We start from the raw sequence: 103548 nt of genomic DNA on the forward strand, positions 1-103548 counted from the left end.
TGAATTTATTTGTCTTATTATCTGTTGTATACAAATGTATGTATCTAGGTTGAAAATAATTTACTTCATAAAAGTAGAACAAATTGCTCATGAAAAACAGAGTTCATATGGCGAATGCTTTCTGCCCAAGACCATATTATCATAAAACTGTTCTTTGTTTTATGAAAGAAACATGCAACTGAGTATTAAATGAGGGGATTGTTACTAGTGAAGGATCAAGGAAATATTAGTTAGAATAGCGCACACGTCATTTAAACTTTTTTAGACGAAATAGTATGCAAATTGGTATTTCATTGAGCTTTGGTAGGCCTGAGGTCATATTGCACAACTGTCGATAGATGCCAACAGCTTCCAAACGAGCAAGTCGACTGATATCAATAACTTTTGAGCAAACATGTCAAATGAGCCTATCAACAAATGCTCATAGCAATGCATACAAAGACATGAGGCTAGTGACCACCCTGCCTAATGCTCATTGAAGCAATTCATTGAGCAGATGGAGTCAAGCCTTAAGGGCATCTTAGATTTTCAAATGGCAACACTCAACTCTTCTGTGGAGGATTTTTGAGTTTTAGGAGTCAGCTGACCCACCATAACCCAAGGGAGATCCGTCACTATTTCTTACAATGTACCGATATATAAGATACATTGTTGTTTGAACAAGTAGATTGAGACAATTAACATTCGGACTCCAGATATGAAAAAAGTAAAACTACTGAAAAATGCTTGAAAACTTTAAGTTTTAACGATAAAGATAAAATAAAGAGTAAAATGAATAGTACCAAGATTAACTTTTTAATATAAAAATATGATTTTTCGTTAAAGTAAATAATACCATATGTAAGTGAATAGTACAAAGATTAACTTTTTAATATAAAAATATGATTTTTCGTTAAAGTAAATAATACCATATATTTTTCGTTAAAATTCCTTATAAAAAATGGGTATCGATGCATTATAAAATCATGGCCAAAGGCGAGTATAGAATTTGATTTATTACTGAAAGGCATCTGCGGAATATCTTTCAAGCGGAATATCTTCAGCTTAAACGAGACAGGTCTCATCATCCCATCACAACAAGAAGAAAGATAGATTTAAAGCCAGCGAGACCCACCCCCCACCATATTCCTAAAAACGACATGAACGTTCACATTTTCTCTGCCGTCGGCTTCATTCACTGCCAATTTCCATGCTCTGCTGGTCATCTCTTCGATTATGTATTAGTCGTTAGTTAGTCATTTTCCACATATAATTCTAGTGTTTGTCTTCTTACCCTGAGTTTGTTCATTATTTTTAACGAAGCGATATTCTAAATTACATATTATTAGAGTTCCAAATTATAAAGCAAAGGGGACACATGTAGAAGGTGAACAAAGCTAGTTAGAAGAATGTTAGCAATCTTTTTATTTGTATGATATTCTCTTAATCGTCTATTTTCTACGTCGTTAAATTCTATGCAATAAATTAAATAAATTCAAAAGTATTTAATCATCTAACATTTATCAAATAAAGAAACGAATTATATTTCTCATTTAAACATTAAGAAATTTAACATCAAGCAATAATGCAGGATAAAAATGAGTGTCACAAAGATAGGAATATGATCCTCTCTGAATCTCTTCCATCCAGATCATCCAAATCCTTCAATCAATATTGACAATTCAACCAAAAATCGAATGGCGAAAAAAACTTGACGCCTTCGAAATGAGAAAAACAGCCTTGAATCCTCCGTCTCAAGATTCGTGGCGATGGTGTTGATGACATGACAGTTGAGAGGGGCACATATGTCGGAAGAGACGACAGCATCGTCGAGATCGTAGTCGTGATTGATGAAGTAGAACCACGAAGAAGAAGAAGCATAACCGTAGAGAAGAAAGAAGAAGTGGCAAAACCGCCACAAAGAAAGAAGAAGAAGAAGAAACGTGTTGTGGGAGGATTCGGATGGAAGGGATCTAGAAAGAATCCTATTCCATCCAAAAGGATAAAACAAGAAGTTTCGACTGAAATGTTGCTAATATCCATACTGGGGGAATCGGATCCCCTCCTGAGCAAATCACACTGCCTGATAAAATTTGATTCAACGATTGCAATTATTATAACTTTTAAAGAGACATTCTATTTGTAGCCGTTGAATTAAATTTCAACAGGTCATATCCTTTGCTCATGAAGCTCAACTTCCTAAGCTCAGGAGGGAATCCGGTCCCATACTAAGTATTGAGCTAACCCCCACATTTGAGAAGAAAAAAAAAATTGTTATCAGGTTTGACCATGACCATTTAGCATGTGATGTTGTTTTCATCAGGTGGGCTGAAGATCCCTAGCTAACATGGAGTGCTGGCACTTCATCATATACGAGACCTTAAAAGGAACAACCTTTTTGTTTTCTGGAACTTAAATAAAGAAATCAACGAGCAACGAAATAATCCAACAGGAACCACTTCGGATCTTTTAGGTGAGAATTATAGAAATTCGTAAATCGTTTCTGTTTATTATATATCTTACGGTCAGTTTTTGTTAAGTATTATTTGTGTTTAATTTTAAATAAAAATATTTAAAATAATTTTTGATTGCACGATATACGATGAATGGACATGATTCACGGATCTCCGGAATCCTCACAAAAAGGATCCAGATTCCCAAATAATATATATAAATTTTGTTTGGTTGCATGTGTTTAGTGTTTGAGTTATTATTGAACGGACATGTTATTGTGGTGCTAATCATATACTGTTATTCGAGAAAGTTATGCACGTGATTGATTTGAGGTGCTATTACATTAATATCATTGATGTAAGTAAGTTTCTCTCTCTTGAGTCTCAACTTTGAGCCGTAAGTGTAAGAAAACTTCAATCTTCACTGCCCTTATTCGCTTTTTATCTGTTCACCAACAATAAAGGGGATCCCAAGCCAACAAGGTTCACTATTTCGCGAAGGTCGGTAGAAGGGAGAAATATGCTGTTTTCACGACTCGAACGCGTGACATTTCGGTCACAAATAAGCAACTTTTTCGTTGGGCTAGAACTCACCGTCATCTGTTCACCAAGGGTGTGAAAATTTTATACTAGCATTTAGTGCAAAAGGACCTGGTTAATGGAATAGTGAATGAAAAAGTAGAATCTCTGCTTGGTTCTTATGGGTGGGATAAAAGGGTGTTTGATATGAAGTTACACTATCTTGGTAACAATTTTACAATTCTGTTTATGGAGATGGGCAAATGCCACTGCTGGGATCTGGATCATGAAAATTCAATCTTACATATGACTTTTATTGGTCATTGGGCCACTCATACTTTTTCTTTACTCCAAGATATATGATTTATATATCTTGCGATTGTGATTATCGAGAAACTTACATCCAACTGAGATGCTAACATGACATCGAATGATTAATTTATGATACTGTCACTTTAATATCTCAATTACGGGTAAATTATTCTCGTGGTGTCGAGATTTTCTCCGAATATATGTGTCTACAGTCAAAGAATTCGGAAATCTGAGCCATTGAAGAGAGAGAGAGAGAGAGAGAGAGAGAGATCCACATCCTTTATTTGTGTGAGATGAACTAGTTAAATTGACTGATGAGGAACTACATGATTTAAAATGAGAGGTCCGAATCTTCAAATCCGTCAGCTCCAGACACATACCAAGAGAAGATGTCAATTCCTTTCGATTGCATTAGGAGAAGCTTTCACAATTTTTGAAGTATTAGTGGATTTGGCAATAAATGGAAAAAGTAAATGCTATTATTCTACTCAAACTGTTTTTTCAATTTCTTTCCTTAATTTCTCTTCAAGTTTCTGAAGGTCCTCGTAAATTCATGACCAAGAACAGAAGGGGACAATTAGATACATCCTTACAAAGTTATAATTTGTCTTCAAAGCAGAACTGGTGGACAATGAAACTATACTGAAATTTTGCAGAAAAGCTGGGACGCAATGGATAATTACCTGTTCTCTACCTAACTCATCACATGTCACACAATAAATAAATAAAATAATCTGATAGAGGGACGGTGACAAATCACCAGTTGCATGTAAAAATCACCCGAGCTATTCGTTTCGATTCCTAAACAAAGCCCTTTTTTTTACATATATTCCCTATTAGGTAGAAAGCTAACTAGAATCCTAAGCATTCTTTGTCAACCTGTGTGTGCTTTGATTTTAATTAGTTCTTATTTTTGGGCATGTTTTGGTTTTTAATACCAACTTTAATCATTCATTCATTCTTTTTTTGGGTTGGAATGGCTTCATGGTGAAAATTGAAACGACAAGCAACTTTATCCACATGGGTGCATGGGGTGGTGAGGTGGCTTTGTGCTCAGTGGTACCAAAATTCACCACAGTTTGCATCCTATACTTCTCCTTCTGTCAATTTCCCATGGCCCTACAAAATGATGCATTCCCATGTCCCATGGTCCCTCCCTATGACTCTGACCCGAAATACATTTATCTATAACGGAAATGTCACAATGATGTCATACCAACTTAATAATTCAGGGTTATATGTTTTAATTATTTTAATAGCGTGGAATGTCGCTTTCTGAACTTGTGATTTAATTACATGTGTTTTAACTTTCTTACGTCGTATTATATTGTATCATTAGCAAGATGCACTACTGTGCATCCCAAGTGTCTAGAGAAGTATTTTCGTGTGATTGGTTTGAAAACCTGTCAAACCATCCTACATTAGGGAGGAAAGAAGTCACATCATTTATTCAAAATCATACAACGGAATCCTTGTTGCGTAAAAACTCACATCGAGTGACTCATTTTCATTCTACGAAGAAACTTTGAATAGATTATTTATATGTTACTTTTAGAACTCCTGGTAGAAAGATATTTCGCTAACGAAAAAGCTTTCAATGCTGCCCTATTTCCCTTCCTTTTCCAAATATTTTTACGAATACGTTTTTTTGAAATAGAGGTGTGATTTTTTAGGAATGCCTAACTATACTAACTAAAAGTGAGACCTATATTACATGTTGCGAACCATATTATACAAATGATGTGATCGAGATGTTCACGTACAAGTCTCTCCACCCCCAAACCTAAGTAAATTGTTTATGCATGTGATCTAATATTTTAGTAGATAGAATATTAATTTTCATCTATGCATCTCGAATTCAAAACTTTTTCAACCTTAAATTATTGTAATAACTTCGAATTTGTCCAATACCTTATTAATACTGTTCGTCCAAAAAAACCCCATGTAAACTGTAAAACACGGTAAAACCTCTCTCCCTCCCTTTCCTTCTCTTCTCTTTTCTTTCCTTTTTTCTGGTCTCACGCTGACGCTATCTCTAATTCTTGATGCTCCAGCTCTCTCAACTGCGCACACGCAGAGACATACATACATACATACATACATACATACATTTTAGAGTAGCTCATACAGTATATTAGCCATAACGACAGGAACAAGTTCCCTTCTCTCTCTCTCTCTTTCTCTCTCTCTCCCCCTCCCTTTTTCTTTCGCCATAAAGAATAAAGTCTAATCTTCCGGAGAAAAGGAAAAAAGAAGGAATGTCGATCTGAACTCACTTCCCTCACTAACAATTCAGAAAAACCCAAATCAAAATTTACATTCTTTTTCCCATTGCACAGAGAGAGAGAGAGAGAGAGAGAGGAGAGAGAGTGTGTAAGTGGCCTGGCCTGTTTAGAGAGAGAGAGAGAGAGAGAGAGAGAGAGAGAGAGAGAGAGTGATATGGGTGGGGTGACGTCGTCCATGGCGGCCAAGTTCGCCTTTTTCCCACCGAACCCACCTTCGTACAAGCTCATCACAGATGAGCACACCGGGCTCTTGCTTCTCAGTCCCTTCCCTCACCGTGAAAACGTGGAGGTTCTGAAACTCCCGACTCGCCGCGGCACTGAGGTAGTGGCCATCTACATTCGCCACCCTTTGGCCACTTCCACTCTGCTCTACTCCCACGGCAACGCCGCCGATCTGGGCCAGATGTACGAGCTCTTCATCGAATTGAGCATCCACCTGCGCGTTAATCTCATGGGGTACTCTGTTTCTTTCTCCTCCTCTCTCTCTCTTCAAAGTTTCCCACTTTTTTGCTACTGTCACTTTTGGAATCTTGGGTTTTTCCAGATTTTGAGCTTTGTGTTCTTTGTTCTCAATTACTTGCTAGTGTTGGCATCTGGGTTTTTCTAAATTTAGAGCCTTTGTTAGTTTTTGTTGCTGGATTACTATCCCTGGCATCTGGGTTTTATTAGTCCACTGATCAGCTGCAACTTTTTTGGTATTTTTGAACGTTTTCTTGTATTAATTTATTGGATTTTACTAGAAAGTGGATATTTAGTAGATATTGGAGTAGTCCTATTGGATATCTTGTATAATCCTTCAAGTTTTGACTCAAGATATAGAAGAAATGCGATGTGGGACTTGTGCTGTGATATACCTTCTTTTAATTTGAGGAAAGCCAAATCAGTTATGATGTTGATGTTCGGTCCTTTGATCTACCTTTTCTGCCATCTATTGAGTGGATTATCCAGCCCCTTTGCCTGCTTAGACAGTCTAGTTTGAGATGATATAGTAACTGTGAGTGCCTTTCGCACCGCGATCAGTCATTCAATGTCCACCAGGATTGCAGTTGTGGTGTAGCTTTGTATACTCGTCATACCATATGATGCATTACCATTGTCATTGCGTAAGTTTCATCTGGTGCCATAGGGTCACAGGGTTAACTTAGTTGTTTGGTTCATGTCTGCGAGAAATTGTGTTATCCTTGTTGTTTAGAAATAATTTATCAGTTATCTGTTATCCTTCATTGTAATCAATAATATTCTCAATGTTACATATCTGTAATGTTTTGCAGGTACGACTATTCGGGGTATGGGCAATCAACTGGAAAGGTCTGTTGGATATTTGAACAGTTTTTGTATTAACTAGTTGTTTGAGCACAGTGCATCACGTAAGTCCCATATTTTCATTGTTCCAGGCAAGTGAGCAGAATACATATGCAGATATTGAAGCTGCATATAAGTGTCTTGAAGAAAGCTATGGTACTAAGCAGGAAGATATCATTCTCTATGGCCAATCTGTTGGAAGTGGCCCCACGTTGGATCTTGCTGCTCGGCTGCCTCAGTTAAGAGCTGTTGTCCTGCATAGTCCCATACTGTCTGGTTTAAGGGTCATGTATCCTGTAAAGCGTACATACTGGTTCGACATTTATAAGGTAAGACAACTCTCTTCAGTTTGCGTATCAAATCTTATGATTGCTGGCCGAGTTTATGACCTTGGTCTAATTGTATGCTTTATTGTGTTATTTGCGCACAGAATATCGACAAAATTCCACTGGTCCATTGTCCTGTTCTCATCATTCACGTAAGTATGCTACTCTAGATTTTTCTACCTTATAATTGCATATATGATTACAAGAACCAAACCAGACTCCTTTTGATGAACGATCTAGATTTTTCTACTTTATAATTGCATATATCATTACAAGAACCAAACCAGACTCCTTTTGATGAACGATCTGCATACGCATTTGACCAGTTCTTGTCTTGTGTGATCTCTTGTATGAGGCAAAATGTGCATATCAAATAAACTTGTCAGCGGTTTTATTAATGCATTAGAGAACAGAAACCATGCAGTTCTTAACATTTTATTTCTGAGGCTTCAATTCTCTTAGCTAAAGAATGGAATTTTAAGAAATAGAGTATTGCAGCTGATGAATAAGGGTTTTGTTTGATCATCGTCTGGCACGCCATGTCGAAAGATTATATATATGATGACTATATGAGATGCCAAATCGGCCTACTCTTCACATTTTTTAGCCATTGCATCATCTTGTAGGGGACTGCGGATGAAGTAGTCGATTGCTCTCATGGGAAGCAACTCTGGGAACTGTGTAAAGAGAAGTATGAACCACTATGGCTTAAAGGAGGGAACCACTGTGATTTAGAGCTCTATCCTGAGTATATCAGGCATCTCAAGAAGTTCATATCAACCGTTGAGAAGTCTCCTTCCCAGAGATACAGTTCTAGGAGAAGCACGGACCAGTTCGAGCAGCCTCGGAAGAGTACTGATGTTTACGAAGTTTCAAGGAAGAGCACAGATCGAAGGGAGAAACCGAGGAAGAGCACTGATAGGCCTGAAAAACTGAAAAATCAGTTCATCAGTGCCGATAAACTAGAAAAATTAAGAGTATCTTTCGACCATATGGAAAGGTCTCGGAGAAGCGTGGACTGCCATGAGAAGTCTAGGAAAAGTATCGACCACCAAATGGACAGAGCACGGAAGAGTGTGGATCGGTTGGATAGACTACGAACTGGGTAACTGTTGGAATAAAACCATACGCAAAATTCAAAGCCCGGGTTTGATGTTGTGGGAAGATTATTTGGGTCGTTTGTTTTTTTTTCCTTCTAATTTATGGTATTCTTGCTGTGTAATTTGGGTTTGTGGCAGTTGTATAACTTCTATTTCGAGAAATGAGAAAGGGTTTGGTGTTAAATAGCGAAACCGCGATAGTCTACTCTCTGAACCAGTTCAAGAAACAAAAACAATTGCAATCGAGATTTTGATCTCTCGTTCTCAAATTGTGACACCAGAAATGTTGAGAATGAGTTCCACATTTATGAGAGGAGGGATCTTGCATGGGCTTATAAGAGGTTGGGCTACTTATCATATTGCCAATTGGTTTTATGGTGGAATCTTAACTTTCTTCAAGAAATGGTTCGTTCTAACTCTTTATTCTATTACTTGTGTATTCTCTAAAGAAGTTTACAACTTGGTGTTGATTACACATTGTGCATCAAACATGGGTACAATTTGAAAGAACAAAAAAGATGCAACAGAAACCGAAGAGAAACCTTAGATTTCATTTGCTGTCAAGGAAAATAGCTTATGAGCAGGTTACGTACTTTGTCCCTGCAACCGTATATCGTTGCAAAGTGCTGACTTCTGTGTGAACCAACCAAAGTTTTGCTTCGTCTTCGCTATTATCTGAAAGACATCACTCAAGTAAACTACCGCCTATCAATAATAAGCGGGCCGTGGGGAAGAGCCGGCTAGATTTTAGGCGTGCGCTCACTGTGTTCAACTATGGCTGATGGAGGAAGAGTGCCAATGCAGATCTCATGAACTGTTGCAAAAAGTGGGAAGAAATCTAGCCACCCGCGGTGGCTTAAAACCTCGTAAACCTCTTTTGCGGTTGAGACACCCTTCAGAAAAGGAAAGAGAACGTTTATGAATAGATGATTTCGAGCTGCATCTTTACGGAACTCATTTTCCATTTTAATTGATCAGGCTGCATATTAACGCAATATAAAAATCCGAGTAATAGCAAAGTTCAGTTACTATAATTTTAAATGCGTACCTGTAATTTTTGACCCTGCAGCATTTCTGCTTCAAGCTCATCAAACGATCTGCAGACAACAAACGTAAGGGCAATAGTAAGAAACTACCCTTGTTTTTTACAAGGTTGTATGCACCAAATTGAGGAGTTTTACCTTTTCCCTCCACTCCTTGCAAAAGCTTCCGCAACTTTCCTGTTTCTTCCTCCCACTGCCAAACACACTGAGGTTAGAAAGAAAGAAAAAACAAAAAAAAAAAATGAAAATAAGAGATCGTCATGCTTCCATACGGCATGTTGTGATGAGATCAGCGACACCACAGCTTTCGAAGAAGGTAGTGTCCTTGACAGATGAAAATAACATCTTGGAAAATGCCTTCATCTCTCTTAGACCGATTCTCATAATTGCAGCCTGGTCATTCAAAATAAGCGGTCAAAATGAAATAGAAAAAGCAGATGATATGTGGGTTCAACTTTTACCGAAATTTTTGAGCTTACCTTTGTGTTATTTCCCATCTCCAACCCATCCACAAAACCTGCTGCTATGGCCACAACATTTTTCAGGGTTCCACATAGTTCTACCCCTTCCACATCTTGGATCTATAAATTTCAAACACGGAAAGGTGTCAATGGAGCATTCCTTCAATATATATTTGATGTCAATCGCTAAATCAAATTATTTGCAGGGATAAGTATTTAGTGTAGCTAACGTACTACCAAATTTTTACTAAATTGTGTGGGAAACTAAAGTAGTTCCCGTCCGTGCCAAACATTCATGATAGTAAAAGTACACTATTATGACATTCATTGTAACAATGTATTTGATGTACTCACAGGTGTGACTATGAAGTAGGAAGTACTAAAGAGCTGAACCCATTTCTGTGCAATCTCCTTGTTCTCTCTGTATCCAACCGTGGCTTCACTAAATTTCTCCACAGCAATCTACACAAACATTCTCTAGTTTCAGCCACACCAGATGTGATATGATCTGGGAAACAAAAGTTGTGGAGTGACGAGTCAAGCTAAATTACCTCATTAGCTATGTTTGCTCCCATCAGAACACAACAATTAATACCCAACTGCTGTGAGATGAGTGTCGAGATCATGCACGGGCCTTCCATCTTGACCTCCATTCCTTTGATGAGGGAAATTGCCTCCACATCCGCTTTTACCTTCCCAACAAGCCTCCTGCATATACCCTCCATAAATTGATGTGGAGTAACAAACACCAGCATGTTCGCACCGTTCACTGCAAAGCTCCCCCAATTATAAAAAATTTGCTCCAAGCACCAAACAAATTGCACAAATTCGAAACATAGTAACTTTAAAAGGTTGAGCAAAGATTTTGCTGAGAAATTAAGTACCTGCATTCTCAAGGTCTGGGTCTGCAACAACATTTTTCCCCAGCTTAATGCCGGGCAGGTATTTCACATTTTCCTATCGAAAAACAGGATACAAACGTTTACAACAGGATAAATTCATGCACATATAAGAAGAATGCATTAAAGATCGTTGCTTTTTTACATTGTTGCGGTTGATGGCATCTGTGAGCTTCTCACCACTTGGTAATGTTTCCTCAAACACCCACATTCTCACTTCATCTGAATTCCAGTGCAGAAAAAAGCTCAAATTGCAAATGGATTTTCATTAAAAACTCAAATTACAATTGGGTTTTCAGAATTTTCATTCATTAAACACCCAACACAACAAAATCCCAGAATCAAACAAGAAAATTCAATTAATTTGCATTATTTAGGAACAAAACATACAATTTTCTCAGCAACCAAGCATAAAATTAGAGAATAATATGATGGACATAAACAAAAATTCTGACCGTTGGCTGGCACACATAAAGATTCTGTCTTTGCATGCAGAAAGAAAATGGAAAGGCAGAAAACAAACAGGAAACAAATAATACCGTGGAAGGAAGAGAGCCTGAGGGTGTTGGAGGCAATGAGTTTGGCGGCAACACTACCCCAGTTGCCACTGCCGACGACGGTGACTCTGGTTTTGTGAGGAGCTTCAGGGCCAGTAGTGTAATCTTCCTCCTGTTGGAGTTCTGGAGCCATGGATGAAGAGGAGAGAGAGAGGAAAGGAGAGAGAAAGAGAGGAGGGCAAAAGGGCAACGCGTGGATGATAGAGGAATAGGTATACGAGAAGCGAGAGAGAAGGAGAGGAGACAGAGAATATAAGAGGGAAGACACCCGTCGGGGCGGAGATGCCATACACGTTTCGTCACAAACGATGCCTAAATTGTATTGAACTCCAACTTCCAAGGCAAATATGGCGATATCCTCTATGATCTAATAAATTAAAATCACTACCATATACTGTATCTTTTATGTTTTTCATCTCTCTCCTGTCCAATCAAAACATCTTATAAAATTGTAAAAATATATATTGGTTGTGCTGGGATGAATCCAAGATGTTGGTGCATGGTTCTTGATGTTTTAGTCATGTGATTTTTACCGATAAATTCTGTAATTTTCTCAATTTAATTTAAGAGAGTTGATTTTCACACATTTTATAGAGTTTTAGCATAAAAATTCTCTGAGTTTAACTCACCGTATCAAGATGGTTTTAAATTCAAAATCCAACAATATAGTTCTTCAAAATGGTGTCGCAAATCATGTAGTCATTATGTCATAATTTTTTGTCAAAAAAATATGTTATGTGCTGATGTAAATTAAAAATATTTAAACAATAAAAAATTTTATTTTCGTTTGATTAAAAACTAAAAATTAAAAAAAAAAACTTTGTTAATTGTAATTTTTTCACTCTTAGCATCAAAGTTGAATGTCTCCAGTTTAGATCCAAAAAATCCAAAGATGGAAATTTAATGTAACTTTCTGAGCTGAATCTAGTGAGATTTGAAAGATGTTTTAGCTTACAAAACATGTCATCTATATTTTTCTCATTTTTTTTCCCACTCTTCCATGATTTAGCATTTGGATATTGTGAGATGTTGAGTTGTTTGAGACATTTAGCCATGAAACTCGAAAACAATAATCTTAAACTATCACATTGATGCACAACCAAGGTTGTTAAGTTGGGCTTCAAAACCTGCATAGTAAGGAACAAAATTCATGTTTATTTTAGGAGTTTACAGTTTACATTGTTGTTAGCCGAATATGTTCTAAATGTGTAGATATACAGTAAAGGTCATGCATCAAAAGAGGGTGCATTTTAAGTATTTTCCTGACCACTGACCTAATTCATATATGTTATGAGGGTGCATTTTAGGTAATGAATTCTTGATATTGACTAGGACATTGAGATCTTAATATATATATATATATATATATATATATATATATATATATAACATGTGGGAATAGGGTACTATTAGTTACTATAGTGGACCCATTTGATTTTGGTATACAAGATGAGAATCGTCAAACCAAGGTCTTATATATGATTATGCATAGGAGGATGGGATGATGGTTATCTCATAAATAATCCGGTTCAATTGGAAGTAGAAAGTTTTTTTACGGAGTACTATCCACACATCATTTTTTACTTCTCACAAACTCTTTTCATTTTCGGTCGTCTGATCAAACAAATTGAAGAAGATCAAAGAACATAAATCAATAAGGGATGTGTGAGAAGTAAAATGAAGTGTGTGGTTATCACACCTCCTTTTTTTATTTGTCACGTTTGTGTGCGTTAAATTTTGAATTGCATGTATAAAGGAATGAGCCAACAAAGTGTTATTTTCAATTTATGATAGGAGGGAAGCTATATAAGAATGTAGTAGGGTAATGCTATTCACACATCTCTTTTTACCTTTCACATATTTTTCTTAAATTTTGTCCGTTGATCTTATTCAATTCATTCAATCCGTCTGCCGAAAATTGAGAGAGTGATTTGCATGTCAACTAAGTGTTATTTTCAGTTTATGATAGGAGGGAAGCTATACAAGAGTGTAGTAGGATAATGCTATTCACCCATCTCTTTTTACCTTCCAAACACTCATTTTAAATTTTGTTAATTGATCTTCTTCAATTCATTCGACCTATTGGCCAATAATTGAGAGAGTAATTTGCATGTATGAACAATAAAGGAACGAGCCAACTAAGTGTTATTTTCAGTTTATGATAGGAGGGAAGCTATACAAAATGTAGTAAGGTAATGCTATTCACATGCCCTTTTTACCTTCTATACACACTTCTTAAATTTTATCAATTAATTTTTTTCAATTCATTCGATCTGCTAGCCAAAATGTGAAGGATTGTTGATCATGAGGCGTGACACTAAACCCTATCTACTTTCTGCTTGGTAGGGCGTGACACTAAACCCAACTTGCTACGCCCAAACAAAGGATTTGGGCTAATTAACTTGGTGGTTTGAATCAATACATGTATGTTACATGAATTATGCCGTGCGGTATTGACTTTTAACGTTTACAGTAAATTGTACACCTTATGCCAAAATTTTAATATACGTGTATAGAAACACCGATTCATATTATAAAATTCAACTTTTTATTGCATATGAAACAAAAATGTTACTTTAATCATAATTTTTATACTGTATTTGTATCATTTATCTAATAGAAATGAAACCTTCATTTATTGATAGACTCTATCTTTATTAAAAATGTAATACAAATACAGTATAAAAAATGTAATATGTGTAGTATCGATCACACCGTACAAAAAAAAAATCCATGCAAAGGATAATTTCATCTTCTTCTTTATTTCCCCATGATATCTTCTTTCGACGTGGCTTTTTTTCGTAGCGATGGACCACAACCTGTACCCCAAAGAAAAACACAGACACCATAACTCATGATTCTTACCGGTTAGTAATATCTCTATTAATTAATGAAATCATCTTTATCAATTAAAAGATGTGAAAAGACTACTTAGTTTTCTATCATACAAAAAAAATGATGGGCAATAATGTAATTTCACAGTTCCAAATTTTAATGTTTTTTATTGAAGCATCACCTACAGGTGATGTTAAAATACCTCTAATATTATATATAAAAAAAAAACCTCCCACTCCGCCCACTTTCTCTCTCTCTCCCCCTCTCTCCTCATTTTCTAAAAAAAACTTCTCACTCCCACATTCTCTATCACTCTCTTCCTATCTCCTTCTATTTCAAAAACAAAAATAAAAAATTTTCTCACACACTTTGTGTGTGTTCATATGCTAGTATATAATAACATTTTATGGTCGCACTATCACATTGTTATGTGTAAATTAATAATTTAATAATAATTAATATACAAACAAGTACTTCACATGTCATAAAATAAGTTGAAAAACACAAAAAAGCATATCATTTCCTCCATTTGTATTCTAACATAAAGCACTGCTTGAATACCCGTTATTTAGAAAAATCTCTTCATGATAACAATTTTTTTCTTCTAACGTCTCAGTTGAGCATCAATTTCTGAACTTAATATACACACTACAACTACTAGTAACGAACTAGATGCTATTATATGAAAAGAAGTGAAGCCGCGACGTTCAAACAAAAATCCTTACATGGAAAATTAATTCTAGCTCGGTCCATTGCTGATCGAAGTAACTAAAACCATGATAAAACCAAAGGATTAATATCCTAATTAATTCCCGAAAAGCATGATAGATCATGGTGATTGACGATGATGAGTACGGAGTTATATATTAGCTAGGGTTCAAGTCTACTGTGCACAGGTCGCCGCCCGCCGGGGATCGAATAGTCCTCGTAGTGAGACCACAAAGAAGATGGAGATTGAGACGGAGATGAAGACGGAATCGGAAACGGAGGCTCATAATTTACTTAGCTCTTGTTCCCACTACACGCTGTACTTGATGTTGCTGATAATCGTGTAATCTCATCCCACCTACGTACGTACAAACTTGATTACGAGACACTAATTCATGCATGTTTGGGTTAAGAAAAAAAAAATTAATTCGTATATACCTGCAGAGAAATGAAGTCTGGCTGCTGCTGCGAATGTTTGAAGCTGACAAAGAAAGAAGTAGATCATAATCATCTTAAGCACTACAACGTGTTAAAATAGCTACAATACCAGCTTTTAAGATAGAGAGAGATAAAGGAGATGAGAGAAAGTTGTATTTGTAGAAATGTTTTTCTTACTTTTTTAAGCAAACTATACGATTTACATTGTTCACTTATATAGAGGTTTTCAATGCTAAACTTGCAGAGCAAGTACTTCTCTTTAACTACCTCCTTATATCAACTAACTCTCTCTACCCAAAGCACCAGATTCTAACTAACCAACTATATGCATAACAACCTATTTAATCTTTTGACAAGTGGCTTTGTTTTGACCATTGATACCTTCCTCACTTGGATCACACTCTTGAACTTCATCCTTCTTACACAACGAATATCTTATTTTGTCATTCCTTGTAGCTACCAACTATTAGAACCCTATAATTTCCCCCTGCTGGCTAGCTCCCAAGTTTGGAAGTTCCCAGCTAGCTCATGATCTAGATAGAACAACATATATATATATATATATATATAAATAGCTGCATATTACATATAGGGGCGGTTCCGTGGCACTAATTTTTTTTTTACATAACTTTTGACACAGGTTTTTCTAGAGTTCACTCCGTAATGTCTTTTAATGATCTAAATCATCTATATTTTAGAACATTATTTATAGATTATCGTTGCAAAAAATGAGACAAATCCAAGACCATTAAGGCTTCATTTGATAGCTTGGACTGTACTGACTCTTTCAGTCGGATAGGATAAATAGTTGTCGGATAATACTGACTAAATTAGTCAGGCGTTTGGTATTGTATCGGATTAATTTATCTATCGGATAACACATCGGACTATAATATTTTTTTTTTAATTCACACAATAATTATTAAAATGAAAAAAAAAACAAAGAAAAACAAAAAGGAAAAATGGTAATTAAACATCATTACAGACAAAATTTTAAAAAATAAATAAATAAAAAGAGAAGGTGAAAAACCCAGGTCTCTTCCCAGTCGCTTCATCCTTTCTTCACCATCTTCTCCACGCTTCAAATCCCACCCTCTCATACGATCCCACTTCCTCATATCTTCAAACTCCCAGAACGTACATCGATTCACCAACCAAAACAACTACTAATTAATTGAAAATCCAAATTGATGAAGAAAAGAAATCAATTCGCGGCAAAGGTCCGAGTTAACCGGAGCCGTCGGAGCTGGATCCAACGTTGTCGGGGGCGGAAGATGATTGAGCTGCTGAGTCTATTGTTGATGACATCAATCGGGCTTCCTGATCTCAACTACCTCTTCATCCACATCGTCGTGCTTTGACGTTGACAACTGAAACGTGACAGAGCAGGAAGCAGCGGACGAGATGGGAAATTGCTCAGCGACCAATTGTAGAGGAGTGACAGTTGGGGTTGAGGTTAAGAACTCGTTGAGGAACTGCTCATAAAGATGGAGAGGATTTTCCAAAGAGCAGATGTGTGAAACCAAAGAAGAGAATTGAGCGTGTTTTTGGTTAGCACCCCCGACTAATAATATCGAGTTTTTGGGTTGTATTAATTGTCCAGTGTCAATCGTATTAAATTTGATGGATCATATAATTAAGCGGGTGCTTATTTAGTACGATAGTACACCAAATAACTGCTACCATATTATTAATTAATCATATCCAGCGCTTAATACAACATGCCAAACGAGGCCTAAGACATTCAGAAGAAAATAGACGAACACGGTTCTACAAAGAAACCTTGAACGGTCGTATCGTTTTAGATTTGGTATTTTTGGTAGACATGATCTTTGAGAAAAAATCTAAAAGATAAACTGTATAGATCGTTAAAACACATCAAGAAGTTGGCCCTGCAAAAATTTGTGTAAAAATATGATGTCATATATCCATATATATATATATATATATATATATATCAAATGATAAAAATTAACAAAGGGTGTGTGTGAAGTGAAAGAGTAATGCTAGGGAGACTCAATTTGTAGACTAAATTTTGTAAATTAAATGACATGGAAGTTTGTGATTTTTTTTTTTTGGGTGAACGGAATTGGTGATTGAATTATTACTTAATCGTTGATAAACATGCTTATTTTTTATTGGTGACACCTCATTGAGTTTGCTAATTTAGTCTCTCTAACATTACTTGAAGTAAAAATAAGTTTGTGGATAACACACCTATATATATATATATACACACACACACACACATATATGTATATATACATATAGGCGCGGAAATCTGAAAAGTTTGTTAGATTGATTTTTTAACACAAGTATCTCACCACTTGTATAATAACACGTAGTGTACCATTCTGTGTTCCGAGCATACTAAAAAATCACTCCTATATATGCACAAAACCATGCATGTAACTTCGGTTCTTTCATCAATTAAAGGAATAAACACCAAGATCATGTATTTCTTCTCAGTTGTTAAAATTATGAGATTTAATTTATGTCATAGGTCTAAATTTTATTTCGCATTTTCTCGCAGAATTAGCATACTTTGAAACTTGTAATTAATGTCCATGTTGTTGGTTCTAACTTCTTGGTTGGCACATAATCTATCTAAACAACCAAACCCTAATCCAAATGCCAAAGGTTAGAAAAAAGAAGAACAAAGATCCTTGTTTTTCCTTCCATTAATAGTTATTTCTATTAATGTAACAACAATTTTAGAACCATGCATGATCCACTAAACCCGGCCAGCCAAGAGAACCCATAATATCTCTTCTATCTCCTTCCCTCTAAAACCAAATTAAACTATCAATATCCTCTCTCTCTCTCTCTCTCTCTCTCTTCGATTAACTTACTCCACAGATAATCCCTACTCTCTCTCCCACTAATCTCATATATATTAATCTTAATCACCACCCACTTCCACCTCCATAATTTGGTACGTTGGTTACGCAGTGGTATATATCTATCTCTCGAGAAGTGTTGCAAATTAAAGAACAAAAAAAAAAAAAAGGTGACACAAAAGTATTACCAGACAAGAAGAAGCAAAGATGGGACGTCAAGTCATTGTTCTTGCCCTAGTATTTGTAGCCATTACTGGTGTTTTAGCACAAGAACTAATCGCATCACCACCCGCCCCCTCCCCGGCCTCCTCCCCTGACGCCACCACGTCACCATCACCTTCCAGCTCGTCAGCTCCTTCTCCCAGTGGTGGTGACGCCAGCACTCCGGCCTCAGCCCCAAGCCCCGCTAACGATGTATCATCCGCTCCTTCTCCCCACAGCGGCGATGCAGCTGCTCCTGGAAGCATGGCCACCGATGAGACGCTTGAGATCGCGGCTGCCCCAGAAGGCGAGGCCGCAGCTGAGAGACCCTCGGACGCTGAGGAGGATTATCCCACTGATGATCTCTCAAGGCTCATAAAAAACTGAGGAGCCTCTAATTATCAAATTAATTGAATTGATTGAGCTTTTATCTTTCGTTATAGAGTCTCTCCATACGTAGACTTAATTATGAATAAGGACGAGAAAGATCAACCTGTATTTTGCATATTTTTTTTCCGTCCTCTCTTGACATGGATTTTTTTATTTTTTATTTTTGTATCCTTTGTACTAGCTATTTTATTTGAACAGTATATACTAATTTCAAGTTAATCTTTATATTTAGAATACTAGAACTATTGTGTAACTTTAATTTTCACTTGGAAAGACGAATTGCATGGTAAGCTATTTGTTAGCAATAAGAATTAAAGAAGCATACAGCAAATTTATGTGAACATAATTGTTTTGGAATCTGCATTGTACGCCTACGCCTGAGTCCTGACCCAATTTTCCTATCAAGTTTATATGAATTGTTGGAAGTTAATTGGAATATATGTATGATTGTATCAATGTTTATGTTATCAGAAATTGTTTTAGGACGATACTTGCACACTGCGTGTATGCATGAAGCAACTAATCAATTTATTAATTTCTACGTCGTTAAGTTATTTTCAACGATTAAGATATTGTCATGCCATCTACCATGTTTATTATCATTCTTTTATAGTAAGGTTTTTATCACAAATGGTCCTTGAAACTGACTTAACTCATCATTTGATCCCTTAATTTCAAAATCAATCAATATCGCACTTGAAATTGAGTACCCACACATCAATTTGGTCATTCTCTGTCAGTTCTTCTTTTAATGTGCTGACTTGACACACATATGAGGTCTACAACTCTAATAAAATGGTGCCATGTGAATTATACAGAATAATTCCTTCTTTTAAATGATTTAAAGTTGTAAGTTTATAAAATATAAATATAAATATAAAAGAAAATAAAAATAAAATATAAGGGAAACTTTCAGAGTGCTCGTACGTGACCGCTATGACTTTGCTCCTGGCGTTGCTACGTTCTGGTGAAGGATCGACGCCACTATCCTGGACAGTTTCGAGGTGATTAGCTGACGGCTTGCGATCACCTGTAGTCATCAAGCTTGAACTTCTCTAACGCTGTCGAAAGAAAAAAGCGACAAATAAGTTACCACTTTGTTACATGTGCATAAACAGATAAAAGTGGATTGTTGCTGCTGAAGGTTGCGGCCGGAGACGAAGACCTTCAAGGGAATTCAGCCTCTAAAAAGCATCAACTCAAAGAAATCAGAAGATGGCCGGCCGGCTTCTAGATTATTTGACAATAAAGGGTAAGTTGATGTTCAATTCCATTGCAGTGCAGCCTTGCAGAGCTCGAATGATTTCTTTGGTTCTGGGGTAAGGTTGGCGTGAGGAGGTGAAACCTCCGTTCAACATTTTGATTTTAGCTTTCTCTCTGTTTTAAATTAATTATTTTTCCACATGGTGCTATTTAAGTGGACTTTGGGCTCCAATTGTGTGCCATGTTAGCGTACTAACACAATAACTAATGGAGTTTTTACGGAAAGACTATCATAATACTGCAAGCAAATGGAAAACAACAAAGAATATGAGAAAGATTTTCTCCAGTTTGAAGAAAATTAAGGTTGCACCATAAAACCAATTGGCAATATGAGGAGTAGCCCAACCTCTTATAAGCCTATGTAAATCAAATGAATTTGTTTTGGTTCAAATCAAACTTCGTCATATATGAAGGAGTGGAATTCTCTTCTCTTCAAAGATTCAAACTTCGTGTCACATTTTACAAATCCAATCTTATGTTATTTGCCTCACTGGAACTTGCTTTGAGATCCCTCACGACATTGTATCACATCTTACATTCTCTTAGTGATGAAAGTAAGCATTAGAAATTTACCATCATTGTCATAGAAGCTAATGCCCTACATTTTTTTATTCCCTTGTTCGCCCCATTGAACCTTTACATAAGCCTATTTTTTTCTCTCCAACCTACATTCTTTGTACCTAGCCTTAATTACAAATTTATCCTACCCTGCTAAGAAGCTAATAGAGACATTTTTTAAAGGAGAGAGATCTAGGTTGTTCAAATTTTGAAGAAAGCCAAATTACAAACAAAAAGCCAAAGAATAAAAGAGGAAACGAGATCATTGAGAGTGACTCGCAAAGTGAGCTGTCAGAATCATAAGAAATGAAGTGTGTAGTTTGTACATGAAGAGCAAGAATCATATATAAAAAAATAAAAAAAATAAAAAAAATTCAATGTGCAGTTGTATGTCTGTTCTTGTTTAGTCATCATTGTTCTTTTGTCATACATTGTGTGTGTTCTTGTCACGTACATTCTCATACTCTTTATTTTATGGTAGCTACTCACAAAGATGGTACATGTTTTAAATTTTTGTTACACATGCCAATGCGTGATTGGTTTGAAATATTGTCACAACAATTTCCTTATTGTAAGTTAATTGGTTTATCTCTCCCCAACGCCTATATCGACTATATGACCAACTTATAGTCCTTAGTTTATTAGCAGTTGTATTGTTGAAACGAAATTTAACTTACATGAATGCAATGATATATAAATTGTTGATATTTAGAACCCTTATACTTAGTTGTCTTCGACCCAATAACTAGATAAATTGTTATTTCATGATTCCTTAGCCTTATACTTGAAAACTTTATGACACTTCTGACATCTCACATAACCTCTTGATTAATTATTATCAATATCTATTTACTGATATGGATAGTAATTGAAAGCACAAAAGGAGAAACGAAGAACATATCATAAAGGCCAAAACCAAATCTTACCACAAAGGGAATTAAGTTCCTTGTCATCTTTATTTCTAAATTTCTAATAATATATAGTTTGTTCTTACAAAATCATGAGTAGAAATACACACAAGTCTGAATGTTTCGTGGAAATTCAAGATCCTTGTCATTATCGAACCACAAAAACGTTATTGTTAAAACAATTTTCATAGCACAATTTTACTACTTCTCTATTAGAAATGAGATTCACATGTATTGATGGGTCCTAACTCTATTAGAGATGTGGTACAAATGTGACATTAACCATGATTCGTTAAGCCCGCTCAGCCAAGAAACCACATTACTTCTAAAACACAAGCTAATTAATTAATTAATAGAAGCCATTAGATCATAACAGAATAAACTAACTCTGGTGTCTTATCCTCCACAGATTTCCTACGCTGTCTCTCTTCCACGCTAAGTCCTATAAATCTCATTCCCTTCCAACCATGTTATGATCCACATACGTCCTTTGGTTGCGCAGTGTTTCTCTATATTTTACAACTATAAATATATATTTAGTGACAAACAACTGCAATAACCATTCATTAATCATCTCAACACAAGAGAAAAACCTACCTTACGCGGCAAGTAAACGAATTAACGCAACAGGTTATAAGCCACATCAAAGCCTAAGTTTGCTACAAAAACATAAGGAAGAAGAAGAGCGAGAAGAAAAATGGCACGTCGCGAATTGATTCTCATTGCTCTGATCTTGGTTGCCATTGTCGGAGTTGCGATGGCAGCAGATTCGAGTAGTAGTCCTTCGCCATCGGAATCGCCCAAGAAAGACGACAAAAAAGACTCTGACAGTTCATCTTCATCATCAGATAAGGACAAATCGTCATCAGACAAGGACAATTCATCATCAGATAAGGACAATTCATCTGATGCCCCGTCATCATCATCGGACAAGGACAAGTCATCATCGGACAAGGATAAATCATCATCGGACAAGGACAAGGATAAGTCGTCATCCGCCCCAAGCCCATCAGCACCATCCCCCAAGTCATCCGACGATGGTAAGTCATCAGACAAGGACAAGTCATCATCTGCTCCGGCTCCAAGCAAGGGCAGTGACAAAGACAGCTCATCTAAGTCACCTAAATCCTCCGCAAGCTCGCCCGACTCCAGCAAGGACAGCGGCAAAGACAAAGGTAAAGACAGTTCATCTCCGTCGCCTAAGTCTTCTTCCTCTTCCTCCAGCTCTCCCAAGTCCTCACCGTCTTCGAGCGCCAAGGATTACAGTAGCAGCAGTCCGGCTTCTTCCCCCAAGTCATCAAAAAACAAGGACAAGGACAAGGACGACAGTAGCTCTGCTCCATCTTCCGATTCCTCCTCCAGTGCCTCCGCCCCTTCCCCCGATGACTCAGCCTCAGCATCCCCCCCTGCCCCTACTCGTGACAGTACTACGGAGGCTCCCTCTGACATTGTGACTGCGGACACACCCTCTCCCGCTGATGCTCCCTCTAAAACCGCCGCCCTCCCCACCTTCTTCTCCACTGCCTCCACCGCTGGTGCTCTCGTGCTCGCAGCCGCCTCCTTCTTTGCCCTTTAATCAAGCAAGCTTTAATTAGCTAGTAGTCACCCCATGAGTACTTGCATGCGCATTCATATTATGCCCTAATTAATTCAATGTTGGATCCTACGTAGTCGTATAACTGTTCGTAACGTCGAATGATCCATATTCGTCCTGTTTCATTCGTTCACTTTCCCTTTTTTCAGATAATTAATGAAAGGGCATTTGCATTAAGTATTAGGGCCTCCATCTATTAATCTTGTTTGCATGGGTTAATTATTGCACGATGAAAAAAGATTTCGAAACCTAGCTGATTTAATAATTTACATTTGGAGAATTCATGCATGCATGCATGCATGGTATAAAGTAACAAAAATATATGCTTTTTATGTGGATATGTGTATTAAAAAATTAATAACTTAAAAAATAAAATTTCTCACTATTTACATAAAAACACGTGATATATTATCCGTTTTTTCGTCACAATGAAAATTTTCTCCATATCATGATCACCAGCTGCACCGTTTGTAGCTCAAGTAATAATTAAAAATATTTATTCATCCACTTAAGGTTATAGGTTATAGGATGCTGTTAGTTCTTATGGCTGCCCAACATAAGAAATCCATTAATGGTCAAGAAGTAACTAATAGAAAGGAAATTAATAGAAATTTAACCTAATCCAGGTGCTACTTGGCCAGTGGATTCTTATGTACTTAAATTCGAACTTAAATACAGAAATGATAACACATTCGCTCTAACTTGTTTCCCTCTAAGAAATATGATTGTTTTGGTTTACATATTTGGGTTGGACCCGTAAGAAATAAGAAGTCTAGTTTCGCCAAAAGAAGAATCCACTTGGTGCCTTATCTACATTAAGTTACAAGCCCAAACAAAAATAGCAAAATAAAAAGCAAAAACAAAAGTAAAATACCACAATGGGAATCCCATTCCCACCGACACTCGGATGATGTGACATACCCGAACCCAAAATAGTAATTTCAATAAAATGAATCATATGAGCGTTTTGGGTCGTGATGGTGATGCCATATTTGAGAAATTATTTTGTAGGCCGGATATACTAAATGTAATAATACAAGTGGTTGAATTTTTTTTACTTTCGAACCAATTGTGTTGTTTTATTTGATATATTGGATCTTATTACCGGCATAGGCACACTAAAAACTCTATCATAAGATTAAAAAATTTCTTATTGCAATATTACACTTAGTGTACTAGATGTTCTCGGCATAAAAAAAATCCTTCGTAATATTTCTTGTTGTGAAAATTGGGAGCAATCTATTCACGTGTGTTTGTGCAAAGACTTTTTTCAGTGAGAGACCCCACCCACAAAAACAATGCATAAGCTTTTTCAGAGACCAGAGGCCAGAGGGGCCTGCCAAAAGCCCAGATTCTAGCACTTTCTTGTCGAGATGGATCGTGTGCCCTCCCATTTTCATAATCTTTTCATGCTTTTCTGTTTGTGTGGTCATGATTAAGCCACGTTAACATTTTATATTCTTATTACTTTTTATTTTATTATTTCTATAAAAAAAGTAATATAAAATGTTAACGTGGCTTAATCGTAACTACACATCATAAAAGGGCATGAGAAAAGTATGAAAATGGGAGGGCAGACAATTCACCTCCCTTTCTTGTGTTAACTTATGGCTTGTGGGTCGTTTCTCTTGGCATTCCCTCCACTGTGCCAAACAAGTAAGAGGAAAACATGTGGAAATTCCTACCTCTGCTTGCAACTTTTTTCTATTTTGACTAAAGATTTGAAAATGGTTGGAGCCATTGCGTCTATGACCGGACTTCTAAGGTACTAGTATTCCAATATGCCTTACTTTGATCCAGGAAAATTCATTGTCCCACAAAAATATGCGAAATAAGGTCATTTAATTATGCAAAATTGGCCATATTATTGATTGTATCTCTAATACAAGCGAGTCCTATTATTATATGCGTGACTCATCTGTATTAGGCAATCAACAATTTGATCAGTTTTGTATGTCCAAACATAATATTAATCATATCATATCAACACTCCTTCATATTTTAATTTGATTGAACAATTTAATCAATAAGCTATTATTGGCACTAAAAAATCATTATGCACTCCACATTTATAAAAACACAACGAAAATTTTATCTAGGAAAAGTGCATGATGATAGTTTTAAAGCGCCAATAGCAACAACCTGTAATCATACTTAATTCAGTTTCATGTTATCTAGTCTAAACCAAAGTCGAATACTAGTTCAAATTAATCAATGATTGAGACTGAATACAACAACATTGTATGCGGAACTCATCTTTATTAGAAATTATCATTATTGCAATTTGTCCCCTAAATAACACTATTATATCAACACTTTTTAATTAGTTATCGACACTTTCCCAATGATCAGTTGAATGATACTTGAATTGTGGCTCCATGTTGATTAGACTTGTGGGCTCTTTAAACTACAAGGATGATGGATCTGATCGAGGACTTAAATGAAAATGTCCTTTGGAGTTGGAGATGGCACAAGGCACAACTATCCCATGAGTACTAGACTATAGCATTGATCAAAGGCACATGAAAGAGCCCAGCAAGACCACTTCACAGTGCCCCATTATTCAATCCAATATGGCCTCTCATGGATGACATTTGGTCCCCAACAACAAATCTTGCATTGGAAATAAATTTTAATGCGAGCGCAAAATTAAACGTCATTTAATTTTACTAACTTATGTGTTATATAGGTGTATGGCATGAGAAAATTTCAGCAAATCAGCTTGACCATATCATTCGTAAAGCATAAGTTAAACTCAATTAATCAGCTTGACCAAATCAATCGTAAAGCTTAGGTAAAACTCAATTGCAAGATATACGCTTGTGAGAGGTTGTCTACGAATAGAGAGATTCTCAAAAAAAGTTGGTTTGTTAATGACTGATGTGATGAAGTTGACCTACTTTTGTACGAAGGTGTTACTATATTACACATTTAAAAACTTTTAACATTACGTGGCAGTGCAATTATTTTGTACAAAAATGTTAACATAAATATATTACACATTTAAAAACTTTTAACATTACATGACAGTGCAACGATGAAACTAAACAATTACTAGTTAAACACATTAGGGGAAAATTTTACACAACTCGATCCATCGTTGAATTATCAAAGCTCAGTCATCATCACATCATCTACAGCAAAACGTAATCTGGATAACAAAGCACAATCCACCCCTCCACCCAATCACCACCTCCCACGTGTCATAAAGCAAATGCATCAGCATCATCATCTCTACGGGACTGATGATCAATATTACCTTTTCCCAATGAGTCAAAATCTGAGCTCTTCCTCCGCTTCCTCTGCCTCTCCCCAAAATATACATTCCAATTTCTTTTTCTAACCTTTTCGCGATTAATTTAATCGATTTATCAGTGAACAGAGAAAGCAAGAAAGTTGAGAGAGAGAAAGCAAGAGACTTGAGAGAGAGAGAGAGAGATATGTGCAACAAGAAGAGTCCTTCTGGTCACGAAGATCATGTGCAGAGGAGCTCCATGATTGATGATATGATCAAGAAAGAAGAAGATGATGAAGAAGAAGACGAACTGATTAAACATTTAGCAGCTCGGAAATTCAGAACAAAAACCAGAAAACCCAAGTTTTTAAGTCTCCGATCCCACCTCATCTCCGAAGATAACGGACAAAGTTACAGAGCACCCAACAAAGTTACATCAACGACGGCCAAGACCCACCACCGCCAACGCCGCCAACGCCGCCGCCGCCGCCCCCAGCTCAACCTTTTTCCGCTGCACCCGGAAAATCGGGTCGAGAATGATTTTGAAGATAAAGGGTACATGCAACAGGACGAGAACGTGGCCTTGCTGTTCGAGTCTGACGGCAGCGCCACTCTCAAGGGCCTCCTAACCTCCACCGCCACCACCGCCACCGCCGCCACCGCCACCACGTCGACAATGTCATCCGATCTGGAGGAAGCAGAGTCCTTTTCCTACTACAGGGGACGGGATGAGTATAGAGAAGAAACAGAGCGTGACATTGTACGGACGGCGATGAGGAGCAGAGAGAGGGAGACAAGCGTGGAGAAGTGGGTGTGTTTCTCGGAGTTGGTGGAGGGGCAGAGAGAGGAGGACTGCTTGGCTAGCTCGACGACGAGTACTACTGGTACACGCAGCGGGGAAGATGTTCGGGATGTTGGTCATCGACGGTGGAGCTGCGACGGCAAGGGGTTGTCGTTGGCGTTGAAGCTGGATTATGAGGAGATATTGAATGCTTGGTCCGACAAGGGACCACTGTACATTGATGGAGGAGATTCCCCACAAACTGTACCTGACTCGATGCATCAGCAGGATCATCAGCTTTTTCAGCTCGATCATAACAGCAGTACTCCCGATGTAAGAAATTTTTTGACTTCTTGCCCTTTTTCGTTGATCGGTGCATTCATTTTGTTTAACCTTATGTGTAATTTCACCTTCAAATTAACTTCATTGACTATGTTTGTGAAATATAAATTGTGATTGACTTTAGTTTAATAATGCAAATGTCATAATCCTAACAGTTTATTTTTTTTAATCATCAATTAAAAATTGTATGTGGGAAATCAATATTGTCGGTCTCGGAAAAAGGATCCTCGGATCCCTTTCTTAGGATGCTAAGAATTCAGTGATTTCACCTGTTCATCATATATATCGTGCAGTCAATTTTCATTAGATACTATTTATATTTAATTTTAAATTTTAAATTTTAAAATTATTTCTAACTGCACGATATACGATAAACTGATGAGATTACTGAATTCCTAGAATCCTGCGAGGATCCTTTTTGGTCGGTCTCATCTAGGACTTTATATTTGAATGGTACCATTTGTATTTTGTGTGAAATATCTTCAGATCAAATAATTGGTCTCGTGTATTTGACACTTTTTGCATTTGGATGTTCTTGGTAATGAAACATTCAATCACTTCGGTTAAAAATAAACATTATATTGTCTTGGTAGTGAATTAAATATTTGTTTTGATCAAATTAAAAATTAATTAAAGGCCTAACTGTATTAATAGTTCCCATTGTGGTAGTATAGTTGAAAGATACCCATGAGGTAAAAAACAATTAGGATTTAAATCCCTGTGGTGATATCTGTTAGGATTTTAATCCAAAATTAAAAGTTCTGTTAACTTACTGTTAATTATTAGTAAGTGGAGTAAAACGTAAATCTCGGTTAATTGTTAACATGTGAGACTCACAAATGATACTAACTTTATCTTTTTAGTCATACATGTGAGGCTAATTTACTAATAATTAACAGAAAGTTAACGAAATTTTCAATTTTGGACCCAAAACCTAACATACTTCGCCACAGTGTCCTAATTGTTTTTACCACAAGGACTGCCTTTCGACTACTCTTAACACCACGGGACTGATAATTCAATTAAGCATTAATTAAATATTGAAGTTCCATCTGTTGGGTTGTAACCTGAAATGCATGGGACTTGTTCAGGGGTCAGGTGGGAAGTTATGGAGAGTCCCGGAAGAGGACGGCAGCTTGAAAATGAAGATGGAGCAAAGACTGGCCAGTGTGTTGAGATACAAGGAAAAGAGGCATAACCGGCTCTACTCCAAGCGGATCCGATACCAAGTCCGAAAGCTCAATGCCGAAAAACGACCCCGTATGAAGGTACTCTTAATCTCTCATCACAACCAAGTGTGCTATATATGTTCTGTAATTAATTCAGATGACTAATTTCGTATTAATCGTTCCATATATCTATGTTGCAGGGTCGATTCGTGAAGAGAGATTGAATTAACGCGCGTTTTGAACGTCTGGTTTCGATCTGACCTGCACAACTTACCAAGAGGATGGAGATAGGCATGGTTTTTGGTGTTTTGAGTTAGATATCCAGTGCATGCGGATGTTTTCCTTTCCCTAATTTCTTTCCTGCTTTGCTTGTCACTCACGTTACTGGGAAGAGGGAATGATAAGTAGTATGCTTCTTGCGTAAAAATATATGCACAAATCACATACACAAAAAGATGATATATCTGAGAATCAATCAGACGTTAATTAACGTGTAAATATTGCAGTTTTATGTAGCTATGTTTGTGAGATGGATAATTTCTCAAATATTCCGTGAACCATGACCACGAGCTCCTTCTTAGCAGGAATTTCGTTGCACTGAAGAAACAATGAGATGATATGGCTCCCGCAAGGACCATGTATTTACCGCATAGGACCTTCGTGTTCTGAAGCAAAAAAGGGGCGAAATCGTGAACTTCATAAGATGGGTTCCTTACCTTAATTGGTGTGGATATTTATAAGAATAAGATGACCAATAGTGCTGTAGAATTTTATCAGCTGGAACTGGAAGTGGAAGATCATAAGTTGACAGAAGAAAAGAGAGCACAAAACTGCGCAACACGAGCGTTTTCTTGAGTATGTTCATTTGTACTCTCTATCTTCTGTCAACAACAAGAAGACCATCGATCGTTTAATTTGGAGCTAGCTAGCTCAAATAATTTATACATTCAAGAGGTTGCTGGGCACGTTCCATATACCCTTCCCCCTCCTCTCCTGTTTTTCGGGTTCAATTTGTAACGTTTGATGTAGAGATGAATGGTTTTGATTTAGGATATATATATCTTTGGAGGAAACATGGTGAGGCTGCTATATTGGCACCAGAAAATAGTACTCCTGCAACCCTCTATGTATGCCTCTATGTTTTGAAACATGTTCATCATTCACTCACCTAGCAAAATGCATCTCCAATAGTACAACAATGCCTTTTCCCCACTTCTTTAGATCAATCATGTGCAACTACCAACTACAGCCTTTTAAAGTCGCTCCAAACGTGAATTCCGTCAATTGGCTCATATAGTATGTTCGTTCCTTTCCTTTAAGTTCGAAATCTTCTATGAACTAAAATAAGAATACCGTCTAATAGTCATATAATATTATGATCAGTAATATTCATCTTCACTTGTAAGGAGAAATTTTAAATTCGAATCTCATCAATTATAAATTGAAAACCAATTTATTTCTTAGGTCTTACTGTAATTATATCTTTGTATCAAAGAAAAGAGAAAAACAAAAAATAAAAAAGGATATCGTCTTGTAAAACAAATGTCATCCCCAAAATGTGGGCTTTATCTCTTTTTTCAGCCCAATGATTTCGTTAGAGCCCAACATTTAGAAAGTGACGTTCATGCATGTTCTAGTAGCCGATAGAATGTTCAAGCAATTCACCTACTCATTGATCGAACATCGTAGAACATGTTATCTTTAATAAAAATCCGAAGATAACTATATACTAGTAATTAGAAAGTTCAAGACGCATCCATCCAACTCCATAACTCCATATATATATAAATCTCTCCTGCAACCAAATTAATCAGCAACACCAGCAAACTAATCTCTTCCTAATCATCGATCTTAGCCTTTGCTAATCATACAAAATGTCACTCATTTCCCAAGTGTTTGGCGATGAAATATTCGACCCATTTCTCTCCATGGTCAACAAGTGTCCTGTCCTCAACACCCCAACTGACTGGAAGGAAACCCTAGACGCCCATGTGTTTGTTTTCGACCTTCCGGGGCTGAAGAAGGAGGAGGTCAAGGTGGAGGTTACTGATGGAAGAGTGCTCCAGATAAGTGGCGAGAGGAATGAAGAAGAAAAAGATGAGAAGAGTAAGGATCGTAAAGATAGGTTTCACCGTGTCGAACGTTTCCGGGGCAAGTTCCTAAGGAGGTTCCGGCTGCCGGAAAATGCCAAGACAGATGAAGTTAAGGCATCTATGGAGAATGGGGTTCTAAAGGTCACTATTCCCAAGCATGAAGTTCAAAAACCTCCAAAGAAGGTTATTCAGATTGAAGGAAATTAACTAAACGATAGTTTCACAAATAATCATGTGACAAAGTGTGATAATAAAATGTTTCGTGTGTGGTAAGCAAGCGTGATTTTCTTGTTTTCGGTTGAACTTTAATTTAGAGAGAGAAGTTTTACTGTTTTAATGAACTTAGCTACGTCTAAGTCTGCATATCATATGTGGTTTTTAATAAAATGTGATAGTTTGTGCATGTTTAATTGCCGTGTTTATATCGAATATAAATCAAACCGTGGAATCAATTATTTAGGGTCTATGTTTCTGGTTGAATTAAAGCGTTGGGACATGGATGGAGCAAACCGTAGGGATTTGTCTAAACAATAATCCCGTCTAAAAGAAAGTAAACAAAAGGTTTAAAATTCAAATACAACATTTGAACAAGTTTGGTTTGGAAAATCATTGTGCTTTTGCTGCCGGCCACTTGCCAAAAGCCAAAAGCTTATGAAGTTGTTTCCCTATTCAGTTGTGGCACAAACAGAATGTCTTCCTAGAATTCGGCCTAACGACTGTCACAGTGGCATGGGACCAGTTAGTTGCCCTGCATTTTGTTAATTGAACTTTGAGCGTACGTTGTACTCGTGCACTCACTTATTTGATCTGTAATTAAACCCCACTTAAGTAATTAAGCATCTGCATGCGCCGTAATATTTTAATGAATAAAGTGTTAAATTTTATCCGAGTTCAAAATTCTTTTATTCTTGAGTAATGGTAGACAGATTAAGTTTGCAGATTAAATTGGCAAATTAAATTATGTATTTCCAATAAAAAATCAGCATGCTAATAAACACTTAAATAATAATTCAATCGTCAACTTTCATATCATTTAGTTTTCAAAATTTAATCTTTCTAGCATTACCCTTCACTTTTTAGTTGTTACAATTAAATATCTCAATTTGTGGGGGGAGACTTGTGATAAAAAAACGATACCGACACTTTGGCATTCCAAACTCATATGGGTTTTAATTTTATTGCATAGCAACACATGATTGGCTTGAAACAATATAAGGATATTCTAGTTTTATGCAAATCCTTTCTTAATTGCTTTACAATTATTAAGTTTAACAAATGATCCACGTCATCCATCCACCTACTCACAAAGCATAACTCTTCCAATATTGAGGTCATACAGGTAACATGATCAATTTATTGGACTCAAGAATTTCTCTACTTTTAGAAAGATGTTGATGAGGCTTTTAAAAGTGGAATTCTCTGCATCTCGTTTTTTTGGCACGGTGTTTTATAATCATGACATGAGAATTAACTTTAAATTGTAAGATGACAGAGAATTCATACATAGTCATATTTTAGAGGATCTCCTTAGCATACTTTTAAAAGCACATTTTAGCTTAGCTTTAGCTTTTGTGCCGGCGTGCACGCGCGGGTGAATATACAATGCAATTGAAAGTTGAAACATAGAAAGCATCACAATTTTGAAACCTTTGATCGTCCTTTGGCAAAACCAAATGGACCAATATCCTACATTTTTACAATGAGGAAAAGAAAGAAAGTGGAATCAACATATCATTTTTTTATAAACATTAGCAGAGTTTATGCCTTCAGTCATTACAAAGCTTTCAAGGACATGCATCAGCATTCAGCAACTTACAATTTTTAGTTGCAGAAAGCTCCAACCCACACAAAATGGTACATGAAATTAAAGTCCCTAGATAATCTAGCTAGCCAAGTCATGAGAGGGAGAAAAACTTCAGAAGGATCATCGATCACATCAATCATAAGACATGTTACAAAAACATGAGACATCTTTACATTTTGGTTCTATTAATTAAGTGTGCAGCTGCCCTCTTTGTCATTTTTCTCCATGAGAGGAAGGCATATTAAACTTTCTCGGTTAGTAATGAACAGAGATTAATTAAAGATAATCTCATGATTTTCAATTTCTCAAACACGAATTGAACGACAAGTCGTAGAAGTTCCAGTTCCATGAAGAAGCTTCAATTCCTTGATAGCTGGATCTTGGAGCAGAAGCACTTTCTCCTTGTCTCTAACTCCAACCATGTGTAAATATTCCCCATCCTCTCTTTGTTTTCCTTTGTAAAGAAGTCTTTGCTCTCTTGCCTCCATACCGGTCACCAGTGACAATATCATCTTTAATTCGCCTGCAGGGAACAAATGAATCAAAGCCAATAAGGACTTGATTATTTGCATTTATGGCTCATATATAGAGAAAAGAACAGTCCTAGCGATGTCATTGTAACAGTATCTAAAGTTAATCACGCACTGCTATATGAGAATTTAAAACATATGATAGTGCGTGATTCATTATAACTACCACTACAGACAACAGTGATACCCCGTTTAGGTAAGTTTCGCTAAATAATGTGAAAGAAGGCTTAATTACCAAATGTGGAAGTGGCTTCAATGGAGATATCATGGAAATGAGACACAGATGACACTCGAACCGTGATCATGCCTTCTCCGGCATGGCTTTCAGCCGCCGTCTCCCTGGTCTGAACAAGCATGCCTCCCGGTCGACGCTCCCATTTGATTTCACCATTGCTAATAATATTGCCTCCTCCAAGCTCCTTTTGATCAGCAGCTTTACTCTTGCTTTTACTATTGCTGCTGCTGATGAGCTTGCAACTGCTAAAGCTTCTGCAAAACCTGTTTGACCTCAGCTTAATCATTTTTCAAATTTTCTCTGCTTTTTTTACAAGCACTTCTGTTGTGCTTTTTCTCTCAACTACTCAAACTGCTCAGGAGAAATGAAAGGAAATGGGTAGTTGAGAGTGTTGGAGTTGGCAACTTAATATATACAAGTAATAATTAGGCAAATGTGCATTATATTAACCAGGGCAAAATATAATAACGACATCAATAAAATACAAGCCGCCCGGAGTGTTGCAAAAAGTAAGACTGGTCGGCCAATGAGAGGATGCCACAAGGGGGACAATATGACTCTATGAGCATGGCTTCTCTTTGCTTATTTTATGGAAGGCCAAGTGCACATGGGGGTGGGTGCTTAGGAACACGGTTGCTTAATTGGCGGGCCAAATACAAAATCAATTGCTCAATTAATTTGTCTTTCAAGAAATGTATATGATCCTTTGATAGTTTAGAAATAATTTTGTGGTATTTTTCGAGAATTTGGACGGTGTGAGGGAGATTTTATGAAAAAATGATTGATCAAAAAATATTGGAGTTATAGACATCTGATCATGATTTATTAAAGTGTCACGAATTGTGGTATGAGTATGTGAGACCTCATTTCTATAAATAATGGCTTGTTTAACCTTGTTCTTAGAAGAGTTCTACATATTCAACTTTTGTACAAAAGCGCTTAAAAACAGAAAAGTTTCTTGCGTAAACACTTTCAGACAGGTCCTGACTAATTAAGTTCATGATTTATTCAGAGCTATATATGATCTAAATTAAAAATCAGCATCCAATATACGTTTTAGCATGTCAAAATCCAATTAATAGATCTCTTAAATCCAATTTAGATCAGTTAGGTTAGGTTGGTGCTTAAGCTTTCTTTTGGGTTTACATTTTTCTTATGGGTGGTTGGCTATCTCTCTAGGGCATCAAACCACATGGGAGAGAGCTTAAACAATACGTATATTCTCTCCCTTCCCTTTCTTTCCACCATGTTTAGATGTGTTGAACTTAGAATTCTTCATCGTCAAATTCAGAATGTATTGCTCACAAGTGACAGATTCAAGATTCGAACTAAACTATGTTCCACACATGTCAACAAATATCGACTTATGCGGAAGCAATTGATGAGTGATATCGAGATAATTTTTCGACGCAACTAATCAAGATATGACTAGCATATATTACATGAAACACTTGGTAGACACAAAAAGAACCTACCAAACATTCAAGGTGTCCTCGAAAGAACTTCATATGTATATTTTTCAAACTCCGGGTGGTCCTAATGTACATCCATCCCTGCTGCTAAACCTAAATTTTTTTTAATCTTCCTAAACTCATGGATAAGTAGCCCTAACAAAACGAAGATTTGCTAATTAATCATCGATAACCTACTTCGTTACCGTGCGAGCCAACTGTCAGCTGCAGTGGTTATGGAGTTGCTAATTAAGCTTATTGTTTTTGTAATTTTCTAATCAACTTTGATAATCATTATTAAGTTTTGTGAACATTCACGAAAGTGACAAACTGGTGTCCATACTAGCACATGGTGGAAGTCGGATAAGAGAAACAAATTTGCATGCATAAGGTTTGACACCCCACATGTTGATCGTGGAAGAAGAAATATATTACATGGAACGCATAGGTTTTGGACTTTAGATAACCATCAAATCATGCAAATATATACCATGAATTTGTAGCATCCTCGTATGGGCTAAAAGGCACCGTTTCAAGTGACCATTTGGTCATGACTTGTATCTTTGCTTTTTCAAATTTCTTAATTATCAGAAATCGAACCTCACGTAGTGTTACGGTAAACAATTCACTCTCTCGTATCACAGCACAAGTTATATTTAAACATGTGAATTAGTATTTAGTAATGTCATGCGATAATCATCGCTCATTAAATTTTCACATAGTACAATCTGATGTATTCTTCTTTTTGGTATATTATTTGTTCACTAATCACAATGATATTTTCTTTTAATTGAGTGAATTTTTAATCTAATATATATATATAACGAAAACGGAGATTAAAACTTACGTGAAAAAGAAGAGAACACTGTTTCAGCTAACTTTGTTGCACTCAGATGTGCAATTTACAATAATATTAAGTTAATTGATACTGTTATATGATTGATTTAACAAAAAATCATATATTCCTTAAAAGTACACATTGAAATGATAAAGATTTTGAGAGATTATATACACATATACATCTCTCAAAATCTTTATCATTTCAATGTGTACTTTTAAGGAATATATGATTGTTTGTTAAATCGATCATATAATAGTATCAGAGCTGTGAAATCGAGCAAGCTATATATGCTCATGCAAAAATACAAAAAGTGATGTGTAGCACAAGATTGATTCTTTCACGCACCCCATCAGATTTTCTTCTTGTTTGGCATGCCGATGGGAAGATTAGATATAGCTAAGAGATTTTATGCGCATCCATCAAGGTGATTTAATTCCAATTATCATATATTATTGCTAGTTCATTGTGATATTAAGTCCAACTCTTCTTTTAATTTAGATAATATTGTTTCTTAGAATAAAAAATAAAAAAAAATCCAATTACCACACAATTATAGATCAGTTTCTTCCCTGCTTCCATGCATGGCAATTGGCATGGGTTGCTTGCTATTTAATACTATTTATTTTTCCAAACATTATCATACAATCACTGACACCACCCCTTCTTGTTTTTGCATTATTAACATATTTTAACAGGAAAAAAAGAAAGGTGTCCTTGTTTTGTTAGGACCATATGCACATTATTAATCCATATTTTATTTTGCTTCCCATGAATAATAACCTCAACTAGTTTTATTTTTTTAATCATTACCGGATGGCCCAGCAGTTAGGATGGATTATAGACCCATATTTCACACAGCTAATCCCATATTTAATTTTTGAATATGATATATCGCACGATGGTGACCAAAAGGAAATTGAAATGCTTTTTCTTTTCTGGTTCTGAAAAAATAAACTACCGCAAAGAAAATCACCAACAGATATTTTTTAAAGCGAAAAAAATATAGTTTTTATTTTTCTTGGTGATCTAGAACCTCATAGAAACCGGACGAGGTGGTCCCTTTTCTATCAGATCAAAAGTATTAAAAGAAAACTTTGGGAAGAATATAATTGAAAAGTATATAAAAGAATAGAAGAGAAAAGAAACCATAAGAAAATTGGCATATGGGTTGGTCTCAAGTTCATATATATAGTTTATGAAATGATCAATGCACCAACATTTTTGCAGATATTCAACTCTATCTTTGGATAGTTCCTCCTCAAAATGCAATGTGGTTGATTTATGGAACTTCGCTTATTATTGAGTCATTCATATTATAAATCACTTTGTAAATACCATTTTCATAAAAAATTAATTAAAAATAAGGTCACTTAGTTAATTAATTATAGTAAATAAATTGGTGGTTTATAATTCTTTTACCGAATCCATTTATCTGTTTTATATAGTTTGATATGACTAAACAAACTAATAGTTTATTAATTTTTGCAAAGATGATATTTACTAAGTGTTTTATAATAGGTTCAATGTCATAGAAAGATTAGGCCCAAGTTCAAATATAACAATATTGGGCCACTTTCTGAAAAACATTGGGCCCAATAAATAATATTCCCCAACCTTTTCCTGTTGTTTTTTTTTTTACCAATTTTTATAGCTCACACTGATTGCATTTCAATTGAATGGCTGTGAGAGAACCACGGCACCACTGACCACTGACCACTGCGAAATGAAATCAAACCCACTTCAGAAATTCACTGGCTTTTAATAAGCACTTCCACTAAAAGCTTCAAAAACATACAAATTTATCTGGCTCTACTTTTCAATCTGGAGTTCAGGTATGTCCCCATCTCTTGCAGTAGCTGGGAATTCTGTAAAAATGCAAAATTTGCTGGAAATTATATAATTTCAGAGGAATTTCTATCCTGGGTTGTTATAATTTCTTGTAAATATCTGGAAAAATGCAAGCTTTAATCACTTGGGAAGTACCCCAGGTGGGATTTGAATTTGGTCCTTCTTGTAAATTTAGAACTAGGAGTAGGAGAAAAAATAATGGAGTTGTTTGTCTTCCTGTTTGTAATGGAGGAAATGCTGATGTTTTACTTGGAAGTGAGGGTTTCAATGGAAGCCGAAAGTTTGGTTTCGGATGTGGTTGCTTCTCTGGGCACTCTAGACTTAAACTTGCTCGATTTTGTGAGCCGAACAAGGGTTCATTTGGCTGTTCTTTTGTGGTAGCATGGGCATTGGAGGAGCAAGCAATTGGGAATGAGGTTGTTGTGCGGGAATCGACCTCGGAACATAGGTTGTCAGGTGAATGCGAGAGTGAGGGTGGTGTTGATCATCGAAATGTGGACGGAAGGAAGGGCGGTGATGGTAATGATGGTGATGAAGTAGGGGTAGGCGGTCAAGGAGGTGATTGGGAACAGAGAAATGAAAAGATTGACGTGCGTGCACTGGCGCTGAGCTTACAGTTTGCGAAAACAGCTGATGATGTTGAAGAGGTTCTTAAGGACAAGGGTGATTTGCCCCTTCAAGTATTCTCATCGATCATTAGGGGTTTCGGAAGAGACAGACTGATGGATTCTGCTTTCGCTACTGTCGAATGGCTTAAGAGGAAGAAGGAAGAAACTAATGGTTTTATTGCTCCAAACTTATTCATATATAACAGTCTTTTGGGTGCAGTGAAGCAATCTGGACAATTCGGAGAAATGGACAGAGTCTTGAATGATATGACTAGGGAAGGGGTGGCACCGAATGTTGTAACTTACAACACTAAAATGGCGATTTACATTGAACGAGGACTAAGTACGGAGGCCCTTCATGTTATTGAGGAGATTCAAGAAAAAGGCATGACTCCATCTCCCGTATCGTATTCCACAGCATTGTTGGCTTATCAAAGAATGCAAGATGGGAATGGAGCTTTAAAGTTCTTTGTTGATTTTAGAGAAAAGTATCGTAAAGGTCATATAGGTAAATATGCTGATGTAGACTGGGAACAAGAGTTTGTGAAGCTTGAGAACTTTACAAAACGCGTTTGCTACCAAGTGATACGGCGGTGGCTTGTGAGGGATGATAACTTAACAATCAATGTGCTAAAACTGCTAACAGAGATGGATATTGCTGAGGTTCCACTTGGAAGGGCGGAGCACGAGCGCCTTTTGTGGGCTTGTACCCGTGAAGAACATTATATTGTAGCTAAAGATTTGTATAGTAGGATAAGAGAAAAGCATTCTGACATAAGTTTAGCCGTGTGTAACCATACAATTTGGTTGATGGGGAAGGCAAAGAAATGGTGGGCAGCTTTGGAGATTTATGAGGATATGTTGGACAAGGGGCCGCAGCCAAATAACATGTCTTATGAATTGATAGTATCTCACTTTAATGTTCTTCTAAGTGCAGCTCGAAAAAGAGCAATTTGGAAATGGGGTGTCAGGTTGCTCAACAAGATGGAAGAGAAAGGACTTAAACCGAGAAGTAAGGAATGGAATGCAGTTCTTATTGCCTGTTCCAAGGCGGCTGAAACTTCTGCTGATGTCAAAATTTTCAAGAGAATGGTGGAGCAAGGTCAGAAACCCACAATCCTTTCTTACGGGGCATTGCTTAGTGCCCTTGAGAAGGGAAAGCGATATGATGAGGCCCGTCAGGTGTGGGAACATATGCTTAAGGTTGGTCTGAAACCAAACCTGTACGCCTACACAACTATGGCTTCGATTTTCAGTGGCCATGGAAAACCTAACATGGTAGAAACCATCATCAATGACATGGTTTCAGCAGGCATTGAGCCAACTGTTGTCACATACAATGCCATTATCAGTGGGTTTGCAAGAAACGGTTTTAGCAGTGCTGCATACGAATGGTTTGAGCGCATGAAAGCTCAGAATATCCCTCCAAACCATGTCACATACGAAATGATGATTGAGGCTCTCGCAAACGAAGGGAAGCCGAGACTTGCATATGAGCTATATTTGAGAGCTCGAACTCAACGCCTTGCCCTCTCTTCAAAAGCTTATGACACAGTGGTTCAGTCCTCACTGGAATCCGGAGCTAACATTGATGTAAGACTCTTAGGCGAACGGCCACCAGAGAGAAAGGGGAATGTGCAAGGCAGAAACACTTCCAGCCAAGTTTCTTAAAGGTTCAGAAATTTCGCACTCGATGCAAAAACATTTGTAGCGAGGAAATATACGCTGTAAAGACACAAAACAACAAGGTATTTGTTACACAAAACAACAAGTATGTAGTTTCTGTTGCTTTTTGTTCATTCGTCTCTGTATACTTCCCATGATTGCATTGCAACAAATACACCCAACTCGTAAAAAATTCAGTTCGTTTCCTACTTACAACGCGGATAAACTTCTTCCTTGTGTCGAAAACTGTAATGCTAGATCTTCTCAAAAAAAAACTGTAATGCTAGAGAGATGACATCGGTAAACATGGTCTTGCTAGCATTTTGCGTGCAGCAAATTAGTGATTTGAATATAGTAATATAGATTAGATGCTAATTAATCATCATCTTGAAGTGCCAGAAGGATTATTGGTGGAAACCTTTACAACCTTTCCAGGAATATGTGGTGGAAGTTAATTAGAAGATTAATATCTGGATTCCATTGTATTTAAAGTAAAAAGAATATAAAAAAGATAATTTTTTGTATATAATGCTGGATCATCTGAACCAGAGTTGAGATCGTCTCACGACTTCACCAGTCTAAGGATCAGCAAATCTGGATTGTTCAAGAGAAAGAAATTTAGATCCTTGGTTTGTGGGTGGGGGCCGTCAAAATAAGTTAATGGGGCCATCGAATTCAATTTGAGTGGTCCAATTTGCTGATTTATAGACTTTGAACAATGAAATCTGAAGAGGATCTCAACTCATCTAAACCATATCTTTTAGGAAACTTTAACGAAAAACTCCCAGTATTGGTAACTAAGGTATAAGGTAGGAATCATGTTTGTCCACTAATTTGGTGTATCCCACTTCACTACTATGCTGCCTCCTTCCCTTTGGCTTCCTTAAAGCAGGGTCTGACGTTTCTTTTTGGTAAAATGACATCTTGCATTTATATATGCGATGAATTATTTTATTTTATTTTTCTCGTTGGCAAATTGCTTTAAATTACTGTCTTTTAACGGACTTTATCCTTATTCTTTATAAGAAATAAGAATTAATCTAACTTGGCAATCAAAACAATGTTCAGTCGTGGATCCAGAATTTGAATTTTAGAGATCTCAGTGTTAAATACAAATTTTTTTTAGATAGGAGCAGAGTGCGAACTGTGCAAAAAATAAAAATTAGTTTATCCACTTTGGCGGGCTGCTTGTGCAAATGTCAACAGACACAGACATATGCCGAAACAATATGATGAGTGATACAGAAAGAATTTGTCGAGTGTTGTCGGCATAACATATTGAGATATGCCTAGCATGCATTACATCAAACGTTTAGTAGGCACAAAGGACCTGTACCAATCATTCAACGAGTCCTGAAAAGACCTTGACAAATATATTTTCTAGACTCGAGTGATCCTAAGACCACATTGATCCTTATTTCCATCTGTTCCTGACAACATTCTCTCTCTTTTTTTTTTTTAATTTTTTTTTAACTCAAGTTCGAGTCTAATTTCATCTAGTTTGGATAAATTGTTGTAAATTATCATTCATATTAAAGTTAGTTATAAACTTCTTTCTTTTTATTGTATCGTTAACAAATGCTATCTGTGGATACAAATTTCTTCTTTCTTGATCTTGGACAAAATTGCACCTACAAAACAAATAACATATTTGGTCAAGGCCAAAGGCCTCACGTGCCCACGATGAATGGGGATGGGGCTTTAGCTGAGGAACCTCCAATGCCAAAGTTAGAATTTTGAGAGAAAAGTGTTTTGGGAAATTTTGAGCGTTTAGCAAGAGTCAAGACCTAGGTTTTTAGAGGAAATGAGGTTGAATATATAGTGCATAGCCGGCCCCCTTTGGGAGAGAAGGTGACTGGCCTATTGGGAGTTTTTTGGGTGTAATTGGTAGTTTAATTGACAATTAATAGATTAATTAGGTAATAAATCTACTAATTGACCAATTAACATAATTTTAAATGGAATGTTTTGGGGGTTACCTTGTGGAGAATATATGATGAGGATGGATGAAATAGGATTGAAAATAAATTCCTATTTGGAGATTTTTGACTTGATTGAAGAATGATTGTCCATTGCTTGTGTGTAGGAATTCCGGTGTACCTTGAGGCTAATTTTGTCATTTTTACTCAAAAATCCACGTGTCGCCTCTTGATTATTTTTGGCTCCACACTATCAAGTGAAGAAATTCTTTGATTCGGCCAGTGGATCATGTCATAACGTCATAGTGATATGTAGGTTTTCAATACGAATTTACGAAACCCGCATCTTTGTACGTGTGATTAGATGCATAACATAATCTACCCGGTGGACCAAAGAATTTCTTCATTAATCAAGTTGTTTTTCCCGGAATCAAGATGTTTGCACCGTTATAGGAAGTAGTAAGAATTGGACACTTGAGAATTAAGCAATCTGCAGATAAGTCCATATTATCTAAACTCCTACGTTGCCAAAGACCAACGACCTAGATCCTATGTTGGAACTCAGAAGCAACTCAAATATTAACAGACGCGTATTGTCATCATGTCTTAATCGTTGTAGTCGTTATTTAATTGGGCCATGGATGCTCTTTGGATTCATGCATCCTAATTATAGGGAATTAAGGGGGCGTTTGTTTGCCCTCACTAAGTTGGACTGGATTGGACTGGACTAGCTATTAGTCCAATACTGTGTTTGTTCCATGCTGGGACTAACATTAATGAGACTAAATGGGACTAGCATGGACAAAACCCTTCACTAAGAGGTCTTAGCGAGACCCCCCAATAACCATGGGACTAGCTAAGACTATCCTCTCTTTCTCGTCCTCGTCATGCTCAACGACCACTCCCGACAGACTCCTCATCATCTCCGGTCACCTAGAGCAATCATTAACTTTCTGACTCTCTTTCAGATCCATTTCACAACCAACTTTCATATAAAATATACCAAATTGAAGCTGGGAGTGACAAGATTACGATTTTACCTGAATTGAGGCCAAAATGTGGTCGAATGTGGCCGGAAAATGGCCTGGAAGTCTCGGCCTGTTTGGGCTTCTTCAAATCCATGACAGATTCGAGCATTCAAAGCTAAGATCTCGATCTAAGGATGGTGATGAATTTTTTGGCGGTGCTAACTTCATCCAATTTAACGAGGGTTGGCCGGAAAACACATCGGGAAACCTGCAACTCGTCGGGAAAATTGGAGCCGTGAGGTTCCATTCGAACAACGCATTGCTAGAGAGGGAGGGAGGACAGAGAAATAGAGATTGGAATCAATAAGGAGTTTGACCAGGAATGAGAAAGAGACATGAATTGAGAGGTCTAAGAGGAAAAAAAGAGGGAGAGGGTGGGACGATGAGAGAAGAGGAAAAGAGTGGGACGGAAATGGTAGGAAAAGATGAAGAAAAAGATAAGATCATAATAAAATATTAATAATTTATATATATTAAATAATATAATATTAGAATTTGTTATTATCCAGCTTCTTAGTCCAATACTGCACCAAACGCTTCACTAAGTTAGTCCAATTTAGTCTAGTCTAAGCCAGTCCAGCTTAGTCCTTGAAGTTAATCCAGTCCGAGATAGTCCGGCGCAACAAACGCCCCCTAAGGGATCTATAAATCCAGATTATTAAAATTTGATTCAATGGTTACAAACAGAAGTTCACTTTAAAAGTTATAATAACTTTAGCTATTAGATCAAATTTCATTGATCCGAATTGATGAATCCCTGGAATTAAAATGCATAGATCCCGAAATGATCCATGTCCATTTTATTGGATGTCGCAACTGGTCCCCAATTGAAGGGGTCCCCAGTTGGAGTGTCGACAAGAGACACTTGGTTATGAGAGAGCTCTAATAGGCGCTTATCCGTTTTAAAAGAGAGTACTGAATTGCACAGGAAAATTGTTTTAGTGGACACATCTGACCACATGCTTTTGAGTGTGTGGAGCATGGTAGATTAGAGGCTGTCTAAAAAAATTGATCAAATTTGTAGAAGTATTGTTTTGATTTTGATTATTTCAAAATTATTTAAGTCGGAAAATGTTCTTGAATATATTATGGGGCGAACTTGTGAAACCAATTTTTTTATATAACTTTTTACGCACGTTTTTTTTATAGAGTTTAGTTCGTAATGTATTTTAACTATTCAAACTGTTTATATTTTAGCATGATATATTTATGCTAGGAATATAACTCAACAATATGAGCAACTTATCAAGATGATATTGATGTAATGGTGGCATGATACTTGTAGCTCCGTTAAAAACTTTCATTTTACACAGTTTTGAATTCGATTTTCTACGTTTCTAGTATCGTTCCACTTGTATTAAATAAGGAAAGAGATTTTTTTTTTTTTGATAAAATAGTGCTAATTTGTCAATTACTTAAGGTGATATCCAACTGAGTTGTCCGAGTTAGTGTGTTGTGTTCATTTTTTTTTTTTTTTTTTTGGAAACTTGTGTTCATTTTTCTTAGGTGTAATGAGTTATGTTTGTCCCAAATATCCAATACTATACGAAGGGAACTGGTTTTAAGTGAACAAAAATCTCGAAACCAAACTTGTACGCCGACACAACTATGGCTTCAATTTTCAGTGGCCATGGAAAACCTAACATGGTAGAAATAGGGATAGGCAACGGTTATAGCGGCCAGGTAACCGCGGTTATTTACCCATAACCGTTTATATTCATACTCGCATAACCATAACCGTTTATAAACGATTATCCATACCCATAACTGTGTACCCATTTAACCATAACCATTTACCCATTTACCTATAACCATAACCATTTACTCGTTTTTGAACATGTTTATCATATTTTTACTCATTTAGCCATTTTTCACTTGTCTACATGTTTTTTTTTTTTAACAACTTGAAAATTACGAAAGAAAAATTTGTCATAACTTTCGTTTTCTAACAATTAAACATCGTTATAAGTACATGCATGCATTTCCCTATTTTAATCATTTAAGTCTTCATATAATTCCAATATTTGAAATAATAATTTACGAACGATATTTTTTTGTTACACTCAAGCAAGTCTTTAATTATTAATACATATGATTACGAAGTAAAGGTTTCAAAAATAAAAAGTAATCATTATCTTGAATACAAGATGATTCAAAACTTCAAAAAAAAAAAAATAAATAAAGATTAGTTTTTACCACATTCAAGGAGAGTAAACAGCCGCATCAAACCAAATCTTTTTGGTAATATGAGCAAAGAATCTTGCATTGTAGAAAGCAAGCGGGAAAACAAAGGTGTCCACTGTCTATATAAACTAGCTAAGAAGAAAACCAACAGCACAACCATCTTGCATTTATTTCCTCTTCATATATATTTTCCTACGCTTGCAAATCGTTGACGGCGAGATGTGAGACGGGTCGCTGGGAAGGAAGACGAAGCGGAAGAGCGGCGGAGCGGGGAAGGAGAGGGTCCGGACTAGAGGAAGGGGAGAGAGAGAGCCTGCTTCTAAAACCCTCAAAATCCTGCAATAATTTTTTTTTAAATTTTAACATATATTAAATTAAATGGGTAAATATATACCCGTATAATCGCGGGTAATACCTATAACCATCCATTTAAATTTTACGAATAAACGGTTATACCATAACCGTAATCTTGAATTTTAAATGAGTGGGTAACCGTGGTTACCCAAATCCATGGATATTTTGCCCATCCCTAGGTAGAAGCCATCATCAATGACATGGTTTCAGCAGGCATCGAGCCAACTGTTGTCACATACAATGCCATTATCAGTGGGTTTGCAAGAAACGGTTTTAGGAGTGCTGCATACGAATGGCTTGACCGCTGAAAGCTCAGAACATCCCTCCAAACCATGTCACATACGAAATGATGATTGAGGCTCTCGCAAACGAAGGGAAGCCGAGACTTGCATATGAGCTATATTTGAGAGCTCGAACTCAGCGCCTTGCCCTCTCTTCAAAAGCTTATGACACAGTGGTTCAGTCCTCACTGGAATCCGGAGCTAACATTGATGTAATACTCTTAGGCGAACGGCCACCAGAGAGAAAGGGGAATGTGCAAGGCAGAAACACTTCCAGCCATGTTTCTTAAAGGTTCAGAAGTTTCACTCTCCCAAGAGATGCAAAAACATTTGTAGCGAGGAAATATACGCTGTACAGACACCAAACAACGAGATATTCGTTACCACGAAGTATGAAGTTTCTGTTGCTTTTTGTTCATTCGTCTCTGTATACTTCCTATGATTGCATTGCAACAAATACACTCAACTCGTAAAAAATTCAGTTCGTTTTCTACTTACAATGCGGATAAACTTCTCCTTGTGTCGGAAACTGTAACGCTAGAGAGATGACATTGGTAAACATGGTCTTGCTAGCATTTTGCGTGCAGCAAATTAGAGAATTGAATACAGTAATTTAGATTAGATGCTAATTAATCATCATCTTGAAGTGCCAGAAGGATTATATGGTGGAAACCTTTACAACCTTTCCAGGAATATGTGGTGGAAGTTAATTAGAAGATTAATATCTGGATTCCATTGTATTTAAAGTACAAAGAATATAAAAAAGATAATATTTTGTATACAATGCTGGATCATCTGAACCAGAGTTGAGATCCTCTCACGACTTCACCGTGCAAAGTTTAACGATGAGCAATCTGGATCGTTCAAGAGAAATAAATTCGGATCCTTGGTTTGTGGGAGGGGGCCATCAAAATGAGTTAATGGGGCCGTCGAATTCAATTTGAGTGGTTCGGTTTGTTGATTTATAAACTTTGAACAATGAAATCTGAAAAGGATCTCAACTCGTCTAACCATATCTTTTAGAAAACTTTAACGAAAAGCTCCAGGTACTGGTAATTAAAGTATAAGGTAGGAATCATGTTTGTCCACTAATTTGGTGTATCCCACTTCACTATTATGCTGCTTCCTTTCCTTCGGCTTCCTTAAAGCAGGGCCTGACGTTTCTTTTTGGTAAAATGACATCTTGCATTTGAGTATATATGTGATGAATTATTTTATTTTATTTTTCTCGGTGGCAAATTGCTTTATAAGAAATAAGAATTAATCTAACTTGGCAATCAGAATAATGTTCAGTCGCGGATCCAGAATTTGAATTTTAGAGATCTCAGTGTTAAATACAAGTCTTTTTTAGATAGGAACAGAGTGCGAACTGCGCAAAAAATAAAAATCAGTTTATCCACTTGGCGGGTTTGTTGTGCAGATGTCAACAGACACAGACATATGCCGAAACAATCTAATGAGTAATATAGAAAGAAGTTGTCGAGTGTTGTCGATGCAACATGTCGAGATATGCCTAGCATGCATTACATCAAACATTTAGTAGGCACGAAGGACCCGTACCAATCATTCAACGGGTCCTGAAAAGACCTTGACAAATATATTTTCTAGACTCGAGTGGTCCTAAGACCACCTTGGTCCTTATTTCCATCTGCTCCTGACAATATTCTCTCTTTGTTTTTTTTTTTTTTTTTTTTTTTTTTAACTCAAGTTCGAGTCTAATTCCATCTAGTTTGGATAAATTGTTATAAATTATCGTTCATATTAAAGTTAGTTATAAATTTCTTTCTTTTTATTGCATCGTTAACAAATGCTATCAAGTGAAGAAATTTTTTGATTCGACTAATGGATCACGTCATAACGTCATAGTGATATGTAGGCTTTCAATACGAATTTACAAAACCCGCATCTTTGTACATGTGATTAGATGCGTAACATAATCTACCTGGTGGGCCAAACAATTTCTTCATTAATCAAGTTGTTTTTCCCGGAATCAAGATGTTTGCACCGTTATAGGAAGTAGTAGGAATTGGACACTTGAGAATTAAGCAATTTGCAGATAAGTCCATATCATCTAAAACTCCTACGTTGGCAACGACCAACGACCAACCACCTAGATCCTATGTTGGAACGCAAAAGCAACTGAAATATTGACAGACGCGTATTGTCATGTCTTAGCCGCTGTACTCGTTATTTTATTGGGCCATGGATCCTCTCCGGATCCATGCATCCTAAGATCTACAAATCCAGACCATTAAAATTTGAGCCAATAATTACAAATAGAGATCCACTTTAAAAGTTATAATAACTTTAGCTGTTGAATCAAATTTCAATGATCTGGATTGATAAATCCCTAAAATTAGGATGTATAGATCCTAAAAAGATCTATGTCCATTTTATTTGATGTCGCAACTGGGTCCCCAATTGAAGGGGTCCCCAGTTGGAGTGTCGACAAGAGACACTTGGTTATGAGAGAGCTCTAATAGGCGCTTATCCGTTTTAAAAGAGAGTACTGAATTGCAAAGGAAAATTCTTTTAGTGGACACATCTGATCACATGCTTTTGAGTGTGCGGAGCATGGTAGATTAGAGGCTGTCTAAAAAAATTGATCAAATCTGTAAAAGTATTGTTTTGATTTTGATTATTTCAAAATTATTTAAATCGGAAAATGTTCTCAAATATATTATGTGGCGAACTTGTGAAACCAATTTTGTTATGTAACTTTTTAAGCACGTTTTATAGAGTTTAATTCGTAATGTATTTTAACTATTCAAATAGTTTATATTTTAGTGTGATATATTTGTGCTAAGAATATAACTCAACAATATGAGCAACTTATCAAGATGATATTGATGTAATGGTGGCACGATACTTGTAGCTCCATTAAAAATTTTCATTTTACAGAGTTTTGAATTCGATTCTCTACTTTTCTAGTATCGCTCCACTTGTATTAAATAAGGAAAGAGAATTTTTTTTTTTTGATAAAATAGTGCTAATTTGTCAATTACTTAATGTAATATCCAACTGAGTTGTCCGAGTTAGTGTGTTGTGTTCATTTTTCTTTTTTTTTGGGAAACTTGTGTTCATTTTTCTTTGGTGTAATGAGTTATGTTTGTCCCAAATATCCAATACGATACGAAGGGAACCTCAACTTGCTTTGGTTTCAAGTGAACAAAAATCTCGAAACCAAACTTGTACGCCGACATAACTATGGCTTCAATTTTCAGTGGCCACGGAAAACGTAACATGGTAGAAATAGGGATGGACAACGGTTATGGCGAGCTGGTAACTGTGTTTATTTACCCATGATCGTTTATATTAATACCTGCATAATCGTTTACCGGTTGGGTAATTGCATAAACGGTTATACCCATAACCATAGCTGTTTATAAACGGTTATCTATACCCATAACCGTGTACCCATTTAATCATAACCATTTACCCGTTTTTGAACCCGTTTATCATTTTTTTACCCATTTACCCATTTTTTCACCCGTTTACATGTTTTTTTTTTTTTTAATAACTTGAAAATTACGAAAGAAAAATTTGTTATAATTTTCGTTTTTTGACAATTAAACACCATTATAGGTACATGCATGCATTTCCCTATTTTAATCATTTAAGTCTTCGTACAATTCCAATAATTGAAATAATAATTTACGAACGATATTTTTTTCCTACACCCAAGTAAGTCTTTATATATAATACATATGATTACAAAGTAAACCTTCCAAAAACAAAAAGTAGTTATTATCTTGAATACTAGATGATTCAAAGCTTCAAAGTAAAAAACAAAAATAAAGATTAGTTTTTACCACATTCAAGGAGAGTAAACAGCATCATCAAGCCAAATCTTTTTGGTAATATGAGCAAAGAATCTTGCATTGTAGAAAGCAAGCGGGAAAACAAAGGTGTCCACCGTCTATATAAACTAGCAAGGAAGAAAGCCAACAGCACAACCATCCTGCATTTATTTCCTCTTCATATATACTTTCCCACGCTTGCAAATCGGCGATGGCGAGATGTGAGACGGGTCGCAGGTCGTTGGGAAGTAAAAACACGAAGTGAAAGAGCGGCGGAGCTGGGAAGGAGAGGGTCCGGACTAGAGGAAGGAGAAAGAGAGAGAGAGAGCCTGCTTCTAAAACCCTCAAAATGCTGCGATATATATATATTTTTTAATTTTACATACATTAAATTAAATGGGTAAATGGATACCCGTGTAACCGCGGATACCCATAACTGATGGATATCCATTATAATCGCGAGTAATACCCATAATCGTCCATTTAAATTTAAATAAACGGTTATACCCATAACCGTAACCGTGAACTTTAAATGGGCAGGTAACCGTAGTTACCCAAATCCATATGTATTTTGCCCATCCCTAGGTAGAAACCGTCGTCAATGACATGGTTTCGGCAGGCATCGAGCCAACTGTTGTGATATACAATGCCATTATCAGTGGGTTTGCAAGAAACGGTTTTAGCAGTGCTGCATACGAATGGTTTGACCGAATGAAAGCTCAGAACATCCCTCCAAACCATGTCACATACGAAATGATGATTGAGGCTCTCGCAAACGAAGGGAAGCCGAGACTTGCATATGAGCTATATTTGAGAGCTCGAACTCAGCGCCTTGCCCTCTCTTCAAAAGCTTATGACACAGTGGTTCAGTCCTCACTGGAATCCGGAGCTAACATTGAGGTAAGACTCTTAGGCGAACGGCCACCAGAGAGAAAGGGGAATGTGCAAGGCAGAAACACTTCCAGCCAAGTTTCTTAAAGGTTCAGAAGTTTCACAACTCCCAAGAGATGCAAAAACATCTGTAGCGAGGAAATATACGCTGTAAAGACACAAAACAACGAGGTATTCGTTACTACGAAATATGAAGTTTCTGTTGCTTTTTGTTCATTCGTCTCTGTATACTTCCCATGAATGCATTGCAACAAATACACCCACTCGTAAAAAATTCAGTTCGTTTTCTACTTACAATGCGGATAAACTTCTCCTTGTGTTGGAAACTGTAATGCTAGAGAGATGACATTGGTAAACATGGTCTGGCTAGTATTTTCCATGCGGGGTAGGATTTTCTTCTCTCCTGTTCTTATCCCCTTTCCTCCCCTCCTCTGACACATTGTTTTTTGTCTTATTATTTCTATAAAAAAATCAATATAAGATGTTAACGTGGCTTAACTGTGACCGTTCAAATAGGAAGGGAGAGAGTAGGAAGAGAGAAAATTCTCCTCCTTTGCATGCAGCAAATTATATATTTGAATATAGTAATATAGATTAGATGCTAATTAATCATCACCTTGAAGTGCCAGAAGGAATATATGGTGGAAACATTTACAACCTTTCCAGGAATATGTGGTGGAAGTTAATTAAGATTAATATCTGGATTCCAGTGTATTTAAAGTACAAAGAATATAAAAAAGATAATATTCGTATTTAAAGTACAAAGAATATAAAAAATATAAGATTTTGTATACAATGCCGGATCATCTGGATTCTCTCACGACTTCACCGTGCTGAGTCTAAGGATCAGTAAATCTGGACCGTTCAAGTGAAGGAGATTTGAATCTTTGGTTTGTGGGAGGGGGCCATCAAAATGAGTTAATGGGGCTGTCGATTTCAATTTGAGTGGTTCGGTTTGTTAATTCATGGACTTTGTACCGTTTGGTACTTGAGACGGGACGGAACGCAATGGGACGAGGCGTTCCGTCCCATGTTTGGTGTGCCAATTTGACTGGAACGCGTTATCCCGTGGAACGAATTTTAACCATTTTTTGGTTCCACCTTACCCCTTGGAACAACTTGTTCCAGCCCACGGGACACAAATTTATAATTTTTTGGACAACAATACCCCTTCTCTTTTTCATTATTCCACTGTCTACCCTCCCTCTCTCTCTCTCGTAGCCTCCCTCTCTCCTGTAGCGTCATCCTTTTCCACCACAAACCCAGCAACCCAACTATGGCTAACCCAAACCCAGCTTCTTCTCGCCGCCTTCCTCCTTGCTAGTCCCACGACGAGATCGTCGCCTGACGTCCAAGACTTGCATAGCAAAGAGGAGACCAAGGTTGTCATTGATGATGTCGAAGCTCCTCCACTGCCGCCGGTTTAGTCCCTCCGCGCTCCACCTTCTTCTCCACCGTTGCATAAATTGATTGAAATGAATTTGCAAATCCGACGAAACCTGTGTAAATTGAAAAAAAAAAAAAAAAAACCAATTTGGGATTTTTCTGTGTTTGGTTTTTTTTTTTTTTTTTTTTTTTTAAACATCAACATAATCTTAACTATCATTGCACCCGAAGAAAATTTAAGTCAATTTGGATGAGGCATGCCTACCCAATCCTAGAGGAGTTCAATTAAACACCAAAACCTAAGGTATGTCATACTTAATTTCAAAGCCAAATAGCGGAGGAGGGCAAGCTCCGACTTGAGATCCTTGAGCTGGGCCAAAAGGTCAGGTTTTGTCTTGTGCCTCTGCTCATGTACCTTGATTCTCGCCATTGCTGCTGCGGGGTGTATGAGCTCTGCAACAGCGGCTTTCTCTTTAGCTTGATGGGAAAATGAAACCCTAAACTATTGGTTTGAAGAAAAAGAAATATGGGTTTGAATTTAAGAGAAAGAAAATGAAATGAAGAGAAAGTATGAGTTTGATTTTTACTGGGATCAATCTGGGCATGCGAAGAACAAGAAACATATGGGAGAAGAGAAAGTAGAGAGACAGGGGAGAGAGAGTCAAATAAAAAGGGTAAGTTAGTCATTTAATCTCGTTTTGTCTTGTTTCATCTTGTGCGTAACAAATATGACACGAAATCTTTGTCATGTTCCATTCCGTCTCATTCATCTCGTTCTGTCCCGTCTGCGTACCAAATGGTACCTTACGGTATAAGGTAGGAATCATGTTTGTCCACTATTTTGGTGTATCCCACCACTTCACTATTATGCTGCCTCCTTTCCTTTGGCTTCCTTAAAGCAGTGCCTGACGTTTCTTTTTGGTAAAATGACATCTTGCATTTGATTATGTATGTGATGGATTATTTTATTTTATTTTTCTCGTTGGCAAATTGCTTTAAATTACTACTTCTTTTAACGGACTTTATCCTTATTCTTTATAAGAAAAAAGAATTAATCTAACTTGGCAATTAGAACAATGTTTAGTTGCGGGTTTTGGATTTGAATTTTAGAGATCTCAGTATTAAATACAAGTTTTTTTTGGATAGAAACATAATGCAAACATCGCAAAAAATAAAAATCAGTTTATCCACTTGACGGGCTTGTTGTGAAGATGTCAACATACACAAACATATGCCGAAATAATCTGATGAGTGATATAGAAAGAATTTGTTGAGTGTTGTTGACGTAACATGTCGAGATATGTCCACATGCATTACATCAAACGTTTAGTAGGCACACAAATGATTTGTACCAATCATTCAACGGGTCCTGAAAAGACCTTGACAAATATATTTTTCTAGACTCGAGTGGTCCTAAGACCACCTTGGTCCCCATTTCCATCTACTCCTGACAACATTCTTTTTTTTTTTTTTTTTTACTCAAGTTCGAGTCTAATTCCATTTAGTTTAGATAAATTGTTGTAAATTATCGTTCGTATTAAAGTTAGTTATAAACTTCTTTATTTTTATTTCATCGTTAACAAATGCTACCAAGTAAAGAAATTCTTTGATTCGACCAATGAATCACGACCTAACATCATAGTGACATGTAGATTTTCAATACGAAACCCGCCTCCTTGTATATGTGATTAGATGGGTAACATAATCTACCTGGTGGACCAAAGAATTTCTTCATTAAGCAAGTTGTTTTTCCCAGGGTCAAGATGTTTGCACCGTCATAGGAAGTAGTAAGAATTGGATGCTTGAGAATTAAGCAATTTGCAGATAAGTCCACATCATTTAAACTCCTACGTTGGCAACGACCAACCGCCTAGAAATATCACCTTCCTATGTTGGAACGCAAAAGCAACTGAAATATTGACAGATGGAGTGTTGTCATGTCTAAGTCGCTGTCTTCGTTATTTTATTGGATGTTGCAATTGTGGTCCTCAATTGAAGGAGGCAGATTCTCTGCTTTCCTAGTTGTTGTGTCTTCTTATTTTGTATGGTCACGGTTAAGTTACGTTAACATTTTATATTACTATTTATTTTTATCTTATTATTTCTATAAAAATATATATATATATATATATATATATATGTTGACGTGGCTTAACCGTGACCACACAAATAGAAAGACACGGAAGGGCACGAGAAGTGGGAAGGCAGAAAATCTGCCTCCCAATTGAATGGGATCTGTTGGAGTGTCGACAAGAAGAGATTTTTTAGTAAGATTGAAATACAGAGTGGTACACTACATGTTAAAATAGAAATTGTGAGATATGTGTGTTAAAAATTTTAAAAATTTTAAAAATATAATTTTTCACCACTTTTGTAAAAACATATGATGTACCACCTGTGTTTCGGTCAGAAGGAAAAATTTCTGGTCGACAAGAGACCCTTGGTTATGAGAGAACTCTAATAGGATCTTATCCGTTTTAAAAGAGAGTACTGAATTGCAAGGAAAATTCTTGTAGTGGACACATCTGATCACATGCCTTTGAGCGTGTGGAGCCTGGTAGATCGGAGGCTTTCTAAAAAAAATCGATCAAATCTGTAGAAGTATTGTTTTGGTTTTGAATATTTCAAAATTATTTAAGTCGGAAAATGTTCTCAAATATATTATGGGACGAATTTGTGAAACCAATTTTTTTATATAACTTTTTACGCACGTTTTTGTAGAGTTTAGTTCGTAATGTATATTTAACTGTTTATATTTTAATGTGATATATTTGTGCTAAGAAAATAACTCAACAATATGGGCAACTTATCAAGATGATATTGATGTAATGACGACACAAGACTTGTAGCTCCGATAAAAACTTTCATTTTACACGGTTTTGAATTCGTTACGCTACTTTTCTAGTATCCGCTTGTATTAAATAAGGAAAGAGAAAGTAAAAAAATTACAATTTGATAAAATAGTGCTAATTTGTCAATTACTTAAGGTGATATCCAACTGAGTTGTCCGAGTTAGTGTGTTGTGTTCATTTTTCTTTTTCTTTCGAAACTTGTGTTCATTTTTCTTTGGTGTAATGAGTTGTGTTTGTCCCAAATGTCCAATACGATACGAAGGGAACCTCAACTTGCTTTGGTTTCAAGTGAACAAAAATCTCGAAGGTAAAATATGGCTAAAGCATCCTCCTCCTTCAGTTCCTCATCTTGATTCCTGGACACCATTCGCAACCCTCCCGCCACTTCGAAACGTTTCTCAGCCCCCTTCATATCGTTTCACAAATTACAGACCCCATGTGATTGTTTGTTATTTAAAGTTCATATTTTTGAACTCCAACGTTCAAAAATCCAAACTTGAAGCCAAGAAGGGTAAATCACAGATTTTGAGTAAGTTTCTGACATGGGTTCTCAACTTTTCACTTTTGGTGAACTGGGTGTGTGGTTTATTGGTGTTTTTTCACTGTTTCGGTCAGTAAGACTGGTTTTTTTTTTTTTTTTTTTTTTTTGCTCTTTCCGCCTGCAGGTTGGAATGGGAGTGTGAGATGGGTTTTTGTTGATGCGTGAAGATCTGGTTTTGTGTGGAGGACTGAGGAGTAAGGAGGAAGATGGAACCTCCAAGGGGCGTTTTGGCTACTCTCTGGAACTTCATCTGCTTTCTTCCTTACTTCATTGGCCTTCTGATCCTTGGCAGCATTAAAGGTAACTCAAAAACTGATTGTGTGGTTGTTTTATGTATTAAATTCTGAGTTTTAATGGGAAATTGATAACTCTTGAAACTTTTATGTTGTTATTTTCATGAAAGTTTACAACTTGGGTTCTTGATTTTCATTTCCCATTTGTCGAATCGATGTTTTCTGCTGGTTCCGGGCTTAGCAGTTGTTTTGGCTACTCTTTGGATACTTTTCGAATGTTGCTTTGAGAAATTTGAAATCGGCGTTCAATCTTGAAATGGTTTGTTCATGTTGATATTAGGAGTTGATTGATTAGTTAAGAGGCATTGCTTGAAAGAGTATGATATAAGGAAGGCATTTTAAACCTAATATCCAAATACTGTTTCAGGTATCGTTTTATGCCTGTTGATATGCCTTATCATGACAGTCGGAAACACCGGTATCATACTCGGTCTTTGGCCAATACACTTTGTCTGGACTTATTATTGCGTTTTGAGGTGCGTCCCTTGGCATCTTCAAATTTCTATGTTTCATAGTTATCTCTCTCTCTTGAATCTCATTCTCATGTTGTGTTTAAAGCAATAAAACAATAAGAATAACTTCCTCGTGATTCTTCTATATATATATATATATATATAATTTTTTTTTTTTTCAGATCTAAGAGATTAGGGCCAGTACTGAAGATTGTCATCTGCTTATGTGTACTACCTACTGTCTTGATCGTGTGGCCAGTGGTCGGGATTGTTGGTAGTGTTGTGGGTGGAGCAGCATTTGGCTTTTTTTCTCCGATAATGGAAACTTTTCAAGCTGTTGGAGAAGGGAAGACCGATCAATTGTACCACTGCTTTTATGTATGTCTTCAATTTTCATGTTGTCTCATAATTATTCTGTTCTTGTTCCTTGCCGATTGTTCTGTTCTTGTTGCCTCCGTGACAGAGATTCATCTTTCACAACATTTTTCAGGATGGAACTTGGAGCACTGTCAAAGGGTGCTTCACTATTGTGAGGGATAACAGGGATGTATGTTACTACACTTACTTCTCAATTATGGATGACCTGCAACACGGAGGTCCTCCGGTCACAAAATATTATGAGATTAGGTATGTTGTCTTGTTCTGCCCAAAAACTATTGCTTGCTTATTTATGTTTCTATTAGAATATCAATCAGTCAAGTTAGCAATGAAGAAAGAATACGTGATAAGTGTCCTTAACAGTTCAGTTTCATTAATTTTTGCTCTTGTGGTCCAGCCGTTTTGTCTTTTTGTTAGACCTATTCATCATGATCCTTCTTTTCATCTGACCAGGAAGTTTTTCAACTTTCTTGCAGGCTGCTATATCTTCCTGGGGCTGTTATATTAGCGGCCCTTGGTTTCATGGTTGATATGCCAGTGATCTCATTTATTGCCCTATGCAAATGCCCGTACATGCTCTTCAAGGGGTGGCACCGTTTGTTTCATGACCTTATAGGTCGTGAAGGCCCTTTCTTGGAAACAATATGTGTTCCATTTGCGGGTCTTGCCATCCTACTCTGGCCGTTGGCTGTTGTTGGGGCAGTGTTGGGATCTATGGTGGCTAGTATATTTCTTGGTGCTTACGCTGGAGTGATCGTTTATCAGGTTATTCATTGCTCATTTTTTTCTCTGACATACTTGGTTGATGTGAGTTGCTTATATTCAGATATTTATTTTGTGGTTAGGACATGAAATGTGTTTAGATTGATTGATTATGTTGTTCATAAGTATAGCTGGAGTCAAACACGTATGAAACTGGAGAAAATATATCAACATTTCCCCACTTGGAAACACAATAACTATGCATATCGGATAACACGATCTTGATACCAATTCAGAAGCGGAGATTTTTCTTATGTCCTTGTCACGTAGATTGCAAGTTTTAAGATATTTTATAACCTTTGTGTTACAGGAATCCTCAATTTGGTCCGGGCTTTGCTATATCGTTGCATCACTGGCCATATATGATGAACACAGCAATGACATCCTTGACATGCCAGAAGGATCCTGCTTTCCAAGGTTCTAGTCAGCACTCTATACTCTAAAGTTCTGATATGGGGGTGTCTTGTACCTTGACATTATGTAATAGATTTCTTGTAATGACAGGCCAAAGTACCGAAAGAAGGCTGAATTGCTCCGGACCAACTCTCTCACAACCTCTTTCTCAAGGCCCGGCTCTTTTCGAAGTGCTCCCTCCCGCTCAGCTTCATTCACTGGTCCTATCATTGAATTGAAGCCCCTTGAGGTACTCTGTGTCTATTATCTGGATGCGTTTGATGATGCGCGGGCAAAAGTATACAGTTTTGAGTTCTGAAAGAACATCCTATTTAGTTCATGGTTCCGGTTGCTCATTGAACAACTTTCTTGGCTTGTGTAGTTCATTGATACCTTATTTAAGGAGTGTAAACACCATGGTCAAATATTGGTTGCTGACGGAACTATTACGCTTCAAGACCTTGAAGACGCCAAGTCCAGTCAAGGCAACAGAGTCATTAGCATTGGTTTACCAGCATATTGCCTTCTTCAGACACTCCTGCGATCCGCAAAAGCCAATTCACCAGGAATATTGTTAAGTGAGTCGAATTCTTTTTTCCCTCTCCAGTTAACTTAACAGACCAAATAAACACTTAATTTGATGTGCTTACTAACTTACTATTAATTTTTATACGTGATTGATGCAGGTGACAATGTGACCGAGATAACTAGCACAAACAGACCAAAAGAAAAATTTTTTGATTGGTTTTTCAATCCGCTGTTGATCATCAAGGACCAGATAAAAGCAGAAAACCTTTCCGAAGCAGAAGAGGCTTACCTTTGCAAATTAGTTCTGCTGACTGGGGATCCTTTGAGGTTGAAACAATCGAACATTGGCACACCACCGGAATCAGAGCGTAAACAGGCTGAACTTGATGCATTGGCTCGAAGGTATTGATGCATTTTTTCTTGTATAACAGGATCTGATTTTTCCCATTTCACTTTTATGATTTGTCCAACTTATCCTGTCATGCAGACTCCAAGGTATCACTAAATCTATCTCGAGGTATCCAACTTTCAGGCGCCGATTTGAGAATCTTGTCAACGCCATCTCCGATGATCTTGCACCGAATAGTAACGGTAGCAGCAAATCGAGCAATGGACCTAGAACAGTTCCGAGGTCAAAGAGCGCCTTTGCCCAGCTCTTCAGCCAGAAATCCTTTAGTTTTAGCAACGCAAGCAACCATGGGACTGATCCAGAGTCACGGCTAGTTGTAAGGGACGTGACAATCACATAGTGAATATTGTGTTATAAGTAGTTTTGTTTTTAGAGATCTCCTTGTTCATTCTGCAAAGATTTAGCTTCTTGTTCATTGTTCATATACCGTTTGAACGTATTTTCGAGTGTACGTATACATATACAAATGTAGTTTTCAATGTATTGTCATTTGGAAGTGTTTTTAAAATGATTGAAAGTGCTTTTAAAGAAAATGTTTTTGGGTTCCAAAAACAGTTGAAGTGCTTTCTGGAAAAGCACATGAGTGCTGCGTTTTCAGGATTCACTAGTGTTTTTACTAAGGTTTGGTTCCAAAAGCTTTTTCGCTTAAAACACTTCAGTCATTTTAAAAGCATTTTTAGACGAGCAACCAAAACTTCATGTTCGAATTCATCCTCCTCCATATCTCCTATATTCCACGTAAACCTCCCACTAAGTGCTAGTGCAGTAACTAACTCTACCCCTCACTTCTATATTAACCACCCTTCCCACCTCACACCATCTCACACGTTGCAGCCAGTTTTTCCTCGCATAAACAATTTATCTCCTCGAGAGCCAAAAGAGCTTCTGAAAAAAGCACTTCCCAAATGGCCAACTTCAACTGCAACATGGTTTATCTGTTTTCTCTGATGATGGTTTTCTTCTGGTTTGGTCATTTCTCGGCCTCCGCCTTCGAGTTCCAGGTTGGTGGAAACAAAGACTGGGTTGTCCCTCCTGCCAACGACACCAAAATCTACAACGACTGGGCCTCCGAAAACCGTTTCCAAGTCGGCGACACCATCCGTAAGTACAAACGTCATTGCGTGCACAAAAATCCACTCCCATTACATCAGTCATCAGACTAGTTTAGAATATCGCTTTTGTTTTGTTCTGTAGGCTTTATGTACACAATGAAACGCAAGTCGAAACTTCCTTCTAGTATATTAGAGTAGCTTAGAATACCGTTTTTGCTTTGTTGTTACATTGTTTTGGTTTTGTAGGTTGTAATTAACTTTTAAGTACACAAGAAAACATGAATCTTCCTCCTAATATATTAGAGTAATTGAGAATATTTCCTTGTCACGATTTTTTTGTTGGTTTTGCAGGCTTTCACTACAAGAAGGATTCGGTGATGGAGGTGACGGAGGCGGAGTACAAGAAGTGCAACTCGACTCGCCCCAACTTCTTCTCCAACACTGGAAACACCGTTTACACGTTCGACCACTCGGGCTCCTTCTACTTCATCAGTGGAGCCGCTGGACACTGCGAGCGGGGACAGCGCATGACAGTTAAGGTGATGGCGGCGGAGGAGGAGGACTCTCCGTCCGGGGGCGACGCCAAAAGATCTTCCGGTGCTGCAGTTTCCTCAGTTGGAGTCTTCAAGCATGTCCTTGTTCCGTTTATTATGTCATATGCTGTTGCTTCTGTTATGTTCTAGTTTGATTGATTAAGTTTGTGGAATGTTGATTAGGATGTTGATTACTGGTTAGGGTTGTTAATTTGTAGTCTTGGATGTTGATTAATTAGGGTTTTTATTTCTGGGGTTTTGTTTAATGTTAAAACTATATTAATTTTCATTAAATTTTGTACGTATATCATCTGTTTTCTTTGATCACTAGCTTTTGTTTAATTTGTGACATAAATTAGGGCGACCACAAGCCAACAAGACTTTTCTCGTTTTGTAAGGATTAGAGGAACGTCTATCGTATGCAGTAATTACCTTGCTTGGCAAAGAGTCAGTTTCTATTGACTCAAACCCATGATTTTTCGGTCATAAAGGAATAACCTTTCCGTTGGACCAAACCTCGCCCTCTTATTTTATGATCAAATAGAGGAAATTAAAGTATAAAAAAGAAATATACTTCTCATTCAAATTACTTTGCCACCTTTCTTCCTACAGTTTAAATATGTATTAATCTACACAAAAGCATGGGGGACATGGAAATTAAGTGTTTAAACTTTAAACAAGGATTAATCATCAAAAGCTAGAGATAATTCAATTACAATACTCATATAATAACATTACAGATTCTCGAAACACCAAAGCGTGGAGATCTTCACAAACAGCAAAACCATTTTTTCTGCATTCAAATAAGAAGCAACCATTGATACAAAACCCCCGAGAGGAACGAATACGAAATACAATTAAAGTAACCAATTTCATGGCAAACGTAGATTAGACAAGTTGGTTAGAGCAGTTTCCCGCCCTCGGCCCCTCGTAAACTAGTGTATATTTCAACATATTGAGATTGAATAATGTTGTTAAGTTAATTACCTCTTGGGGATATTGATTGTTTATTGATTTGGTTGAAGAGGGAGCCGGAGTCCCATTGTCAGCCGGCCCATTGGTCATCTTCTGATCTCTAGCTCTGGTAAATATCATAGTAAACCCTTCAGCTGATGCTGGGTTGTTCACATCCCACTCTCCAAATTTAGGCAAGGGCCGTCCCGTTTCCTGCTGCATAAAACACACACATGAAAAATTATTAAGTGTCACCGGTTGTATACATTCATGTGGTTGTCCTTCTCAGCAACACGCATTGCGTTGAGAAGGACGGAATCGAGGCCAAAACATATAAACTCAGAAACGAAATGCAGATGCATAGGTTGTGTGGATTACAAACTCACCGAGGCCATTCCCAGGAGGAGCGGCGTGCAAACGCGGAGATTCGGAGGAAAACGAGACTGGAAGAGAAGAAGAATGTCGAGAGAGAGGAGGCGTGAGTTGTATGTGATAAGGGAGGAAGAAAAGGAGATCGTAGCTAAAGCTTGAACCAATGCAAATGGATGGCATAAATTGTGACGTGAGTAGTTAGTAGTTAGCATGTAGTTGTTCTGTCCATTTGTTGCAAATTCTTAACAATAAAGTCAAATAACACGCCCCCCTTTATACTAACATAATCTTTCCTAACAACGTTTGGAGATTCTCGATTATGTTTAGGGATATATGCCGTTTTTTTATTTCTCACATCACGTGACTGTTAGTTATCTATTCTAAAATTAATATCCCCTCCCACTATTTTTAGCCTTTTAACATTTTCATCCACCTCCCACGCTAATTTTCAGATTGGGTGACTTCATGAAAAAAAAAAAAAAAAAATCCTAATTACAAAATACACCCGTGAGATTCAGAGTCAATTTCAAAAATTTTAAAGAATTTTTCGTTAATTCTCCATTTTGAAAATGATTCCAAACTTCAAGGTGTATATTGTAATTAGATCAGAAAAATTCTCTTTGCGTTTGAAGCATCAAAGTTGGGCCTCTGAGAAGGCCGACGAACAAGAGCTTGGGCCACAACCAGCCACGAGGCGTGGGCAATGAATCAATCACTTTTTCCACGTGGCAATCAGCCATCGGTGGTTGCGTGGCGCACCCGCGCCTAAAATCAAACGACTGTTATACAATCGAACCACGCTCGCACCCAAAAACAAACGGTTCCCCATCGGACACGTCACCACTGAAACCACGGGAGGCGCAGCAAATCATGACACGGAATCGATCTAATCCTCTACTTTCATTTACAATTACAGAAAAGCCCTTGCTAGCTCGAGACATCTCCTTTATAACCAATTCTGGCATTTCCGTCTTTTCCTAAATACGCCTGTCGTCTCCCACTGTCCCTCTCCCTCCCGATCTCTTTCTCTGAGCTCAGAAACGCAACAATGGCGACGGGGTTGATGCGGAGGGCCATTGCTTCGGCGTCGTCTAGATCGACGGCGGCGTCGTTTCGTTATGTGTGCGTTCGGACCATGGCGTCGGAGGCCCAGGCCCAGCAAGTGGACCTCAAGGCCCGGGACAAAACGGACGTCAAGACCTTCTCAATCTACCGGTGGAACCCGGACAACCCGAAGAAGCCGGAGCTCAAGGAGTACGAGATCGACCTCAAGGAGTGCGGGCCCATGGTGCTGGACGCCCTCATCAAGATAAAGAACGAGATGGACCCCACCCTCACCTTCCGCCGATCTTGCCGGGAAGGGATCTGCGGCTCCTGCGCCATGAACATCGACGGCTGCAACGGCCTGGCCTGCCTGACGAAGATTGCGCCGTCGAACGCAGGCGCCACGATGATCACGCCGCTGCCGCATATGTTTGTGATCAAGGACCTGGTGGTGGACATGACGAATTTCTACAACCAGTACAAGAGCATCGAGCCGTGGCTGAAGCGGAAGACCCCGGCGGCGGAGCTGGATGGGAAGGAGATAAGGCAGAGCAAGAAGGATAGGGCGAAGCTGGATGGGATGTACGAGTGCATTCTCTGCGCTTGCTGTAGCACATCCTGCCCTAGCTACTGGTGGAACCCTGAGTCCTATTTGGGCCCAGCCGCCTTGCTCCACGCCAATCGGTACATTCATTTCTCTCGATTGTTCATCTGAATTTCAAAACTTGTTAGGGATTATTGTTTGATAGATTAACTTGATAATCTCTTTGTTTATGCAACTAATCCATGCTTAATGTAGGATGAATTGGTACATTAGGTTAATGTTATGTGTTGGGTTGAACATTGATGGTACATTTTGCTGTTTGGGTACAAAAATTGTGTGATTGTTGTGTGTATCGTTTTGATTGGCAAGTTTAGTTGTGATTAGGGGTATCTGTATTTCGTGTTGAACGATGGATACAACGACAACGACAAAGCCTTATCCTGCAAAGTGGGGTCGGCCTTATGAATCCTAAATGACCGAGAATGGTAGTTGTTTGTTCGTAACTCATGCTTTCTGGAAGAGTTTTAGGAGCTAGTTACTTGTAAACTTGATAGAAAGTAACAGAGAGCTGCAGTTTGTGTGCCGGAGCTGAGGGCCTAGGCTGTAGTGGTACTAATGAGATTGGTTTCGAAGGTGATGATACCGGTGCTGGGTGCCATCTTCGAAAGGCATTAACTTGATGAAAAAAATTGCTTTCAAAAGAAGTAAAAGAGTAGCAGTTCAATACAATAATCCATGTTTTTCGAATTAGGATGTCTTTCAGAAACTAGAGGGCTGATTATGACCCTCGATTCTCAGCCATCTCGGTTATCTGATTTTCGATTTGAACTCTGAATGACCGAGAATAATAGTTGTTTGTCCGTAACTTATGCTTTCTGGAAGAATTTTAGGAGCTGGTTACTTATAAACTTGACAGAAACTAACATAGAGCTGCAGTTTTTGTGCCAGAGCTCATGGCCTAGGTGGTAGTGGTACTAATGAGATTGGTTTCGAAGGCGATGATAAGGGTGCTGGGTGCCATCCTCGAAAGGCATTAACTTGACGAAAAAATTGCTTTCGAAACAAGTAAAAGATTAGTAGTACGATACAATAATCCATGTTTTTCGGATTAGGATCTCAAAACATTCTTAATTGTACTCATTCTTCTCTGCATATGCAGTTCCTGAGGTTGTACGTTTTCGTTGTATATCCTTAGAGGTGAACGCTATATCTTGAGAGTCATTTTTGTGGTGTTATGCAGGTGGATAAGTGACAGCCGTGACGAATACACGAAGGAACGTCTGGATGCCATAAATGACGAGTTCAAGCTCTACCGGTGCCATACCATATTGAACTGTGCTCGTGCCTGCCCGAAGGGTTTGAACCCCGGAAAGGAGATCCAACATATCAAGCAGCTCCAGCTGAAGCCCTAAGTTTCTGAAAGCAAATAGTGTGTTTTGTTTAACCAGTTATTCTGGGAATTTTTTGAGGATTCAGCTGTTCTGTGGTTTGAGCAAATAATTTGTGAACTAATTGTATCTTTTATCCCTTTTATAAAATTGGGAGGAAAGCACGTTGTTCTATGTTGCTTTTGTTTATAAATAAGTACAGAGGGTGAATTGCAGATTTAGTTTTTAAATTATCACCTGAATAAAAATTAGGTCTCTAAATTATTTTTTCAGAAAACTCAATCCTGAAACTAATAAGATTTTGTTTATTACATCCGTAATATTAGATCCGAAACTATTCTATTCAATTGTTCGTCGATTTAAAGCTCAATTCGTTATGTGTCACAGAAGCCCGCCTTGCTTTCTGTGAGTGGAGCTTGCATTGTTTTGTGTGCCATGGTTCGTCTCAATCTGCATGAGCTAAGCCTGCCTAACACCCGTGTTTTTTTTTTGACAAAAATACAATTTTTTTTTATTTTCGCATAATATTTTTCATGAGCATTAAGTTATATTTTTTTAAGGAATTTGGAAGCTAATTTACAATTTAGTGAGTAACAAATCTATATTTAATAGAATATTTGAGCCGGAAACTAAAAAAATAGGTGAAAGACATAGTGGTGAGGCCCAGAACATTGTCAAATGAGGTTCGACACTCAAGAATCTCAACGGAAGGTCTCATCTTGATTTTCAAAACTTCACAGTGAGACGGAGGTGAAAATAAATAGATTGAATGACGATTTATGTACGAATTTGCAAAACTGATTGAAAACTGTGAGTGTTAATCCACATTTTTGTAAAAAAATGCAAATTTTTTTTTTTTCTCAAAATATTTTTCGTGAGCATTAAGGAAATCTTTATAATGTATTTGAAAGCGGATTTACGATTTATCGAGAAACAAGTGTATATTTAGTAGAATATTTAAGCCAAGAAGTAAAAAAAAAGTGAACAATATAGAGTTGTTAAAATTACCTATAGGTGAGGTATAAACAAAAACTAGCAAAATTTTGTTAAGTAGTCTCTCACCCGCTGTTGGTTGACAAAAGAGGATTTTATTAATATGTAGTTTAGATTTAGATAAAAGAAAAACTAACAAAAAAAAAGGGTTCAAATATCTTTAAATTTAGATTCTAAATCGTTGATTACAAGTGTTTAAATACGAATTATAATAGATTTTGCATGGAAAAGTATACTTTTGTAGAGTATGACTATGATAGTTTGTTGTACTGGTAAAAGAAATAAAAGAAAAATTAACAAAAATAATTCAAATTCTTCATTCAACTAGCCTCGGTTTGTGTGACGTATTCCTCTTCGTTTTCTGTGTGAAGCCCGACTCGTTTTCTGAGCACCTGGGAATTCGTCTCGTTCTGCATGAGTAGAGTTCGCCTTGTCTTGTGTGCCTGGGCTCGTCTCGTTCTGCACGTGAGGTGTCCGCATCATTTTGCATCCGTGGAACCTGCGTTGTTTTGGTGGCATGGATCCAACCTCGTTTTCCGTGCACATAGCTCACCTAGTATTGTGTGCCAGAAGCCCGATCCGTTTTTTGTAAGCGAAACCCGCCTTGTTTTGTGTGCCATGATTCTCCTTGTTTTGCGTGCATCGAGCCGTTCTAACACCCATGTTTTTTACGGTTCAACCGAACTTCGTATCTACAGCATTGATTGAGAGCCTGTGTCATTATATTGCTTGGCTTCGATGTTGAACTAGAAGCTTTTCGTTGATTCGAAAATCTGATTCCCAGCTACATAATATTACTTAACCGTGTACAGAACATCGGTGAACGATGAAATTGATATGTCACAAACCATGTGGCAGCAGTGACCTTCACACCGACAAATTAACAGAGTAAAATGTCATAGCCTCTCTCCTTTTGAGGTTATGACATTTAACTCGGTTAATCTGTCGATGTGAAAGGCAAATATTGCTAGGTCACATTACAGTTGTGATTCCTTAACACAGGCATAAAACAATACATATCGAGCAAAGATTAAATCCTTTTATTCACACATGTATAGGATGATTCATACAAATATACTTTTCGACATTTTATACCACAGATTTTCATACTTGTGACTCTTCTCACAATTGGGTTAGGTTGTCTTCTCTCCTAAACTTCAACAGCTAAACAGCCTATATATATATATATAGAGAGAGAGAGAGAGAGAGAGAGAGAGTTGCTCGACAGAAAAACTCACTTGAGAAGCTAATCTATCAATCTTGTGTCGAAATCAGAACGATGAAGTTGGTGATGATGGTAGCTGTAGCTGGGTGTTTGGTTTATATGATCTTTATAGCAGTGAGGACCAACCTTGTTCAAGCAAGTACTCGCCTTTCTTTTCTCGGAAACTCTGTAGACCTCGAGCCATACGAATACGTTACCATAACAGGTGATCTGATCAAACTCCGTTGTCTGTGCGATTTACGCTTCTGTTTCACTTGACCTAACTTGGGGCTGAAGTAATGTGATTAGTATGATTTTCTGCAGGATGCAACAATGACTGCGACACAGCCTGTTGTGACTGCGATATCAGCAAACAGCCTCCGCTATGTGTGCTTTGCTGTAGAGAAGATCCTTGATGTCATATCATATGAGACCATCAGTTCTGCATTCTGGCCTTTCGATTCTAACATGAATCTGTATTCTAGCATTGATTTGTATTTCTTTCCCATAATTTCGAGGCATTAAAAAAAATAGCAATCTACTGTGTTTTCAAGGCATTCTACTTCCATGAAATCAATGAAACGAATTTGAAGGGGTTTGTACAAGAGAAGAAACTAGCTCTTTCACTCCGTATTGTACAAGAGAGCCGAGATATATATATATTTTTTTATTGCACTGAATCAAAGCCAATTTTTAGAGATTCCTTTAACCTCATTTCATCAATCATAGGAGAAAATTCACAAAAAATTGAGCAGCACAGGGAAGAGTTCAAATATCTATAACATCGTAAGCAATCTAAGAACCTCCTCCTAAGAACGCTCTTACGAAGATATGAAAATGTAAGAGAACAGAGAAAAGATGTATGAACATTAAGTCCTTCTTGACAGACCTAGGAATACAGTAGCTGATGAGATTTGTACCCTGAGATCAGCTGCATCTACATCATGACCGCCTTCAACCAAACCCCACCTGTCTTCCTGCAAAATAAGATGAGGTTTTTTAAGACTTCACAAGAGTTTGTTATGCCCACGAGCCATAATCCATTATGTCAGCACAAATTTAATAAAGAGAGAGAGAGAGAGAGAGAGAGAGAAGTAAATGAATAAGACCTGTATATCTTCTTCGAGTCTGATCAACTCGATTGCTTCTTCAATGTGTAACTTCCCACGAAAAATTCCGATGGCAATTATTAGAGAGTGTGCTGATGATGCAATGGCATCAATTGCTGCCAATTCACAGTCATCTGTTTCTTTCAGTAAGGTCTCTATAGCCTTTGTGAGACCATCCTCCTGCTTCCCACCAAAAAAGCTGGGTACACAGCAGGCTTGAAGCCAAATTCTGACTTCACCCAATCAAGCAAAGGATCCATTTTTTCCACTTGTCAGTCTACATAAAATTTGGGGTGCTATGTGTTAGCAACAAATATACACTTCAGGGAGTAGCACAAGCAATTTCACGAAAGGTATGCTCAGGATTTTAACATATAAAAGACTAAGAATGAACGAAATTACACTGATTTCTTTGTTGATAGAATGCAGAAATGAAACTTTATCTAGATAACGGTTGAGGAAGACCTAAGAAGACTTTGGAAGAGACTCTAAGAAAAGACTTAAGAGCACTTCGATCTAATAGAAGACGTGACACAGAACCGAGCGCAAAGGCGTTCTAGGATTCATATAGCCGACCCCACTTAGTGGGAAAAGGCTTTGTTGTTGTTGTTGTATCTAGATAATGGTAGTGCAGCTTAAAGAGAATCAGAATACATATTGAATCAAATCAGCAAACAATCAGACACGCAAACAAACATCGTACCATGGACAATACTAGTGATATCATTGTCGTTCGGGGCACGACAGAAGACTAAATCTTGATTAAATTTCTTCATCAAATAATCTATAACCTTTGGCCGAGTCAGAGGAACTCTTTCCAGTGCAGTACAAGCATGCTTCATAAGAGGCATTGTAAAGGGCCTAATCCCATCTGTTTCCTAAAATAAATAAAGTTCCATGAGATAAATCACCTCACCATACATAATAACAAGCAGAAGCTTCACACAAGTAGAGAAAAACATGTGATTCCGACGAAAATCTTTTCGATAGCAGTACAGGGGAACAGAGGCTCAATTCGTAAAGAAACCTACTTTCCTTGCTATCCACTTTGAATTTGGATTGAGCTACTACTAAAATGCAAAACATCCAAATTAGAAAACAAAACTTACACCTAAATTACGGAGCAAACGAAAATTCGATTGGGGAAAACTCATTTGAGTGAAGTTACTATGAACTTACAGGCCCCAAAAAGTAAAAAAGTTGCAATTTTCAGTAAAACCCAATTGAGCTAAGCTCTCAAATTTTAACTTTGAGTGAAACGAAAACCCTATTGATCTAAGCTTATGAAAATTGAAATTAGAGCACAAAATCAGCTCACCTGGTATTCCCATTCCGCCGCAATGGCCTTTGCCAGAGCTAAAGTAGGAAGCTTTAGGGGCCTATTCGATGGCGTTTTGAGCGTCCGGTAATCGAACATCACAGTCCACCCATTCCCGTCGTCGGCCGGCCTCGTCGTCACTTGATTGTAAAACCTCTTTCCCACGATGGACCCCGTCATGAACGAAATCGGCATCGTCACCGACGACGCCGCTTCGCGCTTGGAACTCGAACTCGACGGCGACTTGACCAATATGCTGTCATCTTGGGTATTTCTGTTGCTCTTGTCTTCTTTTCCGTCGGAGGAGAAGGTGAAGAGCGAAGATGGGCCGTCGGATGGGGGCTGCTCGGCGGTGGCGGCGGAGCTGAGGTGGCGAGCTCGAGAAGAGAGAGCTCCGATCAGTTTGGAGTTTACGATTGATTTCAGGGTTCTGTTGATAAGCAAATTCGCCATGGATTGAAATTAGAGTGAGCTTCCAATTTTAGAACTGGATTTGAAAGATTAAATTGTACGAACGTTACCTATCCTCGTCAAAATGTACAGCTATCATTGTTTTCGTGAGTTTCGTTAAAATTTTGTCAAAATATATTAAGTTGAAAGGATTATCGCTAGAATTGAAATCTCTCAACTCATCAAAACTTCGTCAGAATTTTGTCAAAATGAATTATGCTGGAATGAGAATTGCTACAATTGGGTTACAGTTGAGGGATCATTGCTCCAATTAGATTAAAGTTAAGAGATCGTTTCTCTAGTTGGATTAAAATTGAGGGACCAATGATAATGGATCATAGCTGCGTATTTTGATAAGTTGAGGGACGAATAGTAATAGATTTTTAGTTGAACAACTATTGATTTAGTTGAGTTAAATTTAAGGAACCATTGCTACAATTTACTCAAAATTAAGATTTTGCTATTTAGAAACTACAATAGCCCAACTGATTTGAGAGGCCCACAAATGCCAATTCTTTCTTGAAAGCCCAACTAAAGTGACAGGCCCGCATCACCCAAACAAACAAAAAACAGCGGGACCACGTCATCACGTGGGACCCACCTGGAATGGACGGGCGAATTACGGTTGAAAAACTGAGTTAAGCTCTTCCATTGCAAATTCTCACTCTCGCTCTCTCCGCGCGTTTTTGATCGGACAAAATTTAAGACTGCTCGGAATCCTCCGGCCGCCGGCCGAGTGGTAAATCGGGAGGTGAGATAGAGAAAGTGGGGGAGGAAGGAATGGCGTCGTGGAATTCGATTCCGCTGGAAGTCGCGTACCAAGTGCTGGGATGGACGGCGTTCGTGAGTTGGTCCTTCAGCTTCTACCCGCAAGTCATCTTGAATTTCCGCCGGAAAAGGTCATTAAATCCCATCTCGATTTCCTCAGGAATTGGATTCCAGTCAAAATTTTGTCTTTATTTGAAATGAGTTTCTAAGTTTTGGTGGGTGGGTTGGAATTTGAATTTTGATTTGGGTTTGGATTCAGTGTTGTGGGATTGAGCATCGATTTCGTGGTGCTGAATTTGACGAAGCACTCGTCTTATCTCATCTACAACGCCACTCTTTACTTCAGCTCCGTCGTCCAGAAGCAGTACTTTGAAAAGTACGGCGAAGGACAGGTTTGTTGTGTTTCCCTCCATATCAAAGTTTCCAATTTTCATGTCGAAAGTTTACATTGTTTCACCTGGGTAGGCCTTATTCTGTTGATTAGCAAATGTCATACTGCTTGTTTGGACGTGATTTTAAAATGACTGAAAACGTTTTTGGAGAAAATGTTTTTAGAACCAATCCTTAATAAAAATTCAAATAAATTCTGGAAAAACACTTAAAAATGCTTCCTGGAAGAAGCACATAACTGGTGCTTCTTGCGGAAAACATTTTAAATGCTTTTGGAACCAAAAAATATTTTTTCTAAAAACGCTTTAGTCATTTTAAAATACATCCAGACAAGTTCATAATTAGCTCAACTTAATTTTTTATACAAGTTACATGAGGAATGAGGTTAGCCTGTTTGGAAAAGCAATTCTACTCATAAGCACAAAAAGCACAACAAAATTTTAAAGAAAAGTCTAAGCGCTTCTACTTAGATAGATGCTTCTCCCAAAAAGCACTACAACTGTCAAGGGCTTCCATAACTAAGAAGCACTTTTAATAAATGTCACTAAAAAACACTTTTAGTTGTCTGAAAACGCTTTTAACTTTTCCATAAGCAATCCTAAATGAACTTACATATTTGGGTTTTGTACATGATTGCAAATTGCAGATGATACCTGTGGCAGCAAATGATGTTGCTTTCTCTGCCCATGCTGTTTTGTTGACATCAATTACTCTGTTCCAAATTGCTATCTATGAAGTAAGTCAATGATAAATCAGTCACACTTGTGTTCTATCCTGATGTTAATTAGTACATAATTCTTTCGTGGAAATGTTTACGTCTGGCCTTCTGTTGATGTCTTTGTGCAGCGCGGAAGCCAGAAGGTATCCAAGATTGCCATAGGAATTGTGCTCGCGGTGTGGTTAGGTGCCGCAGTTTGTTTTTTCGTAGCTTTACCAACCCATTCATGGCTTTGGCTAATTAACATTTTCAGGTAGGAACATCCTCCTTACATTTCTCGTCAATGCTTTAAGATGGATTTGAAGTCGGCTCGTTTTCTTACTTCATCCCATTCAACCAATGACTGTTGGAATATGTCAAGCTTCAGTTTATGTTTTGTTGCCTTGAAGATGAGTAGAAACTTTCGGTTTATGTCATAGCGCGATCTATGCAAAGTTCGCTTCTAACTTCGAATATTAACTCGCTGCAGCTTGATTCAAGTTTTCATGACGGTCATCAAATATACTCCCCAGGTCAGTACTTGCTTCACCTTGATTAAGTATTGTTCATGTTGTTTCGATTTGAAGTCATGAAACGCAACATCCCTTTGTTAATACAAAACGTTTCGAAATATAGGCATTCATGAACTTCATGAGGAAGAGCACAGATGGATTAAGCATTGGCTACTTTTCACTTGATTTTTCTGGAGGAGTCACAAATTATGCCCAAATGGCTGTGCTGTCTATAGATCAAGGTCCGCCATCGTCTCTTCCTCAACCGAACAATAGTTGCAATTCGATAGTACCCTTGTGGTTAATTTCCTTTAAAATTTATTCACTTCTCCAGATTCGTGGGTGAACTTTTACGGAAACATGGGGAAGATGCTGCTATCTATGGTATGAATCGAAACAACGTTCTGAACCTCTTTTGTTAAATGATTCCAGTACATATCAAGCCGTTGACACACGGCTTTCTTCCGCTTTTGCTTATACCTGTTGGTTTGTTACTCTTTCAGATATCTGTGTCGTTTGACATTCTTTTCATGTGTCAACGTTTCCTGCTCTATCCTTCCGCCAAAGCGCTGATCCCTCCGAAACTCAGTAAGGAGAGCTCAGAGCCGCTGTTCCAATCTTCCGATCACGCAGTCCATGAAAACGTATAGATCTTTGCCTGGCTTGATGTCAAGATGTACATGATATTAGCACACATCGACTGTAAATATTGGTCCCCGTTTGTACATTGTTCCGGCCAAAAGAAGGGTTACCTTTTGTGTTTCAGCTGCTTGTTTGTAAAGAAATGAGAGTTAACGAAATTGCGCTAGTACTTGCTTTGTGAAAAATAATGTGCGTGGAAAAAATGTTGTGTAGTTTCTTTAACATTAGTCCGTATAATATAGTTTTAACAAATAGAATGCGAACTTGAACTTAGATGTAAATAGAAATTCGAACTTGGCTACGTCCAGATTTATAACTAAAATGAGGTTGATGACGATGGAATTTGGCGCCTTATACGTTGAAAACAACAAACTGAAATTCATGGGGTTCACAGAAAGAGCTCGATGACGATGGGATTTCTGTGTGCGTTGCTAGGAGGAGCCACATCATCGAGTGGGGCCCACATGGAACGAAATTTCAATTGAAATCTGAAAAGTCAAAGCGTTTTTACAATTTTAAGTGTTTCGCTCCACCCGCACGAATTGTTTTTACAATTTTAAGCGTTTTTACAATTGAAATCTGAAACGCCTCGTCTTAAAATCAATGTTTTATTTTGCATTTTGTTAAGGTTATTTGTTGAACATTGTATTTTTCTTTATTCTATTTTGATTTTGATCTTTCATATTTTACCGCACACATGCCGTTTCTTTTAAGAGAATTTTAACGAAAAACTTCCGGTACTGTTCATTTTAATGAAAAACCACATTGTACACTAAAAAGTTAATCCTGATACTATTCACTTTATCCTTTATTTTATCTTTATCGTTAAAACTCAAAGTTTTCAAGTTTCTTTTCATTAATTTTTTTACTTTTAAAGACTCATAAAAAGTCCTTTACAAAACAAATTTTTATTAAAAAATACTTTGACTACTTTTTGTATTATTAAGAACAATTTTTTTGTATTATGAGGACAACAAACAAATTCACACTTATTTTTCATTTCGTGGTACAAAAAATAATCTCTCTAATGTTAGTACTCAAAATATATTTTAATTGAAAATATGCAAACCCAAACTTAACCGTAAATAGAGATTTAACTTAACTACACTCAAATATGTAACTTGACCGCGAAAAATATGAAGGTGAACTACAATAAAAAACATACGTTAGCATGCATGTAACGGAGCAACCAACCCACGACGAAATTTGGCGGGATATACGTTAAAAACAAAAACTGTAAATCATGGGCCGGCAGAAAGAGCTCGATGAACGTGCCCGCGAAGATGGCCTAATTCACCCCTCCTACAGAAACTTTGGAGAATAAAAAAGAGCACCAGTCGTAGCTCAATAACGTTACGTGTACGTCGCTAGCTTGAGCCACGTCATCGAGTGGGGCCCGCATGGAACGGACTGGCGAATTACGGTTGAAATCTGACTAGTCAAAGCGATTGCATTGCTGAGAAAAAAGCCCCTTTCCTTCTTCTCACTCTTGCTCTCTCCGCGCGCTTTTGACCGGACTAAATTTAAGGCTGCTCGGAATCCTCCCGCCGCCGGCTAAGTGCGAATCGGGAGGAGAGAGAGAAGGAATGGCGTCGTGGAATTCGATTCCTCTGGAAATCATATACGAAGTGATGGGATGGGCGGCGTTCGTGAGTTGGTCCGTCAGCTTCTACCCGCAAGTCGTTTTGAATTTCCGCCGGAAAAGGTGATTAATTCCCGTCCCTATTTTTCTCCGGAATTCGATTCCAATCAAATTATTTATTCGAAATGGGTTTTTCCCTTGTTAATTTTTGGATGGTGGGTTTTGAAAATTTGTGTTCGGATTTCAGTGTTGTGGGTCTGAACTTCGATTTCGTGGTGCTGAATTTGACGAAGCACTCCTCTTACCTCATTTACAACGCCACTCTCTACTTCAGCTCCGCCGTTCAGAAGCAGTACTTCGAAAAGTACGGCGAGAAACAGGTTTGTTCTGTTTTCGCTCTCCCACCCAACTAGCTACTTGTTCATATGATTGTTTTTGATATTCCCAGCTGCTGTGTTCTTTGTATCCACTCACAAAGCTTCGATTTTTTGTGTCGAAAGTTACATTTTCACAATTGGGTAGGTTGTATTTCGGTCGAATAGCAAAGGGGTTAATTAGCTCAGCTTAAATTTTGCTACATGATGCAAGTTTGTAGATTACACAACGAATGTAATGCATCGGTTTTAGAGGAAACTCGATAGACTTGGTTTAGTTGGGGTTCTTGGAGATTGGTTACATATGGTACACCGGATTCTGAGTCCGTAAAGAAATTTACATTTCAGAAAGCTGTCCGGTCCCCTTCGTTGGTTGTGTGTTTTGCTGTTTTAGCAAGTAAATCTTAATAATTTCATGCCTACTCTAAGTACTGAGGGTAGAAGTTCAACCCACAACTTGCGGCATCTGGAATCTCAAAATGATCAAATTAGTCGGTCCTCTCTGAAAGGAAGGACGTATGGGAGAGATTGAATTGAGAGGTCATTTGTGTATACTTGGAAATACTAATCTTTTTTGTCCTATTATTGCAGATGATACCTGTTGCAGCAAATGATGTTGCTTTCTCTATTCATGCTGTTTTACTGACGGCAATTACCCTGTACCAAATATTAATCTATGAAGTACGTGTCTTGATTTTCTTTCCCTAGTTTTGATTTAAAATCTGTGTTATAGGTTCGCAATCCTGATGTTAGTCATATCATCATTGTCATGGCAACTTTTGTATGTGACCCTTCGTTGATGGCTTTATGCAGCGCGGAAATCAGAAGGTCTCCAAGATTTCCATTGGAATTGTTGCTGCCGTGTGGTTAGGTGCTGCAGTTTGTGTTTTCTTAGCTTTGCCAAGCCATTCCTGGCTTTGGTTGATCTCCATTTTCAAGTAAGATTCTTACCATTACGTTTCAGTGCCTTGAATTTCAATGTAGTCAGTTGAAATCACGACATTCACTTAATTTCTCATCAATGCTTTGGGATGCATTTTAAAGTCAGCTTCTTTCTTAATTGGAAATTCTGTTGTGTGCATCTCCTCGGGGGACAGTCAATAGTTTCATCTCCTCAGTCCTCATCATGCATAAACGGATAAACTTAACCATCCCCATCCAAATTAGAATGATTTGTAGCAGTTCAGATGTCAAGATCTATTTACTTTTTGTCGCCTCAAAACTTATTCAGTTTATTTTGCTTATACTGGTTTCTTCTATTCTATGATAGTTGTATTTCTGTAAAGTTCTCGTTCTAACTTCAATTCTTTGATTTTGTTGCAGCTCAATTCAAGTTTTTATGACATGCATCAAATATATACCCCAGGTTAATATTGACTTCTATAGTCTATAGTCCTTAAAAAAATTCTCATGTTTCTGTACTCATTTATCAATGGATCGCCCATGCCATGTCATTTTGAATAGCCTTCATACATTTGATATCACTTCAATTAGAGTATATAGATGTACAGGAAATGAAGAAAAGAAAGGAACTGTTACTGCTGAATGAACCTGTATCTTATTAGTAGTTTATCATGAAAAAACAGTAAGCCTGTGTTGATTCAAATGCATTTCGTAATTAGGCGGTCATGAACTTCTTGCGGAAGAGCACAGATGGATTCAGCATTGGCAACATTTTACTTGACTTTTCTGGAGGGGTGGCTAATTATGCACAAATGGCCATGCAGTCTATAGATCAAGGTTCATCATCTCTTCCTCAACCAATGATATTTGCACTTCGATAACATCAATCCTCAATCCTTCGTGCTTAATTTATTCTTAACTTGTGCACGTTTCCAGATTCTTGGGTGAACTTTTATGGAAATATAGGAAAGACTTTGCTGTCTTTGGTATGGACTGATATCTACGTCTTGATTAAGTTGATTTGTGTCTCTTTCTTTAAATGATTTATGCCCCTTTCTTATACGTGGACGGTTTTTGCTCTTTCAGATATCTATATTCTTTGACCTTCTATTCATGGGTCAACATTTCGTGCTGTATCGTGGAAAGAAAGCTCTGATCTCCCCTAAAATCATCGATAAGGAGAGCACAGAACCGCTTGTCAAGTCTTCCGATGACTCAGTTTCAGAAAATGTATAGAGCTATGAGCTTGGCTTGGCTTGGCCTCTCAACATGTATGATATTAGCTTACATCTGGTATGTAAGATTTAGTCAGCTTTCGATTGTCTCTTGTATTTTACTTTGTTTGTCTACAGGGAAATAAAAACAAACATGTATTTGGAGCATCAAAAGCAGCCACAATGTATGAACATTATGCAATTCAATTATATGTACTGCTAGTTTTACTGAACTGTTATTCTTTCGGGGTAAACTGAGAGCCGAAGGCTCGAGAACTTTCATGAACTCCGAACCCAAATTATCTACTAGATGATGGCGGGCGATGATCACCTCTCTAGCGATTATGTGACGGATTAGCAATTAAGGTTAGTCGTTGGTGCCACAAGCGTGATTTGTGGTTAATTTGGTTTTTCGGTTTAATTGGTAAGAACCATGTCACTCAAACTTTGAAGAAAAGCACACAATCACGAGCTTGTTGCTTCCTGTAGAGTTCGTGAATCGTAGGAGCTATGCGAGTTCTTGGGAAAGGAATTGAGACTAATCCTAAACATTGCAAGTCATGGATGAACCTTCTTTCTCGTTCATGCTTAGTTAATGTTTCTTCAAAGCGATGAGTTTGGCAAAAATTAGCATTTTCACGATGAATCACCGACTTCTATGAATATAAATTACTAAACGATCTCAAGTTTAATTGATCTTCTGTATAATAAACCTATAAATAATGATCAAGTATATAAATGATTCCGATGAGTTTGGAGACACTTTAGCCATGTTAATACCCACCTCGTTAAAGGTTCGATTCCGCCCACATTCGTCACATCCCACATTCTTCACATATTAGGTGCAAATACATATTTATATATTTTTATTTTTTACTTCTATGTGATCGCAAAACAATGAAATCCAGTTGAAGAAGAATGTAAGGTGTATGTAGAAAATTGGATAGAAGGCCTCCATGAATCGTTAGATAGAAAATCGAGATACTCTAAATGAGTTTTTCTTCTTCTCGTTTTTTGGGTCATAACGTTTCAGTTTAGTCAGTAATTATATTCTTACCACCAGAGGTGTCCAGTTTTACCAGTAGTTTTGTTCTATAATGGAGGTGAGAATGATTTTGAGAGTTGAAAACGATAGATAATATTGGGATATACACGTTAGATGTGACTGAGGTGTACTTAAAAACATCATAAGGTTGAAATTGTCATTGCATATGAGGTTATGTAAGTTATTTAATATTAAATTTTAATTTCGGTTGTATTCAACATTACTTGACGTGCTAATTTACAAATTAAAAAAAAAAAAAAAGCCTTTTTAATACAATTAATAAATGTTGATCAGGCTCTTAAAACCACCCTTAAACACAATTGAACAGTCAGAAAGACCTTCATTCACAAGCAAATGAGTTGTCAATTTTGTCAATGGCTTGGCCAACACGAAATATCTACCCACCAAACGACACCGTGCTTCCCAAGTTTTCCTTTGCACTATATAACCAGAAGCAAAACATCAACACCTCCACCATCTTTTTCATTAGCCCACAACCCAATTTGTCAACTATGAAGAGAGAGGGTCGCCAACATGGAATGGTCCGGACATACCGGATCCTACCGGAACCGTTGAACCCAAGACCGGCAACCCGACACGTCAACAAGTTCGAGTCTCCACCCACGGCCGGGTTGTTCACCAAGGTGCCAACCAAGCCCACCAACCACTCCAAGTTCACGGGCAAGTGCGGCAAGTCCAAGTGCACCGAGTGTCACATTCACCCGGCTTCCAAGGCCAAGGAAAAGACCAAGGGCAACCAAAAGCTCAAGTCGTCCGACGTTGTTTCCAACCATCGGTTGGTCACTTGGCGGGTCGTGGACGGGCAAACCGGCTTGAATAATCAATTGGGTTTGTCCGCCACGGAGATGTTGGATCATCTCTCTAACGATTATGAGAATGACCATGATGATGGCGATGATGGTCATGAAATCAATGGTTATGCAATTGGATATTATGATGATGGAAATGATGATCGAACGGTGGAAAATTATGTTGATGATGTTGATCATCATGGTGATTATGAAGAGATGGGTTTCTTTAATGTGGACTACGTGGTTGATCATCAAATTAAGGAAGATGATGGTTGGTGCTTAGTGCCACAAACGTGATTAGTGGTTTAATTATTGTTTTTTTTCCTTCTAATGTGGGCTTCTTTCCTTCTGCTTTCTCATTGAATCCTTGATGTACAAGTTACTGATAATGATGAAAATTTTAGTTCTTAATTTCAACTTCTTCATAAAGCATTTATATTTGGTAGAGATAGTCGTCGTATATAATTATCTGTTTATTTTTCTCTTCACTCAAAGTCATATACAACCGATTATAAGACTGATTTCATCGAAATTCTGCACAATCTTTCCCGAAGACTTGAAAGAACGCTGCACAAATATCATGACTTTTGTTTCTTTAATTCGTAGGGGCTCGATGCTAAAAAATTATGAGATTCTGCAGAGCAGAAATTCCACATATTTGCTGCTTTCCAGTATTTCTACATTTACTAGAGTAGAAACAAATCGTGGTACAAGTAACAACGGAAAGATCTTACAAATCTTTGTCTACTAATACTAGTTGCAAACTACACTCGTCATACAAGAACGAATTTGCTCACAATCTCTATGCATATTTCCATGTTTCGGCAAACTCATTTTGTTACGCGGTGTGATCAAGACTATCTGAAAGTTGCTCGAAGCTTTCAGGACTGATACGTCTCACTTCTGCTCCAACAGAAACTTGTTTTCAAGCTTAGGTTGTCCAAGCTGAATATTTGGAGATGTATTCTCGCGAGTAGTCTTGAAGGATCGTGAAATGAGTGAACAGGTTGGGGTTCGGTCATTCCTTCCTGGGGTTCGGTTATTCCTTCCTTGGACATTCTTGGAGCCAAGGCTCTTGATTGAAGCTCCACTAGGAGGTAGAGACGTTGAGCTCTCGACTGTGCTTGGAGTGGGCTTTTTCCCCTGGTTCTTTGACTGAGGAGTAACTGGAACCTGCAGGAAGGAAGCGGGGGGAAATAACCGAACATTAAAAAACCTTTTGGCTTTCAGTGAGGAGCATTTGAACTGGTGAGGACAAACATTTACCTTATGTATCTCGTTCCTTGGTGATTTTCTTTCTTTATAAAAATCAGGAAGCGGCCTCGCCTTGAAGCAAAGGGTTTGGCGGTACTTTCCAATTTCTGTTTCTTCTTCCTCCTGCATAACCATAGCGATTAAGGTATTAAGCCGAAGTTGTAAACCAAACCAGCTCTAGCCCTAAAGTTTTGATGATTTGTACGGACTAAAAATGAGAAAGGATTGAAGAAGCTTGGTAATTAGAGAACAACCTTGAGTTTTCTTTGCACCTGCACCTTTCGTTCCTCATTCGCATTAAACTTTTCTTCGAGCTTCTGTAAGCGGTGAACAAGAACATGACATCGATTAGAACTTTAACCACATTTGTAACTCTATCTCATAAATTAGATATGATTAGAATTCGGGAACATGTATAACAAAGAAATAGGCAAAACCCTTGCCTTCTTTCTACTTGCAGCTCTTTCTTCAGTTCTTAAAGCGATAGGGGCTGATGAAAATGGTGACCTCGCCTTGTTTCTGCAGGCACTCAAAAACTTTGAACAACTGGCCAAATTGGGAGAAGGGAAAATCATAAGAACTCGAAGTCCTAAACGATTGGCGCTACGTGAGACCCACATAACCATTAATTCAGATGTTTATGTCCATATGTGAGAATTCTTGTTGCTTTTGCATATTCTTTCATGATACTACATGTGAATTATACAGGAAAAATGACAAAAGATAGGCACATACTCTGTACGGAGTAAACGCCATTTGGACACAGGAGTTTTGGTTCCACTGGCTGAGGGATCAAGCGGTGTTTTGGCCCTGTGATTCATGAAATACAAAAGCAGAAACAGGATCAGACATGAATCATATATCGATTGAACAAAGGAACGCTTGCTGTTTTTCATATGATCAGAGTTACCTTCGCTTTTCTGAACACGGGGTGGTTGTAGAACGTTTGCGCACCTCATTCCTAGATACCTGCACATCGAAAGACAAATTCTTTAGCGGACAGCGAGTTTGGCAAAGTTTTGCATTCGTCGGTCAATTTGGCAAAATATTCAAAGATATTGGGAGGCACCGTAGTTGGAGTCTTCAGAGGAGTCAGGCATTCTTTTGATGTCTTGGAAGAACTAGCACCAACTCTTGAGTTTTCAATCTTCCTCATGACGGTCGAAGTCAGTCTAGAAAGCTCCCTGATGGGCGTAAATTTGACCGATTTGTGAAGTGATTTCGGAGTTGATTTCTTCTTGTCCTCCAGTTCTGCAGCCGGATATTTACGCAATGGAGTGATAATGTCATCCTTTCGGGAACAGCTAGGAGCTGTGGGTTTGGCTGGAGAAGATGGGACTTTGGGAGCTTTATGATATGCTAATGATGATTTGGAGGAACTAAATAGTCTGGTTTTTTTCGTTTTCACTGGTGTCAAAGCTTCGTGATTCGATCTGTAACTCTGCTGAAGCAACAATACAAGTTTTCAGCAACCTCCATAAGTCAATGAGTGTGAAATTTATTGGTTATAGATCAAGATTTTTACCTTTAACAGAGGCTTTTCGATCTGGGGTGCGCCGGTGAGCTCCATGCCGTTTACCTCCTTGTCTTTATCGGCACATTGGCTCGAAAGTTCTACCTCAACCGAATTCTCCCCCGAAACTTGGTCTTCATGATCTACAGGGTGCACCTTACTGCTTTCAAATTTCTCCATTTCAGTGTTTGCATTATAGTCATTGGTATATTTACCAATAGATTCTTCTTCTCGATTTGGCTCGTAGACCTTCTCTTCGACTTTCTCTTCCTTTTGCTCATCGACGAACACTTCAGAGGTTGAAATCCTCGTCTTTAGATCCCGGCTTTCAGATTTGGGTTCGGGTGCATTTTCCGATGCAGCAGCAGCATTAGCATTAGCATTTGCTTGTTCAAGCAAGGCGGCTGCTCTTTGAGCAGCGATTTTCTTGTAATGTGCTTCAAAGAAAGCCTTTTTCTGCGCAACTGAACCGGGGCGGGCGTACCTCTCGGCCTCCTCCACATACCGGTTGTGCGAAAATGTCGACCATTTCTCCCAAGCCAATGACTCCGACACGAACCTCCCGAACGACACTGACTGCCCAAGAGCATGAATAGGGTTCCCCTGCAACAACACAAAGTTCCCAACTTTTTCACACCCAATTCTCAAAAACCGAAATCCAAAAACTACCCAGCAAGTAAAAAGTGTTCTGCACGTAGAAATTCAATCTTAAAAATCAGAAAAAATAGAGACACAAACCGAAGAACTGACCTCGTGTGCGTCGTTGGGTATGCCGGCAGCATAGGAGAACGGCTGCATCAGACACGTCGATTCTCCCATGATTCTGGTACGATTTCGTCACAAAGATCCAAACTTTGAGGCAAAAAAACAAAACCCTTGTGTGTTTGTTTAATCAAACGTCGGATTTACGATTCGCATAAATCGTCAGGTTCGTCGTCGCCCTCGTCGATTTCGAAATTTGAAATTTGAAATGAAAAGCGTCGTGGAAAAGTTGGGAGGGACCCCGGCAGGGCCGCAGAGAGTATGAGAGATTGAGATGAGACTTCGGATTATTGCTGCCAAAGCCAGACTGACAAGTGGACGTCCGACTTTCCGCTCCAAATCTTTATATAATTCAAATGCTTTACACTTTTTCTTGTTTGTAGGACCCGCGTGTTCAACTTCAAACCAACGGTATTCCTCCAACGTTCGAATTTTTTGGCTGATTTGAATTTCAAGTCCCCCTCCCTCCGATATACTAGACTCTAGGTACTATTAGACTATTAGACCAACTCCAATTGCTGGAGTAACTTCTAAAATTTCCTTTCTAATTGTGTTAAGTACTAGAACTAAAAAAAAAACCTCAAATACCAGCAAAGAAATAGGTCTAGGCTAAATATCCTAGCCTATTGTGCACGTAAACGTGCTGCAAAAAAAGAAAAAGCTAGCTAGTTAACGCGCTAATAGCATGTTAACGCTCCAAAAAGCAAGAAAAATGTGACACTTTGAGGGGAAGTGGGGCCCAACCTGATGGGGTTGTCGATCACCCATATGCAATCTCATCTCCTTTATTTTTATCAGACGGCATAGATTTCCATCTCCTTTAAATCTAACGGGTGAGATTCATTTTTTAATAATCTGTGACTAAAATTATAGGCCATAAGGGTTTGAGTAGAAAAATTATTTCTGGATTAAAATCTAAATTTTTTAGATTAAAAATGTTAAGTTTTATTTCAAATGTTGTAAATGGTCTTAGTATCGGGTTCTTCTACCACGGGAGCACTTAGATTCTTGATTCAATATACAAATAATTAATATTTATCGGCCCAAAGCACCAGAGTATTAATATATCTTAGGGGAGCACAAAATTTTCGTGTTATCACAAAAATCAAAGTTTGAGAATTCAACTATTCGCCCCTTCGGACCAAGTGGACAGTATGACCCTTGAAGGCTATTTGTTTGATGCTTACGAATGGCGTGAGGCAATGTGTCATAATCATCAACCTTTGGAAGAACTAAGAAACCACCCTTCATTTCACTTAGGCAACTCCAACTTGATACATTTTTGTATGATTAATATTTCGCCTAGGCCATCCTATATTAATCATATGAAATTCACTATTCTTAAAATCCCCACTTAGTGCCTCTAAAGTCTGGTTTAGGCTTTAGGCAACTAGTCACCGTTCCGACTAATTTCTAGGTCTTTGAATATGTTATAATACTTTATAATCTATTACGTTTTTTTTTTTTTTTTTTTTTTTTTTTGCAATTTATGTATTACAATACGATTATGTATTTCTTTTTTCTAAGTAGACATTTATTTATGTGATATATATATATATATATATATATATAATAAATTTAAAGGTATCAATAAAGTGGTAGTGGAAATGTAATTGGTTATTTATTTCGTTTTCTCTCCTCTCAGCCTCTTTATTGAGAGTGACATGCAGGTTTATAGAAAATAACTCGCTTGGACATATATCAACAATCTTAGGATACGTTTGTTACATCGGACTATCTTGGACTGGATTAGCTTCAGGGACTAACTGGACTGGCTTAGACTAAACTAAGCTGGACTGACTTAGTGAAGCATTTGGTGCATTGTTGGACTAAAAAATAGAATAATTAACAAATCTTAATATTTTATTATTTACTCTACATATATTAATATTATATTATATTATTTATATTATTAGTATACTCCATTCTTTTTTTTTCATAACAGTTCTCCATTTTTCTATTCTCTCCATCCCCATATTTCTTCTCCGTCCAAGGCAACCCAGTCCCCAGATCATCCCAATCGCCACCCAGAAATAGAATCTTGGCCTCCCTCTGCCACAACCCGTAGAATCAGTCCAGCAGAAACATGGCAACGACTGATTCTTCTCTAGGAGCAGATTGGTGGAGTTATGAGTGAAGGACCAAAATACCCACAACAAATCGAATGAGGAGAGATCGAATACAAAAGCTGTCTGGTGAAGCGTTGCAGGTTCGTTAGATCTGTGTTTGAAAATGGTTTTGGGAGAGCAAGATTGGGAGTCGATGAAGTCGAGGAACTAAGCAGAGAAGTGTTGCCTCTCGACGATAAAGCATCTCGGGGATGGGCGAATCTGAGGTCTCATGATTGTGGGTTCAGGCTGAAGGGGGAAAAGGGTGGTGGCCATCTGGTGGTGTAAAAGGGAGAGCGGGAACGATGTGGTTGACGTCTCGTGAAACAAAGAGCAGAGAGGGGTCTTAGCTAGTTCCATGGTTTCCAGGGACTCTCGCTAAGAACCTCTAGCGATGTCTTTAGTCTAAGCTAATCCCAGCTAGTCTCATTAACATTAGTCTCATGCAACAATAAACACAGGACTAGACTAATAGTTAGTCCAGTCTAGTTCAGTTCCACTTAGTGAGGGCAAACAAACGCCTCCTTAGAGTATAACATATCATAATACTGAAGGCACAAATAATAGATACACAAATAATACAAAGGAAAGTATTTTAGATATTTGATTTAATAGTAATTTGATGTGATTTAATTAAGGATTTGATATGATTTGATTTGATCTAGGTTTTTTTCTCTTGTGGACAAACGATTGTTTTAACTATTGTAGTGAATCTACTGATATTGATTTATAATCATCAATCTTTGGAAGAATTAAGAAACCACCCTTCACCTCGCCTAGGCAACTCCAATTCCAACTTGATAAACTTTTATATGATTAAGAGGATGGTGCTATTCACATACCAATTTTCATCTCTCACACATCCCTCTCAATTTCAGGTTGTCGGATCAATTGAATGGAAGAAGATTAATGCATAAAAATTAAAAACGGCGTGAGAGGTAATATGAATCATATGAAAACTAAAAGAATTAATAAAATGGTTATGAAAATGTAACTCGTTATTTATTTCAGTCTCTCTTCTTTCTCTTTATTGATAGTGACATGCAGACTTGTTTGGGCGAATATCAACAATCTTATAACATAACAAGTCATCATAGTAGTCTGGTAAAATATTATAAACCAATAAAGATATCCTTTTGGATCACCAATCCACTGGAACATAAAAAAATTAAGAAGAACATCAGACTAACTATTGCAATTGTTGCAATAATGTAACTCTTTGCAAATGAAGAGAAAAAAGTACTAATACTACCACATGCACTACTGAAACAGAAAGGAGGAACTGTAAGCTACCATAAACTTGCTGGACTCCACCAACTCAGTCCCCAGATTTCTGAATTTACCGAATTTTCAAATTTCCGACCATCTAAGTAGAAGACGCGGCTTGTACCAGTACCAAAAGGATGGTCAAGACCAAACAAGCTTTGCCTTACTTCTAACTCTACAAAATGAATGCAATTCGTTTTCAACCCTTTGGAATTACCCGCTGGAAAGGACAAGGAGCAACCTCGGCTTGATACAAATAATATTTGGTTCCCCAAACTCTGTACCTCGACAAACCTTTCGTCGTTCTCCGGATCAATCTTGTAAACTAAGAAATCAAGAGTCCTTGTAATGCAGCGATAATCAGTCACCTCATGATTTTTAAACATGATGAATCAGCAAGACTTCATTGCTGGTTGTTGATTCTATTAAATATGACTTGTCCTCGATGATGACCTCCACAAAGGCATTGCGATCCCGCGCTCTCGGAATGAATTTTCCCGTGATTTTTCCTTTTTTTGTCATAAACCAACTTCATTTGCACCTCATCACCATCTCTGAAGCGTAACGCGCAACTTACAACACCTCCACTCTCAATCTCATCGTTTTTGACCAATACGTATAGCATGCCACATGACGAAAACAATAGGGATAAAGGAGACTCCTTGGATGTTGGACAAAAACAATACGTATAAATTGCACTATCCTGAAATAGGGTTGAGTAGAAATATGGATTTTCCCTTTACCATAATCAACCAACCTTTGGAGGAACTATGAAACCGCCCTCGAATTCGCTTAGGCAAACCTATCCTGATAACTTTACCCTCAGATGGAGAACTCTAAGGAGTTGGAACTACGTTGAGCGAGAACTAACCAGGGAAATAGCGGAGCAGTACTGCGGATGTCCCTTCGCATAGCAATCCAACTCCAGTACTTGCAGAGGACGCTTAAGTGAATCCGATCAAGTAAGTTGAGGCGAGGTACAGTATTCTCCATGATATCCAAAGGTGGTGTCTGTCAACATCCCTCCACAACTAACCGTAGCCATTGCAATCAATCCCAATCCAAAAACAACCTAAAGAACTACTTTAATGGAATTTACAAAATTTCATAACGGAAGTACGGATAAATTAAAGAGGGAATTACCTTGAACCTCGTCGCCGTTCTTGGGGATGTCCTTGACCTTGAGGCGCTTCTTCTTATTCTTCATCTCCAGGTCCTGCCATCGAAGTCCTCGTTCATCTCCTGCGGTGCCATTTTGAATTGGTTGGTGTCACTTCCCCTTCTCTCCTTCTTCTAAAACATGTATAGTTATCCAATTCAAAATCAAATTATACGAGTAAATTAAAGAGAGAGAGAGCCTACGCACTAGATAGGACCCTTTTGGCTGCTCAGTTCTTTAGTGCTTGCTTTGAATGTAATTGTAATGGTAGAACCCTAGAAGCATGATAGACCTTAACTTGGCTTCCAAGCAATTGAGTTTGGTTAGGATTCTTATCCAAGCAAATTGGGCCGAGGAGACGGGCTTTCTCAAACCCTTTCTTAGAAGAGATTTCACCGTTTAATAAATAATTTAGCCCGTCCTCTCTAATCTCTCTCTTTATTCGTCAAGGATCAATAACATGTGACATTTATGGAGCCAATGACATTATGGTTGGAGGATACGGAGGAAAACGCATTTGCATGAATCTTAACAATCTTACAATATAACATGAATAGCATAACTAAATGTGCGTTTCTTTTTTGTAAAATCGATATTGAGGATGGAGGAATCAAATTCAGAACTTCAAGTGCATGTGTACGATTCAAATACGAAAAGAAGACAGAACTTATGCACAGAAGGAAAGAAACACGATGCGAAATCAGCAACCAAATATGCGTATACGATTTCATATGGGAAAGAATACGAGTAAAATACAAAGTGATATAAAAAATGGAAATTACCACACAGCCTCTCCTCTTCCTCTTAAACAAAACCCTAAACTAGCATTTCGTAAGAATTGTTGCGACAACGACCTGTTTTCTTCAAAACTGAAACTTGCCTGTCTTAGCAAATGTAATGCCGTATGGACGAGTTTGGTCACTACATTACTCGTGGCAAAGGCAAACTCAGTCTCAACTTTTGATGGAGTTTTTGAATTTACCTCACAAGAGAATGTCATAGAGGTACTTCAACTCCACGTAAATGCCTATCACGGCTGCTAATATCCATAAATCCTGTACCAGAATTTCTTCTCTTAATTCTATAACTTTTACCTCTTTTACCTTTCCCTTTACGACCTGAAAACAGCACCCACGCGATCGTTAAGAAGCCCAAGCCACAGAATGCCCATAGAGCAATAACCAAGAACCTCACAGAACTAAACATCCCATCAGTCAATGTAGGTTCTGGAATCTCCTTGGAATGATTCGTTTGGACACGGTTGCTTCCTAGACCAAAACTTCCATCCAACTTACCGAGTTTCCTTGATACTACAACTTCCTCTGCTGCATCTGAGTTTGGATCTGGACAGTTCCTTCTCTTGTGATGCACGTGTAACGCTTCATTTAGTGTCTTAATGCATTCTAGGCTAAGCAGATCTGTCTGCAGTTTGTTATTGTCTGTCCGGTCGAGTGTTGAAGGGCCGGGTGGGTCTGGAAACTGGGCCCAGCACTTGTTAACCACATCAACATTCCTCCAGTTTGCTTTATCAAAGCTCCAGTTTCCAACCTTGAATTCCAAACCGTAGTGGAATACTCTGTATTTGATGCCTGGTGCAGGAGCATACCCCGGGTATATCAGTATCTCGCTGCTTATTTGATGCCGTAGTTTCAACTGCATGGAAAAACAGAGGCAAATAGAATCATTATCACATAACAGCACCGAAACACTTTCCTAAATAATGTTGATGATGCTCAGGGTAAATACTGAAGCACTTTTTTTACACAGCAGAACAATTTACCTCTGCTGCCCCGAATGAGTAACCATACATCTCACTGATCCAACCAGATGCATATATATCTCCAGTGATATTTGTGACATAATGAGCTGTGTCTGCTCGGACTTCCTCGGTTTTGTGCAACCACAGTAGAGCAAACTTTCTAAGATCATCTATATGCATGATGATGACACCCCCAACCTTGTCACAGGCTTCAGGATGTCGAGTATGGAGTTTTGCAAGCTCATTGTCACAGCCGATAAGATAGCTACCATATACAGATTAGGAAAAATTAGTCCTCGTATGGATTATACAACTAAAAACTAGAAATATGGACCCCTAATTACATTTTGGGTCCTGAGCTACCAACCATAAAATAATAAGTAAGAATAAACAATCAGATTGCTTACCCATAGGGAGTCGAAACTGGTCGGCCACGTGCTGCTTTGAATTCCCATGGGGTAATTGGACCCCTCAAGATCATATCAGCATCAAGAATCACTATGTATTCTGCATCCGTATTTGCATGATTGAGCCAATGAAGGACTGCAGCTGGTTTGTTAATTGCTGGATACCTGGTAGATAGAACAAAAGAATGATCAATGCTTCTCTTAAAGATTGGGAGATAGGATGTCGATGCTGAAATTAACATAAAACCACCACCAAGAATAAACTATAAGAAGGAAAGAACACACTTGAAGAAAAAGATTTACCAATCACCCGTTAATGGATGTCGGCTCATGGAAGGAACATAATGGGTGGGAGCCAGATCATGCCCAGCATATTGCTTCAAGTCTTCATCCGTACAGCTGAGTAATCGTGTGATATTTCCAGGCTGGCCACTCAGGTGAAAACTGTGGACAAGTCCTACAGTCTGCCAATCAAAGTAAGGGGTGCATTCTGTAGAAAAAAGGGTGTGGATTTTTGGATATGGTTTTCCAGGTTCATCGACAACCTCCTGCTGCACTTCCTGTACTACATGTACTGGCTCCTCAAATCGTAAAGTAGCAGCAGTCAGCTGTTTTGGCCGAGTCAGTTCAGCAAAAGTATTGCTTTTCAGAAAGCTCGTGTATTTTGTCCACTTTGGCTTTGGGCAACCATTTGCTGCATGTTGTAGTAAAAGACCCTGATTTAAAGTGTTAATGCACTCTAAATTCAACATAAGAGCCCGCCTTTTATTTTTATCAGGTTCCATCATATTTACCTGGATAAAGAAAAAATAAATTCAAGACCTTGAACATGATCTTCCGTTGTACAGAATTTTGATGTTTCGAAAAAAAAATATTTACATACAGGTTCATAACAAAACCCAAATGAGCATTCCATTCAGTATTTCCAAGTATGCCCTATCTAAGCAATTGCGTTTTAGCAGTGGGATAATATATGCAGACATACACCATAAAGTAAATGTGCAGGTATTTACCAAAACAAAAAAATGTACAGGCTTCTCTTGAATAAGAAAAGTTATCACATACCTCTTTTGGATATGGAGGCTCTGGAAAGAGTCGGCCACAGTCATAAACAATAGCGTCCTCGTGGTGATCTAATTTTCTAAAAGACCAATTCCCTACACTAAATGACAAGCCGTAGTGAAGAAGAATAGGCACAACACCCTCTTGTGGAGTATAGCCTGGGTAGATCATCAAGTTATTATTTATTTTGTGCTGAAGGCCTACCTGAAAAGGGGAATAAGGAAACCAATACCAATTAACAAGAAAACACGCACACACTGAGAGAAGACGCTCAAATGTAAAGGATTGAAAGTTTGTAAAACATCCAACATTATAGTTTACTAAAGGATATATTAATTTAAGGGAGAAAACAAGAAAAGAAGCTTACCTCTGCTGCACCAAAAGAATATCCATACATCTCACTAATCCATCCTTTCCCATAGATGTCACCAGTTATATTAGTTGTCCAGTGAGCTCTATCTTCCCGCACTTCTTCTGTTTTCGAAAGCCACACGGGTGCCAATGCTCGAAGATCATCTATATGCATGGCCAAAAGCCCACCAACTTTATCACAGAGTTCAGGGTGCTTTGTGTGCAGTCGAGCAAGCAGATTATCGCATCCAACCAAGTACCTGAAGGAGAAATTCATTATACGAATATATGCTGATAGCCACAGTCCCTACAAATGCAAAATGTATTTTCTGTTCATAAACCCATCAAAAGAAAAGATCCATAAAGTTATTATTTCAAATGCCAGAAAAGAAATCTCTGCATTTTATGAAGTTGACAAGATCTTGTTCTTCTCCTATGAGTGATTGACCAATAACATAGAATATCTCTCACTTCGACCACCAAATGGTGTCACCGTGTCAGGTACAAACTACAACTCTACTTAAATAGCCGCTCATTCCAAACTAACATAGGTTGCCTGCATAAACGTACTCAAGGTACGACCGATCATAGGGAATTCACATGGCATTCACAATGTTCTTGTCTGATACAATGTGTTCTCAGCTAAAATCCAGTATAATATACATGAAAGGAAAAAAGGCGTAGCAGTAATATACCCATAATATGCAGCAACCGGCTTGCCTTTCTCAGCACCAAGTTCCCAAGGAACAATCGGCCCGCGGATAATCATGTCAGCATCCAGAATCACAACCCAATCAACATTCTCAGCCTCCTTACTGTGCTTAAGCCAGTGCACAACTCCAGCTGGTTTGTTAATTGCAGGGTACCTGCAAAGTTAGCATCTTAATTAAAATTTAATCAATATTTTCTGCATTAATAAAAGCAAGGTCCTTCCATTTAAACCAAACCAATCATATTAAATGAAAATTTAAATCCAACCCAGAATTCAAAATCCAAACTTTATATCAAATTAAGAAACAAAATCATTTTTTTTTTTTTAATGAGCTCACCAGTCGCCAGTTTTTGGGTGCCTGCTCATGGAAGGAACCTCAAAAGTGGGAGCCAAATGCATCCCTTTGTACTTCTTCTTCTCGTCGTCGGTGCAGCTGAGGAGCCGGGTAATCGGGCCAGGTTGCCGGGCTTTCCGGTAGCTGTGCATCAACCCGACAGTCTGCCAGTCGAAGTAGTTCTGGCACTCCACCGAGAACAGCGTGTGCACCCTCCTCGCCGTCGTTCCCGGAGCCTCCCGACCCGCCTCCGCCACCCAACTGCCATCAATGCACAGACCCACCAACGCCGCCGCCACCAAGACCAAGAATCCGGCCATTGCAGCTCAATTGGAGTTCCGATTTCAAAAGGGTACGAGGAAAGAGATCTGAACTTTCATGGACGGATAGATCATGCAGTCGAAAGTCAAAATCTGAGCTTTGGCGTTGTTCATGTACACTCTCCGGGAACACGTAACTGACAGATTTGGTGCGACATGGGATTTTAATAGTCATTGAATTAATTGGAAATATTATTCAACCAAATTATTGGTTTTGGTTAGTAAGTGATGGATTAATTTAACTTTTAATTTAAAAATACGAAATTTCTTTCCTTTTTTGACACAGATTATGACATAACGTAGCTTTTAACTTTATTTTTTGGATGTAAAGTTCATTTTTATGGATATTGCGTGACACTCACTAGGATGATACTAAAATGTTTGCTACATGTGCTATCATATTCATTATACTTATTAAGAAAATTTTGGGGTTCGATTATCCACATTTTCGTTAAATAATGAGCATGCGTCAACTATACGTATTTTTTTTAGTGTTTAATCTCGTCTCTATGCCAATGCTAGGTTATATCGGTAAGGACATTTGAATTTTAACTAACACCGTTTGTATTGGATCAGCCAACTTCACGCACGAGCAGAATGCCTCCCCTGCTTTCCTAATAGGAACTAAAGGTACTGTAGAACCAATCTACCTACCCGCTTGAAGATCCAGCAAGAACGAAGTGAACAAAATAGCTTGGTTGCCATGAAGACTGGAGTTATGTTCTTTTATATCTTCATTTGTGAATCAAATCAGATAATTAGTCACACGTAAAATAGTATTTTTCTTAATAAATAATACTTATTTCTCTTTCTAATTGGAAAAATAAATCAAATGCTAATACAACGAAGAGCAGATTATTAAAAGGAAAAAACGACGAATTGTTTCTTTCTTACTATTCAAACCTGCATAAATGAGCAAAAACTTGGTTACTTTTCTCCAGTACAGTAGATTGTCATATGTAGAGTTCATTTAATTATTATTCATAAAAAAAGAATTCAATATTGTTACTGAGTTGGACCTTGTTGAAAATGACATTTAAGTTGGGCTTGAAAAGGCCCAAATCGGACCTTAAGTAAGCTGCTCTACTAATTGAAATGGCCCACATTGTATTTCTAAAAAAAATAAAAAAATTCCAACCACTTTGACAAGTGTAACAGGTCATTTTCCTGACACAATGAAAAATTTCTTCATCCACAAGTCATCTTTGAAAGTTGCAGAAGGGAGGGAGAGAGAGCGGGGAGGTGTGGAACGCTGCAGCAGCTTTTAGCATTAAGAGAGAGAGAAGTGTAAAATGAAATGGTTTGGTTTTTGGTTTCGACAAAAAACCAAACCGGTTGGAACCGAAACTACCCCTAGTTTGGTATTCAATTCTCTCAAGAGCAATGGAGCAAAAGCCTGAATCATTTTCTTGTAGGTGGATCGCGCCTGAACCCATACTTATTAAGCATTTTGACATAGGGGTGTGTTTTTCACATACCTTTTTTTACTTCATGCACATCCTCTTAATTTGCAGTCGTCGATTCGACTGAACTAAAGAATATCAAAAAACAGAAATTGACAAAATGTGTGTGAGAAGTAAAAAGAAGTATGTGGATAGCACACCCCTTTGACATAATCTCTCATTAGCCTGAACTTGTTACTTCCCAAATGATGCAAGTAATCCCACAAATTAACGTGTTATGCAAGTCATCGAAAACAATCCTGAAACATCCACCCAACCATTCCACAGTCACGGTCGCATAACACTTCCGATGTACAATTTGCAACCGTCATTAAATTCAGAGCTTAAAAGTACCATACCCCATAGTTTCCTACAGGTTCCGTAGACATGATTCCGACTTGACGCCGCCCTGATATCTCCTTCATCAATTGACAGATGAGTGGAAACACAAGATTAGATCTTTCGAACTCACACCAGCTAAGTTATGATATCAACATGTTGGCGCAGAGAAAATTCTGAATACCATGTCAAAGATAGTTTGAGAGCTAGCAAGATAGTGAAAACGTATTCAATTGATGACGAATGGTCAGTAAACCATATGGAGCTCCCACAAACAAAAAGGAATAACTTAGGTGGAACGTGTTTTGGGTAATGCTAGAGAGATCAATTATTTAGACCAAATTTTGTAAATTATATAATTTGATGATTGATGATTGGATTATTAAGTGTTGATTAACGTACTTATTTTCTGTTGTAGCACATCATATAGTTTACAATTTTGATCTACCTAGCATTGCTCACGCATTTATTCTCATCGTGGCATGCCAAACTGCTATGTAGTGAGTCTTACACGATCTTGTATTAGTGACTTGGGACTCTGAACGTTGTCTGGCCTTTTCTCTCTAACCGGGCTTATTGGGCTCTGATCATTTGTAGGCTTTTGGTCTATCCATGAGGAATTTTTTTTTTTTTAGGAAAACTACTGAAAAATATTTAAAAACTTTGAGTTTTAACGATAGAGACAAAATAAAGAGTAAAGTGAATAGTATCAAGATTGACTTTTTAATGTAAAAATATGATTTTTCGTTAAAATGAACAGTACTGAGAGCTTTTCGTTAAAGTTCTCTCTTTTTTTTTTTCTTCCTTTTTCTTTCTACAAGCCACGGAATACAATTGGGCGGTAGGATTCGAACTTAGGAGCTCGGAATCTCGAGTTTATTATAAGGATTGAGGGAGAGAAAACTAAAAATAAAAATATGCATTCTCTTTTAGGCATATGCACTCCAAATTTAGTTTGAGCATATGCATTCCATACTGAATATTCATTGTCGAATCCTGTGACATCAACTCTGAGCTATGCGTTACGATTCTTTTTTTGTACCCATTAGTGTGTATTTTAAAAATGTATTACAATCAGTAGCCTGTAACTTTCGTTTGAGTCAAGGTATCATACAAAGTAGAAAATTATAAATAAGAAAAACAAAAAGGAATCTTGAAGTGCCAAACGTCTAGTTACAAAATTAGTTTTCCAATTGTTACTCTAATTCTTTTAAAATATAAACAGCTACTTAAGTATGAAAGTTGGAACCACCTGGCTAGAAAAATAGAAACGAAACAAAACAAACTTAGGCCAAAAACAAGTATAAAGAAAATGATCAGCCAGCCTCCTTGAGACCGACATTTTAGATTAAATTTGCAAATTATGTGATGTGCCAATAAGAAGTAAGTATGTTAATCAACACTTAAGTAATAATTCAATCATCAACAACCACGTCGTATAATTTACGAGACTTGATCTACATTGTTGGTCTTCCTAGCATTACCTTTATACCAATCTATTAGGTCCCATACACCAATATATCTATGGTCTGGTTTTGCTTATATACTTATTAAATTTTGGTGCAAAGAAATATTTATTTATTTATTTTGTCAATTTGGTTGTATTTATATTGAGAATTGAAGATGATGATGCTAGTGACTTAATAAAATATAATACCTTTCTCGACCTTTTGGCTAAGATTTACTTGCATTTTTACTAACAATCTTGTATTAGTGACTTGGGACTCTGAATCACTGCTTGGGCTTTTCTCTCTGATCGGGCCTAACGGGCTTATTGGGCTCTGATCATTTGTAGGCCTTTTGGTCTATCCATGAGGACTTTTTTTTTTGGAATTTTAACGAAAAAGTTATGGTACTGTTCACTTTAACGAAAAACCACATTTTTACACTAAAAAGTCAATCATGATACTATTTACTTTACCCTTTATTTTGTCCTTATCGTTAAAACTCAAAATTTTCAAACCCTTTTCATTAGTTTTCCTTTTTTTTTTTTTTACAAGCCATGGATTACAATTGGACGGTAGGATTCGAACTCAGGAGCTCAGAATCTCGAGTTTATTCTAAGGATTGAGGGAGAGAAAACTAAAAATAAAAATATGCATTCTCTTTTAGGCATATGGACTCCAAATTTAGTACTTATTATTGAATTTTGTGCATATGCATTCCATACTAAATATCTATTGTCGAAACCTGTGACATCAACTCTGAGCTATGCATTACGATTCTACTCATTAGTGCGTATTTTAAAAAGGTGTTAGAATCAGTAGCCTGTAACTTTCGTTTGAGTCAAGGTATCATACAAAGTGGAAAATTATAAAGAAGAAAAACAAAAAGGAATCGTAGAAGTGCCAAACATCTAGTTACAAACTTAGTTTTCCAATTGTTACTCTGATTCTTTTAAAATGTAAATAGCTACTTAAGTATGAAAATTGGAACCACCTGGCTAGAAAAATAGAAACGAAACAAAACAAACCTAGGCCAAAAACAAGTATAAAGAAACTGATCAGCCAGCCTCCTCGAGATCGATCTTTTAGACTAAATTTACAAATTATGTGATGTGTCAATAAGAAGTAATTACGTTAATCAACACTTAAGTAATAATTCAATTATCAACAATCACGTTATATAATTTACAAAACTTGATCTACATTGTTGGTCTTCCTAGCATTACCCTTATACTAATATATTAGGTCCCATAAACCAATATATCTATGGTCTTGTTTTGCTTATATACTTATAAATTTTGGTGCAAAGAAATATTTATTTATTTATTTTGTCAATTTGGTTGTATTTATATTGAGAATTGAAGATGATGATGCTAGTGACTTAATAAAATATAATACCTTTGTCGTTTTGGCTAAGACTTGATGAAATATATGTGTGGAATCATGACACGAACGACAAACATACGTGGACCATCTTATTATCGAATCAAGAACCCTAACAACCAACTTAATACATGTCAATCTATGGCTTTTATATGACTGAAAGTGTTTTTAAAAAAAATGTTTTGGATTTCAAAAGAATTTAAAATGTTTTTTCAGGATTGATTTGTATTTTTATTAAGGATTAGTTCCAAATTTTTTTTACTAAAAACACTTTTAGCTATTTTCAAAACACTTTCAAACGAACTCTTATGCTAAGTAATAGGGTCAGCTGATGAACTAATGCCAACCGGTATTCTATCCAACTTCCTTAATTTATTATACTAATTAAAAATACAGATTAGTATACATTAATTTGCATTGAACATACACTGAATTATAATATATGCATCCCGTCCTGTATTTTTACAGGACGAATATTACTGAATAGCTTCGGCAGTGGCTTCAGATGATTATCCTTTTTCGTTGGGAGGAGACCGTAAGATTCCATGTCGACTCATTGCGCACTTTGCTCGCACAATGCACGCACGTAATTAAGTGATGGAGAACACATGATCGAGTGAATTGAAGATGAAATGGACCGAAGGAAGACAAAAGGACATAACATAAAGTTATAGATTTAGTGTTCGAGCTCCGTTTAGGCGCATAATGCTTCTCGAAAAGAGTACGGCATCCAAGTTTAAACTCACTGCGTTGTTGGGAAATATGATGGATTAAATCCATCCGAAGTCGTTTAGACTTCAAAAACCGCATTTTAAAGTCTGTTTTACATCCGATTTACTTCTTTCACATTCCTTAAAACTCCCCTAAACTTTCCAAGAGTCGAGTTAAGTCTATTTAAGCCTTATGACTGCTATTTTAATCACCATTATTCAAGGCGTATTCAAATAAACCTTTTGGTTTTTTCCCAAAATCTGGTGGATTCTAGAACATTGTTCCACAAGGCTTACTTTGGTATCCTTCTACGCTCGTACACTAAGTAAAAAAAATAACACGCATCAAAGTCTTATATATGAAATGAAGTTGTTATTGCACTTTAAAAAAGTTATTTTGTACTCTTTCAAATGCATTTTATTATTTCTATTTTAAATATTTGAAGTGTATAATGATTTTTTTCGAGTGCTAATAACAACTTTCACTCTCTATACATACACTATAAGAGCTTGAGAGCTACTGCACTTAATCCTCCGGGCTTAGCACGACCTAAACAATAAGCAATTGCAAGGTTAATTTTTCCCACATATTACTCATTCCGTCATTAAAATAAACAGATATAGACGTAGTAAAGTTGGCTAAGACGGCAGCACCCAGGTACAAACCCTCTACATATAGTTTAGATTACAATATCGGTCGAAATTATTAATGATAAACACATGAAATTAACATAGTCATTGAGCACACAAGACAATTAGAAATTTCATATTTGATTAATGCAATACTCTCAATCAAAATCATCATATCATCTGATTTAAATGTTGCGACAATTTTGTAGCTTGAGTGATGGGAAATAATGTTCATCAATGGCGGTTTTGATCAAAAGAAAAAAAGGTCTTGCTCGAGATTATTGAAACCATCCCATGACAGCATGGAATCGACTGTGTCAACCCAATGTTGCCGACAATTTTCCTGCCTGGATTCCCCTATTGAAATCGAAGCGTTGTTAGAATCTTCGATCGAAAACGAAGAAGTACTATACGAATTAGACATGCTGCTGGTGTTGGTAATTCCTTGGTTCAACATCAATGTTCCCAAATCCAAGCTACCACAAAAAACTTCATAGTTTTTCAAGATATCGTTGGTGTCATCCAACGGGGCTAACTGAACCTCATTCTGCAATTTCTCATCTGATTCTGGAAACCCTTCATTTCCATAACTATCCTGCAGTAGCTTAGCCTCCAAGCCATTGCTTTGTGACTCGTGTAGTCCTTCTTCCGACGATGAAGAAGTAATGTTTGTGTGTAGAGTAATTGTCTCCTTATTTTCTTCAGTGCTTTCTTTTTCCTCAATTGGTTTGTGGGTCAAAGGGTCTACGCCAAGGTGCTTTAACCTCTTCTTGATTCTGGTATTCCAGTGGTTCTTGATTTCGTTATCCGTCCGACCAGGAAAATGTGAAGCAATCTTAGACCACCTGCACACAAAAATATTAGAAACACCATCTCTGTCAGTTAGTACACATGCCATGACATTAATATCAAGATTTCAGAGACCAACGGCTCACTACTAATCACAATTATTTCAGAGAAGGAAATGGAGGATTAAAAGTAGGCAAATTGTGTACCTGTTACCAAGACATGAATGGAGTTGAATCATTTCATTCTCTTCAGCTTCAGTAAAAGCACCTCGCTTAAGGTCTGGCCTTAGATAATTGATCCATCTTAACCTACAGCTTTTACCACATCTCAGCAACCCTAGATCACCATACAAAATTATCTGATGAGGATCGAGACGGAGCAAGGGATGAAGGGAATGGAAATCTACAAGATCGTGATCAAAATGCAAATTAAATAGTAGTATATATATACCTGCAAGTTTAGGTACCATTCTCCAGCAATGGATGCCATTGTTGAGAATAAAATTCATGAGCTTGTGATCTTCCTCGATAGTCCATGGTCCTCGTTTCAGTCCGACCTTGTCACAACAAGGTTGTCTTCCCATTGTCGCAAACTCAATTTCCCTAGTACAATCGAGGTTCCTCGAAACAAAAACAAAACCAAACAAAACTCAACCGAGCCGCAAAAGTGAGAAAGCCTGAATTCCTAAGTGGACAATAAAGTGGGATGGCTAGCTTAAAAAGGGAGCCTTATAATCCAAGCAAAGATGCCTTGCCAGTTCATTCAGTCATTAAAAAATCAGAACGTTGTTGTTTGAGAGGGGAGATAAATGATTGAATTGGAAAAAAGCATTTCAGTCTAACTAGATATAAAAATGGCACCACCCCATGAACAAAGCCCTTTGTGAGAAAATTAAAGAGGGGGGAAAAAAAAAAACAGACGTGGGTCGCCTTCATTGAATTCAAATGATTATTTTTTAATTTTAACAACCTAAGTCTCTCTCTCATTGGCTTTAATCGTGAAGCCAAAAAAAATAATCAGATTGAAAGTTTCCTTATTGCTTGAAGGCTGGCCACTTTTGTCGTTGTAGGCAACTCTTTTGTTTATACGAAGTCTAGAGAGAGAAAGAGGGAGGGGAGAGGGAGACATAGATGCTCTCACCATTGAATCAAAGTATAATACTTCCAAACATGAATCAATTAAAGTTGGCTACATGACATGACATGGTTAAGTTCTGATCAGTCAAATATCTATTAATTTAACTAAAAAAAGTACATAAGCGATAAAAGAGCAAAGAGTTTCTTATTCGAATCTCTCATCTCATATTTAGAAGATACGATTCTAACTCACATTATTAACATTTCCACTTCCCCTTTCACAATTTTTTTTATTATCAGTTTTGGTAAAAATGAAAGTAAACTCAGTTGCATTACTGAATTAGCCCGAAAATTTTTTCGTCTTCATTCTTTTTTGCAGATAAAAGTTAGGGTTTCACATGTGTGCATAAACTTTTTTTTTTCTTTTTTGTTATTTTAATGAGATATAAACTTTTGTATAATGTCAAACCGTGATTTGAAATTTATCAATACATGCACAAATTAGCATTGTTTAGCAAGCAAAATCATGCATGGTCGCAAGCCAGTGAGTCTATATCTACAATATATGCTTTGCATGCTGCAAATTCACTGATGAGTTTGTGAGCAATGATACCTTTGTTTTTTTCCTTTCTTTTTTACCCTTTTTTTTTTCTTTTCAGAAAGCATTGATGCTAGCTAATTATATATAAGCATGTCCATGAAGACGTTTTGAGCAAACAATAAAAAGATTTGAAAAAAACACAATGGGGTAACCAACAATCTCCATAATTCCTAGACAGCGAGGTCACTTATGTCTGATCGATAATTTGAGTACAGAGCCTACCAATATGATGTGCTAACCTGCTCATACACATTTTGTTTTCTCCTTTTTCCTTTTTTCGTGATATTCTAAACTACTTTTATGTACAGACACAATTATATTTTACGAATTGGCTTAACACACATATACTTTTCTTGTGATGATTTTATGTGCAAAATCTTTTAAACTTCCTAAAAAATGAGCTATTATAAGAAGGAAATATGTGTTCCAACGTATTTGACAAGTTAGAAGTCTGGTTTTGGACGAATTTGAAGAAAGACATAGACTTCGGAGAGATTTTTCAATGTGTCCAAACATGGAGCAGTACACCGTATGTTATTATACAAGTGGAGGAATTTTTTATTTTTATTTTTTCAAATATCCCTCCACTTAATTGTATAATATTGTTTAGCGTATATACTCATATTTCAATCACACTGAAAAATCTCTCTCAACTTTGATGGAATTCAGAAGATGGACTCCATGTACATGCAAAAGCATGAAATTGCAACAACGCTGCTGAATTAAATATGGATTAATTCCACTGCCAGTTGACAATTTTTAAGAAGATGATTATTGAATAATATTATTAACCAAATAAGCAATCATATATATGGTCCTTAAACTGGGTTCATGCACAGAAATATTCCCCATGATCTTTCTGGAGATGCAGAGTCATCAGAAACACAAACATTTTGGGGCGGCGGGACCGACGTCTGAGGCGTGGAAAACATTATCTTGGTGCTCCAAGGATGACCATTCGCGATTGTCAAATATTATATTACATCTAATTAACAAATAATAATAGGGCTTTAGTTAAAAAAAATTGGAAAAAATATACAAAGAAAAAGGAAAAAGAAGGGGGGAAAAGCCCTAAATTCGCAAACTTTATTTGAATGCTGCAGGTACACAGCTGCACGACATGTTTATAATGTTTCCATGCCAAGGCCTTGAGAGGTGCATGCAACTTTGAACTTCCCCAAATGGCACATGGCTTTGGACAATAGTTGTATTCATGTCTAAGCTTTTGTACTTTTATTTTAATTTTAAAATAAAAGTATTCTATACACAGTAACTATGTTCAATTTGGGCAATGAATTAACAATTCGAAGTACTTTTCAATAGTAAAGAGCTTTGGATCCGATTTTACACTACATACGATATTCCATTCCGGCTCTCACTAGCTCTTCACTTGGTTATACAAGGAAACATGCCCGAGGGGGCTACTACGCTCACCACGCACTTGTTTTAGCTCACTACTGTCGAGAAAATTTATCTTATCACCAGTTTAGGGTTGAGTCGATCAAGAATCTCTATATAGCCTTATACTAATAGTATATATAGATCCTTTTGAGTCAATCGAGAATCTCTATAAATTTATATCACTACATTGTATGTGTTCATGTTTTTTATCTTTCTCACCATATGACAACGAGTCAACGACTGAGAATCGCGATACAACCCTATACTCTCGTATATATCTTCTTGTTTTTCTAATATGATGAAATTTAAATAGAGGTTTGGATGGACCAATCGCAGTCCACGACATCATTGTAGGTGAAAGAAGTCAAGAACAAACATCCAGTAGCATGGTGACAAAACTGAGGTCCAGTTGGAAGGCATCATCAATAGCAACCCTAGCTGCCAGAAAATAATATTTGTGCCTTATTTGTAGCAAAAATTCTGATAAAAAAACGTATCGTTGAGTGGTCACTAGCACTTGCCAAGTAGTTCAAGTTGGCTGATTTATGAGCTTTTGATGCTGACAAAAATATGAAAACAAGTTTTAATTAAGAGGTATTCATCAATTTCCCCCCTGAACTTGTGACCATTAGCCAATTTCCCCCCTCAATTTTAATTTTGGCCAATTTCCCCTCTGAACTCTCATGATTAGTCAATTTCCCCCCTCAACTTTAATTTAGCCAATTTCCCCCCTCAACTCTTATAATTAGTCAATTTGCACCCTACTGTTAATTTTTTAATTTGATCATAATTAAACAAGTGTGTGTAAGAAACTAAATAAGATGTATGTTAATCATGTTCCTATATCTTTATCCTATTACAAATAGATTAAAATTTAGAATTTGACAATTTATCATAGATAGTATTATTAGTCATAATAAATCAGTATGGAGTAATTTTATTTGATTTTTTACTATACAAAATTGATAACAAAAAGGATTGATGTGTAAATTTTTGTATGTGAATACAATTTTCTTTATAAAAGTGAAAGCTAAGTTCAAGTAAATTGCGGAGAATCGAGCTTTAGTGAAAAAATGACTAGTCTATTCATAATTTTCGACTCCTTATTAAGAATAACCCATTTTATTGAAATAGGTTTGATCCATGAGTTTAGGATTATTATTTCTTTTTGTTATTATTTCTTCTTCTACATGCTTTAAACCCGATTCATAACTTTTTCTTATAATCAACCCATGTCACATACTAACTGTATTATGTTTTTGTACATTTTACCCTATATTATGCAGGTGAGTTTATGTTAATTTTAGTACTTTGTTGGAAGCTATTAGAAAGATTGAAAATTAAGAAAAGAATAGATGGAAAATTAAAAAAAAAAAAAATTAACAGTAGGGTGCAAATTGACTAATTTTGAGAGTTGAGGGGGGAAATTGGCCAAATTAAAGTTGAGGGGGGAAATTGACTAATTATGAGAGTTGAGGGGGGAAATTGGCCAAAATTAAAGTTCAGGGGGGAAATTGGCCAATGGTCACAAGTTCAGGGGGGAAATTGATGAATACCTCTTTAATTAATTAGCAAGTAAAAAACCATATTAAGAAATGACCAATGTATCCAATGGAATTAATGTTGGGAAAAACCAAAAAGGTATCTTTGAATTATAAGAAGAAAGCCAAGCTCTAAGGTGATGCTTTTCTACAGAAGAAGTGCACACCTGCAGACAAAAATCTCGAAGACAACTACGTCAATGTATAATTGATGAGTTAACTGATCACTTGTTTCTTGAGAATTTAGCATCTTGTTTGGGTACAACTAGCGTCCTTATCACTAGTTAAAAAAGAACCTTCAAGTCTTGCCATTTTGATCATAGTCAAATACTAGATCTTTAACGAGAGAGAATTACTAGCATCAGTCACGTACGCATGTATAGATTGATCGTTCATGTTTTTTGCATTTTAAAAGTATGAATAGCAAGTAGCCATCTATTCAAAATCTAGATCATTGGTCATCGAATGCTTAATGACCACGATAACTAACGTACTTGTCCTTATCATTTCAATACATAAGAATGTCGATCAAGATCGGAAGTGGTGGAATGCCCTGATGGATAGACCTTTTTTGTTCTTCTTATTTCTCTTAATATAATTTAAAGTAGTAATACTATTTGTAATCATTGCCAATCAAGCTCAAACTACAACCCAAAGTCTAGTTTCTAAACCAACTCAATTCGAACATCACTCAAGTGGGGCTTCTTAGAACTCGTTTGGAAGTACTTTTAAATGACTAAAAACTAGTTTAGGAAAAATACTTTGGGTTTTAGAAGCACTAGGTCCCTACAAGAAATACCAGTTATGTACTTCCTACATAAAACACTTCAAGTCATTTTCTAGAATTAAATTGCAGTGTTACTAAAAATTGATTTCAAAAATATTATCTCTAAAAGCACTTTCAGTAATTTAAAAGCAATTCTCAAACGAGCTTTTACTGTGATTAACAGTCTTCAAAATAGTTGGGTTTCCAATTGGTCTAGCCCCTCTAAGATTATATCAACTTTAGGTTGGGCCGTACTGTCAAGAATGGGTCAAGTTGGCCTTCCCAAATTGCATGCATAAAGACAATGTTTTATCACGACCTAAACAAAAAAACACAATGTCGCATCTGTTTTGCTAAAGTATTTTCCAAAGGGTAAGGTAATGATAATCAAAACATATAATAGTGATTTGTCCCATTAGGTATGTGCACCTTTTTTGACAAAGTTAACACTGATTAAAAACGACATGGACACGTCCACGTGCATACGTGGACAA

At 37.3% G+C, this 103548-nt stretch overlaps 17 protein-coding genes, 1 long non-coding RNA gene and 2 pseudogenes across 18 annotated transcripts; 12 read left to right on the forward strand and 8 right to left on the reverse strand.

The window, feature by feature from the left end:
* Window positions 1-5428: 5428 nt before the first annotated feature.
* Window positions 5429-8468, forward strand: LOC137707969 (uncharacterized). Its single transcript, XM_068446923.1, has 5 exons — window positions 5429-6004; window positions 6820-6856; window positions 6943-7179; window positions 7281-7328; window positions 7803-8468. Exons 1-5 carry the CDS (start codon window positions 5703-5705, stop codon window positions 8283-8285), a joined length of 1107 nt encoding a protein of 368 aa, XP_068303024.1. The 5' UTR covers window positions 5429-5702; the 3' UTR covers window positions 8286-8468.
* Window positions 8469-8688: 220 nt separating this feature from the next.
* On the reverse strand, window positions 8689-11583 carry LOC137709388 (glycerol-3-phosphate dehydrogenase [NAD(+)]-like). The gene is made up of 10 exons (XM_068448479.1): window positions 11219-11583; window positions 10825-10901; window positions 10665-10737; window positions 10332-10549; window positions 10135-10242; window positions 9799-9900; window positions 9592-9712; window positions 9458-9512; window positions 9325-9373; window positions 8689-9169 (listed from the first exon to the last, which is right to left on the reverse strand). The coding sequence occupies exons 1-10, from the start codon at window positions 11523-11525 to the stop codon at window positions 9017-9019; spliced, it is 1263 nt and encodes a 420-aa protein (XP_068304580.1). The 5' UTR covers window positions 11526-11583; the 3' UTR covers window positions 8689-9016.
* Window positions 11584-18264: 6681 nt separating this feature from the next.
* LOC137709303 (uncharacterized) lies at window positions 18265-18645 on the forward strand. The gene has a single exon (XM_068448388.1). It carries the CDS (start codon window positions 18265-18267, stop codon window positions 18643-18645), a length of 381 nt encoding a protein of 126 aa, XP_068304489.1.
* Window positions 18646-21871: 3226 nt separating this feature from the next.
* LOC137709544 (suppressor protein SRP40-like) lies at window positions 21872-23198 on the forward strand. The gene has a single exon (XM_068448627.1). The coding sequence runs from the start codon at window positions 22075-22077 to the stop codon at window positions 22951-22953; it is 879 nt and encodes a 292-aa protein (XP_068304728.1). The 5' UTR covers window positions 21872-22074; the 3' UTR covers window positions 22954-23198.
* Window positions 23199-26272: 3074 nt separating this feature from the next.
* On the forward strand, window positions 26273-29028 carry LOC137708538 (uncharacterized). The gene is made up of 3 exons (XM_068447638.1): window positions 26273-27320; window positions 28421-28597; window positions 28699-29028. Exons 1-3 carry the CDS (start codon window positions 26412-26414, stop codon window positions 28720-28722), a joined length of 1110 nt encoding a protein of 369 aa, XP_068303739.1. The 5' UTR covers window positions 26273-26411; the 3' UTR covers window positions 28723-29028.
* Window positions 29029-30344: 1316 nt separating this feature from the next.
* LOC137709531 (17.8 kDa class I heat shock protein-like) lies at window positions 30345-30823 on the forward strand. The gene has a single exon (XM_068448617.1). The coding sequence runs from the start codon at window positions 30373-30375 to the stop codon at window positions 30796-30798; it is 426 nt and encodes a 141-aa protein (XP_068304718.1). The 5' UTR covers window positions 30345-30372; the 3' UTR covers window positions 30799-30823.
* Window positions 30824-32336: 1513 nt separating this feature from the next.
* LOC137749288 (BAG family molecular chaperone regulator 2-like) lies at window positions 32337-33519 on the reverse strand. Its single transcript, XM_068489387.1, has 2 exons — window positions 33161-33519; window positions 32337-32918 (listed from the first exon to the last, which is right to left on the reverse strand). The coding sequence occupies exons 1-2, from the start codon at window positions 33444-33446 to the stop codon at window positions 32701-32703; spliced, it is 504 nt and encodes a 167-aa protein (XP_068345488.1). The 5' UTR covers window positions 33447-33519; the 3' UTR covers window positions 32337-32700.
* A 3627-nt stretch (window positions 33520-37146) lies between these two features.
* LOC137708577 (protein LOW PHOTOSYNTHETIC EFFICIENCY 1, chloroplastic-like) lies at window positions 37147-39746 on the forward strand. The gene has a single exon (XM_068447690.1). The coding sequence runs from the start codon at window positions 37408-37410 to the stop codon at window positions 39577-39579; it is 2172 nt and encodes a 723-aa protein (XP_068303791.1). The 5' UTR covers window positions 37147-37407; the 3' UTR covers window positions 39580-39746.
* Window positions 39747-54427: 14681 nt separating this feature from the next.
* LOC137708324 (uncharacterized membrane protein At3g27390-like) lies at window positions 54428-58520 on the forward strand. Its single transcript, XM_068447382.1, has 11 exons — window positions 54428-54797; window positions 54934-55109; window positions 55470-55578; window positions 55737-55932; window positions 56045-56181; window positions 56409-56697; window positions 57005-57111; window positions 57199-57337; window positions 57470-57665; window positions 57774-58017; window positions 58103-58520. The coding sequence occupies exons 2-11, from the start codon at window positions 55016-55018 to the stop codon at window positions 58362-58364; spliced, it is 1773 nt and encodes a 590-aa protein (XP_068303483.1). The 5' UTR covers window positions 54428-54797; window positions 54934-55015; the 3' UTR covers window positions 58365-58520.
* Window positions 58521-58713: 193 nt separating this feature from the next.
* Window positions 58714-59858, forward strand: LOC137708325 (early nodulin-like protein 21). The gene is made up of 2 exons (XM_068447383.1): window positions 58714-59125; window positions 59428-59858. Exons 1-2 carry the CDS (start codon window positions 58930-58932, stop codon window positions 59757-59759), a joined length of 528 nt encoding a protein of 175 aa, XP_068303484.1. The 5' UTR covers window positions 58714-58929; the 3' UTR covers window positions 59760-59858.
* A 398-nt stretch (window positions 59859-60256) lies between these two features.
* LOC137708326 (uncharacterized) lies at window positions 60257-61071 on the reverse strand. Its single transcript, XR_011064775.1, has 3 exons — window positions 60950-61071; window positions 60597-60779; window positions 60257-60402 (listed from the first exon to the last, which is right to left on the reverse strand). It is a non-coding gene; the product is annotated as an uncharacterized lncRNA (long non-coding RNA).
* Window positions 61072-61903: 832 nt separating this feature from the next.
* LOC137708259 (succinate dehydrogenase [ubiquinone] iron-sulfur subunit 2, mitochondrial-like) lies at window positions 61904-64141 on the forward strand. The gene is made up of 2 exons (XM_068447299.1): window positions 61904-62663; window positions 63764-64141. Exons 1-2 carry the CDS (start codon window positions 61984-61986, stop codon window positions 63933-63935), a joined length of 852 nt encoding a protein of 283 aa, XP_068303400.1. The 5' UTR covers window positions 61904-61983; the 3' UTR covers window positions 63936-64141.
* Window positions 64142-66129: 1988 nt separating this feature from the next.
* On the reverse strand, window positions 66130-69051 carry LOC137709433 (uncharacterized; annotated as a pseudogene).
* Window positions 69052-69667: 616 nt separating this feature from the next.
* On the forward strand, window positions 69668-72185 carry LOC137749229 (cystinosin homolog). Its single transcript, XM_068489338.1, has 8 exons — window positions 69668-69884; window positions 70013-70145; window positions 70790-70879; window positions 70990-71114; window positions 71331-71373; window positions 71477-71594; window positions 71687-71736; window positions 71856-72185. Exons 1-8 carry the CDS (start codon window positions 69766-69768, stop codon window positions 72000-72002), a joined length of 825 nt encoding a protein of 274 aa, XP_068345439.1. The 5' UTR covers window positions 69668-69765; the 3' UTR covers window positions 72003-72185.
* A 1276-nt stretch (window positions 72186-73461) lies between these two features.
* LOC137708122 (cystinosin homolog) lies at window positions 73462-76300 on the forward strand. The gene is made up of 8 exons (XM_068447116.1): window positions 73462-73699; window positions 73824-73956; window positions 74542-74631; window positions 74764-74888; window positions 75274-75316; window positions 75573-75690; window positions 75790-75839; window positions 75940-76300. Exons 1-8 carry the CDS (start codon window positions 73581-73583, stop codon window positions 76087-76089), a joined length of 828 nt encoding a protein of 275 aa, XP_068303217.1. The 5' UTR covers window positions 73462-73580; the 3' UTR covers window positions 76090-76300.
* Window positions 76301-77623: 1323 nt separating this feature from the next.
* On the forward strand, window positions 77624-78254 carry LOC137749319 (uncharacterized). The gene has a single exon (XM_068489411.1). The coding sequence runs from the start codon at window positions 77625-77627 to the stop codon at window positions 78219-78221; it is 597 nt and encodes a 198-aa protein (XP_068345512.1). The 5' UTR covers window position 77624; the 3' UTR covers window positions 78222-78254.
* Window positions 78255-78581: 327 nt separating this feature from the next.
* Window positions 78582-81749, reverse strand: LOC137708685 (protein WVD2-like 7). Its single transcript, XM_068447809.1, has 9 exons — window positions 81442-81749; window positions 80704-81294; window positions 80248-80622; window positions 80089-80147; window positions 79914-79988; window positions 79622-79724; window positions 79433-79495; window positions 79191-79301; window positions 78582-79097 (listed from the first exon to the last, which is right to left on the reverse strand). The coding sequence occupies exons 1-9, from the start codon at window positions 81508-81510 to the stop codon at window positions 78822-78824; spliced, it is 1722 nt and encodes a 573-aa protein (XP_068303910.1). The 5' UTR covers window positions 81511-81749; the 3' UTR covers window positions 78582-78821.
* Window positions 81750-84850: 3101 nt separating this feature from the next.
* LOC137709304 (uncharacterized) lies at window positions 84851-86455 on the reverse strand (annotated as a pseudogene).
* Window positions 86456-86670: 215 nt separating this feature from the next.
* Window positions 86671-91052, reverse strand: LOC137708637 (peptidyl serine alpha-galactosyltransferase-like). The gene is made up of 8 exons (XM_068447757.1): window positions 90615-91052; window positions 90261-90431; window positions 89582-89825; window positions 89218-89418; window positions 88456-88946; window positions 88153-88317; window positions 87767-88010; window positions 86671-87639 (listed from the first exon to the last, which is right to left on the reverse strand). Exons 1-8 carry the CDS (start codon window positions 90929-90931, stop codon window positions 86983-86985), a joined length of 2490 nt encoding a protein of 829 aa, XP_068303858.1. The 5' UTR covers window positions 90932-91052; the 3' UTR covers window positions 86671-86982.
* A 6078-nt stretch (window positions 91053-97130) lies between these two features.
* On the reverse strand, window positions 97131-98252 carry LOC137749372 (myb-related protein 315-like). The gene is made up of 3 exons (XM_068489467.1): window positions 98120-98252; window positions 97876-98005; window positions 97131-97725 (listed from the first exon to the last, which is right to left on the reverse strand). The coding sequence occupies exons 1-3, from the start codon at window positions 98250-98252 to the stop codon at window positions 97131-97133; spliced, it is 858 nt and encodes a 285-aa protein (XP_068345568.1).
* Between the last annotated feature and the right edge of the window lie 5296 nt (window positions 98253-103548).

The sequence above is a fragment of the Pyrus communis genome, chromosome 11 (genome assembly GCF_963583255.1).
Source record: "Pyrus communis chromosome 11, drPyrComm1.1, whole genome shotgun sequence".
Lineage (NCBI taxonomy): Eukaryota > Viridiplantae > Streptophyta > Magnoliopsida > Rosales > Rosaceae > Pyrus > Pyrus communis.

Coding starts and splice junctions, on each gene's coding strand:
- LOC137707969 (XM_068446923.1), top strand. CDS start 5,703: ATGGGTGGGGTGACGTCGTCCATGGCGGCCAAGTTCGCCTTTTTCCCA. Junction 6,005..6,819: donor CTGCGCGTTAATCTCATGGG/GTACTCTGTTTC, acceptor AATGTTTTGCAG/GTACGACTATTCGGGGTATG. Junction 6,857..6,942: donor ATGGGCAATCAACTGGAAAG/GTCTGTTGGATA, acceptor TCATTGTTCCAG/GCAAGTGAGCAGAATACATA.
- LOC137709388 (XM_068448479.1), bottom strand. CDS start 11,525: ATGGCATCTCCGCCCCGACGGGTGTCTTCCCTCTTATATTCTCTGTCT. Junction 9,901..10,134: donor CCTACTTCATAGTCACACCT/GTGAGTACATCA, acceptor TGAAATTTATAG/ATCCAAGATGTGGAAGGGGT. Junction 9,170..9,324: donor TGCAGGGTCAAAAATTACAG/GTACGCATTTAA, acceptor CCTTTTCTGAAG/GGTGTCTCAACCGCAAAAGA.
- LOC137709303 (XM_068448388.1), top strand. CDS start 18,265: ATGGGACGTCAAGTCATTGTTCTTGCCCTAGTATTTGTAGCCATTACT.
- LOC137709544 (XM_068448627.1), top strand. CDS start 22,075: ATGGCACGTCGCGAATTGATTCTCATTGCTCTGATCTTGGTTGCCATT.
- LOC137708538 (XM_068447638.1), top strand. CDS start 26,412: ATGTGCAACAAGAAGAGTCCTTCTGGTCACGAAGATCATGTGCAGAGG. Junction 27,321..28,420: donor ATAACAGCAGTACTCCCGAT/GTAAGAAATTTT, acceptor GGACTTGTTCAG/GGGTCAGGTGGGAAGTTATG. Junction 28,598..28,698: donor AAAAACGACCCCGTATGAAG/GTACTCTTAATC, acceptor TCTATGTTGCAG/GGTCGATTCGTGAAGAGAGA.
- LOC137709531 (XM_068448617.1), top strand. CDS start 30,373: ATGTCACTCATTTCCCAAGTGTTTGGCGATGAAATATTCGACCCATTT.
- LOC137749288 (XM_068489387.1), bottom strand. CDS start 33,446: ATGATTAAGCTGAGGTCAAACAGGTTTTGCAGAAGCTTTAGCAGTTGC. Junction 32,919..33,160: donor TGAAGCCACTTCCACATTTG/GTAATTAAGCCT, acceptor TGTTCCCTGCAG/GCGAATTAAAGATGATATTG.
- LOC137708577 (XM_068447690.1), top strand. CDS start 37,408: ATGCAAGCTTTAATCACTTGGGAAGTACCCCAGGTGGGATTTGAATTT.
- LOC137708324 (XM_068447382.1), top strand. CDS start 55,016: ATGGAACCTCCAAGGGGCGTTTTGGCTACTCTCTGGAACTTCATCTGC. Junction 55,579..55,736: donor ACTTATTATTGCGTTTTGAG/GTGCGTCCCTTG, acceptor TTTTTTTTTCAG/ATCTAAGAGATTAGGGCCAG. Junction 56,698..57,004: donor CTGGAGTGATCGTTTATCAG/GTTATTCATTGC, acceptor TTTGTGTTACAG/GAATCCTCAATTTGGTCCGG.
- LOC137708325 (XM_068447383.1), top strand. CDS start 58,930: ATGGCCAACTTCAACTGCAACATGGTTTATCTGTTTTCTCTGATGATG. Junction 59,126..59,427: donor CCAAGTCGGCGACACCATCC/GTAAGTACAAAC, acceptor TTGGTTTTGCAG/GCTTTCACTACAAGAAGGAT.
- LOC137708259 (XM_068447299.1), top strand. CDS start 61,984: ATGGCGACGGGGTTGATGCGGAGGGCCATTGCTTCGGCGTCGTCTAGA. Junction 62,664..63,763: donor GCCTTGCTCCACGCCAATCG/GTACATTCATTT, acceptor GGTGTTATGCAG/GTGGATAAGTGACAGCCGTG.
- LOC137749229 (XM_068489338.1), top strand. CDS start 69,766: ATGGCGTCGTGGAATTCGATTCCGCTGGAAGTCGCGTACCAAGTGCTG. Junction 69,885..70,012: donor TTGAATTTCCGCCGGAAAAG/GTCATTAAATCC, acceptor GTTTGGATTCAG/TGTTGTGGGATTGAGCATCG. Junction 70,146..70,789: donor AAAAGTACGGCGAAGGACAG/GTTTGTTGTGTT, acceptor TGCAAATTGCAG/ATGATACCTGTGGCAGCAAA.
- LOC137708122 (XM_068447116.1), top strand. CDS start 73,581: ATGGCGTCGTGGAATTCGATTCCTCTGGAAATCATATACGAAGTGATG. Junction 74,889..75,273: donor TGGTTGATCTCCATTTTCAA/GTAAGATTCTTA, acceptor ATTTTGTTGCAG/CTCAATTCAAGTTTTTATGA. Junction 75,691..75,789: donor CATGCAGTCTATAGATCAAG/GTTCATCATCTC, acceptor GCACGTTTCCAG/ATTCTTGGGTGAACTTTTAT.
- LOC137749319 (XM_068489411.1), top strand. CDS start 77,625: ATGAAGAGAGAGGGTCGCCAACATGGAATGGTCCGGACATACCGGATC.
- LOC137708685 (XM_068447809.1), bottom strand. CDS start 81,510: ATGGGAGAATCGACGTGTCTGATGCAGCCGTTCTCCTATGCTGCCGGC. Junction 81,295..81,441: donor TACCCAACGACGCACACGAG/GTCAGTTCTTCG, acceptor GTGTTGTTGCAG/GGGAACCCTATTCATGCTCT. Junction 80,623..80,703: donor TCGAAAAGCCTCTGTTAAAG/GTAAAAATCTTG, acceptor TTGTTGCTTCAG/CAGAGTTACAGATCGAATCA.
- LOC137708637 (XM_068447757.1), bottom strand. CDS start 90,931: ATGGCCGGATTCTTGGTCTTGGTGGCGGCGGCGTTGGTGGGTCTGTGC. Junction 89,419..89,581: donor ATTCTTTTGGTGCAGCAGAG/GTAAGCTTCTTT, acceptor TCCCCTTTTCAG/GTAGGCCTTCAGCACAAAAT. Junction 88,947..89,217: donor AGCCTCCATATCCAAAAGAG/GTATGTGATAAC, acceptor TTCTTTATCCAG/GTAAATATGATGGAACCTGA.
- LOC137749372 (XM_068489467.1), bottom strand. CDS start 98,252: ATGGGAAGACAACCTTGTTGTGACAAGGTCGGACTGAAACGAGGACCA. Junction 98,006..98,119: donor AATGGTACCTAAACTTGCAG/GTATATATATAC, acceptor ATGGTGATCTAG/GGTTGCTGAGATGTGGTAAA. Junction 97,726..97,875: donor CATTCATGTCTTGGTAACAG/GTACACAATTTG, acceptor TTTTGTGTGCAG/GTGGTCTAAGATTGCTTCAC.